Source organism: Dermacentor andersoni, chromosome 7 (genome assembly GCF_023375885.2).
Source record: "Dermacentor andersoni chromosome 7, qqDerAnde1_hic_scaffold, whole genome shotgun sequence".
NCBI lineage: Eukaryota > Metazoa > Arthropoda > Arachnida > Ixodida > Ixodidae > Dermacentor > Dermacentor andersoni.
In genome coordinates, this window is record NC_092820.1 from 94,848,391 (window position 1) to 94,992,569 (window position 144,179).

Consider the following 144,179-nt stretch of genomic DNA (forward strand, 5'->3'; position numbering starts at 1 on the left):
GTTATCCAAAGTGTGTGTTAGACGAAATTTCTGTAACAAATTCCGATGTTGAGTGTTTAGCCGTATCACTGTCTAGTGTCATTGTAGCTGTTGTATACAGGCCTACCGCAGGGAACAAACTACCTTTTTTCAACTTTCTCGAAAGCTTACTCTTCAACCTCGCCAATTCCCGGTTGCCTTTTGTAATAATGGGTGATATCAACATTAACCTCATGCACGATTATCACGGTACGCGCGTATGTAATAGCCTTATAGCATTTTTTTGATTGTTTAAATACTATAAACATGCCTACTAGAATTAGCGTTGCTACGGCTTCCCTGCTGGATGTTTGTGTCACAAATATGGTGTCTCCAGAAACGGAGTCTGTCCTGTTATCTTCTGAAATCAGTGACCACATCCCGATTTTTATTTCTTCCTGTGAAACGCATCAAGTCTGTATCCAAAAATGCCTCGAGGGTAACTAGGGTCCTTTCCGATGAAAATCTCGGCAAATTTATGACTCTTATTCAGAATATATGTGTTGGGAGAACGTATACAGCATATCTGAAGTCAACGCGGCGTATACTGCTTTTCTTGCCAAGTTCATGGAATGTTATGATGCTGCGTTTCCTGCAATCGAGGTAAAACACAACTTCCGAAAATCTAGAAAGCCGTGGGTTGATAAAGTGTTATATAACAGGATACGTATTAAAAATAAAATGTATCATGGTCGGGAAACCCACGGACTCGCATTTCAAAAACTCGAGCAGAGCAGGTCGCCAACACCTTTAGGTTGCCTTCAGGTAGCGAGCGCGAGCGAGGCGCGGCAGCGGAGTACCCCCACTGACGTCACACGCGAGAGGGCGCCACTCACTCACTACCGCTAACTGCCGCCACTTCGCAGCAAAACGTTGACGGTAGTGAGGCTCGAACCTACAACCTCACGCAACCTACAACCTCTTGCCCACTGGCCAAGCGTTTAAACGCACACACTTGCCCGCGAGGAGTTAAAGGGACACTAAAGCGGAGCAAATTTACAGATCAGCTTAGACTAATAAAGTAATGTTTGAGAACACTGCAGGCAGTCATTTCAATATAGTAGTTTGATTATTAGATGAGAAAATGAAGGCCGAAGTATCACTATTAGAATTTCGCGCCGAAACCCCGACGGCGGTACGTCAGTGTGACGTCAGAAATTCCAAATTATGTTTTCTCATTTGGGCCGTGTTGGCTGAGTATAGGTTGCCGAAACTTGCCATATTTGGTTCCTTTAGAACACAATGTAGTCAATCTGTACCGCTATATAATCAAGTAGGCCCTAGAAGATGCCATCAAAATCCATGACGTCACAGCGACCAGCTGCGGGAACCTCAAGGGGCGTCGCCACCCGTATTTCCTTCTTGCGCTTTTTCTGGCTTACCAAGCGTCTTACCCTAGTAAGAATGGAGTTTTTGGTGTCCTAGAGAGGTACTTTCAGATGCAAAAGAAATCATTTTTCTCTTTAGTGTCCCTTTAATATAACTCGAAGGACCGCTGAGGGGCGTTCAATTCGACATTAATGCCTTCGCATTCACAACTCGTAAGAAGCGCTTAGGTGTCCTCGCATAATTTTTTTCTCCTCTGTACCATCTAAGAGACTGCTAGCAAGCGATGTGCTTTAATATTAGGGCTTAGTGCTACGCAGTTATTCCTCCACCACATACAACACGTTTACCTACCGCACAGGAGCGCCGTCGCCGCATGTACGTGCATTTCTCTCCGGCTGCGACGTCGACGTCAAACTACACAGGAGGGACGCACCGCCAGCTAGCTTTGTGTCGACCCTTTCCAGTTATCGGCCTCCTCGATGTGACGTCTACCGAATTCGCGGATTTTGTAGATAGAACGTTACGTCCTTCTATTGTTGCAAGGTTTTTAGGTATTAAGCTTCGCACTCGAAGTTGTTTGCAGTCCGAATTACACCCTGTCTCACTCGCCGCTGCTTTCGCAAGGAGAACATTCGACCACGCAATGTCGCTGACACAAAGCACTATCATATGTACGTATAGAGTGTTCCTTCGGCAGATAACGATTGGGCCTTTTACAGTGCTTTTCGTTTGGCGGTAACGTACAAACTTCGATAAGAGGAATCTCTACTGCGGATGCATTCCTATAAGCCTTTTTCGTAACAGCTTCCCGCCCGCATAGTTGTGATGAAAAACAATGCCACTTGTACTGCCACCACACTCCCTCCCCGAAACAGTACTCCAAAGATACACACCTTTCTTTAACGCCCACGGTGACCGCGGTCACTTTTGCAAGGTTAGACAATAAAAGGTGTTTCAGGCGAATGTCACATAATAAGTGGAAAATGTGCCAAGCCGATAGACGAAGGACGTGTCCAGTTCACGAGCATCGCTCGTGAACTGAACGTGAACGAGCGAGGCAGGAGCCTCGCTCGTTCAACCCGTAACACCAGCACCTGCATCGCGCTAGAGTCTTCGTGCAGACGCAATTTGGTTTCAGTCTTTATGTTTATTTTATTTTTTGAAAGAGAAAAGCTCTTATTCAAGTGCTCACGCGAAGCGCCGTAAAAAAATGTTCTCAATGAACGAAAGCTAAACGCATTGCCCAGCAAAAATCCCTACTTCCAAGGAATATAAATTCTAATAAATGCCTGATTTTCACTCCTAATGTTATCAATTAATGACTCAGATAATATAATTGGTAGCTGGAGATTAAATGATTAATAATTATGTGACCAACATTTGTCGCATCTACTACACACAAAGATCAGTTTCGATTGTGGCTCGCACAAAGTGCTTTCAACGGTCCCTATAGAATTTAACTTTTGTTTAAATGTCGAAATTTTGCGAGTTTCCGCATTTAAAGAATAGTCAAATTCTAGTGACCATTGAAAGCAGTTACAGTTCATCGTAATGCCACACGATTCGAGTGGAGAATATGGTGCTCCGCTGTGTCCAACGATTTGATCGATCCAACAATAACAGCAGCGCCATGTTTCTCCCCTGATCATTCACGAATTTTCACGATGAGCGCGCAACAAAAGCCCCGGTCCAATCGCTTCAATGCAGGAACACAAAGGAAGCGAGCCGTTATTAATAGTTCAGCCATTTTTAATGACAACAGAACAGCTTATACCATGTGTCCCACGTAACTTGTGCCAAAATTCTAAAAGACTATGAAACTGCCGTGTAGGTAGATAGAAACCAAGTAATGTGTTTACCGCCGCTTGGAGCAAGTCAGACTATTTTCTTTGTATTTCGCTTAATTGCATAATTAGTTATTAATTATGAATTAACTTCTCAAATATGGTATTCAGAGCAACAGTGTCAATGAGGAAATTGTAGACCATCTTGAAAAAATCCCGATCCAGCATTCTGTTGGTACGTGCTACATAAAAGTTTTTTTTTTCCAAGCCTGAAATAAAGTCTGCGAAAAATGAAAAAGCGCAGCGCGTCTAGGCGCGACTAGTTAATGCCAAATTATGTAATTAGGCGAAATAAAAAAACAGTAATCAATGGCAAAAATTACCAGTATCATGGCCTCCTTCGTTCGAATATGAGAGGTGGTGGTCTTGCCGTGTATGTAAGGAGTTGTTATCCAAAGTGTGTGTTAGACGAAATTTCTGTAACAAATTCCGATGTTGAGTGTTTAGCCGTATCACTGTCTAGTGTCATTGTAGCTGTTGTATACAGGCCTACCGCAGGGAACAAACTACCTTTTTTCAACTTTCTCGAAAGCTTACTCTTCAACCTCGCCAATTCCCGGTTGCCTTTTGTAATAATGGGTGATATCAACATTAACCTCATGCACGATTATCACGGTACGCGCGTATGTAATAGCCTTATAGCATTTTTTTGATTGTTTAAATACTATAAACATGCCTACTAGAATTAGCGTTGCTACGGCTTCCCTGCTGGATGTTTGTGTCACAAATATGGTGTCTCCAGAAACGGAGTCTGTCCTGTTATCTTCTGAAATCAGTGACCACATCCCGATTTTTATTTCTTCCTGTGAAACGCATCAAGTCTGTATCCAAAAATGCCTCGAGGGTAACTAGGGTCCTTTCCGATGAAAATCTCGGCAAATTTATGACTCTTATTCAGAATATATGTGTTGGGAGAACGTATACAGCATATCTGAAGTCAACGCGGCGTATACTGCTTTTCTTGCCAAGTTCATGGAATGTTATGATGCTGCGTTTCCTGCAATCGAGGTAAAACACAACTTCCGAAAATCTAGAAAGCCGTGGGTTGATAAAGTGTTATATAACAGGATACGTATTAAAAATAAAATGTATCATGACTTTGTACGTACTCGTGATGCAGCCCTTTTTAGATGGTTCAAAAAATTTAGGAATAAACTAAATAAAGACCTCAAGCCTGCAAAAACAGCTTACTATACAAAACGGTTCTCCAGAATTTATAATGACCGCAAGAAAGTTTGGAGGGAGATAAACGAACTATTAAACAAAGACAAGTGCAGGGACCACTCAGAAATCGCTGCATCTAATTCCCAAGCTAGCGGAACTCAATTATCTAACACCATAAACCACTTCTTCATTGAAGCTGGCAAGCCTACAATAGATCAAGCTCTCTCTAATGCTCCCGTATGCAACCTCATTATCACTTTACCTAACTCTATTTCGTTGCTGCCTGTGATCCCACAAGAAGTAGCTACCTACATTGGGAAAATAAAAAAAAAAACAATGTCTGAGCAGGCCATGACGACATCATTGAAGTATGTGTCTGCATTAATATGCGAGGTTCTAGCGTATATTATAAATCTGATGTTAACAAGTGGTGCGTTCCCAGATGAATTGAAGATTGCTCGTGTTTTTCCTATATATATAAAGGAGGAAATAGAAATGAAATCACGAACTATCGTCCCATCTCCGTGTTATCAATGTTATCGAAGGTATTTGAAGGAGCCGTTAATAGTAGATTAGAAAAGTTCTTTAGCGTTCATAACATTATTAACCCCCCTCAGTATGGTTTTTTGAAAGAATAAATCGTCTGAGCAAGCTTTACTCGCCGTTAAAGAAAAGATTATTGACAACATTGAATCCAGAGCATACACTCTCGGTCTGTTCTTAGACTTCCGGAAAGCTTTTGACTACGTACAGCATGAAATTCTTTTGAATAAACTGAACAGTTACGGGATAGGCGGAATAGCTCTGAACCTGCTGAATAGTTACCTAAATAACAGAATACAATACGTTAAATGGAATAATTTGGTTTCGAACCGTTTGCGCATTACCCAAAAACCGCAGGGATCTATATTAGGTCCACTTTTGTTTTTACTGTATATAAACGACATCTGTAACATACCTGATTCTCCAGATTTGGTTATGTACGCTGACGATATAAATATCTTTTTCACACCGCGTACTCTGCCGGAATTAGAAACTATCGTGAACGCTTATTTGGTAAAATTGTACGCTTGGATGCAGGCGAGTAAGTTAAGTTTAAACTTGTCAAAAACCAGGTACATAATTTTCAGACCTATTAATGCCTCTGTTCATTACACACTTAACCTAATATACGCCAACACAAAACTGCAACAGGTAACAACTCACAAGTTTATTGGTGTCTGGTTTAATGAACATTTATCATGGAACACACATATTTCAAAACTTCTTACGAACCTTAGTAAAACTGTTGGTTGTCTTTACCGGATCAGCGGTCTCTTGCCCGTTTCCCTAAATGTGCCCATATACTACGCACTATTTTTTTCCAAATTGTCCTATTGTGCACAGGTCTGGGGCGCTACAACAATAAGTAATTTTCGGAAGTTATTGCTTTTGCAAACGAAGGTATTGCGGGCTATTGAGGGTTACCATGGTAGGCCGGAAAACCTACCAACATTACCACTCTATCATAAGCATAATTTACTTAAAGCAAACCATGTTTACATATTTCGCCTGTTACAGTACATCCATCGTAATCGTTTGTATCACATTGCTCCAAACCGCTCTCCTACTAAATACCCCCTTCGGCAACACAGAAACTTGGTCCCTAAAACGAGGACAAATTCCGGCAAACAAAAGCTCGATTTCCAGATTCCAGTCGTTCTCAATAACCCATCTTTAAGTGACACGTTTGATCTCCCTAAAAACAACTTTTAAAAAGACATCAAAAAGTTATTAATCAGCACTGATTCAATATAATCTCAGTTTTTTTACTTAGCCAAGCATCTCTTGTTTTCGTGTCAAGTTGTTTGTGTTTGTGTTTTCTTTAGCGACGTCATGCCCTGATTATACACTGCCTTTGTATCAAAAGTAATATTTTTCCCGGTAATACTATCGTTTGATGATTGCCAATGTATGTTTGTTCACTATCACACTATGTTAATATATATTTCTGTGTTGCTCACTGCGGTATCGACTGTTTTGGGTAACTGTGACCTCTGAACTGTGAAAAAAAGAAACATTACCTTGGTTCTGTGCAGCTGCGTCGCGTTTCCACATTTTTTAAATGTCGGCACAAGTTATGTGAGGCACATATGGTACAAATCAAATCTAAACTTGAACATGATTGTATTATTTGGAACCGACATACTAAAAAAGAAGGACATTGTCCAATTAGAAAGGGTGTAAAAAAAAAAGCCGTCAGGTTTACTTCTGGGAAATATAAAAGAGGTAATTCACCGCCAGAACTTATAAAAGAAAATGGCATTTCAACCCTATAAAAACGCGGAAAGATCAGTCACCTAGATGTTTTTTTTTTGCATAAAATTATTTTTCTTTGTAAAATATCAACAAATTTGCGTTACTGCGTCGGCTTGAAATCTCGGAGTATTAGAGAACGAGACACAATCGCAAATACCCGTTGGGCCACATTTTCGTGCCAACTGCGACATCTATAAAGATGGATTATTTTTTAATTATTTTTAAGAACGTTAGACATTGGAATTCTGTGCATGAAAGTTTCTTTTTTCATCCGAAGATGTTTATAACCAGCTGCTTTTTTTCACGTAATGCTTTTCTTCTTTTAGTTCGCTGCTTGAAGTCTCTTTGTAATTTTGTTTTCTCAGCTCTTTATATTTTTAGTATTCTGAATTCTGCACTGTCCTCTTATTTCTGCCATATTGCCCCTCCTGCCTGGGCCAAAGTATGGCTCGCAGTATTTGTAAAACAAACGAGCAAACAAGGAAACAAAAAATTATTAGTGAATAATTTAACGAATGAATGCCTAATAATTAATGTGGCAGTCGGTTATAAACGATCGAAACTGTTTTTTTTTTTTTACCTAGACGCACTCACGTGACCTTCTTCATGTAGTCCACGCTTCTCGTTCAACTTTCTCCACACGCATCTTTACCTCTTGCTTCGTGTAGTGCTTGTCTATACATAGTATGCACGTGACGTCACATCCGCTGCTGTCGTCTGCTTACGCTACCTTCCGCCATCTTGAGGAACCTTATGAACAGGCGCGCGCATATGCCTATAGGCTCCCCAACATGGCGCCGCCGTAAACCGGAAGTCGCGGAGTATCCTTGAATGATGTGCTTGCATACTATGTATTCGCGAGCGCCTTACCTACAGGGGCACACTCCCGCTCTGGGGGATCTTCTTTTGTTTCTTTTTTCTTTTTTGTTAAGAATGTTTACATACCCGTCCACCTTGTCTTCTGGTACCCGTTGCGCAGTGACACATACCCAACCTGCCAAGTTGTGCAAGTGTCAAGGCAGCGGCGCCCTAAAAATGTGGAAGACCTAAAGAAAGCTTTGCTTAAATAGATAAATAAGTGAATAAATAAATAAATAAATAAATAAATAAATATATATATATATATATATATATATAGGTAGCAGAATGCAGAAACGCTCATCCGTACCGCGCCTTGGGCGTACAAAAAAAAAAAAAAAGAACCCAGACGATATAAATTATTTAAGAGCCACCCCTCCTCGTCTTTCTGATACGACGTCTATCGTTACATATTCGATACATTTCTTTGAGACATTAAACACCATAATTTACATTTAGGAGCTTGCTCACATTCCTTGATCTGTACCAACTGGAGCATCCGCAAGCGCGGTATTTAGCCAGTTTCTTTTTCGAAAAACGTTATCTTTGCTCAACCAGGAAGTTGCGCTTTTTTTTTTTTTTCAATCCAGAACGAAACCGAAAATTAAAAAAAAAATGATAGCCTTCGGTTCGAGTTGGTCACCTTTCCGGAGCTCTTCATCCGTGCAATTTCTGCACCTGTAGCTCGTGCAACCATGCTATGTAGCTCGTTAATTGTAAATGCACACCAGCTTGCTGTCCTTTTAAGCAGGCATCTCAGTTATACACTCGTGCGGGCTAAGAATTAAGGCCGCGTGAATAGTTCTCCGGCAGTGGACTGACACACATAATCGCTGAAATGAACAAGCATTTAATTCTGAGCTAGGCTGTCGCTTTTGATCGCACTGAAGTGTAGGTGCTCTTGATCCACAACGTGATCGTTTACACAGGGTGTTTCACGTCATTTGAACCACGGGTTTAAAAAAAAGAAAAGTGGTTAATCGCAGCTGAACGAAACCAATGACATATGGTTTGCCGTCACGTGGCGTCTTTAGAGTATTTTTTTCTAATATTCCGCTTAATTAGGGAATTAACTAAGATCAATTATTCTAAATTTTTAGCATTCACTTTAGAGAAAAGTACGTTCGTTGCGTTGTAGAAGCGGTTCAGAAACGAGCGATGCAGTTTTTTTTTTTTTTTTTTTTTTTTTTTTTTTGTGGCAATGCGCATGCTTCGCGGCGATTTTTTTTCGGCCCGTTTCAAGAAAGACTGCGAAACATCAAATAAAACCACGTGACTGCGCTCGTGCGCCATCGTATTGCAGCGGTCTCAACCGTGCGTCGAGCCTATCGCTTATCAAGGACGACGGCGCTTCCTTTCTGTGCGCCACCGCCAAAGATGCTGACGCACTGTGAAGCCGATGCCTAAGGCCGCGGGTGCTCACTTCGCCACGGTCCGCGCGCACGGTTCTTTCGGACGAACCACGATTGAGAGCGCTGCAATACGATAGCGCACGAGCGCTGTCACGTAGTTATATTTCATATTTCGCGGGCTTTCTTTAAACGCCCAGAAAAATCGCCACGCAGCTTGTACGTAGCCACAAAAAATTGGATCGGTCGTTTCCGAATCCCCTCTACAACGCAACGAAACGCACTTGACCCTAAAGTGAACATTAGAAGTTTTGCGTAGTTGATCTTGGTTAATTTAATAATTAAGAGGAATATAAAAGTATGCTCTAGGGAACGCCACATGACGGCAAACCATATGCCGTTGGTTCAACAAGTGTTCTTCGGATTCGTACAATTGTGTGCTCTCTATACCATGTAAGGTATTTTGAATGGATAAATAAATGAGTAAATAAATAGATAAATATTGTGAGCACTTAATGCAATTCATCTGCCTCATCTGCATTACTCTTCCGCTCGTCCTTAGTGAACAAAGAACGCCGGTTGAACAACGGTCTTACATCAGTGGTGAAGATTGCTCTTGGGTCTCCAGGTCCTCTGTCCACACTACTTCCCTGGCGCTCTGTTCGGGTCTCTGCTTGTGCCCAGTTCCCCACGATCGTACAAGTCACAAGAAGTGGAAACTGGCGCGATTGGCGGTCCCGGCACCGACTGTCACGCCCCAGTGGACTTTGTACAGCCGCAAGGTGAGACATAAACATATCCGATGGACTTCGCGACAACGTCGAAGCCTGGATCAAAGCCAAAGTGAGTGCCTCCAACCAATGGTACTACTTGGTGAAGTTAGCTTACGTCAGTTTTTACCTAACTGTAGTCGCAAATGTTTGGCTTGTCGCACCACACATTGTGGAGTCCCCATTGTGCGGTGCAAGTTGCAAAATGGAAGCTCCCCGAGAGTGTCCAGGCCATCGGCGAATCCTACACGTTCTATACTGGATACCTTCTCGCCCTTTTGCCGACCGCGTCAACACCACCATGTCCGAGGCTGAACGCGTGCGGCACATTCTCAAGGGAATTGGATCCACTGCACTCAACGCACTGGCCGCGAAAAGTCCATCAACCGTTGCCGACATCAATTACTACTTGCGCCAGTGCCTTGGCGGTATACGTTTACCGCCCAACTCTGCTGACTCTCCTCAGAGCAATGACACCGAGCTATACTCCGATAAGGGCTGCAATTCGTGAGCAATTGTCTGTCTTGCCAGGCTTCGTCCTGCCTGTCGGCGACCCACGTTCCTCCTTCGAATGCTCGCCTCCGTGACATTGTGCGGAACGAATCGGAGTATATGGCAAGCACCGTCAACTCCCCGGACCTTAATCTCACCACATATACGCAGAGGTTGCGGCCAAGGCTCCAGATATTATACTTCCTGCATCGAACGCGTTTGTTCCGGACTACATTGCTGCCTTTACAGCGCGCCTTCTTGCTGGGCGATATTTATTCGCCCTATCGTACTCGACGACGGACTTGTTATACTATACATACTGTGCAATACGCGGACACATCGTACGGGCTTGCCACCGCCGCCGCCTACACGATGAACGGCGCGCATGCGATACTTTCGGACGGGACGATCCTGCTACAACCCGGACGTATCCAGCATACCCACCACTTATGCAAGACCGCTGTTCAATCGGCGACCTTTATTCTCTTAAACATGAGCGGTGGCCAGCGAACACGCCGGCAAGAAGAGATAATGAATGTGTACGGTTGAGGAAGATGAAGTGCGCTAAGCACTCACTAGAAGTAAGTGCTTCTTATCTTACCTAATAGTAAGTACGCTGTTAGATAAGTAAACACCTATATAATAAAGTAAAGGTATAGGAAGTAAAGGCCCTGCTTTAATTCAATGGAATCTGCTGTAACAAAATCGAAAATGCGGGATTCCGACAAAGTATCGGTTGTAGCGGAGCAAATTTTTGTTTACGCTCGCCTCGAAATATATATTTTCGCAGCGAAAATGTCAAGTACAGTTGCCGACCGATTTTCAGACGCGATTTTCGGACTTCGCTGCGGCACCACTGCCTACCCCTAGAAACAATGCGTAACGGCAATAACCGAAACTTTGGATGCCACTCGGTGTTTCGGGCAGGCATCGCGCTAGTAGATGCCGAAAACATGGCGGCGTGAACAAAGTTGCCGCGATGTCGACCAGGCACGAAACCGCAACTTTGGTTGCCTACTGCCGACGAGGCGTCGCTTGTTAGACCTAGAGGCCTAAGCAGCGCATGCCGCCGACGCATTAGCTTGGTTACAAACCGTGCCGGGAAACTCACCATCGATATATGTTCGCACTCGAACTTATCGAGCATGAGGCCAGACGACCGCGCTAGCCTGTCGGCCGTAGCGGAGCACGGATTCGCATGCGGTACCCTCCATGTCCGGAAAGCTTGGCGGCGGCGGCAGACCACGCCAAGCCAACAGCAAGCCTACGTGCCGATGCCGTATGATAACATCGGCTGCACGGTTGCGTATTTGCGGCGGTGCCGAGCGCGTGTGCTTCGTATCCGCACGGCAAGCTGCCGACGAGCCATCAAAATCCGCAGGTGACCCTTTGCCGGCCCGTCAGAGACAGCCCCTCGCATTTTTCTTTTCGCCTAACCTGACTGATTTTACACGCAAGCGTAATTATCCAGCTCTTCAAATCGGCAGTGTTTGTCTGCGGCAGCCAAGCAAGAGAATGGAGAAGGCACCTAGTGATGAAGAAAATCGCGCGCCGGGGATAGTACGAAGGAACGCGCTTAGTGCGCGGCAAAGTAATAAGTAATGTTGAGCGACGTGGAGATGGAGAAACGAGGCCAAGCGTCGCGAAAGAGAAACCGAGCAGGTCAACCGAAAGGGTTGACCTGCTCGGGCAGTTGCTACTGGTTTTCTTTGCGATGCAAACGTGGTGGGTTCGTCTCGTGGTTACGTCGTACTCGGGCGCCGTATGCTATGCGAGAGTGAAAGTGCACGACGGTGCGCGTACGATGGCGGCTCAATCTCGCGTGCGCAAGGGGAGGAAGCGCGCCGTATTCCGTCACGCGCGTTGCACGATGGCACCGGGAGAGATGGAGCGGGGGCGTTGTACTTTGGTCGCGCGCGCGTTTATCTTGGAAGACACCTGCATTGGGGGCAGTCTAGGTAGGCCGACAGTTCTTAGCTTTGCGTGCGCTGCGTTCTCAACACTGAGTTTGCGCTGAAGCGATAGACAGCACGAAGGTCGCTTCGCTTGCTGCTGCTGCCGCGTTCCCTCACGACGTCGTTTTGACAGTGAGTGTCCGCGTCATCGAGTGCGAGCACTTGCTGTTTGCCTGTGCGCGCTAATACCGTGTTAGGTAGTTTAAATAGTAAGCGAATGTTTACAACAGGGCGTTCTACTCTGGCGGCTGCTGCATGTGGCGTGGCTGCACGAGCCCTGTCTTGAATACGACATGTGATGCGGACAGTGTAGGTGTTTAGGCACACCGAGGGCCGATAGCATCGGGTGCGCTATAGCACCCATGCACCCGCATTCACGAAGTGAAACGTCACTAACTTTTTTTTTTTTTTTGCCGATATCTGCCTTATGTTTAAAACGAATATAGAATATAACGGAGATACCTTCTGTTCGACTCGTCGAACATCATATTAATGTCGCTGGAGTACTCAAGCGCCAAACAGACGACACAAGAAGAGACACGGACACTTGTGTCGTCTGTTTGGCGCTTTAGTACTTCAGTAACATGCACCAACTAGTCCAACAAAAGGTTCTGCTGGAATAACAATGTCGCATTTGACACTTCTGTTGTACCCTGTATTTGTTATAAGCATAGAAGCTAATATCGACGAAACAAATTTGGAAGTTACAGACTTACTTCGTTAAATTGGCAATTAATTCATTATATTCATATTCGTTATATCAAAATTAGACTGCAGTGCATGCTTTATTGCTTCAACCGTAATAGAACTCAAATTGTGACCGTTTCATTGCATTACTGCAAGTGGTTGTAGCTTGCAGATTCACATCACTTGTAATGGCACAGCAGAAGAGCGTTAAGATCATCCTATCTTTTTAACAATGCACTCAATGAACTCTGGCCAAGCGAGCCACTTCAGCTCACATTGGCCATAACCGTACCGGCGTGATTTTACTGTAAATAACCACGCTATGGTAAACCTGTACAATCACAATAAAATGAGCAACACAATAAACAGTAATTCACCATTTTTTTAATTCACACTTCATCATTTATGAAAGACATTTAACCATTGGCTTTCACATGAAACCATTCTGAAAAAAACAACAAAAAAATAGAAAAGCGAATCAACATGTCAACACATAATGTGATAATTTTTCTGCAAAGCAGTGTAAAAGTACAATGTTAATCCATTTTGCCAAATTTTTTATATTCTCTAATTGCAAGAAATATGAGCTCTTACCCGAGTGCTTCAGCACCATTTACAAGCATGCAAATTTATTATGGAACATAAAATGGCAGATGCACATAAGGTGCCACAGTGCAAGAAACTTCTTTTGCTAAATGTATGGCTTTTTACAACTGAATTTAGCTATGCAAATTCATACTGGCAAAAAAATCTTTGAAACATCATAACTCTCATTATGATGAGGTTTCTATATTCCAGTGGCAAAATATAGTTCACAGGTTTCTAAACAAGAAGAGTTCTGAACTGGAACTAAGCCACACACAAAAAAATCAGGAATTGAAAAGAAAGGAAAAACAATTCTTTTCATATTTTAGTTTCAGAACATTTTAATTTTGTTAATCCAGAATGACGTTGAAAAGAAAGATTTTATGGTTTTCAGTTAAGGTTGACTAGGTACTTCATACAAAGCTTTTACCCCATGCATCTTGGCACAAATTTTCTTCGCATTTGCAAATGAATATGACTTTAGTGCCCATTAAAAATGACAACACTGCTGCTGCGCTTTTCTACATTTGTATTTGGAGGTAGGGGCCGGCGTTTTAGCAATAAACCCAGAAGTGCCTACGATGCCAAATGACTCAGTAGTGGTGGGACACATAAAAGGAAATGGTGCGCAGTTGGAAAGTCACCTTCGGTCACACTCGTATGTAACTTGAAGAAGGCGTGACAGAAAGACAAACTGTGAATTGCAAACATACTCAATCAACTGAAACTAGACATACAGTAGAACCTCGTTGATGCGTTCCCGTTGCGTATGTTCTCCCGGCGTCAACGTTCGCAATCGAAAACACAAAACATTACCCATCAGAATTACGGTTATTTTTGACCGGTTCATACGTTCCCTGAAAACACGATTTTTCGGCAACAAGGTTCAGGGCGTCGCTAAAATGTGATCGTGTGATACGTTTTCCGGCCGCTAGATCCCGTGTAAACAAGAAAATGCGCGAGGCACGCGCGACAGCCGCCGCAGCTTAACCGCAATACTCGCCACCCCGTCCCATGTGAAAACAACGGCGCGCACAGCTTTTCATTCCGGTAGCAGCGAACCTCCGCCCAGGTCGTCGAACGCCGCACTCACAGCTATCGCCGCCAATCCGGTTGCGATAAGCATCTTCGCCTATCTGTTTCACAGCGCGTGGTGCGTAGTGCCATTGGAAGCGTACTGCATGCTTTTAGTAGGCGATGACCGAAACGCGCCGCCGTTCCCTGCTGCAGGCGGGCGCGATGTGGGCAGCACATTTCGCTTCGGCGGCATTCCGGCGTCGCCCACAAGCTCGATTTCGTTTCGGTTTCCCGCTGCCCTCTTACTATGAAAACAACGAAAGGCGTGTCGGGCCGCCGGAGCACCACCAATTCCACACGCGCCGGCGCCGCGTGCCGCAACGATCCGCGCGACGCTTCGCATTGCGTAGATGTCAACCATAGTTGAGGCTGTCAAATTTATTTTAGTTACTTCGGATTGTGCGTTTTCCCTGATAGTACGTTCTTCTCGCGGTTCTTTCCAAAACGTATGAACGAGGTTCTACTGTATTATTCTACATTATTCGCATAAGTTGCTTTTACTGCTACTCAACAGCACAGCAGCTAGAAGCAATTATTTGCAAATGACCACTATATGCTGCGAGACAAATATTTCGGTGTTTTAGCGAAACATGATATACGTATATACGCTTTGAAGAGGTCAGGTAAAATCCTGTCAGGGTTCCCAAAGCATGCGTATAATAACAAAAGGTGCATTCAGTTATCAACCCAGTACTCTCCCACCTCAGCTGTGCTTCACTTCGTCAAAAAGCTGCAGCGACGCCATGTGCTGTCACACAGCCCCAATGCCTGCTGCTGGCCAACTTTTCTTCTTTTTTTTTACGCCCTTCAATGAGGAAGCTCAGGTGTCTCGACAGCAGAGCTCCTAATTACTAAATCAAATTCTGGCATTCTATGAACCAAAAGCACGATCTGATTTACGAGGTACTCCATATTTTGACCACCTGGGGTTGTTTTACATGAGCCAAATGCACGGCAGACGGGCGTTGTTCCATTCCAGCCCCATCAGAACTCGTGATCAGCAGTGCAATGTCATAGCCGCTGGGCTCCTGCACCAGGTAGCAGAGCTCCTCCAACTACAATGACGCAGCGGTGGATAAGGTGGTGGTGCCAACAATGCATATTCTTTTCGTAATCGTTTAAGCCCACTTTCAGCTCCCATTTTCCTGCTGCACGACAGGCGTGACAGGACACACTCAGCCCATTTTTTATGCCGGTACATAGAAGGAGAAGCAGTGAAAAAGTGGTCACTTTGATGGTTGGAATTCTAGTGACTTGCCAGAAACATGTGTGGGCTAAAGGACATGTGAAAACGAATACACGGCCAGGCAATGTTTTAATTTAATTCTGCTTGTCACAAAGGCTCCAGGTTTATGCGTGCCATGCATAAGAACTTTGTTAAATTGACACCATGAATGAAAATTACTTCACTAATTCATGACAAAAAAAATGGATGGCGAAAAAAGATCAGGAAATGAAAAAAAAAATATCTCAGATTTCACTAAATTAGGTTGTTGTATCAAGGTGCAACTGCATTGGGGCCTTGAGCAGTGGTCGAACAAGGAGTGTTGCTGGAGCCAGCGTTTCGACAAAGGGACTTGTCTTCCCTAGGGCAGCAACTGCTTTCATTAGCAGCCTTTCTATATATGCGTAGCTCACCCTCCTCCATCCTAAATGGGGGAGGAGGAGGAGAATAAGCTAGTGTATGGCATGGGGTAGCTGATGTCAAAGTATTAAAAAAATAGATAAACGGGACTCAAAATGAGAGGAGAAGAGACAAAGGGAGGCTCGGTGTTGTGATATAAAGTCACACAGGTGGCGGTGCTGGTGTTGGGTTCTTTCCAGAAGTGCAGATAAAAACCAGAAACAGAAAAAAATTTACCCATGTAAGTAGGCATTGTCAATCCAGTGGGCCTGGTCCTCTGAAAAGGCAGGAATTATGCATATAATCACTAGAGAATTTGGAAAAAGAAAAATGAAACCTGGGCAGGAGAGGGGCAGAAAAGTTTCTTTGTCCCGATTTCCCTCCTCCCACCCACCCTCTCTTCCCCCCCCCCCCAAATTTTAGACCGATGATATGTGCAGTTTCTACATTCTTATAAAACCATGCACACTTGATTGGCAGCATCCACCTATACGCATAAATCCTTTTTTCGTTTCCAGTTTTCATCTGTACTTCTTGAAAGAACCCAACACCAGTATCCCTATACCCTTTACCCTTTCTGTCAGGGCACCAAACCTCCCTTTGTCCCGCCCTCCCTTTTCTTTTCCTGTCCTTTTTTTCTCTTTTCCAGTACTTTGAAAGTGGCTATACCCCACCCCACGCACAGGCTTATTCTCCTCCTTCTCGCCAAATGAGGGTTGGGGCAAGTGAGCTATGCGTGCATTGAAATGCTGCTATGGAACACAGTTGTTTTCCTGACGAAGAAAGGCCCCTTGTCGAAACACTGGCTCCAGTGACCGTCCTTGTCTGACCACTGCTCATCACTTCAAGCCTCCAATTACAAGTGAACTTCTGTCTTGCTTGTATTGGGGCTTGGTCACTGTTTTTAGAAGCACATGATTATTGGAAATTCAGCCTAGAAAAATGTGCAAATACACTTTACATTTTTCATAGCAGTGCTTAAAAAGGGTAAGCGAAAGTACCAGATGGGAGCGGCGAGAAAGCTAAAGTAGTCTGATCTTGGCGCAAGGGACTAAAGCTATCCCCCCCCCCAGCTTCTCTCTAGCCTGCTTAGAGACCCAGCTATCCACCCCAGCTTCTCTCTAGATTCCACCAATTATTCGTATATATTTGGAAAGCTAGTGCCACAGATATTCTTGATGAGTTTGCTTCTGGCAGAGAAAAAACAAGAAACAAATTGTACTCACCTGTACAATATGCTCGTGCAAGAAAAATGCTCGCAATCTTGCTTAATATGACGCACGGTCAACTATCCTTTCCTGAAAGAAAAGGTCAAACAATAAATTCTACACATCAGACAGCAGAATCAAGCAGGAGAATGAAGCATCACAAGCAGTCGAACATCAAGCATCAAGGTGTCGCCGCTGACTGGTCAACTAATGTTGAAAAAGAAAACATCCGCTGACTGCCAAGGAGTGTACATAAGCTAAGAGCTAATTAGCTAAGAGTTGAATACCTGCAGAAAGTATGTCCAATGACCACAGCTCAGACACCACTGTGTCAGTTTCCCAGTAATCCTTCCCAATTTCTTTCCAAAAAAAGAAGACCAGCCTGCAGGAAGTCATTTTCCACTGGCCAAGAATGACACACTCTAGTTGCTATCACTCTGCAGGAGCAATCAGTAGCAGATTGCCAGATTTGGCTGGATTGCATGAAACTGGCTAATTACTACCAGTACTATACTATTAGCTACGTTGTGGCTAATAAAATGGATATTGAGTACTCCAGTGGGTCTATATTTTAGTGAGAAACAAAATCAAAACAATTATGTTTTGCACTGCAGCAAAAGGGTGCCTCTATGCTACATCACATTATTCTCTCGCCAGAGCTTATATTAACCCTTTAAGGACGAGTGTTGCCTACAGGCAGTATAACAGAAAACCATTTTCTTCCTTGCTGACTTTCGGTATTGAGTGCACAGTTTCTGGCTAAAGGCCTTCGGTCAACACTGACTGACAGGCAGCAAGCATCATTTCTTGGTTTAGAGCAGGAACACAGGACAAGGAATAAGAAGGCTGGCACGCAACTTGCTTTCTTTTGAAAGCACAGTCAAATGAGACAGACCAATGCAAGCTCTCCGGCTGCACTGGTTTCACACATGTGACGCAAAGCAAATGAAACTTACACCAATGGTTCGCATATGCCAGAGCTGTCAGCACAAATTCCAGTCACAGGAAGTTTGGGGTGAAGCCCACTTCCAGTTAACTGCCTGGTGCTTCCCTTATATTGCTAAAAAGCTTCCGCAAAGTATTTCTTCTTTTCGGTGGTTACGGTTATTCTGATTGTACCATTAGATGGTGGCATGTCAATCACCACACAAAAATGCGAGTGCCTGAGGTGACCACAGAGTCATTTTGGCTGCCCCTGGAGAATTCGTAGCCACTTTTGCATTTGGTGCCCACAAGCCTGAGCCATTAAGATTTTGTGAAGCTTTTATGCGTCCCCACTCGCTCGGATCCAGTCAGACTTTTACAGGCTCAGATTCGCGCAGGCATTAGGGGAAGTCTGAGCAAATGGAGCGGCAACCGCGTGAGCTGACCGGCAGTGCACGCACCTTGAGACCAACCCAGGCGTCGATGAGCTGCAGCCCCACACTGCGGGCTGCCACCACAGGCAGCAAGTTGAAACGATAGAGCCCGACCAGAGCCTCGATGGCCAGCAGGAAGGGCACAGTGTGCCGCTGACGTAGCGTCTCGTAGCGCAAAAGCGTGTCGAAGCTCACTGCACAAGTCAACAAGCACAAGTGAAACTCGTACAGCGATCTCGTACATCTTGGGAAGAAGCATCTGTATGCATAACTACAAATAAAGTGCAATTTGTGGCACAAACTTTTTCATTCACAGGCAAGTTGTGAAACAGCCAAGGAGGAGGCGTCATTCCTACAAGTGTCAAGTACAAGTCTGTTACACGAGTCTCAGGGTTCTCCCCACGGTGTGCGGCGATGAATATGCTGCCCACCGCTAAGGTTTACTGTCCACTGGTCCGGTTTCCCACCCACAGCACGGGTTTACTGCCTACCACACTGCGCTTACCACCCACTGCTCCGGTTGACCTGTCAAAATTTCTCATTCCTTTTTTTCGAGATTGTCAGGGTTCCTTTATCATGTGGAGAAATACGAGAAATAAAGGTGTAAAAGTTGAGAAAATCGAACGTTTCTACAACTTTCCGCAGTGCTGCCATTTTGAAACCATATTAAAGAGGAGAAGTCTTACCTTCAAATAACCATATCACCGTATTTCGCCATGCGGAAATAAAGCAAAAACAGTGAACAAAAAATTAAATGAGTGTCGTAATTCGTTACTGCTGCCACACGGACACAGGCAGCACTTCTATTGGCTGATGCAGGTTTGAATCGTGGGTGAGTGTTTCACGCACATTTTAGCAATGGCAAGCTGTTCATTTCTTTGTTCTGAAAAATTTTGGCGACCGCGGTAGAGTCCATCTCAGGCTCGGGTTAGTTTTATGAACACATAAAGAATGCGAAATCGGTGAAATTACAATTTAAAATGATGGAACGGTCACATTGAAAAAAAAAAGACTGGTTGATCCCTCTTTCATAGGTATTGGTCATAACACGAAAGTGAAATGTGTCTTCATAGAAGCAGTTGCAGCTTTGTTGGTTGTTTAGAAATATAAGACCATAAGGTTACTTTGATGTGCATCGATGTGCACATTGATGGCTTGTTCATCCTCCAAGTGCCTTGGCAGTGACTCCACCACTGTCTTAACGTCAACCGGCACGTTAACAACCAGGTCTACGATACAGAGGTTGCCAAAGGTGTTTCGCAGGCGTCCTATCTGCATAGACAGCACTCTGAGCGATATAAAGCGCTTGGAAATACCATAGAGAAGCAAGAGATTGGTAGGGTGTTCAGGGTATATGAAGCCATTGCAAGTAGACATCACAAGCACCCTACCACTGAACAGGGATACACAACAATTGGTACACAAGTGAAAGTTGCTGAATGACTTGTTGGCGGGAAACATTTTCCAGAGACACAGCATTGCACACACCAGAGCACGGCACAAATTTGCCAGTAACCACAGGCGTTCGCAAACTGTACAAGTGAAGCCGAAAGGGTTGTCCATAAATCGCTTCATGAACTTGCAGTCTGCAACTGCAAAAGGCGCCCTATTTGCGGGTTGGAGGCTTTCTCGCAGTTTAACTTCGCATGCAGCATCCTGTTGCCGAGCGGCTTCTTCGAAGGCAGCAGCATTTTGGCCCTGCTTGGAAGTGCATTTGGCAGACCGGTAACTGATGAATACGAGGCACAGTTGGTAGTGCGCGCCTGGTACGCACGAATGCATTGTGCTTCTCACCGGCATGTCTTTCGCTGGTCCAACGTGGTCAATTTCACGACATTCACCTGTCAACGTCGCTTTTCTGCTGTGCTTAACGCAGCAGCATAGTTATTTGGCACCCCTGTAAATGACGTAGTAGGTGGTAACCAAGCGTCATAGGCCAATCTGATGCGGAAGAGAATCCACGTGGTGAAGCTGCGTTGTTACCACACATGATCGGAGCACAAAGCTTAGCACGAATGGCAGAGTGGCATCATTATGCGGGGTGCTAGCCTGCTCTTTCTGTGACGTCATTTCCGTGATGTTCGTACATGCAAGAATTTTTGGTGGAGCTCGGCGTAGAACACTTTCGTATGTTAAAAAAAAGATTACATGCAGAATCTCGTCTGGAAGTTATCTAAATGATGTGCAAGGATTCGCTACAACTCATCTGCTGTTTCCTTGTCGTATGCTGCTGTGTTTGGTATAATTGTGAGAAATAGCACAAAAGAATCGTGAAACGGAGAAGCGTGGTTGCAACACCAAAATGTTAACTAAGGCCAGCATGAGACGATGAAGAAAAGGCAATGTTGGAATCGCACCGCTGGCACGAGTTGTTGCAATCTCAGCGCTGACGCCCGTTGTTGCAAATGGGTCGCAAGCCCCAAGGGTAGCGTTGGCCTGGCGGCCTGGGGCACAACTGGAAGCATCCGAAGGTCCCGGCAAAGCATGAGTCGACTGGTAACAGAACAACTTGTTCATTCTAACATCGCAAAAGAGCGGGCGGTCAGGTCGACCGAAGTGGAGAGACGGGAGAGCACGTAACTTAAAGGAAGAAATCGGAGCCTCTCTCCCGGCGTCCGGGGGCAGCTGCTCTTATACTCTCGGAGTTGAGGGCAAGAGGAAGGCCTCGTGACGAGACCACGTGACGGCGGGGCACGGACGAGCTGAGAGACAAGTTGAGACGAGTGTAGTGACGCATCCGCCTTGCCGGCGCCGGACAGACCTCCTCGCTTCACACTTGGGAAGCTCCTCTCCCCGGCTGCCGCGCTTTGACAAGCGTGGGCACACACACACACACGCACACACGAAGACACGTGGCACTGAAACACGCCTGGACGCGCTTGGCGGGGAGGCTTTGCGGCAGCTCCGAACGGGCCAAAATGTCCGCCGCGTTAAACGAAGCCCCGGCGTCCGTTGCACCGCGCCGGCTATACCGCGCGTCGTAGGCGAAACGTAACAGCAAGTAGTAGCAATGTTAACTCATGTTATATGATAGTACGTTTGGATGATGCCATTGCTTGGTGGAAGATGAGCACTGGCTGGTGCGCGCTGTAGTACGTGAGGTATTTGAACAGTGCGTGGTCGATGATGCTGCCTCCTCTCGATGTGTACCATTATCAACCGCGAACAACTGTGATCAACCGTACTCCAGCAGTGGCTGCTTATGGCTTGGTCCCACGGGCCCCATATTGAAAGCGATCTGCAATGGGGACAGAGCATGCCGAGTGCTGATAGCTTCCTGTGCGCTATGTTCTCGCCACTGAGTACGCGTTGAAGCGAGAGGCTGCGCAAAAGTCAATTCGCTAGCTGCTGTGCGTTCTATCTTGAAAGCAATCATCTTGTGAACATGTGGGTTTCCTCATTGGGTAGGCATAGAAATGCTTATGCATTTAAATAAAAGAGAGGCTTAGTCATGTGTAAACCAGTAAACCGAAGCAGTTTACTGGTCCAAACATACTTGTGGGCACCTTGCTGCAATGACCTGCAACCTGCCACTGCGTCAGCTAGCAGCGATATTTTGTGAATCTTAGTAGCGGCCGCATACCATTCTTACGCCATGAAATCGCCATGCCAAGAAAAGTGGGGGACAGGCAATGAACTGAATAACAGAAAAATGTTTAACGACCGCCACGTCTGCGCCAGTGTGCACGTTATGTTAAAAAAATCTAGCGAAACACCCATGCAGCATCTCAAACTTCGATCACTGTTTTACATTGGTCATACAGGAGAGGAGAGCAGGGTCTGGCTTGGCGCCAGAGCAATCAATCATTGCTGCCTAAGTAAGGCTGTCCCATCGCCTAAGTAACCTGCACACATCGGGGTGTAAAGTATTATTATAGACAACCAGCCATGGAAGAAATAGCAGTATGATAGCAGTAAGAGGCTTGACCGGGGTCCACAGCTGAGCTAATGCAGCCGCTGGTCCACGTGTCACTTTTGTTGGTGCGGTAAAACAGCGTATGATGACTTAGTTCCATTTTTGAAAGCCACAGCATCTCTTTCGGGTCAAAGTGAGTGCAGATTTCTCATATATTGCCGAAATGTAGCAGGATTTGCAGGGTTTGCCTATCAAAGCAGTTCGGCGCTGTGGTAGCATCACTGCATAATTCGGTTACGAAGAAACTCAGACACAGCCTCTTGGAGGACAAAGATTTACGTGTATGCCAAAAAATGTCCATGTGCGATATCCTTGGGACGTCCATGGAACGATATGCAAAACCGGGCATCCATAGGATGTCCTATTTGTCTCCAAAATGGTGCACGGACACTGGGACGTGATGCGGATGTCCTACGGATGAAGCGTTCTCACATCGGAACTTTGTTGACATCCCGTGCACTCACTTTTGTTTGCGAGGTGGTTTGTCAAATTTCCAAGTGTCGCGTGGCTACTGTGATAGATGTATGTTGATTCTGCACCAAACCATAACCTTAGTCACTGATGCCAATGAAGTGGTGCCAATTAGGCCTAATAGCCTAGACAGTCTAGCCGGGCAAAAAATTCGCCATTGGTCGATGTGGCAACAGGCCACATGCCGTCTTGGAATGCTTGTTGCTTATATGTTCATATGGGTGGCTCATCAGTGATTGGTCCTGAGATTGCGCATGTGGATTAGATTGACGGCTGTTGAAGCAGTGAAGTTCGTCAACACATATTTAACACGATCTGTGTGCCTTTCTGTGGTTAATTGGACCAATCTTTGCACATGCGTTCACAATTTGTGAAATACATACTGCTTTTGTTGCCATTCCCTCTGTCCGCGCCGCGTTATCATTTTGATCGACCTTGTCGACCTGTATGAACCTTGTATAAGGCTGATGTGGAGCCGTTCTGTAAATTGTAGCGTTCGGGCACTGTATGTGCGATCCCTGCATCAAGCAGACGTAGGTGAGTGCTTGCAGTGACAAATTCCACTACTGAGTCATCTGAGACAGCCTGTCTGCTACGCACTCGGCGGTCTTTTTGCGGCGAAAACGGAGGGAAATGCTTGCTTGGGTGGCATCGAGTATGATAGGCTATGTGGCGCATGCGACTATGTGGCACTGTGCAGGCCTCTACACAGAATGCCGTAGACTCCCTTTAAGACAAACTCAAAGGGGCCATGAAAATTTGTTAGTCTAATAAGAAGAATAATTGGCAACATGACCAGGTGCATCCAGATATCTTACTTCAAAACAGCAAATGAAGTAGACTTACAAGGGGGAAGAATGACATAAAAATTATTCATTTAGCTGAACTTTATAGAAAACTGCCTTCAAGTGGGTACTCTTGCTTGGTTTCATCCAGTTCGTGATGGACGTTTGGCACTTCTGTGCAAAGTGGCGAGCAGCCACAAATGACATCATCTCGCCTAATGACCTTAAAAGTCCTTCTGAGCATTCGTGCTGCTGGAAAAAGTTCACTAGGGAGTTCAAGCAGGCATCTGCCGCCTCACAGGTCATCGATGCAGGCTCCGAGCAAGCGTAAGTACGAAGAAGTGCGCTGAGGGCAGGGCAAAGCCATACTACCTAGAGGAAAGTCTAGGTGATGTTGAGCAAAGTGGGGAAAGACAAACAAGGTGAAGTGTCACAGAGGAGGAAGGTAGGCAGAGGCATGCTGGGTTGACCTCCTCTGGCAGTTGCTACATGTTTTGTTTGCAATATGGACATATCGGGTTCGTCTCGTGATGACATTGTCCTCGCGTGCCGTACACTGTGTGTGCAAGTGAAAGTGTGTGATGGTGAGCCGATGATAGTGGCTCAATCTCGTGTGCGCAAAGGAGGAAAGGGGAGGAGGGAGTGCGCCGTCTTCCATCGCACGCGTGGCACCGGGGAGGGCAGGGAGGAGGGCATTGTACTTGGGCAGCGCGCGGTTGCACAGGCTTTATCTTGAAAGCGATCAGCTTTAGGGGCACAGTCTAGGTGGGCTGATGGCTCGTAGCTTTGCGTGCACTGTGTTCTCATTGCACAGTTTACATCCAAGCAATAGATAGTGCGAAGGTCACTTTGCTCGCTGATGCTGCCGCAATTCCTCACACCAGCATTTTGACAGCGAGCGTCCACTCATAGTGTGTGATGTTTTCATGTTTACCCATGCAAGCTGACTACATTCTTGTCAATTTAGTTAATAAGCAAATGAAAGAGGTGTTCAACTCTGGCAGCTGCTGCATATGGTGCACCTATGTGAGCCCCGTCTTGAACAGAATCTGCGATGCGGACATTTTAGACGCACCGAGGGCTGATAGCTTCGTGTGTGCTAAAGCAACCATAAGCTTGCCGATCACCCGCATGCACAAGGTGAAACCTCGCTCTCTTTTTGTTTCCTCCTCTTGCTTTCGCCGCTGTGTGTGCTGCAGGCCTCCAGTAGGGTGCCCCGATGCACGCACCCCTGGGCGCAGTACATCAAGGCACCCTAATATGCAGGATCGGTAGCGGTGGTGGCCACTCCAAATGTTCGTCTTAACCGAAGAGCACGTCTGAGGTGGTTTGTGTTAAGCGGATTTTTTGTGCATTGAGTCTGTGGAAAACCAAACAAACGATACCATGCAGTGTGAGAATTCGGCTTAACCGAGTTCGTCTTAACAAGAGTTCACTGTATATTGAATATTCAAAAAATTGAATAGTAAATATTTCATTCTGGAATCGAATTACTTACATTCTCTATTTGATTCCATTTAGTGATATTCAAGTATTCACACAGCCCTAGTATTTACTTGTATAAGGGCTACTCTCGTTTAAGGCCTACACCCCGCTTTGGAGAGTAAAAATTTAGAAAAAAAGTTTCACTAAACGTCACACACATAGTGCAGTTCAAGGCTTCAGAGAGCAGCCATAAGCCTGCCTTGTCTAAGGCCTGCACGCAGTAAAAAAAAAAAAAAATGTGTGGCATTTACACAAGTAAATACAGTACATGTGAAAATAAGGCAAGGAAGTAGCTAGAGATCAACAAGCACATCAATAGCTCACCTATTGGCATTCCATTCCACACAGACTCAACCAAGAGCTGGGCCAGTTCCTGGGCATCACCAAAGCCAAGGTTCGCACCCTGACCTGCCATTGGGTGCACTCGGTGGGCAGCATCACTGCACAAATGATTGAGAGATCAAAAAGCAGGTCTCAAGTGCTTTAAATGACAGTAGCAGTAATTTTCTCATAAGCTTGTTTAATTAACTCATCCAGCTGCACCATTAACTTTCTGAGGTTTTAAGCAAGCCATGCTTTTGAACTACGAATAGGTGCTTTTACAAGTGCTGCTGAAACACCGGACATCTGCTTACACAGTATATGCTAGCATATGCTCTATTCTTTAAATAAAAACATAATGTCGCATGGATTGGCTGATAAGACATGAAGTCACAAGTGGTTTGTTGCGCTATGTTTACTTGAAGACTATTGATCGTAAGAGCTGCAATCATATAGTGCATGCAGAAAACTTAGTTTCCTGACTTTCAAACGAGTATGATTGATAATGCAACAAAACTATTCTGTCGTGAAGTGATCAAAGGACAGTCAATGAACATGAAAATATAGCAAAAACTTAATGCAAACATTGAAAACTCAAAATGTAACTTTCAAGGGCAACTGTGATGTCATATATAGCTCGCTGCACACTTTTTTAGAAACATTATATAAATGCGTATCAAATGATGTCCAGCATTTCAATCCTTGCTTATTCAAAGTGGCTTAAAACCTACCTTTGTGCCATGCCCCCTTTACCCAATTCCCCTGCACCTTTTTATCTTTCAGGTTGTTGCTGTACATTTGTTTTGGGAGCTTTGTAAAATCATGATAAAAAAGAACACACTTTGATGAAGAACAGTCACTATTTGAATTAAGATAATCACATTTTCTCCTAACCTTTTCAGCATGAGCCATTAATGCATGTTGTAAAGATTTTCCTACCGCTACCAAGCCATTGTTTTTAGCAGTGTGATGATATATGGTTAAAGTTTGTTGCAAACATCAAGATGGCATAGGAATCTCACCAATATTTCTTGAGGAGGACGCAGGGATGAGATGGTGATAATTGCAAAACAAAGGAAATAAAAAAGAAAAAAAGATTCTGGGAAACCACTTGTTTCAGCATATCTGCGGCTGCTAACCTACATTATGTCATTACAATTTAGCTGAAAACACACTCTAAATTTCCCCAAAAAATCATTTTGTCATTGTAGATGGTGAGAAAGAAGGGTAAAAATGGTCAGCTGTAGCAACATCATAACCCAGCAATGTTTGCAGATGGGTGCTGGCCCTGCATTTTTGTTGCACAGTTGCTTCATGTACCTGTGACTGTCACAGGATAACGTGGCACAGGCTACACATGAACGGCACAGGATATGTGTGCAGTGCAATGCAAACATCAGCGAAGTGAAGCAAGAGTGCTACAGAGCATGTGCACCAATGCTGAAGGCACCATATCTCAATCAACCTTGTGGTACTGTCATGTGTACATTTATTTGCTTTTTGCTGGTGACCTCTTTCCACTCACGTGTAACTCTTTACCTAGTTATTTCTCAATGCCAGATGGCAAGTCATGTATGTTATTGCCCGGTACAAGTACTAGTATCTGCTCATTTGCGAAAATTTTCCATGCCGTAGTGGTTGCAATGTATGACTTGAAATAGCAAGGTCACTAGTTTGATGTTAGGTGCACCTGCCTGCATGTCTTTTCCATTTCTTTTAAATCATGCACTGTCAGATCAAGGCACCAAGAACGAACAAACGTGATGAGCCCGTTGCCTAGCTCATAAACACTGTCTGCAGTGAGACCCAACCTGCGTGGGCTTTCAGCATCAGGCAGTAGAGACCAAGTAAAGCACAACTTACCCGATGAGGGCTACTCGGGGTAACACATAATGGGCAGCATAACTCAGGCCCAAAGGGAAGGTGGCACGGCTCGCTGGCACTAGCGAGAGGATGCGCATTGGCGCATCACTGCAGGCAGGGGGTGCTAGTCAAAAAAAAAAGAAAGCCGAGTAGATGCAAAACTAGGTAACTCATGAATGCCACGGCACAAGAACATTGCCCATGTATGTAGAGACAAAACACACATTGTTTCTCTAGAGACATCACTACACGCACTGTTTGTATCTGCCTAGCGATATATGGATCAATCCGTGCCAAACATCTCCGAAAGCGAGCTTGACCACCTGCAATTTCTTCTAAAAAAAAAAGAAAACTTGCGTTACCAAGATTTGCTTTACCAAGATTCACTTCACCAAAAGAAGAGAAAAACTAATTTGGCCAGGCTTCTTGTGCACCTAAATTACTTTTGACAGAGTTTTTTTTTTCTGTGCACCATTACCCTTTGAATACTATGGTAAAGATAGAACCAATGTAAAGGAAATCAGCAAAAATGCAATATCTCGCGGGCACACTTCATTATGTTACAGTTAATAGAAAAGGCATCACGTATTCATACTCAAGCCCATCAGGGGCCATTAGTTATCCTTATGGGGTGCTTAAAGGCAAATTACTGCAGTGAATCTGGAAAGCTTTTGGAGCTATTTTAATTTATGAAGTGTTTTATTTATTGAATTGTTTTACTGAGCTCTTTTAACTACATCAGCTAAATTATTTTGTTTAAGCAGCTGCTGAACTCAATGGATCACTAGCTTTGACGAAGGTGAGGTCTTATTGTCAAAAAGAAAGGGCAAAATGCCTCATGTTCAGGCATGAGTAATGCCATGAACTAATTCAAGTAGTTTAAATTTAATGCATCTGGCTGTTTATTCATAAAGCATTTATCTCTGAAAGTTTAATCAATGTACATTTCATTCTCAGTGACAAAAAAGAAAAACAAACCCCATAAATTAGCAGTTTTGCCCGAAGGGCACCGACAGCGATGGCAATGATTAGCTTTGCCTTGAATTTCTCGGGTGGCGTTCAAACTATATGTTGGTGCAACATGTTGGCGTGACACAGCATGCAAGAAAACTCGCTCCTGCTGGGCAGAAGGAAGGGTGCCCTGTAAACTACCAGACGTCCCATAACGATGCCGTGATGTGGAGCGCCGCTAGTGAGTGGCATTGGAGGCATTGCACCTCAATGGTACATGAGGCGAGACTGACAGGTAACCATTAGCATTAGTCATCAGTACCCAGTGAAACATCATAAATGTTAGCTTGACATTTACTGTCCATTCCGTTCAGACCAGTGCATACACACAGCGTCTTAGCAGCAAGATTAGTGAGCTTATAGCGGGAGTGTGCAAAACACTCCTGCCAGCAAAGGAGAGCAGAAGGCTGTCCTAGCTTGGTGGCAGAGCCAGGACAGCGTTCTGCATTTGTGCAGAAACAATTGTGCACAAACCATTGACATTGATTGTCAGTGTAAGTGAATAGCCAAAAACAAACGAATGAGTGAGCGAGCAAATGAACAAATAAGCAAACGAATGAGCGAGCGAGTAAATGAATGAAAGTTTTCTTTGCAGAGTCTGACCACCAACCAACCACGAAAATGACCGAAAGAGGCAAAGAAATCTACTCCCTTTAAAAACACCTCCACACGAGATGCATGACCGCAGTAAAAACATACTTGCGCACTATGTCACATTATTGTGAAGACTTATAATTTAGGACACTATGACAAGAAAAGTGCATATTTCGCTTTTTTTACAATAAGTATCATAGCTGGTAAGTTCTGGGCCTATAGAACTCTCACTGGTGATGGTGGCAGCACAATTGTAGTATTATCAGATTATGGAAATCTTGCAAAAAGTATAAAAGTTGCTGTTTAGCAGTTACATAACTAATTCAAGTTCAACAGGCTTTGACAGTCTTGAAAGCTTGATGCAAAACCAGTGAGAAGTGCCCGTGCAACACAGGGATAAGTCGAAAATGCAGTATATCTGTGTTAATTCGATCTTGACCTAAGATCCCAGCTGGTGCCCATACATATTCTATGGGCCAAAACATTTATTATTTTGATTCTGAAAGTGGACCTTGTCGGGTAAATTAAACTTGACTGGTTAGCATGCATGCACCTGCTGACCTGAATGGCAGCAGCGTTTGTCTTGCCAGGGCTAGGAGAGGGCGAGTGCATTGAAGACATGTTATCTCCAGCCAAAAATGCCGATTTTCAGCCTGCCCTATAAAATTTTCAAGCACAAATTGCAGGTTCAAATGAAATGTTACTGTATTTACCAGCTAGTAGTATGCATATTTTCTCGAAGAATATTGGTCTGAAGGCTGCCTGCACATTACAGTCAAATACGAAACGACATCTGCAGCGTTAGCAACCACCTACAATCAGAGCCAGTGTTACTGCCACTGTCATCAGAGGGTGGCAGCCGGACAAGTTTTCACATATGATGGTGATGGCCACGGGGTGCTTTCATGCTTTAATTATGAAAGCTAATTCAAAGGATAAGTTATTTTATCTGTTTAGCTAGCGGTAACAAAGTGATGCCACATGTCTTCAGCACTCTAGACTTGCACACATCACAGGACAAACTGGCAAAGTGGTTAGTCTAGGTTTGCGATTGTAGTAGAGTGGTTCGAGAAATGTGGAATATCAAACGCGCTGAACCAGAAGGAGGAAGATGTGTTGTAGTCCCTAAACGGCAATCAAAAGCTGAGAATGACGATGTAGGCATCAAGTGCAAATAAATTTCTGATCTGTGAAGGTAAACTCTGCAATTATGCCTTATTATGATTGCCAGAATCAGAGGCATGCTACATTTTCTGTTCTTATGAAATCAGCTGTATGTTAAATTTGTATGTATACTTTTTCTACTATGAACCCATAAAAAATTAGGCGCTCATTGGATTCAGGGGTGTTCAACCGTGTAACCGTGTAACCGTGTAAGTACGCTGCAAAGTTGCAGTATTCAACCGTGTAAGTACGCTGCAAAATGAAGCAACATTGTGTTTGGGCATTCATTCTGTTTCTTCTTTTAATTCAAATCTCAGCATAACACGGTCAATTCCATCAGTCGTGTCAAGGTCGAATGAACTGAACTAAACTGTAGCACATGGCGGCACACACATCATACGACTCACTTTTGGCGACTCAATAAAGGCCAACAGCAACAAAATCCCACTTTAGTTTAATTGGTTATAAGTGAGTGTTATATACTGTTGAAGCAACCTTGGCAAAGCTGTGATGCTGGAAAATGCCTAATTTTCATATCGGGAGCCTTCTAAATAGCATCTAAACAGACAATGCGTGTACCTGGTGGTTAGCGGGTATGGTGCAAATCCTAGCATGCCGCCTCAGAGTTTTCCTTCTGTGTCCACCACAGAAGGAAACATTTCCTTCTGCAAGCCTTTCGTGAGGCATCCACGCGTACTTCAAACGCAAGATTTAGCATTGCGGCTGCTTTATATCTATGCTATTTCAAACTAGGCTTTAAGCGCTGTTTGGAATTGCGTTCCAGTCAATTGTAGGCTGACAATGTAAGCCGCTGCATTCTGCAGCTTCTCTATTGCTGAGTCACTTACCGGCACCGAACCTTTCAAGTAGCGATGCAACCGTGGAGAGGGCTGTGTTGACCAGGGGCATTTGCCTGCCTTCACCCCACTGTAGCAGATGAGATGAAAAACAAATGCTGTTTGCACATCAGATTTGTGTTTAGGCATCATGACATGAAAACAATAAGCCAAGAAAACAGCAAGTTCTGTGTGGTGGCACAGGAAGCAGACAATACAGCTCGCACGTTATTTGCAGTTGCTGCAATGGCATCTTTAACATGCACATTTGATGCACTGTTGGCTTAAACAATGACTAGTAATTAAACAATGCTGTAAGTAATTGGGTACATGCATAGAATGCTGAGAAAGAAACAATAAAAAAAAAGAAAGATTGACTAAAATGTTAATGTGCAGCTAACCATAATTGCAAGCCACTGCGCATGCTCAAATTCCATTTGCAAAGGACAGAAAAGTTGTGGACAGACAGTCACTATTTCAACAAAACACACTGCGATTGAGGCTTCCTTCCCAACCAGTCTGTTGTTGAAATTGCAGAGGCTGAGCTGGTCTCCTTTTCCGAGTGGAACTGGGAAGCCCCTTTTTGATATTACGAGGTAGATAGCTTACGAGGCCTTGTTTATGCTGCTGTAATTTTGTCTATGCTGCTGTGTGACTTCGTGCACCTCTTATAACTAAGGGCATTAGAAGAAGGCAATGCCTTGAGAAATGCAAGTCATCGTGGTTCTATTCTTCGCAAAGAACGTCCTGCTTTAGAAGCGCAAAATGTCCAGTAACAGACATGAAACCATGCATAATTTGGAGAACGCTTAAGCTTTGCCTCTAAGAGTGGAACATGACAGCATTCAAAGTTCCCTGACTGCTTCTCACGCTTCCCAGCAACTGCAGCTTACGTAACTGCAATGTTTACCGGCAAATGCTGGCAGCGAACGCCATGCACGAAGGTGAGCACTATCTGGATGGTGCTGTTGCAAAGAACCGAGCACAGGGCACTGTTCTATGAATGGTAGGAACGCTGGAAAAGGTGTTTGCGTTTGAGTTTCTGCGTAACAGAATTATGTCTTTTGGTACGTACAAATTACAATCCGACGCTATCATGTCTGTAGGTTGTTTTTAGGTTGTACTTTACAATTTTTCTGACGCATCCTACTTTGAGGAATTCAAATAGTTCAGTAATGCCTCTGTGCCACACGGAAGGCCTGTAAGGTTGTGGTTCGGAATGATTTTCCGCTAAACGGCGTCCAACGCAAGACACCGACACCGGATTTTATGTGACAGGGGGCCCTTAATGCTATCGCATTAAAATGTTTCGCAGTACAACATGGGGAGGGCCAGACTTTATTCAGAATGGCCAAGTGACATTCTACGTGGCGAGAAAGTTGAATAAACAACCAAAGACAGCATGCATGGTAAGAGGGACTGGTTAAAAATTGTAGTGTTTATTTATGTGCATGACAATATAGTGCTTAAATATGTGTGAATTGTGCTAAACAAACACAGGTGTGGAGAGCTAGGCACTATGCCCAGAAAGAGTGAAGAGGAAGAAGCAAGTCAAAACAGCACATTTCGCTAGAATAAGAGTTAAAAGGCGGACATCCTTTTAAAAAAGTTAAAAGCAGACATCCGTTTAGACAAACTTGAATGGACCTCAAATATCTGCTACAAGATGCATGACTTAACTCTTCCAAGCATAGCAGATGCCACAGATAACTAGTGTTGCAAAGCTTTTTGTTCCTTTACCTGTCAATAGCTCTTACTCTTTCCTGCCATCCATCTGTACTATACCTCACAATCATATTGCTTCTGATTCCAGACTGCAGTGACACTGCAGCTTTATCCTTTGTGCTAATTGCTTAGTAGGTGCACTGCTAAGTACTTATAACATGTTGAGTATTTGCAAAGTACTCGGCATATTTCAAGTATATTTTGCCACTTTGACAACAGGGACACAGCTTCTTGCACAGCCGAGTTTTAAAGCGGTCTGGAGAATGCTGAAGAAATGAATGATCATCAAGGGCAACACGATCTAAAGAAGTCACAGTGTTGCTTCTGTGTTCCAAGAAGCACAGAATTCATTTTCCAGATTTCAGCAGGAAGTTCAGGGAACAATTGCAGTAGGGCCATTAGATGTATTGACCCCGCCCACCACCTTGAACCAATTTAAAAATAAATGTTATACTTTCCTCACGTATGCTCCCTCAGTCTTTTTGAGCATTCTTATTTTCTTTATTCCTACTTATCTTTCTTATATGAGCAAGCCTCTGTGGTAGACTGGGTTAACAGAAACACATCAATTTTATGCGCACTAAACAAAGAACCTCAAACTGTTCAGCTTGCAGTGTTGCCACGAACACAGACCACAGCATACCACCTGAGCTGAATGTGCGAGTGCATTTACAGTGCATTTACAGTGCATATACAGTGCATTTAGAGTGCATTTACCACTCACACAGAGTGCAGTTTTCAATGGGGCTGCTACTTGCAGGGACCTCACTCCGAGCAATGTGCAGAGCAGTTGTGTGATGCCAGTACCTACAACAAGGCACACATGTTGTAGTGTCCGCAAAGAACTTGCCATGCAGTGAGCCCGTAAAGCGTGCCTGCCAGACTCTAGTGCCCAATGCAGTGAGTTGGTATGCTGTGCTTGAGATGATCAGTGTCCACCATGCCAACAGTATTTAAAAAAAAAAAAGAAACTTTCAATTTCAGAAATGGGCCTTGCCCACATCTAAAATCTCACCAATACTATTTGGGCTGTGCGATTTCATCATCTGCTGCGATTTACAACAGTATGACTAATGCATAACTACATAACTACCTCAATGTATAGCAATATACCTGTACATTTGTGTGTATGCATGTAAAGCTGGCTTCACAAATTGCCCCAAATCTGAACACACTTTCTGTGAAATAGACTGGTGTGCTTACTCCTCAACACGTATATAGCTGCATACAAACATGACAGTGCACTGAAATTGTGTGCCATTGCATGGTTATGGCCCCTAATTCCCACATTCACTGCTCCACGTTTCCCTGGCACGCTCACTCTAAGACCTTCTCCAGACAAAGCCCTCCCACTTTGGCTCATCAACACTGCAGCCTTGAAGTTTGCATGCACGAAGTTAGTTGCCTAAGTAGCATACCTACCACCCTTGGCATGCAATAATCAATCTGCACACAGTGCACATAAAGTACAGCCGGGGACAAAAGTTCGAGAACTGCAAGCAATGGGGAAAACAAACAAACAAAAGACGGGATTATGTTGCCCTCGGGTGCACAAGGCCTGCAGCACAGTTCAGCTAGCACAGGAGGCTCTTCTTGATTCCAGACTACGTGCTCGCAGAACAACGAAATTCAGCTTTTTTGCTGCACAATGGTCTACAAGCTTTTCTCCCCAAAAATGCAAGCAAGCAAAGCATAAGTCTAAAACGTAGTTATGTATGAAATCTATTATTCAAATGACCAGTGAATTGAGAAAAATAAGGTAATTTTCAAAGCTTCCATGGTAGTAAGCATCGGACGGTTTCATATTGGAAAAATATGTTCATGGAAAGTTTCACTATGGGCAGGTGTGCACTGAACTGGGAATTCAACAAAAATGCTCACTGAGAAAAAGATACTGCCAGTGATTTCATGTGAAGTACTTCCTATTGCTTAATGTGTACACGTGGCCAGTAGCAAATATATAAGGGACTCTGCAATCATTCTGCAACCCCAATGCCTAAGAGGAATGTCTAAGATAAGGGAGATTTAAAGGCACAACTCTTAAAAGGACACTAAAGGCAAATATTAAGTCAAGCTAAAGTGATACATTAGTGCTAGAGAATCTCTAAGGCCTCAATATTATTGTGGAACAGAGCCTTAATAATCGAGAAATCGAGGTAAATGCAGGACATGATTAGAGCCTCCCCCGGGACATTCAAGCACTTGTCCCATGACGAAAGCACTCCTCAGTTAAATTCAGTCACTAGTATTCAACTACTCGTTGCAAAAAACATCCTCATATTGTATTACAAGATGAAATAAAATGCTACTTGTCCAGTTCCATTTCATGGTTAGAAAAAAGAACTCATTGAGATTTCTGTTGACAATGACGTGGTTAGTTGAAAAGTTTCGTTTTCGCTTGACTCTGCGCCGCCCACGGTATCGCGTTTCAATGCTTTCCTGATCACGTAGTGCTGCGCTGGTTTTGCTGGCTTGCAAAGAGCGCACAAACTGCAAGTAGCAGAGAATTGAGCTTCCATGTGATGTCTCAGGATGGCCAAATGGTCTACGCCATTTGGCCAAAAAGCAGCTATAGCGGTGACTCCGCCACTCTATCTTGGTTCGGTGCCGCCGTCTTTCATGCACCGTTTTACTCACCAACGGCAGCAAAGGGCAGTGATGCTGTATGCAACATCACCACTCCCCTGGTTGGGTGGCGGGAGATTTGAATCTCGAAACAGGTATTCGGAACCTTCAGATACAATTTTCTCGTAAACTAAGTCTTTTCTTGGTGCAACACAACCATTGTGAGGTTTCTGGAATGGTATTTAAACAGTCCATGTTGACTTAGTATTCGGCTTTAAAGTCCCTTTAAGAGGAGGCTTAACTTTAGGGCTAACTGATTTAACTACTCGAATAAATGTGACACGCAGAAATTCTCTTGTCACACAACCACTCAATCAATATGAATTAAATTTGTTTCACTTAGGAAAAGCTGAATTCTACCAACTAAAGGAAGCAGAGTTTTGATCTGGCGCCATATATTTGAACGAAAATTGCTAAAAATCTGTCAAGTTTAAAAAGAAGCTGAGGCATAAAGTTTACAAATGCATAACTTGCACCAAACACAGATGTCGCAGTTCTGTAAACTGCATGCATTAAGGCATCTGATGTGGACAAACATAACACGAGTTTACAGCTCACGTTAAATTGCTACAATGTCTAAAAGCTTTTGCAAAAGCCCTACTCACCAATTTGTGGTGTAATCCAGAGTTGTGCAAAACACATCAATTCCGTGTGCTTTAGATGTCTCGATTGAGCTTACAGAACTATAACTTTCTTTTTATTGCTGAGTTAGAGTAGCAAACTTGATCATTTAGTTCATTCCTTTCTCAATCTTGCAATTTTCAGAAATTTTGCAAAAGCCCTGATCGCTTGAGCCAAAAGTATGCAGTACAGACTCTAGGGAATCGATTTTAACTTCTTTTCTTAAGTGCAACGACCTCATAAGGTTCAGTGCAGTGGATCGCTATCCGAACGATTTCTCCATTTTCGTGCATTTAGGTGGGAGCCCCTGAGGTAATGGCACTTCTGAGGTGAGGTGCCTGTTAAAAAGAGTTGAAGCTTGCTCACGACTGAGTGATGACTGGCATGGTGACTCACGTCAACGAGCAACTAGTGGATACAAGAGGGGAAGATGAAGAAAGAGCTTGAATGAGAATGTAACAAACCAATCCCTGTAGAGACTTAACAACTTAATGACTCACAAGGCTCTTGTTGAGGGCATCCACAAAACTGTCCTCTGGCAGCTGCATCAGCTTGTCTGCCAAGTCTGACCGCACTGTCCACACCAATGAGGAATGTTCCGAGTCCAGCTGCAAAAGGCAGGTTCAGAGTCCATATGTAGTTACAACTTGTCAATTACTTTCTGATCATGGAACACTCACTACAACACGTGATCCAAATTTTTATAGAAGCCACACCAACCTTTTGTACCTGCACAAAACAGGCCATTTGTTTGGTGTTTAACAATGGCTTGCCCACTATAACCAAACCTCGCTGCAATGATACAGGATATAACAAAATATTGGATATAACAAAGTAAGTGAAATTCCTTGTAAAATCCCCATAGAGATCCATGTACGTATTTAAAACTCATTTTAATGAGGTAAGATTGTCTTACCAATGAATATCATGAACTGGATTTGTCTCCCAAACCCAAAAAGTACCTAACCCTTGCATAATTCCCAGCTCCCTGCGCTGAATATGGCATTGAGCAACACTGTTCTTGCATGCATCTGCACGTAATTGTCACCACTGAACTTGACTGTTTCACTGTGGCGCTGCGCAGACTGGCGCAGCTAGATCTGTGGTGCAAACATGGGACTGAGATTACAGAAATGGATAACATGAACGCTGACTTCTAAATGAAGTTTATTGTGCAGTGGCAAAAGATATGGGCAAGAAAAACTGCGACAATGTAAAAAATGCACGCACTGAAAAATGATTCCACCTATGACTAAGGGATCCCGAGCGCATGTGGGAGGTCAATCATGTAGATAAACGGTCAGAGTTCAATGTTTATTTTTCCACTGTGTGGGGATGCGCGACTCTCACGCGTCCCCTGATATCTTGTTTTCCCGCATAGCTCCCGTCTCCTGCAATGCGGCTTCGCCGCGTGGCCCGCGACGGTCGGTGTGGTTGAAGCGCAGTACGAGAGATGGCGCGAGTGCTACGCTGTTGTGCGAATGTGCAAACAAGTTTCTTGAGTGATGCGCAAGCAACAGTCAGGTTGTAACCCTAACCATAGAGCCAGCCACAGTGCAAGAGACTCACCGGCAGCAAGGCCACCACGCCGTTCGGCAGGAATCGTTGCCACGCCACTGTGTTGTCCACCGGCTGCAGCAAGCGAGGAGAAGAACAGCGGTCCCCACATGAGTTCCTTGCTTAAAAGACAACCCTCACATCAAGTTTGCATCATCCACCTTCCCAAACTGATGACAGCCAAGACAGGTGGAAAGGCATGGCTGCGCATGAGCAACAAGCATGAGAGACATGAAGCAGGGAAAGTTTGTTGACCCCTTTGGCTTGATTAACTGGTGTACTGACATGGATAAAATTGGAAACGTTCCCTATTTTGTCACTGCTTTCACCAGAGACAATAAATTATTAAATGAAAAAATTATGGGGTTTTTACGTGCCAAAACCACTTTCTGATTGTGAGGCATGCTGTAGTGGGAAACTCCGGAAATTTCGACCGCCTGGGGTTTTTTAACGTTCACCTAAATCTAAGTAAACGGGTGCTTTCGCATTTCGCCCCCATCAAAACGCGGCCACCGTGGCCGGGATTCGAACCCGCAAATTATTAAATGAGTAAGAAATGATAACATGTCGATTTGAGCGCGTTCATACAATAAAGACTCCTCTGGCAAATCCCAGACATCTTATAAATACAGAGCATAAACACAGCCTACTTGCACTCTGCCCTTCAAGGCCAGTAGAGGGAGCTCACTATGATTAATCAGTTTCAATAAGTCACTTCTATGAGTCCTGTCCCGATTGGTTTACTAAAGCAAATAGCTTTCTTTGGCTTAGCAGTTTCCCTTGTCAGTCAGTTGTTGATGGTTGGTAGTCGGAGTCGGCAAGGAAAACACCTTCTCATTTTTTCTCTCACTGTCTCATTCGCTGACTTGCTCATTAGGGCTATTTCCTTTAGACTGACAATCGTTGTTGATGGTTTCTGCATAAATCTTTAAAAGGGCAGCCCCAAATACAAGAGACACATTTCAGAACTGCAGAACATTTAAAAGCAGAAAGAATATCATGGCAAATTTTGCAGCCTCAACTAATGTTAGTTCTATGGCCATCTCAGGACTATCAAGTGAAGATCTGGCTGCATTTTCATTACTGAAATAAGACAGGATATGTGAAGGGTTGCCGAGTCACCTATGCAGTAAAATGGGGGATAGAGAAAAGGTAAAGGGAGAAATAAGTCGGCAATTATCCATGTTCACTGCTCTCACCTTGCTTCCTTTATTTTTTCTTTCCTTTTTCTTTTTGACACTTGCTTTAAGTTGATTAGTTCTCTTGGCTGTTTGCTGTCTGCCATGCTGTGATACGCAACCTTTCTTTAAAATGCAACCGTGAAATAACTGCTGACACGGCTGTTTACTTCAATATCTGTCAAATTAGTTTTAGCAGACGTCTCTCTCATCTGCTGATGAGCTTTCCACAGGAGAGAGAGCTCCCTCCGCAGTAACTCTGCTTACAGAGACAGAAACAAAAACTGTAAAGATATTGAGGAGGTTATTTGGGCACTTCTGATTAGCACATTGTTCTACACGCATGCAGTGCACCCACGCCCCTAACAGAAACCTAGCTCCAAGCATAGCCTGCTGTACTTCTGCGATGCCTACCCAGTGACACGAACACTAGAAGTCACAGTCACATTCACATAAGTTGGTCACAGTCAATGCAGTGTGGTTAGGGTCCCATCCACTCTTTTTCACTGCATGTCATGTGGAAGCAAAGGAGTGGCAGTGGTGCATGGGGAAAGATGTCAATGCACTGGCAACAACAGGTATAGAATGTCTGGGAATGCGGCACTTCCGTAGTGGACCACTGGCTTTCATGTATTACAGAGCGACTGGGCAGACATTGCAAAAAATAGAGGAGCCCATTCAAGGACGCCATACAGGAGGCCTTGGGGTACCACAAGGCCTAAATGTGGGACACATGGCTGTCCTGACAAAGCTACATTGGGACTGAGGTCCCTCTTATGAAAGCTAGGACAGTATTGGAAAATCTGGAATGGTTAGCAACCTTACAGAGGGCGCACTGGTAACATGACCTACCTCACACAGCTTCACGGTGGCGATGATGGACTTTTGGTTGTAGTTCCATTGGAGGCACCGGACAGCCATGCTTTTGCGAACTTGCGAGTTGAAACCATCTGCTCCCACCTGCAATACAATAAAACTGCGACAATGCAGGTGTTGGCAGCTTAACTGTGTCAGACATCAATGTTTTCTATGCTTTTATACACGCCATATCCCTAATGCTCTTTTTTGTTATGCTCTGTCTACTACAGTGACTTTGCTGTTCTTAGTATTTTTCTTTTATACGCATCACATTTTGCATGCACGCAACTGCATTTCTTATTACAGCAGTTGTCAAACTTGGGTTTGCGAACATCTTTCTAGGTTCACATGCTGCTGACAACCTGCTATCTGATCAAGCAGTAATCTTCCAGTCTCGTTTTGTTTGTGCAATAGTGTCCATGGAATGGTATATCGAAAATACGGACTTCAGATGACTTGTGTGTGTCACTCTTAAGAACTAAGCTGGTATTACTGTTAAGCAAAAAATGGGTGGAGATAGGTAAGAAGGGGACAATAAAAAGGCCAGTCGAGAGAGTTACTAACATTAGATCCTTCAACACTACCCTTTGTTTGTTGTTCTATCTATTTGTCTAGCCACAGGTGTTTTTGTATTTCAGTCTAGCCATGCGTGGCCTTAATACCTCAGTACCAGCTCTCATACCTGGTAGGTAAGACTTCTTAGCACGTGCATACATCTGTATCCTCTAAATATGTATTAGTACTGTTCATTCACAGGTACAGCATCAGTCATAACATTTAAGGCCACCACATGTGTGATGACAGCTGTTACGGGGTCATGTGACACAAGCTCCCCGCTGCTGTTGAAGATGGCGCACTTTGGGGAAGTCCAGGAGGGTGCAGCTTTTCACCCCAATGTTCCATACACAGCACAGACTGTTTATAATGTAATTTGTCAAAGCTGCAAATTTACGCACAATAAGTGTTACCGCACTACAGCAAAGACCCGCTAATACGTGGTTGGGGGGTAATGTGGATCAGGTGGAGCATTAAGCGACATACTAATTAATTGACAATGGCAAATGAACGGCCAAAAACTTACCGGCGAGAAAAGAACTATGTCTTAATTCTCCCTCGAACATAAATGAGGACAAGTTTTATTTGCGAACAGGCTGCACAAAGTCTGATTTTCACTTGCCACAGTGGTGGTCTTGCAACGATGACAGCATCCTCAAATTGAGAAAGGCTGCAAACCGGTTTCTCTATCAGGTCCCACTTTGTGAACGCCCTCAAGAGGATAAATGCGTGCACCCCGTCGGAGACAGGACCATCACCCATTTCCACATTGTAGTGGTGAATGGTGTGGAAGTGCCAGAAGCTATGGGAGCCGGAAACACGTCATGATCATCCTGTTGTAATGTCACTATCGGTGGGGTCTGCTGTTCGTGAAAAGTTCATGTGCCAGAATTTCACTATCTATGGTCTGCACGCACAACATTACCCCAATTCCTGGCTTGTACGTGCCGAAAAATGAAGTAACTACTACACACTAACCATTTGGCTTGCGGTAAGGGATTGCAGCTTAAGTGGTCAGCCAATACATTAAGTTCATTGGTGACAGGATGCGGGATTCATCAAGACTATATTTAAACCAGAATTACTTGTTATGCAGGTACGTATTAACAAGATGTTATGGTATAACAAACAACATTTTTCAAAGACTGTGCACATGCAAAACATGTAGACCGAGCAGCCGCGTGTGTCCGGGAACTGAAGCATACGACCGGGATGTGCCCTCCCTTTCGTTGGCGAGGTGGTTGCTCCACTTTCCAAGTGTGTACAGGCACTATTAGGCATTTCGCTGACTTTACGCCAAGCCACAGCTTTAGCTGCCAACTCCCAACAAAATGACACTGGTTAGGCCTAACCGGCGGGGGTGTCAGGTGGCATGCTGTTGCAGGAAGCCCGCCCTTGATATATATCCATACCCGTAGATAAATAATGGACATCTGGCGCGAGACCAACATGCACAGGCTGAGCTGATGGCAGCACACGTGGCGCACAGTTTGCAAGCAATCATCTGGCAACTACCACGAACTCATGTAGCAATAGTTTGTATGTGTACATAGTGGTAGGAACGGCAAAAGCTTGCATGAGGACAACGTTGCGAAATGATAAATTTGTGAAACACAGTTTAAACTGACAGCATCACAGAGTCAAGGTCGCAAGCATGACATCTGCACTTCGCGCCGACATGCATCACGACGGATGAATGCGTAATGCACTCTTGGGCTCGACCGATCTTTCCACGGCGCTAGTGTTGTAAAAATAACACATTTATATTACCCTCAAAATTAGCTTTTTCGGCCTGCCCTATAATTCAGGCAATTATCCAACCCCGTTCATGCCCAAAAACATCAGTCGGCACACAAACTGGAGAGCCTAAGAGCAACAATGTGGGAACAATGCGCGACAATGCGGACGGCGTGCCGTTGACAAACAGCCGCAGGAAAAGGCTTCATCCCCTAGGCAGCCCCCACATGTACACGCTGCGCGAGCATGCTGTCGCCGTGGTCTTATTTTTCCCTCCTTCATTCGCTCGCTACGCGTCTCCTCCTCCTCCACGTCACCCTTGTTGCTCTCCCCTTGGCCGATGTACGTCGTTCAGAAGCGCACTCGCTACTTCGCTTGTCTGTAGAATCTTCCAGCAATCTTATTATACTTCGTATTTTGTATCCCACTGCTGCATTATAAGTGGTACACATATACACTGAGTATTGTGAGAGGATAAACGGAAATCTGAATAGGGTGCATAATATCTAGTCCTGCAATATAAGCAGTTATGTTATAAGTGGTCTAAGCTGTAAACATGTGAGTTTACAGTCAAACCCGGCTATATCAAACTCACAAAAAAATGCCTATCAGTTCGATATAGAGCATAATTCGACATTTGCCAGCTAAAGAAGTGGATGTCATAAAAGCACACACCATTTATAAATCACTTTACTGTGATGGGAAACTAGGTTAGTTTCCCATCAAATAGTTTTATATTTTCTTCTGCTTGGGCAATTTCGCTGCCAGTGACACACGCACCTCTCCACATTGTCTAAGGGTTGGAGCAGCTGAGGCCGCAACATTCCGCATTCGCGCAGAAGCACTGGACTAGTGCGAGTGCACGAGTCACCTCGGAGGATGTGGGCAAAGGATCATCGTTGCTTTCCTCATTGTGCCCACTTTCACTTGTGCTCGGTATGATGTCGGCAATTTAGTCTTCATTGTCGGGCCCTCCCGTGGTCGGGTCACCATCATCTGCACTCACAAACTCATCGGCCATTGATTCGTCAACAGCTTCCGGAAATTCTGACAGCTCGCTCCAAACTTCAGCAACACCGTCAACGGCTTCGTTGCATTCATCAGAATTTACAGTCCTCACCGAGCACGCGGATGCCGGCACGTCTAAAGCAATTTCGGATGAACCACTTGTACACGGCCGCGCGCACGTGTCGGGCGCCACAAGCACCAGGTCGTGAAATTGGCCACTTTAGCCCTAATCTCCCCCTTATTCTTCAAGATTGTGCTGAGAGTGCTCCTCGGAATCTTGCACACTGCGGGGACATACGACTTCTCACCATGTTCGACCCGATTTATGATTTCGAACTTCACAACGAAAGGCGAATTCTGTCGCTTCTTCATGGCAACACTGTGGGAGAACGCCCACAAGGCACAAACACAACGAACCAGAAAAGCAGCGAGACAACTCGCACTTGTGCCATCTTGCGTGACGAGGGCACAAGAGCCTCTGTTTGGCTGTCTGAGCAAGCGCTGCAGGCGTGCCAGGATCATTTTTTGCAGAGGGGTGTCGACGGCTTGCCTTAGGCAGTGCAGTCGCGGTAGGTAGAGCGGTTGAATGGAGTCGCTCCGCCGCGAGGGAAAGGCAACTTCTGGGGGCACTTTTCTGCTGCTTGAAGTTCGATATATTCGGAGTCGCTGCTATTTTTGTTCGATGTAAGCATAATTTTGCTGTATATACTCGTTGAAACTATACCGTGTTCAGAAATTGTTCGATATATAAAACAACTCAATGTAAACAGGTTTGATATAGTCGGGTTCGACTGTATTAAAGTAAACTTTGTACAGTCAAACTTTTATCAACCTAAATGAACTTGTCCAGCGTCCACTCGTTGTGCTCATCTGTCATGGCTATACCAATGTCATACAGAAAGACAGTTTGGTAGCTTTGGTACGTGTTGGAGCGCAATCTTGCGAAGGCTCGGAAAGCAAGCCATTGGCTTGGCCTCAACTGATTAGTCAGAATATTGCTTTCGCCAGTGAAACCACCATTCTGACCAATACACTAGGTCGTGTGAACGGCTCGCTTTCCAAACTATTATGAGATAGCCCTACTGAGTAATCTGTGAATCAACAAAGTCGAGTGATATGTAGCCACACTTCAGTCATCTCACACCCACTCTTGTGCTCATCGTCAATTTTCACACTCAGCTGTACCTCCACTAACTCTTTCAGTCAACCTGCCACGGTCACAATGCAAGCAGAATTAATGAATGGAATTTCTTCTAACAGTTACCAGTACCTAAATTTACTACTGGGATTCTCTACTGAGCTGCTGCATACAACAATGCAAGAGATGTTCAAGCGATGACTGGCTCTCAGCATTACAAGCAGGAAAGTACGCTTTCTTGAGTGCCCAGTTTTCCAGCAGAGGGGGGAGACTAATTTCCACAATAACTGCCAGCAGAATCATTAGCCTACTAATTTTATCAGATCAGCTTTTTAAAATAATTAATTCAGTGCACACAGTGCAACATTGAAAAGTGTCTGAAATCGAGCTTGGTACAGTTTCACGACGGAAAAACAGTGCAGCAAACGGGACAAGAAAACGAGGACAGGAGTAGGCACTGACTGCCAACAAGCACATTTATTTTAAAATAAATATATATTTTGCTTAAAAAAACAACTGAAAGCCACACATATGCCCTCAAAGAAAAACAAAACAGGAGCCTCCAACATTGACATGGAAGCAGGTAATCTCAATATCAATTTGGGCAACTGATGGAAAACTGACACATGAAGCCACCTTGCAGCAATGCATAGTGAATGACTCATCGATTTCACGAGCGCTGGTGTTACGATACCTGTGGAAAAATATGCGTCTGATCAAAAATAAGTTAGCATTTGCCGCAATGAGTGGCCAAATTATTGCCTGCTTTTCAATTCAAGTTACCAGCGTGCTTTCACAGACTGGTTTGTCTGATGTAGAATGGCACAAGTGTATATAGTGTGGCTGGCAAAATAAACGCACTTGTTGGTATTGGGCACCTGGTTCTGTCCTCCCTTTCTCGTCCCATTTCTCATTCTGTTGTTTTTCTTTCTCATGCAATTGCGAAATCGAAGCTTGTACCTTCGCAAGGCCCGTCTAATAAATAGGAATCCTGGCACCGGGAACAGTTCCGACTCTCAAAATACCCATTTCCACATCCCTGGCAAGATGCACTGGTGCTCACACATTGCATTCCCCATGCAGTCAATACTTGAGCGATATTAAAAATCTGGGAGGATATCCAACAGCCTGCGCTTACTAGCAGGGAGGTTTCCAGTGGCTTGTCTTCTCCAAGCACATGGATTCTTACTGGTGGACAAGGGCCCATCGGGTCAAACCTCTCCAATGTTGGCAGTTCGTAGTTCATCACCTGCAACACAAACAGTGCGGGGCATTTGCACCAGAGAGAATGTACATTACCAATATTGCTGTCACGAGTGGACAAACTGAAAAATTCATGTTCTCGGCATTTATCTGCTGGGAGCCGATGACCTGCAATCTGTATGCACTATGCAGGAAGGTGCTGTACATCAGAAACATGCCCAGTAGTGCATATTATAACTGATGTGTGCCACTTTGCCAAAAAAAGTACGGTTCCACAGCAGTCAGACAAATGAGCGTCGTGGACAATGTCACGAGGCAAGCTGTCACAAGTGACGTAGTCTCAGGGCCCTTGTTTTTCTTTTCTTTTTACATTTGCATCAGAACATTTTTTCCCCGTGCTCTCAAATCTGCCATGTTTTAGGCTGCCATTGATGGTATATTTTTAGCTACAAAACTACTTACAGAGTCAGCTGCTCTGCATTTAAAGAATACTAATTTACTTTGAAGCATAAGTGCTATGCAATCACTGATATGAACTGAATGAATACTGTTGCCAATATAAACATGAGTGCAATTCTTCTTCAATCATCAAATGCCAGAAATCAAAACACAGTAAAAAGAAAGGGGGAGAGTGAGACAGCATGGCATGGTACATTTAGGCTAGATGTTTGTTTCAACAATATGTGCTTCAAGGCGCTTAAGCTCAAAGAGGGGAAGACAGGGTTGTGAACAGGAAGTATAGCTGACTTAGTTGAGTGGGACCACAATGCCGTGTTTGAGATTGGCATTTGCGAAGGTACAGCTTGCACATAAGCAAGGTCTTTACATAGCTGTGTCTTGCAAGTTTTGTTTGTTCAGGTTAGCACGGTGAAGTACCCAAGCTGAGCATTGGATTACATTGTATTCTGCCCATGGGTCAATTTTCAAATGAGTTTCCATAATGCAATCCGTAGTGCCACTGTCATCACTAGCCAATCACAGCACCAATGCTGTGAGGCAATTCAATAACACCATTAGAATGCACAGCCATTTGCCGTGACTCATGCAGCGTTAACAGGCACACGACACGTTTTTGTCCTACACCAAGGTTTGCTCTGGTCTGTAGTCAGATGTCACAGAGGCAAATTTGTGCAATAATGTGCTAAAAAAAAAGAACAAAAAAAACGGAGACTACTCAAGAGCAAAGTAATTAACCACACCATCTGTTGAAACAAGAAAAATAACAACAATATTTTCATGTTAGCCACAGAGACACTGCCGCTCAGCAGCTACGGTGATCAGCTGCTGAGCGCCAGGTCACAGGTTTGATCCCCACCAGCAGCAATCGCACTGCAATGGGGGCAAAATGGAAATGAACCGCGTACTTGAGATTTTGTTGCATGTTGAGAAACTGCTGGAGGGTAATCTAAATCCAGAGTCCTTGACTAACATATTTTCTATAATTAATGTTTCTTTGGAGCGTGGGACCTCCTCAGTCAATGATTGAAATAAATAAAAAAAGAAAGAAGATCCTACCTACCTTGACTTTAGAGACAACGCGCACCACTTCCGATGGTAGTTGTGCCAGTCGACGATAAAGCGCATCCGCTAGGTTGCCCATGTCGACATCGAATGCCACTTCGTTGGCTGCTGTGCGCCCAAAGAAGGCAATGGAGGCAGAGGAGTGCGATTCCCAAACCTGCAAGTGCATTCACTGCTTGACTTGGGCACACTGCTAGTCACCTGTGACTAAACTGTCGTCTGCTGCGGAGGTTTAGACGTCCCAAAATATGTTTGCATTCTTTTCTACACTTGGTGGTTTGCATCCCCCCCCAACTTAGGGTGTACGAAACCTAAAAGTTCCTATTATTGCTACGTAAAATCTATGTAATGACACCAGCTTATTACACTTAGTTTTTGTAGGAAAGCCTTAAGTTGATTGAACTGAACACACAGCTGAAGGATGATTTGGAGATAATTGGTTTTGGGCAGCACATATTTTCTTATTGCAGATGTCAAGGTCAGAGTGATCTCTAATGAAAAAATGAACAAATTAACAAAACACTTTAAATTAACTTTTAACTGACAACGTGAGGAGCCATTTCGTATTTGCGAAATTGAACCCAGCGAGAATGGAAAGCATACATCACGATTAGATGGATATCCTATGACTTGCAGAAGTTTCAATTACCTTGAAAATGTGTGGAAAAGTGCACTGCCGTTCTATTAATCATTTTTCGAAAGTAAGAAAAAGAAAAGAAAAGTGAGCTTGGACAGTGTAATATTTCTTCCTCATGAATTCCAAGCAGTGTACGGACACTAAAAGGGCATGAATGCATGGTAAGGCTCCACATTGGGCTTAATTAAGCAACCTGAGCAAACAAGCCACATAGCTGGTAATACACACATACCCTGTCTTTTGAAAAGCCAGGCCTCACTTACTCGCATTCGCTTGATTGTCTGGACTTTGGACTTTGGCAGCATGTCCCATACACCGAGGGCTGTCAAAAAAAGAGTGCGGAAACCAAGCGAAAGGTACACAACTATCATTAACAAGTTCCAACTCAAACAGAGGAAAAACCATGGGGGGCTGTCAGAAAAGCTGAACTACGGATGTTCTGAATTAGTCAGCTGAAATTACACATGCCATTGTGTCACAAAAGGAACATCTGGTACTTTTGTTGCGATTAATTCATGTGACCTCGCAAAAGCATATTTTAGTCTGCAGGATAGTTCTGAGTGGATAGCAGTGATGATAAAAACAACACAAATAATGAGAGGCATAGGTGGTCAGTGCAAGGGCTCATCCGCAGCGGTAGCCCAGCGGCAATGGCGCAGCACTGCCAAGCACAAGGTCGTAAGTTCGATTTCCATGGCCGAAATGCAAAAACGCTCATGTACTTAAGACTTACATACCTGTTAAAAAAGACCAGGTGGTCAAAATTATCGCAGAGCCCCCCACTACAGTGTGCCTACAGATTATGGTTTTGGCATGTAAAGCCACAGAATTTTTTTTTTAACGCAAGGACTCTAAATTATACTAAGGAAACGCAATTTCATAGGTAATGGTGAGGTTGTGGATCCATAACTTTTATTTAGTAAGTCTAACTTATATAATAATAATATATAAAAGCAAATGCAATATGCATTGCTCAGCAGTTGAAATGAGATACTCGGACAGTATGGCAGCCGGCGCTTTTGCACCACCGGTGAGCACCGGGTGATTGCTGAGGGAGCCGAGGGCATTCTCGATGCATGAAAAAGACTCGCTTTCACATGACACAAAATCGTGTCAGTTTAATGTCACAGCACCCACCGGCAGCACAAAAAACATGCTGGCCATCATGCTGTTCGAGTATCGCGTTTAAATAACTGAGTACTGTACGTCTATGGTTTACACATGATTAGAGCTACTAGCGCAAGCTTGAAACGAAACGACATGTAGCTTGTGGTGAAGCCTATTTCCAGTTCTCTGCCTGGCATTGCCTCCCTACTGCTGGAAAAGTTTGGCAAAAAGTTCTTTTTCTCCCGTCTGTTTGACTTATTCTTGGTGTATTCTGCACGCAATAAAAAATAATAATTTTTTGCTGGTATTTATAGGCCTCATCCTCAAATAGTTATCTAAAAGCGTTCACAAAGAGAATGCAAACACTGCTAGAAGGCTTTTGGCTGAGCCACAACTTTGATCAGACAAAGGCAGACGCTGAGACGTGTGACTTGATACCACAAAAAAAATTGTCAGTTTCAATGCTCCAAAGCAACATGAACTATGAAGGAGCCCTTAGTGTAGGGCATGGATTCACTTCAACTACCTGGGTTCGGTAACATGTGCCTAAGTCGAGTGTCGTACACGAGTTGTACACAAGTGTTTTTGTATCCCGCTGACATCGGAATATAAGCGCCACGTTCAGTAATTGAATGACAACCGCGGTGCGCTGTGAAACACACACACAGAAAGAAAGCATGGCAACCTTTTCAAATTTCGTTTTGTGCTCTTGTATTCCAGTATCAGAATTTGCCCCACCTGTACACGCAATGAAATTGCGAGCACGCATTATCATGTTCAAAACAAAGCTGACTGTTCTGACTTGAACGATTATAATTTACATCCTCCTGCTACCTCCCTTAATATATGTGTACACTTTGGACGAACGAAATGGCTGCATTCTTTAGTATGTGACATAATGAAAATGACACCATTTCTGCGATGCGTTTCGTACAACAGCCACTTGCCTTCAGTGTAGACCCACCGGAGAGAGAAAACGCAATCGTTATTTAAGCAAAGATTACTGCTTGCAAACATTCGAAGCTCGTTTGCTGATGTCAGTTCAAAAGCACTATGACTGCCAGTGATGTTGAATGTAAATCAGTCGCTTCCTTTCATACTGACAACTGCTTTTCGTCGAAACGGCTGTTGTAGCAGAGGAAAGACGTTTATCTTCGGCAAAAGCGGTTCGGCACGGGGTTCGTACCTTGCAAAAAGCTCCTGCTTCCCGGAGTCAATGCATAGACGCGGTTGCTCCAATTCTCCTCATCGTGATCCGAGCGGAGTTGACGTCTGTCTACGAGCAGCACTCGCTTGTTCGCAAACGCCTCCGACGTTCCTGCGCAAAGACAAAGTAAGGTCACGCGACACGCAAGTCGCGCATTTTCCTCGTACTCGGAAGCGCCCGCTACCGACATGAGCAGCGGAACAGGGTACGGCCGCGGCTTGTATTGAATAGAACAACACTTATTACAAGCACTGCTGCATTTTTGAAAGTCCGATAACACCAACACGTTGTCGCAGTGCAGCTGTCGTAGCAGTTCTCACCCAAAGCGCAAGCCAGAGCAGCTCCAGCGAGTCCCGCTCCCGAGATGACCACATCCCAACGCTGTTTCGTGAGCTCCGAAACGTCGTCCTCGTCGGCGTCCAGGCAGGCCGGCGACGTCCTGAGCAGGCGCCGAGCAGTCGGCGACATCAGGTGCCGGCACCGGCGAAGTAGGACGATCGACTGCATTGTCGCGGTAACGGAAGCGACGACTCAGTTCGAAAGGTGATCGCCAATATCAACAACGTCACGGTTGATCCTTTTTGTGTGGTTCGAAAATTCGCAGCTACTCAACAGAACGCCCTTGGTTATTAGCTAGAACAAATGCTCTCTCACACTTCTGCGTTACTACGCGCAATCAATCCCTAACTATCGCGAGAAGCGAGAAAGTACGCAGGAACGAGACACTTCCGAAACTTGCGCGAACCGCAACAGCCGCAACAGAACCCACGTTTTGTTTTGTTTTTTCCCCTTGACAGTCCCGCAGCAAATAGTCATTAATATTCAAGTATACAAAAATTATAAAACTAAGTATTTTAATAAAGATATTTACGTTTTAATACCAAAAATTGACTTTACTTAATAAGTTGGATTAGTTTTTAATGCGATATAGTCACCGCAGCTCTGCAGAGCGTTGTTTCGAGCGTAACCATGGCAACAAGGTAGCACCGGCGCGTCGGACGGTCTTGCCGGTGTTTCGAAACACCGTACCGTGTAAGAAATCCTTGGATCCCAAATTTCACTTGAACACAAACTAAGTGATGCGAAGCGGATGCTGCCTGAGCTAACAGTACCACAAGGAAGGAATATTACGTCGTTCTGGCGGCCGTGACGCCTCAGTGAGTATGTGGTCAGCCCTTGGTACGGCATGCACAGTATCAAAAATTTACTGCCACAGCTCTTTGACGCAGCGCCTTGAGTCGCGAAGAGCTTAAACACTGTGCACTGTGCAACAAATATATATATATATATATATATATATATATATATATATATATATATATAGATATAGGCAGAATAACCCTCCCATAATTAAGACAAACAGTAATATAAAAATAATAAACATGTTTAGCGCACATCTGTTGCAACGTAGTTTTTGAGCATGTGCGTTAGTTACTGATGCACGGACTTTCAGCCGATAAATTAAGTGAGTTGTCAAGTAAAAGTACTTTCACCGCCACTCGCTGTTTTTCTGAGTGATGCGGCCAGAATTAACAGAAAGGCTACCTCAGTGAAAGATGCCACTTGAGATATTTATTTATTTATTTATTTATTTATTTATTTATTTATTTATTTATTTAGTGCATACTGCAGACCTTTCGGTCCAAGCAGAGGGGCAATAGAAAGCATACAAACAAAAGAGAGCAAATTAGGAACATGCAAGAACAAATTTATACAATTTTTTAGTCACACTGCGTATGTGAACTGTCGTTCCAGTCTGATATTGTTCTGGGAAAAAAAGAAAATTTAAACGTGTCAGTTCGAGCATAATAGGGTGTTAGTGAGTCCGGATGATGCTGTCTTGTGTGCCGTGTTATTGCAGGCGTTATGTAAGTCGATAGTTTCATTTCAAGCCTTTTGTTGAGAAGAAGGGAAAGGAATTCAAGCCTTAGCAGCTTTCGGCGCGATTAAAGAGTGGGTATGGAATTTTCTGTCGTAATTTTCTAGGGAGAGTCCAGTCTTGCGAATTTATTAAATATAAACTTTACTGCCTTTCTTTGTAATTTTTCAATACGCGCGATATTTGACTTGGTGTGAGGATCCCATGATATACATGCGTGCTCTAACTTTGGTCTAATAAATGAAAGATAGCACAGTAATTTCACATTTGGAGGGGCATTTTTCAGTCTGTGTCTTAGGAAACAGAGTTTGTGGAGAGCAGAACAAATATCATTAATGTGCATGTTCCACAAAAATGTGGAAGTCAAAGTAACATCTAAGTATCTGTAGTTGTTAGTCTCATACGCAGAGCTGAAGAACCTAGCGTATAAGAAAACGTTAGTGTTTTTTTTTTTTACGAGTAATACGAAGAACTACGTATTTATCAGCGTTAATAAATATACCCCATTCATTACACCACTTCAATATGTTATTTAAATTCCTTTCGAGGACAGTCTGATCATTCTGACAAGTTATATCACTGAACAAAATACAATCATCGGCAAACATTCTAATTTGCACGCCAGGAGTTATGGTTTTAACGATGTCATTTACATACATTAGAAACAGTAAAGGGCCCGAGACACTACCTTGGGGCACCCCTGATTTGACTGGGAGAGTGGCCGAGCTATGTTCATCACTTGTAACGTACTGAGTGCGTTTGGTAAGGTAAGCAATAATCCAGTTTATGAAAATGTCATGGTATGCCAATAATTCGAAGTTTTAAGATCAATTTGTCGTGCGGAACCTTATCGAAAGCCTTTCTGAAATCTAAAAATATTACATCCATTTGGCCTTTATTGTGGAGAGATAAAGCAAACGAATGAATCACTGATACCAATTGCGCTACAGTCGAATAACCCTTTGTGAAGCTATGCTGAAACTCCGTGAGCACATTGTTTTCAGCCAAGAATTCTTTGATATAGTTTGCCCCGATGTGCTACAAAAGCTTTCAGCATTGTGATGTCAGAGAAATGGGACGATGCTTTTGTTCTCTTAATCGATTCCCTTTTTTAAACATTGGAACAACTTCCATTCATCGGGCAGTTGTGCCGACAGCAGAGGAGCAGAAAAATTAAGTTGTACATGCCCCTGCACGTACAACTTAATTTTTTTCACATTTCGCTTAACGCGTTCGAAAAGAGATGATGCGCATACCGCTGCAGTGTTCTCGTTGAAATCTTGCAGAAGGATCGCATTGCGGAGTCTACGTCATTCAGTGTAACACTTGCCACAGTTAAGTGCCTGGTTTTTAAGAGAAAAAAAAAAGTGCGAATTTGCTTTCGTTTATGGGGGGTGCTTGCGCCGTCGCGGCAGCAAGTGTTGCACTGAATGACGTAGACTCCAAAATGCAATCCTTCTGCAACATCTCAGCAAGAACAGTGCGGCGGTAAGCGCAGCGTGTCTTTTCGAACGCGTTCAGCGAAATATGCAGGACGTCCGTGTATACAGGGTGTTTCACGCATTTCTCCGCAAAGTTCGGAAACTTATATCTCGAAACTGGTGTCATCCTTAAAATTCGTTCCAAGTGGATCCGCCTTACAAACCCACGGCTAAAATTTGCAAATTGCAATATGGGTCATAAAGTAATTAGTTAACATTTAATTAATATTTCTTAACATTAATTAGTCGACTTTGTATCTCAATTTCTGAGCAAGTATTGTCCGCCGCTTCGAGTTGACCAGCTCATTAATTAGAATTGTAATATCTGCCACAGGCAACTTTTAAAGATTTTTGAAAGTGTTAGCTGAAACACGCTGTATACTGAATGGCAGTAATAAATGTGAACTCCTTGCTTAAAAAAAAGCAAAGAAGGACAAGAAACGAAAAAGAAAATGCCATGTGAAATATTTGTCAAATATGTACGGGTCCTTCGTTTTGTCCAGTTAAGCCACCGTAGGACTGATCGAGGAACACGTGTCAAGCATTTCCTGAATTTGTTTGTACAAAAGCAGGTGAGTGCCTAACCAAGCTCGACGGCGGATCGCCATGACTCAACCAATCAATTAATTATTCAATCAATCAATCAGCCAATCTGTCAATCAATCGCTAGTAACTATTCGCAACGGCAGCTAGAATTTTCTGATTAACTTTATTATTTTTATAGCAGAGTGTGGGTGTGGGCCAGTTGGTGATTCATGATTTTGGGAACTTACCGCACGCAAAACACGAGACTTGAAGAAAGCGACAACAGGAAGCGGTACCGACAACTGATGATTAAGGTGTTTTGCTTGCGGTAACTTTTTAACATCACAATTATGTGCACAACCAAGCATGGACATGAATACCACGTGACCGAAATATTTACATCTCCCACATAATGAGAAAGTTTCAGCTGATTCTTGACTTGTTTGCAACGCGTCTCTAGCGCTTTTAGTGAAATCAATGCAGTGCAGCTTCTTGACAACCTACTGATTACGGGTTCCGAGACAACTGTTTGCCAAATCGGCCACAATAACATTTCACTGCGTGTGATAGCTGTACTATTTATTTATTTATTTATTTATTTATTTATTTATTTATTTATTTATAATTTTACTGGTAAAAGTTATCGTATGTCGTACGGCATTTGGAGGACGGCTACCTCGAGATTGGTGGCGGTGTCAGCATTCGTGCATAAAGGGCATGCAAGTTGTTATTAAACCTACTTGGAAAAACGATGTTCATTATGCCTATATAATTAAACATAGTGATCAGTCGTGCCCTTGGAGTTATCTGCCTGAGAACGCGCGATTGCGTTTTCTGCGACAAAATCTCCTGTATACGAAACGTGTAAAGCGAGCTTCTTCCCAGAAAACATCTTATAATGGAGAAGCCAACTTTCAGTATTGGTTCTTTGCAGAGATGCATTTATATTTAAGGTGGCCGAATATCACCTTTTTCGAATGCGAATCGAATACTAATAGTATGTATCAAATATTGAATCAAATATCGAATACCTAAACGCAGGCGCATATATGTTCAGCAGGAATATTCATTTTGGTATAAGTAACACGCGTGTGCTACTAGTGAAAAAAAAATGCTATCAAGGACAACCAGGATCATAAATGGTTACCAAAAGAACATCAGAAGTTCTGGAACAAGAAAAGAAAAAGCTTCTGAAGTATTCATGCATTGCAGAAAAATTTAAAGCAAGGAAAACATCACTGGATGTAGCGTAAAAGATAAATCTGAAACGTGACTAGACTGCAAATGAAAAGCTACAAGTGAAAATATAAGGTTGTCATGTAAGCCTCTGCCACGAAATTGAAAACAAAACTGGCACTACCGATTTTTTTTTCTGCATCGCTTCAGAAAACGTTCTCGTAATTCACTTTTGATAATTTGCGATACCTTATCTAACAAACAAAGAACAGCAAACAGGCTTTAACGGTCGGTTGTTGTTAAAGATTTAGTTAGTTTGCGCGTTCGAAAATACCCAATAGTTCATTTTCGAATACAGATACAAATAGTTAGTGTGTAATATTCGATTCGTATTTGAAACTTGGAATATTCGCCCAACTATAATTTAGTTCAATATAAGAAACCAGTCAAATTAGACCTAGTAATGAAATAGGCGCGCCTTTACACACGTGGATGTCCATTAACACGGTGTCTGAGAAGAACGGCACATTTTTGTCATGCGTGGTAATGAAAACGCACGAGATATTACCTGGTCATATTAATCAGATGTGTGAGCGTGGAATTCCTCCTCTGGCCAAGTGGGCCCAACCGCGTTGTACGATACATTTCAGCCGGGCCAACTTCAATGATTCGCCAGGATTGAAGGCGGGCCAAATGCAACCGGATGTAGCGAGATTCGCACCTACAAGGTAGCGGACGCAGCGGGATTTGTCGCTTTCTGCGTTTCTGCCGAGCGAGTTTAGGTCTAAGTATTACGCCAGTAGAGCTATCAGCTCCGAGCACCTCTCTGCCTTCCTTTCTCTGCCATCTTTCCCTCCCTTTCTCCTCCTTCCTCACACAGCTGACCGAGGTCCAGTTGTCAGCCGCGAGCTAGGCAGCTACGGTGTGGTCAGTCACGGTTTCCTATTCTCTATCAACAATGAATGAATGAATGAATGAATGAATGAATGAATGAATGAATGAATGAATTGGTCTTCGATATGATAGAGAATTGACCACAGACAAAAACTGATGTTTCTAGCGACAGAGCCGTCAAATATTTACGTGAATTTTGCTAACGCGACTTTAGGATGTGTCAGTATCCGATAACAGGTACTCGCTCGCAAAGTTACAGCAACAGGAAGAATTAAAATCGGGCGAAGTTTGTGAAGTGGTGCTTCCGGTATTTCGTTTACTTGTGCGTATAGGGCCGATATTTTTCTGGTGTTTAGTTTTCTCGTGCCATAACAGCGTGTTAAAAGCTTGTTTCAAGTCTTCTGCGCGGAGCGGCGTATATGAAAAGGCAAAGACGAGCTCATTCCCTGTCTCTATAGTGTTCGAAGTCTGCTTAATGAAAATGAGAATGCTCTCACCTTGACTAACGGTGCCGAAACGCGCGGTGAAACCAGGAACCGCGGAAACTCCAAAATGCCAATAACAACGCTTCCAAATTGACCAGAACTAGGTAACGTCTCTACGAACCCGTGGAACTGCGCTGCGAACATTTATTACCTTTTAGTAAATATCACGCTTTTATATTTTTCGTTTATGTTTTCTGAAAAAAAAAGTAGTAAAAGCTTCCCTGTATCCTCGGGACATAACGCCCCGCCAGTTAGGTTTCACCGAGTGGGTTTACGCTGCGGCGATGCTTTCTTTTTTCAGCGCGTACAGACATGGAGGCCACGCTGTCACCCTTTGGCCACCGGACGAGGAGGCGCTGCTCGTCTCCCCTGAGCACCGTGGTGTCCGTGTCGCCGGCCTCTTCCTCCTCCCTGGTCCGGTGCGCCTCCGAGTCCGCGCTGCAGCATTGCGGTGCTCCCCCGTCCACGCCCGTGGCCACCGCGCCGCGCCGGGCTTCCCGAGCCGACAGCGAGCGTTCGGAAGGCCCGTCGGAGTCGTCGACGTCCGAGGCAAGCCACGGTCACCGCGAGGCTGGTACGACAGTCGCTTGCGAGCGCTGCGGCTTCCGAGTGTCGCCCCTTCGCTAATTTGTATACTGCTATCTCGTTGGCCGGAATGGTCTGACTCTTGCACGTGCGCCGCCTTGAGCTGACGCGAGGGTTAGCTTATGTCGAGTACCTCGTTCCGCTTTCGGCGAACCCCGCCGGCCGGCTCACCTGGAGGGGTCTGAGCCGGCCGTGCAGATCGTTTGTAACGTCGTACAATCGGCCTCTTACCGAAACTATGAGGTCCCGAGGGCGTGGCCTCTGTCCTCATCGACCCGGGATGCTTCGCGAGCGATTCGCAAATACACGAAGGCAACGAACTTTGTTTCCCGACTCTGGACACGATCTGTCTATAGTGCGTGTGACCTGTCCGAACGCTCCATCTCTTCCCATTCCCAATCCGTTATGCCCAAGTGCAGAGCGGCCAACTGGCTCCCAACAACATTTCCTTCTCTTTCTCTCTACAATGTTTAGCGGGTCTGACAGCCTAACTGTGGCTCTGGCATCCCTGCGACAAAGCAGAAATTATAACCACAGGTCGCCCCTCCATCCCCTCCCCTCGCATTCACACACATCTTTCTTTCTTTCTTTCTTTCTTTCTTTCTTTCTTTCTTTCTTTCTTTCTTTCTTTCTTTCTTTTGAATGCTTAAGCATTAGGAGTGTCAAAGTGGTAACTACTGTACGTGACAAGTGTGGGAATCAGGTCACGTGGTAAACGTAGAGAGAGGATGGGAGAGCTTAGTGTGTATATACAGGGTGTTACAGCGAACACTTTCAAACATTTCTTTAAAGATTGCCTGAGACAGATAGCACCATTCTAGTCCATCAGATGGTCCATAAAATTGGTCAGGAAGAAGCAGGCCAACCCAGACACAGTAAGGGCAAAAGCAGACCGATTCAGGCTACTACTTGCAAACAAATATGCAGCCTAAGAACAGAGAGATGAAGATGGCATAGAGGTAATGAATGAAACCGTAACTAGGCTGGGCTTCAAAGGCAGCAATTGAAGCGGGAACTAAGACACCAAGGCAACCAGTAGGTAAGCTCTCCCAAGTAACAAAGGACCGAATAAAGAAACGACAAAGAATGAAACTGTCCAACTCAAGAGATCAGACAGAGTTCGCGGAACTGTCAAAACTGATCAACAAGGAGAAAATAAGGGATCTTCGAAATTATAACGTGAGAAAGACTGAGGAAGCAGTAAAAATTGGCGCAGCATGAAAACAGTGCGAAGGAAACTTGGCATAGGACAAACCAAGATGTATGCATTGAAAGATAATCAGGGTAATATCATCAGCAATCTCGGAGATGTAGTAAAAAAGGCGGAATTCTATAGTGGCCTGTACAGTATCCAGAGAAGCCACAATATCTCCATTCGAAGCAGTAATGAACAGCTTGCAACGACTCTTTCTTAAACTAGCGATGAGGTTAGAAGGGCCTTGCAAGACATGAAACGGAGAAAAGCGACAAGAGAAGTTGCAATAACAGCCGATTTCTTCAAAGATGGAGGAGACATAATGTTTGGAAAACTAGCGGCTCTCTACACGAAGTGTCTATCGACTTCAAGGGTCCCAGAGAACTGGAAGAATGCAAACATTATACAAACTCACAAAAAGGGAGACGTTAAAGAATTGAAAAAGTATAGGTTCATTATCTAACTCCCAGTATTATATAAAATATTCACCCATATAGATAATTTCCAATAGAATTAGGGCAACGCTGGACATTAGTTAACCAAAGGAACAGGTTGGCTTCGGAAAGGGATACTCTACAACGGATGACATCCATGTCATTAATCAGGTAATCGAGAAATCCGCAAACCACAATCCGCCTTTCTATATGGCTTTCATAGATTATGAAAAGGCACTTGATTCAGTTGAGATGCCAGCAGTCATAGAGGCAGTACGTAACCAAGGAGTACAGGACGCTTACGTAAATATCTTGGAAAGTGTCTACATAGATTCCACAGTTACTTTAATTCTCCAGAAGGAAAGTAGGAGGATACGTATAAAAAATGGATTCAGACACGGAGACACAATCTCTCCAATGCTACTCACTGCGTGCTTGAAAGAAGTATTCAAGCTATTAAACTGTGAAGGATTAGGAGTAAAGATCAACGGCGAATATCTCAGCACTCTTAGGTTTGAAGATGACATTATCTTGTTCAGCAACACTGGAAACGAGTTACGGCAAATGATTGAGGTCCTTAACAGAGAGAGAGTGAAAAAGTGGGCTTGAAGATTAATATGCAGAAGACAAAGATAATCATGAATAGCCGGGCAAGGGAACAAGAGTTCAGGATCGCAAGTCGGCCTCTAAAGTCTGAAGGAGTACTTTTACCTATAGGCCAATTACTCCCAGGGAACCATGATCATGAGAATGAAATTTACAGGAGAATAAAAATGGGTTGGAGCGCATACGGCAGACATTGTCAGCTCATGACTAGAAGCTTACCATTATTATTGAAAAGGAACGTGTACAATCAGTGCATTTCACCGGTGCTGACATATGGGGCAGAAACTTAGAGACTGACAAAGAAGCTTGAGAGACCGCGCAAAGAGCGATGGAACGAAGAATGCTAGGCATAACGTTAAGAGACGTAAAGAGAGCGGTTTGGATCAGAGAGCAAATGGCTATATCCGATATTCTGATTGACATAATGAAAAAAATGGAGCTGGGCACGTCACGTAATGCGTAGATTAGATAACCGGTGGACCATTAGGGTTACGGAATGGGTGCCAAGAGAATGTTAGCGCAGTGGAGGACGGCAGAAGACTAGGTGGGGCGATGAAATTAGGAAATTCGCGGGCGCTAGCTGGAATCGGTTGGCGCAGGCCAGGGGTAATTGGAGGTCGCAGGGAGAGGCCTTCGTCCTGCAGTGTACATAAATGATGATGATGCTGCTGCTGCTGCTGATGATGATGCTGATCTGGTCTACTCGAAGAGGTGGGCATTCCTGCACCAAAAATTGAAATACATAATCGACTAATTAACAAAAATGCACAAATGAAGTTTTTAAGTACATTACTTTATGGCAGATAACGCAATTTACAAATTCTAGCGGGTGAGACGGGAAGGCATATCCACTTGAAAAGAATTGTGCGGATGACACCCTTTACGAGATATGCACCGTCAAACTTGCGGGAAAAGTGCACTGTCCCACTTACTTTCTTAAAGAAACCTCGTTTTATGCATTGAAGCATAAGAGTCACTCGAACGCCGACGAATTTCTCCGCAAAGTTAAGGAATTAATATCTCGAAACTGGTGTCACCCTGAGAATTCGTTCCAAGTAGTTCCACTCTGCGAACTCCCCGGCTGGAATTTGTAAATTGCAATAAGTGCTATAAGGTAATTAGTTTAGGAACTTAATTAGTGATTTTTGTTAATTAGTCAATTATGAATTTCAATTTTCTTTGTAAGGAATGTCCAGCCTCTTCGAGTAGACCAGCCCATGAACTAGAATTGTGCTATCTGCCAGAGACACAAAAAATTGAAAGTGTTCGCTGAAACACCCTATATATATATATATATATATATATATATATATATATATATATATATATATATATATATATATATATACAGTTCAACTGACGGTGGTCTGCTACGGGCCGTCGTCAATTGCACTTAGCTCCTAGAAGAGGCGGGATCTCAAAGAGGTGCGACCTACTCTCGCATTTACCGCTAAGTGGCCACTGATTTATTATTATTATTATTATTATTATTATTATTATTTACGCTCTTATGTTACATCAAGCTCTCGTTTTGTCATCGTAAGCGTGTTCGCTGGTTCGTTCGTTTTGACCTTTCTTTCTTTCTATTTATTTGTTCATTCACGTTTCTTTTTATTATTATTACGGAGATCCGTCACCGCGGGAAACACTCGCATCGAATACAATTATCCGCGGGCATGTTCCGCCGTCGTCTCTTTTTCACAAACTCCGCTAATTCGCCGCAATTCGGGTCGCGATGTTCTATAGAAGGTCGTACACTATATGTACTCTCCCGGCCGGGGATTGACAGCGCTTCCTTCGTTCCTCAAACGCAGACAGCCGGCCCCACAGCGTCGTCGTGAGGAGACGCAGCGCGTCCTGCTCGGCCCGCTCGTCGCTGGCGTCGACGGACGACTACCCCGGAGCTCCTCGGCCGGCGCTCATCGTCAAGATGAACGCGTGCGCCTTGCTCAGGCAGGGGGAGCTGGTGTGAGTGCCGTGCTGCCCTTCCCTCGGCTCCCTCGTGCACGTCCTCTGCGCGAGACTGCGCGATTTAGTGGGAGCACGCCAATTCCAGTTGCGGCCGAGTCCACCAGTCTGTCGAGCAGACGCTGCAGTGATGTGTACAACTCTAGTGAACGGTGCTCATGCTGTTCCAGCTAATGGAGCACCAGTATACATAGTAGTTCAGCCAGTTAGCTTGGTCACTTTAACGTACACAAGAAATTGCGTGAAATGCACCCGATTGCTCGCGAAAAAACGAAAATAACCCGAGTGGCGAAATAATTAATGACCGAAGCGCTGATCGGGCTTCTCACCAAATTCAAAGATTCGAGGGGCACTTGGTTATGCCTACGTGGATGAACGCGAAAGCATTGCGGTCACGTCAGCAGAAGCGCCGCGACCTGGCCAACGGTGTTCGTCACAAGGTATACGCACAGCGCAAGGTCGTAGGTTCGACTCCCGCCAAAGGTTGTGGGTTCGAGTGCCTTAATTCACTCTAGCTTGTGCCTTCGCCTTAACACCTAAGGTCGAGAACTCGATGGCTTTTGTGAAGCCAACGCCAGCAGCGTATTTTCCGCCTCATGAGCCATATAATGATTTGGCATTGGAAGTTCCCTGTCCGCCTGCCCCTCGGCTCTGTCTTTGTGTTTCGTAGATCGCCCTGACTCGGAATGCTCCCGTGAAGGGAAACCCCAGAATGCTCGTCGAAAATTTCAACGCTGCGCCGCTGCTACGTTGAGTGGGTCATCGGGAGTTCGACGACAGCGATAGCGGAAAGTCATTCACTCCTTCTCCTGACGGTACGTTTTAGGTCGCACTGGACAAGTACCGCGGCTTTGCACTCCGTAAAAAGACTTCTTCCCGTCGTCTGTAGTTAAGACGTGTTCATGGATGTGGCCTTATATTGTCGTGTCTATATCTGTAGTAAGAACGATGACGATAAGACGATATTGGCATTTGATCAGTGCTTTTCGTCCTGCGAGTTCCCGACGTCGAGACAGTTATGTTAGGCAATACAGTTGCACCTTCTTGACGCAGAGCTCGACCCCTGCTTTTGGCTCCCGCGACTTACAGCGAAACGTTCGAGTCCAATACAGGCTTCTATACGAGCTCTATATGTTTCGTGTCACTTGTCCATACACACCCCTCAGTAATTACACAGTGCGATCGTGGCATTCGCGGTGTTGAGCATCGAATTGCGGCGAGTTGCCAAATGAGCGCCGTCGTCATGACAACGTTCTGAGCAGGTTCGAGGAGGAGGAGGAGGAGCACCGGCCATGCGCACTCATCGGGCACAAGCGCGCGAGTTGCTTTGTGGTGCGTGAGCTGGCGCCGACTCGCAAGGCTACAGAGCCGCGTTTACGCGAGTGCGACGTAACATTTCGTGGCGCGCATCATCTCAATGCAACACGTCACCTGCTCAGAACGTTGACGTCGTAATCATACACGTGACGTACACGTAATCGTACACGTGACGTCGTAATCAAACAGCGTCATGATGCGTCAACCAAAACCTCGACGTCGTGCTTGTAGCAGCGCAGCGTCGCAGCCGCGCTATGCCACCGTGGCCAAGAATGCGCTGAAAGGCGATTTCAGCGCGCTAGAAAGAGGCACCGGCCGTTTCTATAGCGCATCGTCCCAGTTTGCACGAATGCGACGCGCTACATAGTTACGACGCGATGCGCCTACGTCGCATTCACGTAAAGACGGATTGTGAATATTATCGAAGCGTCAACAGAAGTCATTCGACTTTTTCCCCCTCGGGCATGCTTTGTGCAACGTCATATACGCTGCTCGCCTATACTCGAGAGGCAAATTGTAAAACGCGTCCGGCGGCGGTCGCGATTAATGGCCTCCCACGCAAACACCGAACGACGATAACCAAACCGTGCGAACGTCCTTCTTTCTTTTAAAAAAATTAGATCTGTGCCTTTTTCTGCGCTTCCTTTCTCGCTCGTGCTCGAAGTCGCCGGTGCACCGCGCAGGCGTCGCCGTGAGTCCGAGCGGCGCCAGCAGCACGACAGAGCGTGGGCCGAGCGACGCAGGCAGCTGGACCGGGCGCAACTCAGCGACCGGCTCGAGATGCTGCAGCGGCGGACCCCGGAGCCCGGACCCTCGGTCAAAGAGAGGCTCAGGGCCCTCAGGTGTGTGTGGCCTGTGTGGAGGACGCGCCGCTACGCGCCTTTGGCACTGTGTGCGCTTGCGCTACACATTGCACATTGCACACACATTACACATTACACATTGCTACACATTACACATTGCAGCGCGCCGTTCGGAGGAGGAGTGAGACTTGAATATACTGCCGCCAACTTGGATGTCTTGATATTAACACGGAACAAATTGTAAAGAAAATAACGATAGGGAGCACCTACAGCTTAAACCTTTCCGATACTGATGGTGAGAACTGTAAGCGTTGACTGGTTGGGTGACAGGGTAGGCGTTACCTGGCGTTTGTTGTTAAGCTCTTTAGTTACCGCGCCCATATATAGAAATCGATCGATTTGATGGACAGATTTACTACGCATTGCTAAGCACTTTCGTTGGAATTGTTCTACTAGCAATATCGTGCACCGTCTGAAATAACGACTGCACTTGAACCATTTGTAAGATTTGATGATGCTTTTTGAAGATTAGGGAGACTGGAAAAAATTAGACTGGAGGTATTCTCGAATCTAGCCCCAAGTGCTCCTGTAACACTCCTTCGATAAGAATACGCGAAATTCGTGCTTTCGTCCACTCGGCAACCTAATTTTTAAATTACGTCAGCAGTGAAGACACATAAACTCATCTCAGGTTGTCCAATTTTTTTTGATCCGACATCCCGTAGACTGTTTTTCAACGATATCTCCAACAACATCGTAGGTGCTCATGAGTGCGTGCTATTTTGATAATTGTGTTCGAACAATATCAAGCGCAACATTACTTTCCACACCGCGGGTTCTTCTTTATCCATTAGCGCTTCAACAGCGAATGTACAAATTATTACGGGCAATCCTCCCCGTCGTGGGAGGGGGCGGGGGGGGGGGGGGGGGGGGCGGGGGTCATTCGCACAATAGCACCCCGCCGATTTTTAGACCGACCATCGCCCGAAGCCTGACTAACTGTCTAATCACTCACGTGTTGAGCGCGGTCTGTACAAGTGCTCTTGTTCGTTACTTTACAATATTGCGCAACACTCCACAATACTGTACAGGAACTGAACAAAGCATGCGAAGGCTTCAGCGCCCGTTGAACACACACTGGACCTCCTTGCTTGCACAGAAAAACTGATCGAACACAGTAATCAAATGTGAGGTGGCTTCTCCGTGCTTCCCTGACCTGACAACCATTGCTTCGCGATCCTAAAGAATGCAGTGAAAAACAAACCAGGTGCCTCCTGCAATGAGCAAAAAACAAATGTTCCTTGTACAAGCGCAAGTTACCATTCTGGCATTTGCGACGCTACTCCTTTCCCGCGTAGCATTAGTATCACTATGGCTAGCACTCAGGCCAACAAATCTTCATAATAGTTTCTTTGCGTGATCTAGCTTACAAAAGTTGGGAACTAGGAGCCAGGTGCATATCTTGTACATTTCAGTTTTTTTTTCTCACTCTCAGCACTTATATTAATATTAAATATACCAGGTTATTCCTTTCATTCACGTACCTTTAGGTTCTTACTTGAAGTTCGACATAATACTCAAGTTTTCAGCAATTATTACTGCTATGCTGCCATTCAAAACAACAATGATCAGTGTTTAATTTTATGTATAGCAGTATACGTTGCGACTAATACATCCTAAAGTAAAAGTTAGAACATAAAAGTACTGTAAATTAGCACATTTCTAGCGGAAACGAAATAGCGCTAGGCTATATATGTAGGATTTAGTAATTAAAGAAAAACGTGACTTATTTGTTATCATAAATTAGCGACCCAAACGTTGTCTCCATTCATAAATTTAAAAAAAAACGCAAATCCGTTTCTGCGGTGCATCCTTGTAGAAAAAAAGGGTCAATACATTGATAATGACGTTTTCTTTTTATCGAACCATATAATCTAGACTATAGTTACATACGCATGAACCTTTAAAGGCCTTGCCACGGGATGCAAGGCGTAATAGAGCTCCCTGCAGAGCCTTCTTTCTCTTGTGGATTGGGAGAGCGGGGGGGTGGGGAGAGAAGGGGGGATCAACGTCTGGCATTCTTATTACAAAAGAGTTTCACAGAACATAAAACATGTCTGGCTTACACTTAGTGAAGGTTATAAGTACCATTTTGTAAATCTCATGCTGCATCGGCATGTGCTTGAATGCCCGACTGCGGATGGGTCTTTGTCAGGTGTTGCGAAACACCTCTAGCCCAATCTCCCTCGGTTTGCAGCATACACCGTGAACAGAAATAAAAAGTTGCGTTGTTAACCGGTTCGTATGAAACAGAGTTGTAGCGTCCTAGATGGACTCCAGGGTCTGCTCGACAGACGAAGTTTTGCGCAATATAAAAGATCTAAGAAACTGTCTTTCTTTAACCATGTGTATTTTTTCTGTATTCACTTCTCCTTGCTCTTTCCCTCCTCTATAGTTTCCCTCTCTCTCCTTTTTTTTATAGACATCTCGAGTATTGTGAATGTAAAATACTGTTCAATTTTTTTTTTTTTTTTTTGCGACTGTGCTTTGCGCATACTCAAACATTGTCTCGTAATTCTGTTTAAATTTAAGATGCCTTAGTTTCTACCCGATGTTTGCCGAATCCTTGATAGTGAGTAGGTGTTACTGCCAAATAGGGCTGTCTGCTCCACCATCCCAACTGGGTCCCAATGCGAGCCTCTCGAGCTTTAGATGAACGTCTCTCGCTCTGTCACTTGAAGGGACGCCGCAGCAATGTTTGAAAGCTACCCCAGCTCGGCTTCGAGATTATGTGTCGAAGTAGGGACGACAGAACAACAAAACTTGGCGCGAGCAATCGGGACTTATTCGATCAGTAAAATCAAGAAATTGCAAAATACAAGAAAGCGTTAACCCACTCTCACACTCGTACTTTCGTGAACACCACTCACGTGAAGGCAAGTGCGCTGTGACCCTCTTTTGATGCGACGCTTCTTAAATTTACGCATGCCGCCAACGTCCTCCTCGTTATTGTTGTTCCTTCTCAATGTTACTTTTATTCGACACTAACATCAGTGGCTGACAGTGCCTCGTGCGACGTCTGCGGTATCGAAGCATCGACGCTCGCTCTTCATGTGCACTGATACAACTGGATGATCGCCCACAGTCCGTGCAGATGCTACTTCAACGCCGTACCCGCCTCCATATTTCGCTCACAATGCAGCGTAGACACTCTCGTGCTTTTTGATGAGTACTGGCCTGTGCGAATCCGCGCTTAAGCACTTTCACCGCCCATGTTTTTTTTGTTCTCCTCTCCCTCAGGGGGTATGGCAACCAAATAGAAGCTTTTTTCCCGGTGGTTAACATCTACCCGCCTTCTTTCAATCTTTTATATGCAAAGCATTCTTTGGCTCATCCCAGGCCCTTCGCGGTAATTAAGCGCGGTATAGGATCCCGTCTCGCCTCGCTTCGAGCTTCTCTTCGGGCGTCCGATGGTTTGATTGAACCTGTGATGCTCTAAACCGTTGGGCCAGGATCGCACGAATGTTTCTCTCGTGCCAACGCCGACTAACTTTTTGAGAAGACGGACGGACGCGTGCGTGACATCCCATAGCACGAGTGAGAAAGCACTTGTACTCGCGACAGTTCGCGTCTTTCCCGTGCGTCACGAGCGGGATAGTGCAGACTGCACGGCCTTCGAGATCGGCGCACATTCTTCGGTCCGTTCCTATTATATAACACGCACGCTACGAAGACGATTTGAGACATTCGACCGCTTTCGGGAATGGCCCAGGTCATAACGGAACGGGTTGCAACATTTCTTTTCCGGTACACAAAAAGGAAACCGTCGTCATGCCGTCGTCTTGCTTCTGTCGTCACACGGAGTGAAACACACACACACACACACACACACACACACACACACGCACACGCACACGCACACACACACACACACACACACACACACACACACACACTCACTCACTCACTCACTCACTCACTCACTCACTCACTCACTCACTCACTCACTCACTCACTCACTCACTCACTCACTCACTCACTCACTCACTCACTCACTCACTCAATCAATCACTCACTCACTCACTCACGCACACAATTCCTTGCGTCACACAAGCACGTTTGTACATCTGTTAACTCTCTTAAGAACCCCAATTGATGTTGGATGGCCAGGTGCCTGCAAAATGCTTCGCGTAACATCGATTCCCGCAGTAAGTGACACCTGGATATGCATATATTTGTGTCTTCTCTCTCTCGTTGCTGTTGTTTGCCGTGCTGAGATCTGTCACTGCGCATCTCCGACGCAGGCAGAGTGCGCTGGAGCGGGAGGCCGAGTACAAGCGGGAGATACAGAGCATGGAGACACGCGTTCGAGCCATGCCCCTGCTGCTGGAACGGCAAGCTGTGGTACGTATATAGTATTGTGACTCAATGATATCACCGTGATCGTCACTGGAAAATAATAATTACTTCGAATTACCTCTTGACTGCATGTTAGTCCTTGATTATGCAGAAGCTGCCTGTACTTGCAGTTCTCACACAATGTGCGATACGTTGTCCGGCTATCACTTCGTAGCGTGGCACGCCGGCAAATTTGCAGCCGAACAGTCTTCGACAAAACCTTAAGTGAACCCCGGGTTGCACCGTAAGGCTCAATCATGTAGTGTGTTCTCTGCTCTAAAAGAAGATGAAAGCCTACAGACAGCTACATATGTATACTGACTGCGTATCTTCTTTCAAACCCACCACCTCAGGCGGCGGCCCGTCGAAGGCTGGAACAGCAGTACGAGCGCAAGCTGAAGGAGCTGGGACTGAGCTACGAGTGGATCCGGGAGAAGGCGCAACAACCTCGCGATCGCCAACCGGAGCGGCGCGTCCTTTCGGCGACGCAGGGGTCGGAGACCGGATCCCGCTTCCGCCCGGGCGTGGTGCACCGGTGTCCGGCCGTCCGGACTCCGCCTCCAGAAGCGACGGCCGGAGTCGTGAGGCGGTCACGCAGCGCCTCGTGCAGCCTCCGCTCGGCGCTCAGCCGAACCGAGAGCGCGAGCGACTTGTCTGCGTCCCTGCACGATGGCGAACCCGAGCCCGGTGTTGTGGCATCTCCACGGACTCCGCCAAGCGAGGAAGAGACGTGACCCTCTACGTGGAGTGCTTAGGTGGCCGTTTGACCTGCACAGTTGTCGGCGTCTTACGCTAGAAACGATATACACACGCGTGGTGCTTGGCACGTCGAATAACCGTTACATGTGAGGAGGGGGAGGACTAGGAGCCTGGTTCCGACCGAAGTGTATACAGTGCGGATCTTAGGAGCACTGCTGCGCACTTAGATAAGTAATGCCGACACCTATTTGAAAGGCAACGTCTTTCTTAGCGAGTTACCCCCGCTTTTCCGTATCGGGTACCTGGATTTCTAGTCTTTTTTTTCATGGGCCGATCCCGAAGGTATAGTGTACAGTCAATAAATTGGAACAGTCCGACGCTCCTTCTCACGCGCGGGGTAACACGACATATTGCCACGCCAATGCCTCCGAGAAAGTAGGCCGGTGCACTCTGCTTTACGACGTCATGCTACTAGTGGACCGAAATTTCCACTGTCAAGCGTGGAGTGACGAAAGCGGTGACGTCATAATCACCGTGGCTTACTCGGGCGCATCGCCATTATATAGATTCTGCGGCAGTCGTTCAAGGTAGCATGACGTTGTGGATCATACTGCACAGGTCTCGTGCTATCTAGGAGGCGTTGGCTATGCCCTGTGACCCCACCCCATTCTCACCGGCCCCCAACTCGTTCAGGGAGACATTGTCTTTGATCGGTTTCAACGGGAGCTTGAATGGCCTTTCAACTTTTTTAGAACGTGTATAAACTTTACCACATGTTTCTTGCACGCAAAAGGTTAAAACTTAGTGAAGGATTGTGAAGCATTTACAAGATATATTAATTTTATAATAAAGTTTATCTCGACATGCCGAAACTGTCGTCGTCGACGTTATTGTTCCGTCGTTAGACAAGACAAAATTTGCTGGTGTCGTGTATAGCAGTAAGGCTAAATGTGACGAGGCTCATAAAAAGATAAATAAATGTTATGCATGCCTTTCTTTTGCCTGCGCTCGCGCGTTCCACCCTGAGCGATCGCAGGATCGAGGTGACCGTGTCATGTATCACGACGTTGCGACGAATCTACCTCCTGGCTGCTGAAACCGAAACTGTTTCGATGAAACAACTGTTATATAGTAGCTTCTGTTGGGTGCCCTGACGCTTGCCAACATCTTTTCTAGCGTTTAGATGGGGTTTGCACTTTTATTTCACGCTAAAGAGAACTAGTCGAAAATGCTCGATCTCCCGTAATCGAGAGTAGGTGCAAGCATGAAATGGCCACCGCCAAAGCAGATTGGTTGGAGTAATTACGACGACTACTCACAACGAACCGCGGCGCGCAAAGCCCTGCCGGCATGGTCACGCAGCGTAACGCCATCTCTCGAAGTCATCATCATCATCATCATCATCATCAGCCTGGTTACGCACACTGCAGGGCAAAGGCCTCTCCCATACTTCTCCAACTACCCCGGTTATGTACTAATTGTGGCCATGTTGTCCCTGCAAACTTCTTAATCTCATCCGCCCACCTAACTTAGGCAGCACAAACGCCGCGCCGCGGAGCTCACGGTCTGCTGGCGTTAAAAAGAGCACAGGCAACCCTCAGCACCTAAAGATGACACTCAAGTGTATGGTCGCTATTGAAAACGACAAATTAAACTTCAGGGTACTAGAAGTTACAGCTTGAGTGATATTGTGAAGAGACATTAGGAAGAACTCGGAAGCAATATATTTTGTAACTTGTTTGGGCAGTAACTAGCGTATGTAATGCGATCCTGTACAAGGGGTTGGGCACCACAGACCACGTTTTCTGAAGTTTTGACTGGTTTTGACAGGTCACTCGCTCAGGTCCGCCAGCTGTAGACGCATGAACTACGCAACTGTGACATATTGACCTAACCTCGCTGAACACGATCGGCGTCGGCTCGTATTGTGTGTGCGGATGGCGAGGGCTGAAGCTCGTGCAGTCAACTACCCAACACCACTTGCCTCCCCCATCTCTTGCCGATCTACATGGAACGCAACTTCTCGCGACAGCACCTTGTAACGCCACGCACTAGCTCACGATCTTAGACTCCTCGACGCTGTCGTCGCTGTTGTCTGCGTGATCCCAGCATTCTCTGCATGGGACACTCCTGACGTCATACACAATGTGGCCTGTAACTGAGTAGGAGGTAATGTAAGGCGTTCGCGGCAATTATTTAAATTAATTTGTAAAAAATTTATGCGACTCTCAAATCTACTTTTTTGAGGACACTACGGAAGTGTTCAGAGGAACGTACCCCGCGAATTTCGTCGACATTTGTCGACATCGAAAAATCTCCGAAGTTGCCCTGATGGCTACGGCGGCGGATGTCGAACATTGTTCAAACCACAGGCGTCGCGTAGTACGCGAGCATATAAGCAGGTAACCGGCGAATAAAGTTTGCGCTGCTAAGCACGAGGTCGCGGGATCAAATCCCGCCCACGACGGCCACATTTCGATGAGGGCGGCATGCATAAACACCCGTGTACGTAGATTTATGTGCACCATAGAAAACCCCAGGTGGTCAAAATTAGTCCGGAGTCCCCCATTACGGCGTGCCTCATAATGAGATCGTAGTTCTGGCACGTAAAACCCCATAAATTAATTTTTTTAATTTTTTTTGGCCAATAAACTGTCGTATGCATCGCGAATCTGCATAATCCAGATCTTTGCCACGCAATTTTCTTGGAGTATAACAGAAACCGAGCGCTCTATCGAACTCATCGTTTCTACTTATTGATGCGAAAGCGTCAGATGACCCATTGAGCGATGAAGCTGGCGTCTGTAAGAGGGAAACGGCACTTAAATTGCCATTACTGCGACTCCACGTCACGAGCGCGCGTTGATGGATCAAAGCGGGCGAATCGGAACACGTGCGGCCGCCATAGAGCGCCAGGTGTGGTGCGAGGGGAGAGGGCACCTCCGCGACGCCACGTCACCAGCGTGCCTCCACGAAGCAGATAAGGCGACGCGACGCCGTGGGGCGAGACGGGTTGTCGTCGGCGAGGCAGCCGCATGACGCGCCCTTGCGGGTGCCGCCGTCTCGCTCTCGGGAGCCGAGGCGCGGCTCGTCTCTGTCTCTCCGTCTCCCCCCTCACCCCCACTGGGCTTGGCTGTTGAGCGCGCCTGGCGGCCTTGGTGGCTGCTGCTGCTTCCTTGGGCTCTCGTTGCGCAGCACGTCAGTGGCATGCGGCGTCTTTGATTTATGGGCAATATCGTCCAAATTATTCCCCTCTACAGCCAACATGCTTAGGTGGAAATTCTACAAACAAAAATAACTCGCTCCAATTTAACTGAAAAACTCGGTAACATACCCGGCAGTGAATCTCGAAAACATTACTTGCAGCGCGAAACTCGAAGGAACGCTCAGCGGCGTTCGATTAATGCTTTCGCATTCACAACTCGTAAGAAGTGCTTAGGTGTCCTCGCATTTTATTATTCTAACCTAACTGCACCCCCTGGCCGATTGTGAGCGCATTGCGTGTCCCTTCACGCGTGTATCTGCACAACCACCACACTCCGCGCATCTTTCTTTTTGCCTTGTTGAGGGCGCGTACACTTCATGTTACTTCATGCAGTAACATCTATATAACGGGACACTCGAAGGTCTTCGCTGCTGGTAAGGAGGCAGAACTCTTGGCCGAAACTGGCGCGAAGCCAAGAGCGTGTGATTATATAGCGCAGCAGTGACGTTGTTATGATGGTCCCAGGTCGCGTGGTAGAAGCGCGTTGTGGCGGAACACCCATTGAAAGCTGCAGAGCGGTGAAGAAGGTGAATATTATTCACACGGGGTCACTATGATTGCACAATATCGAAGCCACATTCCGGTGGCCGGACACGGGGGAGCGCGCGCTCACGCCGGGCGTGTTGAAACGTAGCCGCGATGTTGCATAAGCCTTTATGGGCATGATTAGAGAGCTTTAACTAAGCACGCAGCATAGAGATTCCTGCGAAAACTAGGCCTATAACTTAGCACCGCCAACTCTTATTATGCGATAGCATGCTTAGATTGTGATGATTGCGACGTCTCGTCAGCGGCGCGGGCACGTGTCACGGGCAACCTTGCTCATCACATGCAACATCACATGTACAACCTTAAACAGGCAAAATAATGATGCGCAGAATGTGATGCAGCTACACGTTCGAAGGGGCACGCAACTCACTCACGATCGGCCAGGCAGTACAAGAAGTTAGGTTAGATAATTAAAGATAACCACAACAGGACACGTCCTTGGTTAAAGTCCCTACCTTTCCCTATTCGTTTCTCTCTCTCTTTTAAAGGATAAGCGTTGAGTTCGATCGAGCTCCTCGGTTTCCGCTGTTATCCTAGCGACTGGAGCAGCCTCGATGTATGCGAGAATTTATAGGCCAGTCACCTGCTTATATTATCCCGTACTACGTGACGCCTGTGGTTGAAAGAATGTTTCACATCCGCCGCCGCAGCCGACTGTGACATTGATTAACACTTTCATGGCTAGATCTATGTACTCTACTTGCAAGAATACACGATAAAATTCACGGGGAGACAGCCGCCGTCATAACTGATTTATAAAAATAACGCTTGCAAACATCCTGCCTCTTACAAACTTGCCATTTCGTGCACACTGTGACGCACCCGCGTACGCTCAACCCACCTCAATTTCGTACAGCAAAGACTGTATATGACTAACCTTCAGTAGTCTTTTCGGCGTCCGGCAAGAGAAACGGACTCAACAATTTCTAACTAACAAATACACAACGGGTTCCATTCTTTGCTTTGTATCTGATCACGTACGAGTGCAGTGCGGTGGCGCAGATGTCGAAATTCGGAGCAGACTAGAACGCATAGAACGAATATTCTCCGTTATAGTCGATGCATGCATGCTGTATACCAGCTCTACCGACGCCGGCGTCTGGCAGTGCACTTCGCTGGCTTGATTGCTGGCTGTCGACTGTTTGACATTGGATACTGACCTCACTACCGCACGCGACAGCCTTCGTCACCACTGCGTGTCAACCATTGTCCCTGTAGCAATCTCGTAGCCAACTCTGGCACGATAGTGCATATACGGAAGTTGAAAAGTATTGTCAATCAGCCGGCGGTGGGAACGACGGGCCGTAGTCGAATTTGGATAAGCTTCGTCTTTCTCGCTTCAAAACGGCTTCACGACTTTGAGAAGAGATTTCGAACGAAATATTGCGTTGCCCAGCAATTCGCAACGATTGTGCGCGCGTACGGAGACTTATTGCCCGGCTAGAAAGCTACCGTTGCTTGGAAAGTTAAATAGGTAGAGCGTAATAACGGCACCATTAAGCGTTGTAAGAGTTGAGAAGGACTTTGGGATGAAAAACTTGGGAGGTTTATTTACATTATTTACAGTGAGAGTCAATTAACCGTCTTAAAGTCATCACGGGCCCGCAGCAACTCGGACGCTGCGGCCCGTGGCAAGAAGTTCGAAAGAGATGAATCAAGGAATGCTCTAGGAATGCTCTCCTGCTGATCCCGGTCTGCGTCTTTTAAGCCCTTCGGTGTCTCGAAGACACGTCACGTTCGGCCAATGGGAGAGCCCGCTCAGGTGACGCCATTTTCGGCCAATCGGCGAGCCCACTCGGGTGACTTCATTTTCGGCCAATGGTAGGCGCCCGTGCGATGGAGTCACACCCGGCGAAGAGAGTCGCTGCTCGTGTGTTTGTCCGAGGGCTTTCTTCTCCCTGCGGTCTTGCCTTGCTGACTTGCAATGCGCCGTCACAAAAGATGGATGGGGGCGACGCCGCCAGGTTTTCACGGCGCATTACAGCCGTCTTGCTTCGGGACCCACTTTACCCGCCACAGTGCCAGGCTCTCGCGACATTTTCGGGAAGAGTCAAGCAGTGAATAGCTCCACCGGCTGCACAAGAAGTGGGGTCCGCCAACTTGTTTGCACGTGCCGTGCCTCAGGAATGTGGTATCCGTGCTTCTGCGCTCCTTAATTAGCTGTGGTACGATTTGATGTGGTCTGGGGAACTCGAAGTAGGCTCAGGAAACGGTGCCGTATCTAACAGCGTCAGAAGCAACCCGCACGCGAACATGAGAACGATTCAGCACATGCCATGGTGCTATGGCGTTTCGCTGCTGAGCTCGTCCATAGTCGGGGGTTCTATGCCGGCCATGGCGACCACATTCCGATGGGGCATTGCAAAAAAATACTCGCGTACAGTGCAGCGGGTGTACTTCAAAAGAAACCCAGGTGGCGGCAGTATCGATCCGGAGCTGCCCACTACTGCTTGCCTCGAATTCAGCCCAGGATTAATTTTTTTTTATTTTACATGGCATGCTGAACGATGCCCGAGCGTTCACGTTCCGCTCCGCTCAGACATCTAAAAAAAAAAAATCATCAGCGAAGCTTCCACACTGTGAAGGTGGACGAGCAGCGAAGCTGTGTTTATTTTACTTCAGTCGACGCATCTATTCTTCTTCTTCTTCTTCTTATTATTATTATTATTATTATTATTAGCGTGCAGTGGGCTTCTCCCACGCAGGGACACACGGGAATTCCACAATATTTACAACTTCACTGTGAACTACGTAATTACGATAAAACTGGGCGTAATGAGTCGTCTTCGCGTACCGTACTGCGTAGACGGCCATGTATTCACAGTAGACGGGAATTCTGTAACGTTTACGACAATTCACAATTAGGACAAGTAAATGAAACTCGGCTTAATGATAGAGTCGTCTTAGCGGCCAATTTCAGCACGATTTTTTTCCCAATATGCTTACATTAGATTGAGAGCTACAGATCGTTCGGACGCGTAGACGGATGGACATCGACCACCGCCGGAAGGTAGCCGGGTACGTACAGCGTCGCTGCAAAAAGTTTTCCCGCAACTGCTTAGCGAAAACGCCGCCGCTGCGCTTGCGCGCAACACTCGATCATGCCAGCAGCACTGCCGAACCCTTGGAATGGAACAGTGCGCATTTGCAGTTTCTCGATTAAGCCGACCGCGCGTCGCCCGAGTGTTTGCGACAAGCAGTTGCGAGAAATGCGGAATGAGAGCACTCCACTGCGATGCCTCAGCAGTACCCGAGCGCGTAGGAGATTGGAGCAGACAGTAAGGGAGGCCAACGGTCCATTGCCATAAATAGGAACGCATGCGCCGAAGCGTCACCAGTAGCCAACGTGCCACCAAAAAGCGTACGTTTTACCTGCGTTCCTCCGGTTTTAAGGTAAGCTGCATGAACTTTAAAACTACAACCACAACCCTGTGCCCACATGTTGACGCAAACCGGCCTGCTGGATATACAGTAAACACGAGATTTCAATGAACACGTGGAACTTGCACCACTCTTCCGGAGTAATGACATGCATTAGATTTGCCTTTTATATTTTTAGCATCAAAGTACCAGCAAATCGGCAACATCACGCTACACCGACCAATCTATGTCCAGTCCGTTACAAGGCCGTCATCATCCAGTCATGAGCACAGAAAAAAAAAAAGAAAAAGGAAAGGAAAAATAGGAGGCAGCGCTAAGAGTCTCCAAACCGGGCAATATCCATCCTAATTCGTGGCCTATCCCTCATAATGGGTTTGTGCCATTACTTGAGGCTTCATCATCATGATCATCGTTTCCATACCGGCAACTGAAAACGATTGCAAGTGCTTGCATTCACGTGATTGCATGAGCACCTCGATGTGTTCGTTGCTGGTTGTCGGCACTGCCATATAGTAACGATGAAACAATTGCTCGATGCGAAATTGAGAGATCTCCCCAAACGGGACGAAATGGGTGAAGAGCATTGTCGCGAGTTCTTTCAGTACACGCAGCACTCTTTCAGTACACGTAGCACCGCAAACAATAAAAAAATCCAAAGCAGTCGAGAGGAGCCCTCTTTGTTCGAGTTTGTTCCTGCGCTCTCAAGTAGGAAGCGAATGGAACTAAATGATAATAGCAAACGTTAAAGCAGTTGCGATAGAAAAGCAAAATGACGCGATACCTAGACACGACCGATATTTATACAGACTTCTACTTGCATTCGGACATTCATTGCGCAATATATGATAAGCAGCGTTAAGGAAGCGAATGGAACTAAATGATAATAGCAAACGTTAAAGCAGTTGCGATAGAAAAGCAAAATGACGCGATACCTAGACACGACCGATATTTATACAGACTTCTACTTGCATTCGGACATTCATTGCGCAATATATGATAAGCAGCGTTAAGGAAGATCAAGAAAAAAATATCGACGAATGCAAGAACTTTCCACATGTACAAACGTAAAGAAATAGTGAACCCGTCGCAGAGGCCAAGAAAATGAAATAAAGGACGCTTCGGCCCCCCACCGGCGACGTCAGCGAGTCGATTTGTCGCGCGAGCTGGTCGACTTGTCGGGAGCTCGGCTTCGCTCGCGGTTCGAGCTCCGCGACCGTTTGCGCTTGGCGCCTCCCTGGGAAGCGGCTGCGCGCGCCACCCTGAGAGGCGAGCGCAGCGCCCAGCGGTGGGCCGCCATGTCGCGCATCGTGTTCGCCGGCTGCGACTGCGTCGTCTCCGGCAGCCCCAGCGCCATCATGCCGAAGTGGAGCAGCAGCGCCGCCGCAAAGCCGTACGCGACGCCCCTCAGCTCGGCTGGTCGGAGGTCGGCGAGGTAGGACGAGGCCAGCACGCCGAGGCGCCCGCACGCGTAGCCGAACGCGAGCCCGGAGGCTCGCACCACGGTCGGGTAGAGCTCGGCCGAGATGAGGAACATGGCGACGGCGCAGAGGTCGAACACCAGCACCGAGCAGATGACGACGCCGACGAGCAGCTGGTGCGGGGCGCGCAGCAGGTGGATGGCCGCCATGGCCAGGGACAGCGCGGACAGGGCGACCATGCCGAAGGCCAGCGACCGGCGCCTGCCGGCGCGCATGATGATGGGCACGTCCACGAGGATGCAGGTCATCTTGAGGAGCGCGACGACGGCGCGGACCGCGCCGTCGGCGTGCATCGAGTCGCTCGCGGGGACGCTGAAGAAGACGGCGAAGGCGAGGAACCAGCAGCCGAACATGACGGCCGACCGCTTGCGCAGGCGCCGGTTGACCAGCAGGTCGATGGGGTGCACCTCTGCGAGTGAGACAGAAGCGCGAGAGCTCGCCACTGCGTGCGGCAGCCATGCCGGGAACTGGGGGAGCGAGGGCCAATGACGTGTAAGCAGATACGTAGTTTAGCTCCCGAACTTCTAGCGCTCGTGCTGTATAAGCGCATCCCAATCGCGTAAATGAAACCTTCGGGGCCGCGGTGAAGGGGGGCAAGCTTACGTGAGCTTGGAAGCTCGAAGGACAACCGTCGAGGACAAATTCAGAATGATAATGCGCAAGCCGTCGTATGATCAGAGAGCGTGGTTCGACTGCATGTCTTTCGTCCCTCCGCATTAAAAAAAAAAGAAATTCACACAGAAGCCATCCAATATGATTGTTTAAGAGAATTGCCGGACCAGCTCTCGACGGGCGTTCACCAAACTTATTTGTGGTTGACGACGCGCCGTTTCTTCGAGAGTGACGTCGGCCGTGACGGAATGCCAGTGCGGGCCAATCAGTGAGCGCTCTCTCCTCCTCCGAACGAACGCTCGTGCGCTGTCCTTTCCCTTCGGAAATATACCCGTCCACTCGCCCAACCGTGCAAAATGGAAGCAGAACACATCTTTTCCCTTCAAAATTATCTTACTTGAGCAGCTTTTAGGGAGACAGGTCCCAGTTAACCAACAATGCATCTATCACGTATTACAAATAAGAACATTTTAAAGATTCAGTTAGGGGTCAACTATGGTCTCCCGATAAGCATGACGTGTTCAGTTGCAACTTCTACTTGGAAGTTAAATATTTTAACACATCACAGTACAGTTACCTCATGAAAATTAGTTTTTGTGATGCACCGGTCTGCCCTGCATTTACGCCATTAAAAAGGGAATAAGGATGTAAATCGGTTCATAACTCGTACTCTTACACGCAAAAAGGGTGCAAGGGTGTGATAGACCGATGTGCACCCTTACTTTTAAGGGTGGAAATTATTTTACAGTTATACTACTATATAAATACATAGGGACAGATAACTGTTCTGGCTTGGGGTCTTGTGCACCTAATTTAACAACATTTGCCGCATTCAAAAGAAGCATTAAAGTCTATCGTTCTGAAAGGGCATATTTTTCTAAGTTAGGCCGTCATTATTAAAAATATTTCCAAAAGAAACGCCCTTTACGACTTTAATTAACCAATAATAAATGACAAAATAACACAACATACTGCATCTACTGGGACATCTGTAGCTTACCAAATTCGTATGTTGTTGTGCCAATAATTTATTACTAGAAATATTGCAAAAACTGAACAATGTAATATAATTACGTATAAGAAAAAGATATTTTGCCACTTTAGATGACCTAAACCTTTTTCCAGGATTCAAATACGTGTTTCTTTGTGCAAACTTAGTTTTGAGCTTTACCCGCCGTGGTTGCTCAGTGGCTATGGTGTTGGGCTGCTGAGCACGAGGTCGCGGGATCGCATCCCGGCCACGGCGGCCGCATTTCGATGGGGCCGAAATGCGAAAACACCCGTGTACTTAGATTCAGGTGCACGTTAAAGAACTCCAGGTAGTCGAAATTTCCGGAGTCCTCCACTACGGCGTGCATAATCAGAAAGTGGTTTTGGCACGTAAAACCCCATAATTCAATTCAGTTTTGAACTTTCACCTTCAAGTTTTATTTTCATTTGACCACCCCTCCTTTAAAACCCCGATAAAGGTGAACGTTTAGCTATTTAAATAGATAAATAAATAAACTTATGCCAATTCTCGTAAAAGACACGTGACAACTTCAATGAAAAACGCGGTGCTTAAGATAAATGCAAATTCCAAACATACGTAATTTAAGTTGGTATAGTGGTAAAAAAATGTAATAGAATACGAACTCGCCCAAAACCTTTCCCCTTGCACACTCGGATGTTGCCAAGCATTGCCTGGATAAGCGATTTATTGGGTGTAGCTTCAGTGAATGGGAGTACAGTCGGACAAATGTCTTAAATCTACGCTTTGTGTTCGTCGTGCGCGACACTGAACAAAATTCATGGCAGGAAGATTTTCCGAAGATTACGTAATACAACATATCACCCTCCCCCTCAGTAATCCTTTGGTTAGCCGACAGAAGATATACAGAAGTGTGGAAAATTGAGCTTATTGGTACAACTTTCGTAACTTGGTGACTCTTTTCGTCATTTCGTACCGTTTTCAAGTTACCAGCAGAAGATGTACGTTTACATGAGCCCGACGAAGTCGGGTCGACTTGACCTGTGGGGCCAAAATCCGGTCGTCGGGCTCATGTACACACTAGCGAGTAGGACTGAACGACAATCGAGTACGGTCAACCTGCCTCCTATGCGCTGGTTGACTCGCGCAACCTACTTCCAAGACGCGTGTCAACGCGGTCGGGGTGGCGATGGGTCAGCCCGACTACCGACAACCAGTTTGTTGAGTACGTGTAAACGAAGCCATATCTATTGGCTTGTCATCGGCATCATCTTCCAGCAAGTTTCCAGGAATCTTGCTTCCAATTAAACTCGTGCTAGTGCCATTCGACGTAATTGCCCGATTCACTGAAAGGGGCCTTTTTTTTTGTTTACACCGAAACCGCGAACAGCGCCACCCAACATTAATGACTACAGCTTGTCAACAACGAATACCTTGGTCTGGAGGCAAATCACTCGCGGAGGTAGTTGCCTGAAGCGTCTGCTGGTCCTGCTGCTTCTTGATGTCGGACTTCAGTTCGGACAGGCGCTGCTTGAAGACGTCTGGGTCCGCCCTGTTGACGCGTGCCGCCCAGGACAGAACCTCCGCGGCGCGCCTCATGTTCGACACGGCCAGAAGCCAGCAAGGGGACTCGTCCATCAAGTACACGGCCAGGACCAGGGTGCTCGTGGGTACCATGAACGCCATCTGGCAGACGTGCCAACTGGGCTCGAGGTTGTAGACGATCTCGCTGTACAGCGTGGCCGTGAACTGGCCCACGACCATGGCAAGGCTGCAGAACAGAGCCCGGTGCTGCGTGTCGGTGACCTCGAAGAGGACCACGAGCGACGTGACGAGGACGCCTGTGACGGCGGCGGACAAGAGGGCGCGGAGGACGGCGAACACCAGTATGGTTCTGGCGAAGGCCAGCGAGACTCCGGCGAACACGAGCAGCAAGAGCCATATGCAGAGCACGGGACGGCGACCGATGGTGTCGGCGGCAACGCCGGCCAGAGGAGCTCCCATGGCGCCTCCCAGCGAGTAGACTGCGGACAGCACGCGTAGAATCCACTGGCGGCCGCACACTAGGTTCCATTGGACCACGATGGAGACAGTTCCCGCCTCGGCATCTATGTCGTAGTCCCAGCCGGCGTCGCACGGCACCGTGGTCCGGTTTCCGGTGTCCTCCGAGAGGGGGAACGGTGGCTCGTACCGAAGGCACGGACTTCGCGTCTTGCCGTCGGCCTCCAGAGGCACGCTCACGTTCTTCCACACGTCGGTGGCCATGTAGGTGTAGTCGGCCGGAGGCCTACACCAGTGGTCCACGGGGCGTGCCAGGATGGCAGGCGCCCTGACATGGATGATGGCTGTGAAGAAGGCCAGCATGGTGCAGAGTAGGACGTGCATCTGGAAGCGGCCGTGGCCGAAGATGAGTATGTGGTCTAGCGCCGACGATAGCACGGCGGTGGGAGCGGTGGCGGAAACCGTGCTGGCGGGAACCGTGCCGACGGGAACCGTGCCGACGGGGTCCGCCTCCTGCAGAACCTCGTGGGTAATCGGTAACATCGACCGGGCCGGTGGTGCGTGGTTCGACTTGCTCGTGGGTGACCTGCGACGGGGACCGGGCATCCTGCGCTAGGCTGTCGGACGCGTGAGCTCATGCAATTACCTCGTGAGCATGCATGCGTGCGAGCATACGCAACGTCGATGTTGATGCTCAATCTTTTCAATCGTCATGGGCAGCAGCTGGAGGACGACGAAGATGATAAAGGACGACAAAGCGAGCAACAATGTCTCCTTTTTTTCTTCCTTGCCGCCGCTTATCCGCCGTCCGAAGAATGTTCCTCGTGCTCGAGATTAATAATGTAGGCTTGACTTTATCAACATCACACCTAATGTCCTTTGACGAATGTCAGCAGCAGGCCTATTATAGCTGCTCTGCATAAGTTCAGTGAAGCTACCAGAAGTTTACGCTGCTAGGGGTGAAAACGATTGTGTGCTTTTTCTTTCTATTGTTTCTTTTTGCGTGCGAAGTATTATCAATGTTTTCTAAGCTTAAACTGTCGTCTTTCTGAATGATTCTTTTGTTTTTACCTTTTGTTCTTTGTTGCGTGCACTCTTTATGACCTCCAGTGTGACCAATCCCCCTCGTGGGTATGAGCCGTGCGTTGAGGTCACAACAATAAAGTATTAGACAAGTAAAGCTTTTTCCCCCATTTTGTGAGGTTTCGTGGGGCATCCAGAATTCAAGGAAAGTCCTTCGGAATGTTGAGAAATGCAGCGCAAGTTGTTCGTACATCAATGCAAACACATATTATCAACAAACTGGCGCTATAACATCCGAGCTTTCGCGGAAGTGCATTAGAATTAGCGCTTTTTATATGACATTGGCAGTGTACGACGCAAACAAAGAATGAAAAGAAATCACACAAGCTACCCCAGCCCTGATCTAATGACTGCGCTAAGCATCTCCAGTGCCATGCATTTCTTCGCGTGACATAGGCATGCGATCAAACGAGTGTTCATATAGAAGAGAGAGAGAGAGAAAAAAACAACTTCATCTAGTCGCCTGCAGAACGACACCATGACTAAATGGCGCCGTGACGCGGGCCCTAACGTCTTCTCACCGGGTGGTCTCTACTCAACTCCAGCACGTGTTACTCCCGCGGTCGGTCGCCCTGAGGGCCAACGTTCCGTCGGTTTCGCTCGGCCTTTGTCTATCAAGAGCCTCCGAGACTTGCTGGACGGCCCAGATTTTGGCTTTAGTGGTCGTAGCATTCCGCCGCAGCCGCGAGTCGCGGCGGAATCCTTGTACTTGTCGAAGCTTCATCGGGGAACTTGGTGCAATACCATAGGATGTGCGTCAGGGTGGCCCTCTCCCGCTGGCACACGCGGCACACATCACTCACATATAATTTCGGCTATAAATGAGTCATTAACACTGGGGTGGGTAAGGAACCAGTTTGCAATTCTCTGAATAGCACCGCCTCCGCTCGGCTCAGCCTCGAGTGCGGGGGTGGGAAAGTCCTTCGAGCCACGCGGTGGAACTGTGTAAGTTCGTTGAACGTCGTCATGCGGTCCTTGGCACAACACTACGTTGGACGGTCGGTTGCAGCGGCGCGGTTGGTTAGCCCTCGCGCCACTGCGTGTGCCGTCTCGTTGTGGTTATCGTGCTTCTCCGACGCATCGTTGCCCGCGTGCGCCGGGAACCACTTGATTCTAACATACCGATTCTCTCTTTGCAGGTCAGCCGAGCACAGAACGCGCACAGCCTCAACACACACTTTGCCCTTTGCATAATTGCACTGCACTTCGCGAATCGCACAACACAGTCTGGCACGCGGGGTTGGCAATGGCCAGGGCAATGGCCACCTCCTTCGCCTGACACGCCTCGGGGACCCGTAAGCTCGCCGCTGCCCTCGTCGCGCCGGACGACGCCACGATGACGGTAGCTACGAACGCCGCGCAGTCTCCCTGGTATTCTGCCGCATCCACGAACCTTGCGTGCTCGTCTTTGGCGTGAAAGTCGATGAGGGCCTTGGCCCTCGCCGCTCTTCTCTCCTTGTTAAACTCCGGGTTCATGTTTCTTGGTATGAGGTCTACCCGAATCCGGCACCGGGTCCCGTCCGGGACAGAAACGTCGCTACCCGCCGTTTTCGCTCCGGGCGTGAAGCCCAAGTATTGAAGTATGCGCCTGCCGGCTTCGGTCATAGAGAGCCGCTCCAGCTGGGCGGTCCGTTTCGCTTCCGCAATTTCCTCGAGGGTATTGTGTACCCCCAGGCTCAGGAGCTTGTTGGTGTTCGCACACTCCAATAGTCCGAGCGCCGCCTTGTAAGCTCGGCGTATCAGGGCGTTGATCTTATTCTTTTCAAATTGCATCCAGTTGTGGAAGGCTGCAACGTAGGTGACGTGGCTGATTACGAAGGAGTGCACAAGCCCAATCAAGCTTTCCTCCTTCATCCCGGCCTTGCGGTTGGCGACCCGTCTGATGAGACATATTGCGTTGGTAATCTTGGCTGTAAGGCGGGAAATGGTCTCGCCGTTGGCCCGTCGCTTGTCTATAATCATCCCGAGCACCCGGATTTTGTCGACCTCCGGGATCACTTGGCCGTTCCTCGTCACGATCTTGATGGCCTCGTAATCCCTCGCTTCGCTCTTGTTACGTCTGACGTACTTCGGTGGTAACACCAGCAGTTCTGACTTGCTCGGTGAGCAGATCAAACCGGAACCGTTCAGCTGGCCTTCGATCACGTCGACGGCTTCTTGCAGCGTGCTCTCAAACCCACAGCGTGATGTCATCGAACCCGGAACCCGCAGCGTGATGTCATCGGCGTAGATGGTGTGTCGGACGCCCTCGACGCGAGAGAGTCGCTTGGCCACCCCGATCATATAGATGTTGAATAACAACGGCGAGGTGACCGAGCCCTGGGGGGTCCCGACACTGCCGAGCCTCTTCTCTTGGAGCCGTAGATCGCCGGCGCAGAGCTCGGCAGTCCGCCCCGTCAGAAGGTCCTTGATGTAATTTTACGTTCTTGCGCCCATGCTGAGTCAGGACACCTGGGCAAGGATCGCAGATTGCTTCACCTTGTCGAAGGCGCTCTGCAGGTCCAGGCCCAGAATGGCCGTGTTGTCTTTCGTTAAGGTGTCATCGTCAATGATATCTTTCTTCAACAGAATCATCGCGTCTTGGGTGCCGAGAGAACGCCGAAACCCGATGATCGTGGTGGGGTATAGTCCCGACTCCTCCAGGTAATCCTGCCACCTACACATGAGGACGTGCTCCAACACCTTGCCCACGCAGGACGTGAGCGAGATTGGCCGGAGGTTGTCCGTGTTCGGCGGCTTGCCTGGTTTGGGGATGAGGGTGGTTTTGGCAGTCTTCCACTGCTGGGGCAGTGACCCCGCACTCCAGCACTTGTTGTAAAAACCAGTGAGGTTTTCGATAGCCACATCGCTGAGGTTCTTGAGCGCTCTGTTCGAGATGTGATCCGGGCCGGCCGCCGACTTGCTGTTTAGTTCGTGAAGGGCCGCTCGCACCTCCTCGACGCTGATGTCGCGGCGGTCAAGCCAACGAGAAGTTCATATAGAAGCAATCCTCAAAATTTATCTTCGCTTGAACGCCATCGTGTACTGCTTTTAGTAGCCGCTGTCACTCCGTGCTTCGGCCAGTGGGCAAATTCATCCAGCAAGTGATTGTTCGAGTCATCGTTCACATGATAAAATAAGTAGTTCTCCGACGCATCAGATGCACGAGTGAGGAAGAACCCCTCCAAAGGCGTACACCCCGGAGACGCGGTTTACACCAGGAACCGGACCTGCCCCAACTCTTTGTCCGCAGACTTGGGCTCGAACGGAGGCACACCGTTGTTGTAAACTTCAGGTACTCGAGGAACGAGCATAGAGGTAGATGGCTTTAGCGCGGCGTCGTAAATCTTGGAGGCCATAGATTAGGCCTAAAAGCATTCCCGCACGCTCCGGTTGATGGCGCTGCATGGTAAGCCAGAAGCGGAGCACATTTTTGTTGCTACTTCTCGGGCTTAATTTCAGTCAACAGAAAAAGCAGGTACATATTTTTGACGCTTCTTTACTAAATTTGACCCATTAAAGGCATTTTTTATCTATGAAAATAAAATTATAAGAACCTCCCTCTTTTTGCCCAGTAATGATACAGCGACAACACCAGATCCATGAGGTTCTTGGATCGAACCCAACTAGCGCATATATTATTTCTTTTGTTCATCTTGCAGAAGTGTAAAACATGTTAAATAATGTTAGATATATCCCAATTCCTGGCTCATAGCTGCTTTGCGCATTAAGATCACCAGCGCGTTACGTACGTAACACGCTGAACTTGGCACCTTTTAGGCGCTTCTGCAGAATGAGTGTGAAGCAACTGAACTCATTGCGAGAATTTTTTTACGCATTTTATTTACGTTTATGAGGCGTTCGAGCGTCATGTTACGCCCGATTATACATCGGTCAGAGCACAGTCAGTGACTGTAGGAAATTTTTTTTAGCTGGTTTAGAATTACGCTTAGCAGATACCGAAACTTTTAGTTAGTTTACGATTTTTCCACGTATTCTAGCTTGAGGAATTCAATTAGTTCAGTGAATCCCTTGCGTCACATGAACGGCCTGGGTATGTGTGGTTCGAAAATCTCTGTTGCCGAAACGACTTTCAGCGCCGGACGCCGACGCAGGACGCCGACGCCGGATTTTCTGCGACGCGGGTTCTTTAACGCTATCGTGTTAAAACAAACTGCTACTGAGGTGACTGCAGCTTGGGCCTCGCACCGCACTACACGTCGCTTCGAGCAAACGTTATGTTTGCTGTAAAAAAGACACAGTGCTGCAGCCATTGATAAACGAGCGGCCACCTGCATGTCTGTTCCGGAAAAAATTAAAGCGTCAGAAATTTCTCTGTTCTGCCTCTGAAAACGTCAGTGCGACGATTTTGGGCCCTGAGCGTCCCATGGTCCAAGGCGTACTCCCTAGCCCTCACATAACGACGTACACCGCTGTCTCCCTCATAGAATTTCTTATGCCATTCTCCAGATCACTTCATGAGGATGAGAGACAACTACAAAAAGGACACTTCCTTACAGGTATGCCCTCAGAAGAGTGCCCCATATATATCGATATAAGAAAAAAAAAAGTAAAGCCAGTTCTGAGCAGGGAAATGTGTCAAAACAGCGAAGCTGGCGGTCGTTTTCTCAGGTTTGAACTCGTGTTTAGGGCGATTTCATGAATGCCTTTTGTCTACGAGTTGTCATTTTGCTAGATTCGAGCTTCGGATCCGGATTGCGCATACTCTTTAGTTGCGTGAGGTTGTGATCAAACCACAGTCTACCACATACTTTGCAGCTGTGGCCGCACTCACGGTCGAGGAATTCTCTCTTGAAGCGCCCGTCGGCCCCTTCCGTGAGAGAAATCTCTCTGCGTCGACGTCTCTGCTCGGCATTCTATACTCTCGAAGTTGGGGGTTAGGTTGCCTCTGCTGGCGCTTGGCTTGGATTGCCTTCTCTTGAAAGTGAGGGTTGGATTGCCTCCACCGGCACATGGCTACCCTTCCAGCCACCGTAACAGGGCTTGTGCGTCCCGTTCTAGATAGTTTATTCTCCTCCAGATCTTCCAGGCACACGAATCGTCAAGGAGTGATCGCTGCCGTCCGGCGACACTTTACACTCTGTAAGGCCAACTTAGAAATACATAGGTCTATTAAGAAAAAGCCGTACATATCGACTAGCGGCGGCCGGTTATCGGCTCGCTCGCTTCTCCCTTTTCCTTTTCTCTTAAACACCCGTGTAAAGTGAGGCGGGACCCTTATTTTCGGCCTCCTCGCTCACATTCTACCAATCAGTTTTATGTTAATGTAGGCGGGACCACCAACAATACACTCTCCGACGGAGAGTGTAGCTCCCGCGGCCGGAGCGGAATTCATGGGTGGAAAGGACGCGCACCGGCGAAACACCTGCTCCTATACCCCTCTCCTCCGTGCTCCACCTACGCGCGCTCTGATTGGTCCGCTCTTTCCGCCCCTCCCTCCCTGGCGCGCCCTCTGATTGGTATGCTCGCATCCGGGCAGGACCCCGCTCCTACCCTTGGCGCGCCCTCTGGCGTTGAGCTCCGGAACCTGCCCTCTGCGTGACACCAGACAGTGGACGGCGAAGGCTCATACTAGAACAGTTCCGCTGTCAAAACCACACTAAATGAATGCTCCATTTATTTGTACGGCACACACCAGAGCCGTGACCGACAATATACAAAATGCCGGCTCGGGAACGGGAGGTGAAGGTTTCACAATTATGATCGCACATGTGTGAATGAGGATCCACTCGGTCAGACAAAGTGTATCGAGGTTATTGATGTCGTGAATCGATATCCGTGCGGTTGAGTTGAGTAATGTGAAATTCACACCGGTGGGAATGCTGCACAGGAGAGCATTTGCATATCGCGGACAGGGGACGGGTGAGTGCGAGAGTAACTCAGATTTGTAGATATGCTGACGAGCTATAGTCTGGGTGTCGCGGAGGGATTTAGGAGGTAGGGGAGGAAGGATGCTAACTCATCACATTCTCACAAACCCAAGTAGGTCCTCACAAACGTTCCAGCAGAGCGTTTCGACAGAAAACTATCAACAGAAAACTATCATCTTGCCCCAAATGCAATGGCAATGCGACTTGGCTCTGCTTCGATGGAAGCTAAACCGCAGGCCGTCAAGACGGCTTAGGCTAATAAAGGTAGATGGACAGACAGGTAACGAACTTTTGTTTAATCCTGAGGAGCTACTGTCAGGACCTCCTAACGGGAGGCCTTTGTAGCCGCTGGCCGCACCCACGTAGAGGAGAACGCCGTGATGCTACGCCCTTTCTTCGGCCCTCTGGATAGCCTGGGTTTTATTTTGGAGTACCGTGCCTCCTCCCATTCGGCTTCGTTGGAGAGGAAGTCATTAGGCAACGCGGGACATCGCCAGAGCATGTGAGCCATAGAGCAAAATGTTTCACTGCAGTCGGGACAACTAGAGTCCACATCCGAGTACGTCCTACTGAGGAATCCCCGCGACGGCAAAGATATCCCGTCTGCACCATTCTCATAAGAGTAGCTGACTGACGTCTGCTGAGCTTCGGGTGAGGCAGAGGCTAAATTCTCCGACCAAAGTTGGTAATGTTTAGTAATTTCATTAAATGTTGAGGAGATCGTTATGCTGAGTCCCTTCCAGCCCTTCCGGAGCCTCCAGGCTGTCGCGGCGCGTGAGTTCTCGCGCATGGTCGTGGGCCAGTTCATTGAGGTTTGGGAAGCCCTCGAAGAAGGTTCGTCCCCATGTGTGCAGGGAGCCACGTGATATAATGAGAACCGGGGCAAGCCCTTTTCTCTAGAATAGAGGCAGCTTCTCGTGCGAGGTTACCCGATTCGAAAGCTCTGAATGCGTCTCTCGAGTCGGGGTGAATGTAGGAACCCTATGGGTCACACAAGGCCAGCGCAACCGCAATTTGCTCTGCTATACTCGCGGTGGCCGCTCTGACCGAGGCCGAGGAGTGAAGCACCCCCTGTCCGTCTACAACCGACAACGCGAACACCCTCTTGTTCCCACCGCATGGACAAAGACCGCGGAGCCTCGATCATCTTTAACTTTCTTCGAGATGGCTCGTGTACGGGCTTTACGTCTGCCCTCGTTATGCTGTGGATGTACGTTTCGGGGGGAGGGCCTCACCAGGTAGGTCGCCCTCGTTTCTCGTGTCAATGTTATGCGCCGGTCCTCCATTATCCTAGGAGCCATGCCAACCTCTAGCCTACGACGATACGACGATAGGCCTAACCACCTGGGCAATGACCGGTGCCTCTATGATCTCGTCTTTGTGTATCTCTAGTTAATCTAGCCTGTCGGAACTCGTTGCAATAGGCAAGCCTAGCACTTTCTTGATGCTCTTGCGCATGAGGGTATTCATTTGGTCTTTTCCGTTTTAGTCCATACTAGAGCTGACGCCACATAGTTAATATGGCTCATGAGAAACGCGTTGTACATCTGAAGGAGGTTGTCTTCACCTAACCCCTTCTTTCGGTTGGATACCCTAAAAATTAACCGCGATCTTAACTGAGTCGGCTCTAGGAATTTTCTGCCCATTATTCGCATAACCAGCTGGTTGAGAGGTGTCAGACCCCGAACCCCTTGCCTTTTGCGGGTCTGTAAAGTAAAAGCTCCGATTTACTCGTAGACAGCTTGAGACCCGAGTCCGCGAGCTAAGCCTCCGTCTCGCCCAAGGCCGCTTGTAGAGCTTGCTTCATTTAAGCTAGGGAGCACCCTGGGCACCAGATCGTGATGTCATCTGCTTAAAGTGCGTGACCTATGCCCTGGAGGCCGCCCAGTCTGTCTTATAGGCCCTTCATGACTATATTGAAGAGCAGTGGCGAGATGACTGATCCCTTAGGGGTACCCCGAGCCATGTAAGGATTGGGAGATCAATCCCACCGCTCGTAACCAGTTGTCAAGATTGAAGTCGGGCATGAATTAGATGGTAGCTGGCCCATGCCGTCGTCCAACTTATCCACGCTGAGGACGTTGTTGAAGGGAAGGACTGCTTCTCATCGAGGACGAGGAATATGGGTTTATTTACAGTATCTACATAACGACGCTGCAGTTCATCAGTCTAGCATGACTGCGAGAAAAAGTACACTGAGCAGCCGCACAGCAGCTGTTTATAAACACTCTGTCCTCCCTAGATCCCTAGGTGAGGGAAAACGTTCGACCAGTCATCGTAGCCGAGTCCCCTTTTAGCGGCAGGGCTTACACACTTCCGCACCGGTTTCACGGTCCCCACCGAGGCCCACTTCCACTTCCCACTTCGCAGAACCTCACTTCGCAGAACTCGGGGCCCCAGAACAGGTCCCCACTTCGCAGAACTCGGGGCTTACGTCTGGAAAGGTGCGTGGGACGGCGCCGCCAAATACGTTCCCTCGGGAACTCCCCCGCAGAACTTCGCAGAACTCGGGGTCCCAAAACAGGTCCCCACTTCGCAGAACTCGGGGCTTACGTCTGGAAAGGTGCGTGGGACGGCGCCGCCAAATACGTTCCCTCGGGAACTCCCCCGCAGAACTTCGCAGAACTCGGGGTCCCAAAACAGGTCCCCACTTCGCAGAACTCGGGGCTTACGTCTGGAAAGGTGCGTGGGACGGCGCCGCCAAATACGTTCCCTCGGGAACTCCACCGCTCACGGCAGACCAGATCGGCGGTGGCGTGTTCAGTAACAAAGCCTGGTTCGTCGAACTCATCTCGGCAATCCCGCGACGAAGAGTCGCGGACGCGGCGTATTGTCCTCCGCACACAGTAGACTTAGTGGCGCCGTTTGGCTAGAGGATGACGGTGGCTTTCCAGGGAATGTCGACGCCGCTGTCGCACCTGGCTGGCAAAACTTTGCATGTTGTCACCTCAGCAGGCCGTTCTTACCCAGGTAGCACACAAAGTCTTGAAAACGTCGTATTAAGGTATTCAACGTCTGAAACGGATTTTTGACCAAAATCGACGCATCAAAGACGTTCCAAACAAGATAGCCTAAAAACGAGGGGTGAATACGTTTTGATAACGTTGGAAGCCAGGCAGCTTAAAAACGAGGGGTGAATACGTTTTGAAAACGACTCAAGGCGCCACCACCACGCCACGGCGCGTCAGCCTCTTAAGCGGCTTCTACAATATTCAACAACCCATCAACGCGATCCAACCTTGCGCAAGGTGGCGATACCGTCGTCAAATCATGTGACCAAGGTGGCCACGTGATTCGTGATGCCGGGCGAGCCGGGCATAGGGCATAGTCGCGTCGTCATGGCGTCGTCGCGTCACCGCACTCGCATTGCACTGTGGTGTGTTTGCGGCTGTTCTGAATGTGCTGCCGCTGCCCTTTGCTAGTAAGTGTTGCAGTGTTTTGCTGCCAAGAAAACGATATTCTGTGATCAGTTTGGGTTGTGCGATATGTTTGTGTGGTATTAATTTGGAAATCAGTAGTGTTTTCAATTGTTATGTGACCAAGGCGGCCATGTTATTCGTGAAGCCGGGCATAGTTGCGTTATCGCACTCGCATGGCACTATGGTCTGTTTGCGACTGTTCTGAATGTGCTGCCGCTGCCTTTTGTCATGTAAGTGTTGCAGTGCTTTGCTGTCAAGAAAATGACATTCTGTGATTAGTTTGGGTTGTGCGATCTATTTGAGCCGGGCATAATAGCGTTATCGCACTTGCATTGCGCTGTGGTATGACAGCGGCTGTTCTGAATGTGCTGCCGCTGCCCTTTGTCATGTAAGTGTTGCAGGGTTTTGCCGTCAAAAAAACGACGTTCTGTGATTAGTTTGGGTTGTGCGATCTGTTTGTGTAGTTTAATTTGGAAATCAGTAGTGTTTTCAATTGGAGGGCGCGGAGTGGAGGGCACTAATCAGCTCTTCAAGTTCATTGTCATGTTATGTGAGGCGCCTTTTCACTGACGCTGTAATTAAGGCGATGTACCGATGTAATTGTTGATGTACCTTTACTTCTATTTGCATTTCTCACACAGTTTGTTCGAACCTTGCATAAGCATTACATTTTAATAAAGTGTTTTTGCTTTGTCACAATGTTCTCATTTCATGCACTCTTGGCATGAAGGGCTTGGTCTGGCCACCTGCCAAGACGTGGTCATTTGTTCTTTGCAGGATGTCATTCCCATTGTGGTTGTAAGCATCGTAGCTTACTAAAGGCGGTATTAAGGATTTATTATTCCTAACAGGCTCATTTTCGTGCGACTTGGTAGAGGATGCGCCGGCCATGCGGGGAACAGTGCTTGGCACTGCGCCATGGCTCCTACAGTCAACACCGACGCTTCTACTCATCTGGGGCGCGATTGGAGATCGTTGTTCGAAACGCCCGATCAGTTTCACCTCACGCGATTGGCCTAGGCCGTGCCAACGGGTGCGGCTGTCGACGTCTGCGCGGCATAGGCCAGTCGCGTGAGGCGAAACTAAACGCGTGTTTTGAACAACGATGTCTGATCGCGCCCGTCACCCGCGAAAATTAGCTTCAGATGATCGTAAGCCTTTCAAGACCGCTTCTAGACCAGCTTTTTGATAACGTCCTAAAAACGTTTAGAAATTGGTTACGAATAGTTTTGCCAAAGGGATTACTTGTGTCTTTCCCAATCCTATTTCTAGACCAGCTTTTCGAATACGTCTTGCAGACCTGTTCTAGATCGTCTCAAGAAAGTAATTAAGCCGGACATTAGCAGAGATATACGACGTTTTCCCGCCGAAGTTCTCTCATTCGTGTCTTCTTTAACCCGTTTTTATCGTCTTGGATAAACGCTACGAAAACGTTACGTATCTCTTTTGTGCTACCTGGGTAACAGCCCCCAATCCGTACACGCTCGACCGAATCTGCCCCACCTGAATAGTAGCAGTTCTATTCATGAGAAAGGACCTGACAAAGGCCTGGAATTTCCCTACCAGGCCTACCCCGGCCGTGGCCTGCAGAATGTATCTATGTAACAGTGTGTCGAACGCCTTAGTGAGATCCAGGGCGAGAATTCCTCTCACGTCCCAGGCGCGGCTATCAAAGATTTGCTTCCTTAGCATTAGCATAACCTTATACTAGGAGAATGCCAGCAAACTTGAGAGTAGAAAAAAAATCAAGAGGCAGACATAAACAAAGAGACAACCACCAGCCACCTTCCTGTCTCTTTGTCTATGTCTGCATCTTGATTTTTTTTCTACTCTCAAGTTTGCTGGCATTCTCCGAATATAACCACGTACCTACTAGCCCAACAAGCCACTCTAATAGCATAACCTCCTGCGTCGATAGGCCGGGCCGAAAACCAACCATATTATGTGGGAAGAGGTCTCTGCGCTCTATGTACCCGGAAACCCTGTTCAAGATCGCGTGCTCAGCTACCTTGCCTATGCACGAGGTTATGATATTGGCCTCATGTTGTCCAAATGAAGGGATTTTCCTGGTTTAGGGATGTGTCACCATAGCCGACCTCCATCCGTCAGGCACCTGTCCCGTCTCCTATACCCTGTTGACCTGCTTAGCTAGTAGTTCCACTGCCTTATCGTCCAGGTTTCGTAATAGCCTGTCAGAAACATTATCTGGACCCGGAGCCGATCTGCTGTTTAAATTGTAGAGCACCGCCCTGATCTCCGATTCTGTGAAGGGCGCGTCCAGTTCCTCTACCGTTGCGCGCTCGATCCGAGATCGCATTCAAAAGTGACCTCGTCCCATTGTAGCCTATTGAGCTACGCGTAATATCTCTCGACCTCTCTATTAAGCTCCGCAACCTTTTTCCTCAGCCTGCGATTTAACGTTTGTGTTTTGCACATCAGCAGAATTGACGATTTCGCCTCCAACAGGTGCGGATCCATTCTTAGGACCTCCGCTTCCATTTGTACTACCTTAGTAGCCCTCTCGACTTCCTCCGTTAGCGATTCGATGGCCTCGCCAAACGAACAAAATGTGCTCGTTCGCTTCTTCCTAAGTTTCCTGAACTCCTCCCAGTCCGTGACTCGAAATACCCTTGCCGGTCGGGCGTCCACCGTTAAAGTTACCGCTACTATGAAGTGGTCACTGCACAGGTTCTCCTGCTTATTGGCCCACGTTAGGTTACCTACGTTCCTTACACAGGCCAAATCAGGCGTTGTGTCTCGCGCAAATGACGTGCCCAGCCTAGTGGGGAACCCTGGGTCCGTGATTACCGAAAACGCGAGATCAACCAGGATCCTCGCCAGGTTCTCTCCTTTTACAGTCCGTCTGACGTAGCCCCATGCATCATGAGGGGCGTTAAAGTCCTCGGCAACTATCAGAGGAGAGTGCTTGGCTATCCACGCCGCCTTCCTAAGCAGGGAGTTAAACGTCTGTCTCTGGTCCCACGGCGGGCTATAGACATTAAGCACAAAGGCGCTCTGCTTAAGACGCCCGTGCGGCATAACCTCCACTAAAAGGGCCTCCATCTTACCCCGTCCAGATTGGATTGGATATTCAATAAAGGCTAGATTTTTTTTTATCATCATGGCTAGTCCTCTGCCTCCCTCGTTCCTGACCGACACAGTGTTGAAGCCAGAGAGAGTAGGGTCGTCACATAACACAATAATAACATAATAACAAAATCTGCGGTTTTTCCACCTCATTCGCCAAAAATTGCCGTAGCGGAGCCTTGCGCCTTTGAAAACTAGCGCACTTCCACTGCCATATTACCAGCTCTTTGTGATCGCCCGCCATGATGCTACATTAACATGCCTTGCTCCACACCCGGAGCAACCTCGGAGTGATTCACTGCCTTGTTTTGCGTTCGGACCTTGGATTTGGCCTTAATCGCCGCCTTTTTTTCTAGTACCGCCACTCTTTGGACCAAAAGCTTTACGCTTTCCTGATTTTCTTTGTTTATCCTAAGTAGTTCCTTCAACATCTTTCTTTGCTGGACCTCTCCTTCAGACGTTTCTGAGTCGCTCTCTTCGTTAGGAAGGGGGGCCTTACGCGTTGCTTGGCGGCTTTGAGTCGGGGTACCTCCTCTCTAAGCTCCTTAACTTCCTTAAGTAATGCGTCCACGTGCGACCTACTACCATGCTCTGGCGAAGCCGACCGCGTTACCTCCGCGAGTTTCTGTAGCTCCTTCTTCGTCTTCCCTTTGACACGATCCGCCCAGGTAGGCTCCTCCTGGATCCTCACGCTGGACACCGAGCGCCCTCTTGATCTGGAGGGCTGCCTGATTGCACCGCACGACGCCGCTGCCGCCGTCTTCTTCTGACGATACGCGCAACTTGAAATTTGTCCCTACACTCTTTGGCCGCTGTGGGGTGCGGGCCACCGCACAACGTGCATTTCGGATCGCACTGGTGATCTTCCGCCGGTGATCGTTGGCCGCAGGTGCGACACCACTTGCTTCCCGGGTTGGGACACACATCAGCCCGGTGTCCCAGTCCTCCGCAACCGTAGCAGACTTCCGTGTGGCGTCGGTAGAGCGAGCAGCGAATTATACTCGCGCCGCACGCCACGTAGTTGAGCACCCTCATTCCCTCGAAAAGTACTACCACCGCTGTAGTGTTCTTGATTCGCCTGGCCTCCAAAGCGCCCGGATTTTGATTATTTATAATTCTCGCACTGAGCTGAGCTTCGCTGACTTCCACGTCGACTCCTCTTATGACTCATCTACACGTATTCTCGGGTGGGGCCAGGTACGCCGCCACCCCAAACATGCCTTCACCGAGCCTGATTTGCTGCACTCGGGCGTACGCGTCCGCGTTTTTCTCGTGAGGAGTACACACCAAAAAATGTTCTGAACTCTATTAGGACACATTTCATTTCATTTTATTTCCTTAAAGACTCCGTAGTAGGGGTATTACATAAGGGGTGGGAATACAACATGTACAAACAAGTGTTATAATGCATTCAATTCTGTAAATAAAAAGGTGTTACATCTTGAACAAATTGTGAAGAGCAGGTGATGGCAGCGATTTGATGAGGAAGGCCACTCCCGTCTTTAGATGCTCGGTAGAAAAATGAGGCTGAAAATGTATTTGTGCCTGAATGTGGTTGCCCCACCAGCTGGGGATGGCCAATGCGTCGTGACCGGTGCGTTGGGGGAACAATGTATGGTGGGCGATTAGGCTTCGAATAGTAGAACCTGTGGAAGAGGGATAGGGCGGAAATATGCGGCGACGAAGGCCCCCGCTTCTCCGTATCGGCTACCTGGATTTGTAGTCTTTTTTCATGGGCCGATCGCGAAGGTATAGTGTACAGTCAATAAATTGGAACACTCTTCTCACGCGAGGGGTGACACGACAGAGTGCCGTGCCAACGCCTCCTTGAAAGCAGGCCTGTGCGCCCTACTTTACGACGTCATGCTACTTGGACCGAAATTTCCACTGTCAAGCATGGAGTGACGGAAGCGGTGACGTCATAATCACCGTGGCTTACTCGGGCGCATCGCCATTAGGTTCTGTGGTAGTCAATCAAGGTAGCATGACGTCGTGGATCGTAGTGCACAGATCTTGTGCTATCTATAGGAGGCGTTGGCCGTGCCCTGTGACCCCACCCCATTCTCACCCTCAACTCGCTCAGGGAGACATTGTCTTTGATCGGCTTCAACGCGAGGTTGAATGGCCTTTAAGCATTTTTAGAACGTGTATAAACTTTGCCACACGTTTCTTGCACCAAAAGGTTAAAACTTCGTGAGGGGTGGCGAAGCATTTACAAGATATATTAATTTTATAATAAAGTTGATCTCGAAATGCCGAAACTGTCGTCGTCGACATTATTGTTCCGTCGTTACACAAGACAAGATATCTGGTGTCGTGTATAGCAGTAAGGCTAAATGTGACGAGGCTCATAAAAGGGTAAATAAGTGTGATGCATGCGTTTCTTTTGGACTGCGCTCGCGCGTTCCACTCTGAGCGATCGCAGGACCGAAGTGACTGATTCATGTATCACGACGTTGCGACGCATCTACCTCCTCGCTACTGCAACCGAAACTCTTTCGATGAAACAACTGTTATATAGTAGCTTCCGTTGGGCGCTCTGACACATGCGAATATATTTTCTAGTGCTTAGATGGGGTTCGCACTTTTATTTCACGCTAAAGAGGACTATTCGAAGATGCTCGATCTACCGTAATCGAGAGTAGATGTAAGCATGAAATGGCTACCGCCAAAGCAGATTGGTTGGAGTAATTACGACGACTACTCACAACCATCTCACAACCGACCGCAGCGCGCCAAACTCTGCCGGCCTGGTCACGTGCGTGACGCCATATCTCGAAGTAGGCGGCACAAAAGACGCGTCGCGGAACTAAGGGTCCGCTGGCGTTGAAAAAAGCCCACGTAACCCTCAGCGCCTAAAGATGACAATCAAGTGTATGGTCGCTATTGGAAACGACAAACTAAACTTCAGCCTATTAGAAGTTACAGCTTGAGTGATATTGTGAACAAACATTAGGAAGAACTCGGAAGCAATATTTTTGTAACTTGTTTAGGCAGCAACTATAGCGTATGTAATACGATCCTGTACAAGGGGTTGGGGACCACAGACCGCATTTTCTTAAATTTTACTGGTTTTGACAGGTCAGTCCCTCAGGTACGCCAGCAGTAGACGCAATAACTACGCACCTGTGACATATTGACTTAACCTCGCTGAACACCATCGGCATCAGGTAAAATTATGTGTGCGGATGACGAAGTTCATCAAGGCCCGCGAGCCGAAAGAGAGGCCCCACGTCATTTTGCTACAGGAAACGGGAATGGAAACGATTTCCCTCCAGGGGTACCGAGCTGTCTCCTCGTTGGCGGAGAACGGGCTCGGCATCGCGATACTTATTGCAAATAAGTGCGCCTTCCAGGAGCACGATCTCCGTCTTGGCAACACCAAGCTGGAAGCGTTGCTCGTCGAGATCATACCCAACAGTAGGCTTAAGAACAGCGTCTACGTTATCAATGTGTACTGCTCTCCTAGGGACAACCGGAAGACCTTCTACAGCCTAAAGACCAAGGCATCGTCCAAGGCGAGGGAGACGCCGCTCGTTATGGCTGGAGATTTCAACGCACCGAACGAAGCCTGGGGCTATGTGAGAAGCATTCTCAAAGTCTGCAGACTCCTGCAGGCAGCGTCTGACAGCTCCCTAGAACTGATAATTAACCGACCCCATTACCCCACGCACATGGGAAACTCGGTCTCGAGAGACACCACCCCAGACCTGGCCTTCGTCAAGAACGCACCGGGAGCGGAGTGGCACAACTTACAAGAGAATCTGGGCAGTGACCACTACATCGTGGAAATCTCCCTCCCGGTCAGCGCGGCCCCGCAGAGGGCCTTCGAAATAGTCGACTGGGACGCCTTCCGAAAGAGAAGGAAGGACGACCACGAAAAATATGAGTCGTTTGTGGACCTCGTAGCGCAGCTCAAGAAGGATGTAGCTGCGGTCACCAGGGCCGTCGAAACGGACCTCGAGCTCGACCGCATGGACGCTCGATCGGCGGACCTGCTCGAAGTCAAGAATTCCCTCACGGCCAGATAGGCCGTGAGGGAATTCTTGACTTCAAAGAGCTCGGCGAGCAGCAATGGAACGAAGTATGCGCGTCGGTCGACGGCCAGATGCGTGCGGAAGGCAAGTGGAACCTCCTCAAGCAGTTATTGGACGAAACGCAGTCCAAGAGAAACCACACTCTGGCCATCGATAGGCTGGTCCACAAGCTCAATAGCGAAGGCGCATCTACGAACGAAGTGATGGACGAAGTCGCGCGTCGCTACCTCCCCATCGGGCAATCCGGGCTAGAAGATTACCCGGCCTATGGCGGCAAGGTGGACGAGGAGCTCGACGCCCCCTTCTCCGTCTCGAAAGTCAGAGCGGCCCTTCAAGGCCTCAACGGAAGGTTGGCGCCCGGGCCGGATGGAATCTCAGACTCCTTCGAAATTTGGACGACGGCTCGATCGAACTGCTCACCGAAGAAATCAACGATGTCTCGGAGGCCGGCATCGTACCGGATGCCTGGAAGGAAGCCACGGTGATCCTAATTCCGAAGCCGGGCAAGACACCAGCCATAGACAGTCTGCGACCCATTTCGCTCACTTCTTGCGTGGGCAAGGTGACGGAGCATGTCATCCACAACAGAATATCGAGGCATGTCGAGGAACGACACCTCCTCCCGCCGAATATGGTCGGCTTCAGATCCTCGCTGTCCGCTCAAGAGGTAATGCTGCTGATCAAGAGGCAGATAGTCGACGTGGTCATGAGAGACGTCCGAGGCATCTTGGCGCTGGACATCGCCAAGGCCTTCTACATGCTCAAGCACAAGCACGTCCTCGACTCTGTGACGAGATTGAACCTCGGAGAACGCTTTCACGTGTACGTGAGCTCTTTCCTAAGGGATCGCAAGGCGACGACCAACTTGGGCCAGATCAAGTCGGACGGATACGCGCTGGGAGCCTGCGGCACGCCGCAGGGTGCGGTGTTATCTCCACTGCTCCTCAACCTCGCCATGAGAGACCTATCAGTCCGACTCGACTGAATCGGGGCCATCAATCTCAATCACGCTATCTACGCGGACGACATCACCGTCTGGTGCGGCGGTGGGTGGGACGCAGCGGTGGAGCGGGCCCTGCAAGAGGCCTTGCACGTCACGGAAGAATTCCTCGAGGGCACGGGACTGGTCCTCTCGCCGATCAACTTGGAACTCTTGCTGTATTGTCCCGACAGAAAAATCCGCAAGTTCGACACGACGCTGGACCAAGTACCGATCGAACTCGGAACGAAGACGGGTCAGCGCATCCAGAGGGTGGATTCTCTCGGGGTGCTCGGACTGGTCCTCAATGCAAAGGGCAGCAACGCGCAAACGATTGCGCGCCTGAGCGCGAAGACGGAGAACATGCTCAGACTCGTTTCGCGAGTGACGAGCAGAAGGGTGGGCATCAGCGAAGCCAACCTCACAAGGATCTACCACGCCTTCCTCATGAGCCATGTCAACTACGTGACTTCTGCGCTAAACTGGTCACGGTCGGAGGAGAACAAGATCGACGCACTCATGAGGAAGAGCATTAAACGAGTCCTCGGGATCCCCATGACGACCAGCGCGAAGAAGTTGATGCAACTCGGGGTCCACAACACCCTGAGCGAGGTCGTCGAAGCACAGAAAACGGCACAGATCGTTCGCCTTTCTACCACCAAGGCCGGCCGCCGAAGACTCGAGATGGCGGGTCTGGCAGCCATGGCTGAGGAGTCGTGCGCTGTCCCGCTATGCCAGGGTGAAAGGGACGCCTTTCCGAGGAACGTTCATCCACAACACAACGAAGCTCGGCAAGAGCCCGAGCACTCTTTTTTTTTTCTTTATTCACAAAATGACATACATACATAAAAACACGTTGGCCTACTTGGACCAACGTGACAAGCTAAAATTTCTTGAAATTCACTAATTCATCAAGAATACCCAACCAGTCAGGCGGAGCCCGAGCACTTATTAAGGACGCCCTGCAGAACCCAGAGCTCGCGTCCTTTGTCGACGGGGCGTGGTATCCCGGATCAAACTTGTACGTGGCCACGGTGGTTGACCGCCCGGGCAAGATCCTGAATGCGGCGTCTATCCAACGCTCGACGGCGTCCGTCGCAGAGCAAGTCGCAGTGGCGCTGGCTCTGTGCAAATCCGGGCGCACGCAGATCTTCACGGACTCCAGGTCGGCGGCGATGTCCTTTCTTGCCGGCTCGGTCTCGGCCGAGGCTGCGGCGGTGCTGAGGACTCGTAAGACAGGCACGGCCCGTCACGTCATCACTTGGTTCCCGGCTCACATGGGCCTGAATGTCTCCGCCGGCTCGATAAACCCCAATGAACTGGCCCACGACCAGGTGCGAGGTCTCATCAACCGCGCCGGTCCGAGGGGCCCGGCTTCGCAGGGGATCGACCGAACCACGGACCCGCTGCTTACTTTCCACGAGATCACTGCTCACTACCAGCTGGGACGCAGAGAGTTTCCGGCTCCTCAACCGAAGCTAGGCAGACCCCAGGCCTCGGTACTGAGAATGCTGCAGACGGTCTCCTTTCCGTCTCGCTCAAGGCTGAGCCACTACACTCCGGGTTTGGATCCCCGCTGCCCAGACTGCGGCGAGGAACGGTCCACCTTGAACCACATGCTGTGGCAATGTACCGCGTTGCGCCACTCGCCTTTCAACAGGCAAGAAGACTGGGATGAAGCTATCAAGAGCGACGACCTTCAAGTCCAGCTTCGGGCTGTCCAAAGGGCCTGCGACAGGGCTGAAGATCACGTTCTTCCGCCCCTGGCGCGGGTGCGGCCCGCGACTACGACAACGTAGTCCCTTAAGACCAATTGAAGTTTCTTGTCTGTCTGTCTGTCTGTCCGTCCGTATATGTATACTACTTTGTCGGTACCGGCAAATCATACAGCAAAAACAGCGAAGCGGCTGAGTGGGTTCTCACAACTTTCGAAAGTCCCTAGGGGCCACAGGCAGAAATGTATACCGTCGGCACTACAAGCTCTTCACTACATCTTCTGCAATTCCTTCGCTGTACCCGTTGTTAGGAACGGCCTGCATAGGTGCCGACATGCAAAATTTTCTCAGCCAGCTGCAGCTGCGAGCGTGGTGAGCTTCCCCGAAGCGACCATGGAAGCCTTCACCACCTGCCGCGGTGACTCGTTTCGTAGGGACGACGATGCGCCGCTTCAACACCCCCTCGGCGCCGCTATGACTAAACGCGGTTGGCGGACCAAGCATTGTTCGTGGTTTAGCCGTGTCCGCTGTTTGAGGCAGGGGAGCCCCTGGAAGATATTTTGCGCGGCCGTCTCCCGGGGCGTAGAAGTCATGGACGGACGCGGTGGCCGTTGACTGCGGCGTCAACACTGGGATGAAGAGGCGCCTGCCCGGGCCAAGCCCCGTGTATCCGAGAACCCACCCACCTCGGCGTGGCCAGTAAAACCTGTGTGGAAGTGTGTGCAACCGTCCCCTTAAAAGGTGGGTTGGCTATGATGACGTTGGACGCTACGAATTGGCGGTGAACTGCCGTTTTTCCCTCTAGGGAGGTCAGAGTGTTTATAAGCAGCCGTTGTGCGGCTGCTGAGTGTGCTTTCTCTCGCAGTCATGCTAGACTGATGAACTGCAACGTCCTTATGTAGATACTGTAAATAAACCCATATTCCTCGTTCTCGATGAGAGGCAGTCCTTCGCTTCAACAACGTCCTCAGCGTGGTTCAGTTGGACGACGGCATGGGCCAGCTATCATCTATTTCATGCCCGACCCCAAACATTACACCGTGCGTACACTGAAGTGCTTCACTATATCCGATCTCGCTTTTTATATTCTCCGTTATACTCGATGCGTGCATGCTGTATACCGGCTCTGCCGACGCCAGCGTGTGGCAGTGCACTCCGCTGGCTTGGCAGCTGGCTTGATTGTGGGCTGTCGATTGTTTGACATTGGATACCGACCTCACTGCCGCACGCGACGGCGTTTGTCACCACTGCGCGTCAACCATTGTTCCTCTAGCAATCTCGTAGCCAACTCTGGCACGATAGTGCATATGCGGAAGTTGAAAAGTATGGTCAATCAGCCGGCGGTGGGAACGACGGGGCGTTGTCGAATTTGGATAAGCTTCGTCCTTCTCGCTTCCAAACGGCTTCCCGACTTTGAAGAGAGATTTCGAACGAAATATTGCGTTGTCCAGCAATTCGCAACGATTGCCCGGCTAGAAAGCAACCGTTGCTTGGAAACTTAAATGGGTAGAGCGTAATAACGGCACCATTAAGCGTCAGAAGCCACCCACACGCGACCATGAGAACGATTCAGCACATGCCACGGGGCTATGGCGTTGCGCTGCTGAGCTCGTCCATGGTCGAGGGTTCGATGCCGGCCGTGGCGACCGCATTCCCATGGGGCATTGCAAAAAAATACTCGCGTACAGTGCATCGGGTGCACTTTAAAAGAGCCCCAGGTGGCGGCAGTATCCATCCGGAGCTGCCCACTACGGCGTGCCTCGAATTCAGCCCAGGATGACATTTTTTTTTTACATGGCACGCTGAACGATGCCCGAGTGCTCTCACATTCCGCACCGCTCAGACATCTGAAAAAAAGTTAATCAGCCAAGCTTCCACACTGTGAAGGAGGACGAGCAGCGAAGCTGTGCTTATTTTACCTCAGTCGACGCATCTATTATTATTATTATTATGATTATTATTACTATTATTATTATTAAAGGACACAGACAACGAATGCATCTTTTGACTGTGGAGTGACTTACTTTACGAAGTATAGTGACGTGCGCAAGTACCGCCGCATGGTACACGGAACTCGATTGGACTAACTTTTCTAAAGGTCACGTGAGCGCGCAGTGGGCGTCTCCCACGCAGGGACACACGCCAATTCCACAATATTTACAACTTCACTGTGAACTACGTAATTACGATAAGCAGATGAAACTCAGCGTAATGAGTCGTCTTCGCGGCTAAACGTCATACAGATTTTTTTCGGCGTTTTCTGTAACCGTACTGCGTAGACGGCCATGTATTTACAGTAGACGGGAATTTTGCAATGTTTACAACAATTCACAATTGGGACAAGTAAATGAAACTCGGCTTAATGATAGAGTCGTCTCAGCGGCCAATTTCAGCACGATTTTTTTCCCAATATGCTTACATTAGATTGAGAGCTACAGATCGTTCGGACGCGTAGACGGATGGACATCGACCACCGCCGGAAGGTAGCCGGGTACGTACAGCGTCGCTGCAAAATGTTTTCCCGCAACTGCTTAGCGAAAACGCCGCCGCTGCGCTTGCGCGCAACACTCGATCATGCCAGCAGCACTGCCGAACCCTTGGAATGGAACAGTGCGCATTTGCAGTTTCTCGATTAAGCCGACCGCGCGTCGCCCGAGTGTTTGCGACAAGCAGTTGCGAGAAATGCGGAATGAGAGCACTCCACTGCGATGCTTCAGCAGTGTCCGAGCGCGTAGGCGATTGGAGCGGTGGTGTCGGGCTGCTGAGCACGAGGTCGCGGGATCGAATCCCGGGCACGGCGGCCGCATTTCGATGGGGGTGAAATGCGAAAACACCCGTGTACTTAGATTTAGGTGCACGTTAAAGAACCCCAGGTGGTCAAAATTTCCGGAGTCCTCCACTACGGTGTGCCTAATTCTAATATTCTAATTTTATTTGGAGCGGGCAGTAAGGGAGGCCAACGGTCCATTGCCATAATAGGAACGCATGCATGTGCCCAAGCGTCACCAGTAGCCAGCGTGCCACCAAAAAAACGTACGTCTTCCCTGCGTTTCTCCGGTGTTAAGGTAAGCTGCATGAACTACAACCACAACCTTGTGCCCACATGTTGACGCAAACCGGCATGCTGGATATACAGTAAACACGAGATTTCAATGAACACGTCAAACTTGCACCACTCTTCCGGGGCAATGACATGCATTAGATTTGCCTTTTATATTTTTAGCATCAAAGTACCATCAACTCGGCAACATCACGCTAGACCGACCAATCTCTGTCCAGTCCGTTACAAGGCCGTCATCATGCCGCCATGAGCACAGAAAAAAAAAGAAGGAGGAAAGGAAAAACAGGAGGCAGCGCTAAGAGTCTCCAAATTGGGGAATATCCATCCCAATTTGTGGCCTATCCCCCATAATGAGTTTGTGCCATTACTTGAGGCTTCATCATCATGATCATCGTTTCGATACCGGCAACTCAAAACGATTGCAAGCGCGTGTATTCACGTGATTGCATGAGCACCTCGATGTGTTCGTTGCAAGCGGTCGGCACTGCAAAATAGTAACGATGCAACAATGGTTCGATGCGAAATCGATAGATCTCCCCGAACGGGACGAAATGGGTGAATAGCATTGTCGCGAGTTCTCTTTCAGTACACGCAGCACCGCAAAGAAAAAAAAAAAATGTAATGCGGTCGAGAGAAGCCCTCTTTGTTCGCGTTTCTTCCTGCGCTCTCAAGTGGGAAGGGAATGGAACTTAATCATAATAGCAAACGTTAAAGCAGTTGCGACTGAAAAACAAAATGACGCGATACCTAGGTACGACAGATATATATACTGACTTCTACTTGCATTCGGACATTCATTGCGCAATATATGCCAAGCAGCGTTAAGGAAGATCAAGAAAAAATATCGACGAATGCAACAACTTTCCATACAAACGAAAAGAAATAGTGAACCCGTCGCAGATGCAAAAAAAAAAAAAAATGAAATGGAGGACGCTTCGGCCCCCCACCGGCGACGTCAGCGAGTCAATTTGTCGCGCGAGCTAATCGACTTGTCGGGAGCTCGGCTTCGCTCGCGGTTCGAGCTACGCGACCGTTTGCGCTTGGCGCCTCCCTGGGAAGCGGCTGCGCGCGCCACCCTGAGAGGCGAGTGCAGCGCCCAGCGGTGGGCCGCCATGTCGCGCATCGTGTTCGCCGGCTGCGACTGCGTCGTCTCCGGCAGCCCCAACGCCATCATGCCCAAGTGGAGCAGCAGCGCCGCCGCGAAGCCGTACGCGGCGCCCCTCAGCTCGGCTGGTCGGAGGTCGGCGAGGTAGGACGAGGCCAGCACGCCGAGGCGCCCGCACGCGTAGCCGAACGCGAGCCCGGAGGCTCGCACCACGGTCGGATAGAGCTCCGCCGAGATGAGGAACATGGCGACGGCGCAGAGGTCGAACACCAGCACCGAGCAGACGACGACGCCGACGAGCAGCTGGTGCGGGGCGCGCAGCAGGTGGATGGCCGCCATGGCCAGGGACAGCGCGGACAGGCCGACCATGCCGAAGGCCAGCGAGCGGCGCCTGCCGGCGCGCATGATGATGGGCACGTCCACGAGGATGCCGGTCATCTTGAGAAGCGCGACGACGGCGCGGACCGCGCCGTCGGCGTGCATCGAGTCGCTCGCGGGGACGCTGAAGAAGACGGCGAAGGCGAGGAACCAGCAGCCGAACATAACGGCCGACCGCTTGCGCAGGCGCCGGTTGACCAGCAGGTCGATGGCGTGCACCTCTGCGAGTGAGACAGAAGCGCGAGAGCTCGCCACTGCGCGCGGCAGCCATGCCGGGAACTGGGGGAGCGAGGGCCAATGACGTGTGCGCAGATACGTAGTTTGGCTCCCGAACTTCGAGCGCTCGTGCTGTATAAGCGCATCCCAAACGCGTAAATGAAACCTTCGGGGCCGCAGTGAAGGGGGGCAAGCTTACGTGAGCTTGGAAGCTCAGAGGACAACCGTCGAGGACAAATTCAGAACCAGAATGCGCAAGCCGTCGTATGATCAGAGAGCGTGATTCGACTGCATGTCCTTCGTCCCTCTGCATTACAAAAAAAATGGCTGTGGCTTAGCTAAGGTTAAGCCCAGGATGCGAAGCATACTAGCCTTTATTTTAGTTGTTGAACCACTGTTTAGCCTGGTGAACTGCTGTTGCTTGGCTATATTTGGTTCGGCTAGAGGAAGAAACAACTCATGCGTTACTCTGCTTCGCCTTCAAGAGTGGAACGCGACAGCGTTCCCGTCGACCCGCCAAGGGGTGTAAGACAATGGGCTACGGCGCAGCGACTACGCGCCCCGCATTGGACGCGGTGAGCGTCGAGCAACGCAGCGTTCGGCGCGGCAACGAAGCTCGTTTCTAAGGCAACACCGCATTCACTAGAGGCGCTTTTGTACCGCTTTGAAGCATCGTACTCGTGGCTCAGTGGTAGCGTCTCCGTCTTACACTCCGGAGACCCTGGTTCGATTCCCACCCAGCCCATCTTGCAAGAGTTGAGCCAAAGCCACCTGGAAACAAGCCCAGTTTTTCCTCTGCATAGAGTTTCATATTAGTATACCTAGAGGCAAATCTGGCGCTGCGATCGTTCAACCATCATGGGAATGATGGGAAGTACAGGCTTCGGATTGGCATTCTATTGACTGGCGAACTAGTGTACAAGTATTTTTTTGGCAGTTTTGGTTTCGCTCCAAGCGCAATTGCTATAACCTGCAGTTGGACAGTGCAACGCAAAGCTATCTGCCTTTGTTATGTTGCTCGGAGTGGCGATAGCGCGCTGGGCCAGCGACTGGGACGATGCTTGTGTCGCGGTGTGGCGTCGAAGCCGTGACGAGAAAGCGGCGGCATCGTAAACGTTGAAAGAACATGTTTTGAGCGTTTGGACCTTTGTTTGTTAAGTGTGTTACGTTGGCACTGTAGCGTTACGTGCTTTATGAAACTTCAGAATAGGACAAAGAAGGCACTACTGATACAAAACATATACAGTTGTACTTCTAGTGGCTTGACAATCAAATTTTATTGAGGGCTTCATTATGTGCTCATTTATGTGCTCATTGAAATGCGTGTCTTAGGACTTTGAGAACACAAACTTACTTGTGGTAGGAAAGATAGCTGCTTCCTAGCTGTAGTCTAGTGTCGCACAATGGGTACCCGCAAAGCCACGCTGTAACGCTTCGGAAGCGGTACGCCAATATAAAATATGATGCAGCATACTCGTAGGAGGCCACTAGCGTCCTAGCTAGCACTGCAGCAGATGTGCTTAAAAGTACTTGAAGACGTTCAGCAATCGTGACAGCCGACGCAACCTTTCGAAAGAGCGAGAGAGTTCGCAAGTGCCTGTCGTCTGCGAGAAAAGACTCGCGTTTGCAGCGAGCAGGCGTCGTAGCAGACGACACTTGTAGCATTCCACTCAAGGGCGCAACACTTTGTCACAATACAACATTTTTATTTCCAGAAATACATGATGAGTATTTTTATATAAGTACTTGCACGGTTGTTTTGCTGTTGAAAAAAATGAATAAATAATTATTCTTTGGCGTTAAATTAGGAACAGAATCGCACAAGTATGCATACCCTGGTGTGTCCTGGTGACAAACCATAGTAAACCATGCTTCCATCTCAAAGTCATACAAAGTTTATGCAGCGTGTTGTACATTATATAACATACTGCAGAAATAGAATTAGATTTTACGCGATAATATTTGAGTATAGCTTTGTTTACTGCGCCAGAAACAAACGCCACTAGTCTAAAGACCGAAGTCAATCCGAAGCCTGTACTTCCCATCATTCCCATGTAGGTTGAGGCAACGCGCATGAGAACCCCCGTAGACACTAGCGCCACATTTCCCTCTAGGGTATTTTTAGAAACTCTATGTTCCTCTGTCATGACGTCACGGTGTCACGTGGTCAGCCTTGAAGGCGACGCCGCGAGCGACGGCGCGAGTTGGAGCCCCGTTTCTCCTCTGTAGTTGAGTCACGGTGACACGTGGTATTGAAGGCGACACCGCCGCGCCTGAGGAGCTGGGTTGAGCTCTAGTAATATGCTTCGCATAAAAAATCACGCAGAAATCATCCAAGATGATTGTTTAAGAGAATTGCCGGGCCGGCTCTCGACGGGCGTTCACCAAACTTATTTGTGGTCATGGAGGAAGGAAACTGAGGAGAGGCCCTACCCCCTCCGCGCGCTAGGAGAAAAGTGTGGAGGAAGTGACGAAGTAGGTTCTCCTCGTTTCTGCTGATTTTTAATTCTTTGCTGTAGTGGCCTCGCCTTTCGGGCCACAATGGCGGCTTTGTTTTTGTTTGGTGCGCTCACACGTGTAGCTCCGTAGGTTTCGTACCGTGGCAAAGGGCAGGTTTGCGTTGATCTCCGTGTTTTGTTGCGCTGCGTTATCTGGACCGTGCTCTACCGGATGTTGCTGTGGCCAGGTGGGACAGGAGGAACTAAAGTTCGTGAAATGAACGCGCATGCAACGCTGTACGCTATATACCGCGCCACGGCAATGGCTACGGACGAAGGAATATCCGCGGGAAATGTTGCCCTCTTTCGCGGAATCATGCTTGATTGCTTAGCTTAGTATTGCATGATTGCTTAGTATTGCTGCGGAGCGCACGGGTCCGAGCAGCACGGTTGCGCGCAGCGCGGCGTGGTTTCGCGGGAAATGTAAACAAGAGAGGAGAGCTGGCCCGATAGGCGGAGCAACGCCATGAGCAACGCCAACTTCCGGCTTCACTTTAGCTTCACGAAGAGTGACGTCAGGGCCTCTCCTTAGTTTCCTTCCTCCGTGTTTGTGGTTGACGATGCGCCGCTTTTTCAAAAGTGACCGCTTTTTCAAAAGTGACGTCGGTCCTGACGGAGATGCCAGCGCGGGCCAATCAGTGAGCGCTCTCTCCTCCTCCGAACGAACGCTCGTGCGCTGTCCTTTCCCTTCGGAAATATACCCGTCCACTCGCCCAACCGTGCAAAATGGAAGCAGAACACATCTGTTCCCTTCAAAATGATCTTACTTGAGCAACTTTTAGGGAGACAGGTCCCAGTAAGCCAACAATGCGTCTATCACGTATTACAAATAAGAAGATCTTAAAGACTCAATTAGGGGTCAACTATGGTCTCCCGATAAGCATGACTTGTTCAGTTGCAACTTCTACTTGGAAGCTAAATATTTTAGCACATCACAGTACAGTTACCTCATGTAAATTAAATTTTGTGATGCAGCGATCTCATTTAAAGAAAAAATTGCCTCGGGACTGTCTGCCCTGCATTTACGCCATTAAAAAGGGAATAAGGATGTAAATCGGTTCATAACTCCTACCCTTACACGCAAAAAGGGTGCAAGGGTGTGATATAGACCGATGTGCATCCTTAGTTTTAAGGGTGGGAATTATTTTACAGCGTATACTACTATATAAATACATAGGGACAGATAACTGTTCTGGCTTGGGGTCTTGTGCACCTAATTTAATAACATTTGCCGCATTCAAAAGACGCATTAATGTTCACCGTTCTGAAAGGGCATATTTTTCTAAGTTAGGCCGTCATTACTAAAAATATTCCCGAAAGAAACGTCTTTTACGACTTTAATTAACCAATAATAAATGACATAAGAACCCCACATACTGCATCTACTGGGACATCTGTAGCTTACCAAACTCGTACGTTGTTGTGCCAATAATTTATTACTAGAAATATTGCAAAAACTAAACAATGTAATATAATTACGTATAAGAAAAAGATATTTTGCCACTTTAGATGATCTAAAACATTTTACAGAATTGAAATACGTGTTTTTTTGTGCAACCCTTTCACCTTCAAGTTTTATTTTCATTTGACCACGCCTCATGTAAAACCCCGATAAAGGTGAACATTTAGCTATTTAAATAGATAAATAAATAAACTTATGCCAATTCTCGTAAAAGACACGTGACAACTTAAATGAAAAGCGCGGTGCTTAAGATAAATGCAAATTCCAAACATACGTAATTTAAGTTGGTGTAGTGGTAAAAAAATGTAATAGAATACGAACTCGCCCAAAACCTTCCCCCTTGCACACTCGGATGTTGCCAAGCATTGCCTGGATAAACGATTTATTGGGTGTAGCTTCAGTGAATGGGAGTACAGTCGGACAAATGTCTTAAATCTACGCTTTGTGTTCGTCGTGCGCGACACTGAACAAAATTCATGGCAGGAAGATTTTCCGAAGATTACGTAATACAACATATCCCCCTCCCCCTCAGTAATCCTTTGGTTAGCCGCCAGAAGATATACAGAAGTGTGGAAAATTGAGCTTGTTGGTACAACGTTCGTAACTTGGGGACTCTTTTCGTCATTTCGTGCCGTTTTCAAGTTACCAGCAGAAGACGTACGTTTACATGAGCCCGACAAAGTCGGGTCGACTTGACCTGTGGGGCCAAAATCCCATCGTCGAGCTCATGTACACACTAGCGAGTAGGACTGAGCGAGAATCGAGTATGGTCAACCTGCCTCCTATGCGCTGGTTGACTCGCGCAACCTACTTCCAAGACGCATGTCAACGCGGTCGGGGTGGCGATGGGTCAGCCCGACTACCGACAACCAGTTGCGTTGAGTACGTGTAAACGAAGCCATATCTATTGGCTTTTAATGTACCGTCATCGGCATCATCTTCCAGCAAATTTCCAGGAATCTTGCTTCCAATTAAATTCGTGCTAGTGCCATTTGACGTAATTGCCCGATTCACTGAAAGGGGCCTTTTTTTGTCTACACCGAAACCACGAACAGCGCCGGCCAACATTAATGACTACAGCTTGTCAACAACGAATACCTTGGTCTGGAGGCAAATCACTCGTGGAGGTAGTTGCCTGAAGCGTCTGCTGGTCCTGCTGCTTCTTGATGTCGGACTTCAGTTCGGACAGGCGCTGCTTGAAGACGTCTGGGTCCGCCCTGTTGACGCGTGCCGCCCAGGACAGAACCTCCGCGGCGCGCCTCATGTTCGACACGGCCAGAAGCCAGCAAGGGGACTCGTCCATCAAGTACACGGCCAGGACCAGGGTGCTCGTGGGTACCATGAACACCATCTGGCACACGTGCCAACTGGGCTCGAGGTTGTAGACGATCTCGCCGTACAGCCTGGCCGTGAACTGGCCCACGACCATGGCAAGGCTGCAGAACAGAGCCCGGTGCTGCGTGTCGGTGACCTCGAAGAGGACCACGAGCGACGTGACGAGGACGCCTGTGACTGCGGCGGACAAGACGGCGCGGAGGACGGCGAACACCATTATGGTTCTGGCGAAGGCCAGCGAGACTCCGGCGAACACGAGCAGCAAGAGGCATATGCAGAGCACGGGACGGCGACCGATGGTGTCGGCGGTAACGCCGGCCAAAGGAGCTCCTATGGCGCCTCCCAGCAAGTAGATTGTGGACAGCGCGCGTAGGATCCAATGGCGGCCGCACACTAGGTTCCATTGGACCACGATGGAGACAACTCCCGCGTCGGCATCTATGTCATAGTCCCATCCGGCGTCGCACGGCACCGTGGTCCGGTTTCCGGTGTCCTCCGAGAGGGGGAACGGTGGCTCGTAGCGAAGGCACGGACTTCGCGTCTTGCCGTCAGCCTCCAAAGGCACGCTGACGTTCTTCCACACGTCGGTGGCCATGTAGGTGTAGTCGGCCGGAGGCCTGCACCAGTGGTCCACGGGGCGTGCCAGGATGGCAGGCGCCCTGACATGGATGATGGCTGTGAAGAAGGCCAGCGTGGTGCAGAGTAGGACGTGCATCTGGAAGCGGCCGTGGCCGAAGATGAGTATGTGGTCTAGCGGCGGCGAGAGCACGGCGGTGGGAGCGGTGGCGGAAACCGTGCCGGCGGGAACCGTGCCGACGGGGTCCGCCTCCTGCACAACCTCGTGGGTAATCGGTAACGTCGACCGGGCCGGTGGTGCGTGGTTCGACCTGCTCGTGGGTGACCTGCGACGGGGACCGGGCATCCTGCGCTAGACTGTCGGACGCGTGAGCTCATGCAATTACCTCGTGAGCATGCATGCGTGCGAGCATACGCAGCGTCGATGTTGATGCTCAATCTTTTCAATCGTCATGGGCAGCAGCTGGAAGACGACGAAGATGATGAAGGACGACAAAGCAAGACAATGTCTCCGTTTTTTCTTCCTTGCCGCCGCTTGTCCGCCGTCCGAAGAATGTTCCTCGTGCTCGAGATTAATAATGTAGGCTTGACTTTATCAACATCACACCTAATGTCCTTTGACGAATGTCAGCCGCAGGCCTATTATAGCTGCTCTGCCTAAGTTCAGTGAAGCTACCAGAAGTTTACGCTGCTAGGGGTGAAAACAATTGTGTGCTTTTTCTTTCTATCGTTTCTTTTTGCGTGCGAAGTAAGTATTATCAATGTTTTCTAAGCTTAAATTATCGTCTTTCTGATTGATTCTTTTGTTTTTGCCTTTTGTTCTTTGTTGCATGCACTCTTTTTGACCTCCAGTGTGAACAATCCCCCTAGTGGGTATGAGCCGTGCGTTGAGGTCACAACAATAAAGTGTTAGGCAAGTAACGCTTTTTTCCCGATTTTGTGAGGTTTCGTGGGGCATCCAGAATTCAAGGAAAGTCCTTCGAAATGTCGAGAAATGCAGCGTAAGTTATTCGTACATCAATGCAAACACATATTATCAACAAACTGGCGCTATAACATCCGAGCTTTCGCGGAAGTGCATTAGAATTAGCGCTTTTTATATGACATTGGCAGTGTACGACGCAAACAAAGAATGAAAAGAAATCACACAAGCTACCCCAGCCCTGATCTAATGACTGCGCTAAGCATCTCCAGTGCCATGCATTTCTTCGCGTGACATAGGTAATCCCCCGGCATGCGATCAAACGAGTGTTCATATAGAAGAGAGAGAGAGAGAGAAAAAAACAACTTCAAGTAGTCGCCTGCAGAACGACACCATGACTAAATGGCGCCGTGACGCGGGCCCTAACGTGTTCTCAGCGGGTGGTCTCTACTCAACTCCAGCACGTGTTACTCCCGCGGTCGGTCGCCCTGAGGGGCAACGTTCCGTCGGTTTCGCTCGGCCTTTGTCTATCAAGAGCCTCCGAGACTTGCTGGACGGCCCAGATTTGGCTTTAGTGGTCGTAGCATTCCGCCGAAGCCGCGAGTCACGGCGGAATCGTTGTACTTGTCGAAGCTTCATCGGGGAACTTGGTGCAATACCATAGGATGTGCGTCAGGGTGGCCCTCTCCCGCTGGCACACGCGGCGCACATCACTCACATATAATTTCGGCTATAAATGAGTCATTAACACTGGGGTGGGTAAGGAACCAGTTTGCAATTGTCTGAACAGCACCGCCTCCGCTCGGCTCAGCCCCGAGTGCGGGGGTGGGAAAGTCCTTCGAGCCACGCGGTGGAACTGTGTAACTTCGTTGAACGTCGTCATGCGGTCCTTGGCACAACACCACGTTGGACGTTCGGTTGCAGCGGCGCGGTTGGTTAGCGCTCGAGCCACTGCGTGTGCCGTCTCGTTGTGGTTATCGTGCTTCTCCGACGCATCGTTGCCCGCGTCCGCCGGGAACCGCTTGATTCTAACATACCGATTCTCTCTTTGCAGGTCAGCCGAGCACAGAACGCGCACAGCCTCAACACACACTTTGCCCTTTGCATAATTCCGCACTGCAGTTCGCGAATCGCACAACACAGTCTGGCACCCGGGATCGGCAATGGCCAGGGCAATGGCCACCTCCTGCGCCTGACACGCCTCGCGGACCCGTAAGCTCGCCGCTGCCCTCGTCGCGCCGGACGACGCCTCGATGACGGTAGCTACGAACGCCGCGCAGTCTCCCTGGTATTCTGCCGCATCCACGAACCTTGCGTGCTCGTCTTTGGCGTGAAAGTCGATGAGGGCCTTGGCCCTCGCCGCTCTTCTCTCCTTGTTAAACTCAGGGTTCATGTTTCTCGGTATGAGGTCTACCCGTATCTGGCGCCGGGTCCCGTCCGGGACAGAAACGTCACTACCCGCCGTTTTCGCTCCGGGCGTGAAGCCCAAGTATTGAAGTATGCGCCTGCCGGCTTCGGTCATAGAGAGCCGCTCCAGCTGGGCGGTCCGTTGCGCTTCCGCAATTTCCTCGGGGATATTGTGTACCCCCAGGCTCAGGAGCTTGTTGGTGTTCGCACACTCGAATAGTCCGAGCGCCGCCTTGTAAGCTCGGCGTATCAGGGCGTTGATCTTATTCTTTTCACATTGCATCCCGTTGTGGAAGGCTGCAACGTAGGTGACGTGGCTGATTACGAAGGAGTGCCCAAGCCCAATCAAAGTTTCCTCCTTCATCCCGGCCTTCCGGTTGGCGACCCGTCTGATGAGACGTATTGCGTTGGTAATCTTGGCTGTAAGGCGGGAAATGGTCTCGCCGTTGCCCCGTCGCTTGTCTATAATCATCCCGAAGCACCCGGATTTTGTCGACCTCCGGGATCACTTGGCCGTTCCTCGTCACGATCTTGATGGCATCGTAATCCCTCGCTTCGCTCTTGTTACGTCTGACGTACTTCGGTGGTAACACCAGCAGTTCTGACTTGCTCGGTGAGCAGATCAAACCGGAACCGCTCAGCTGGTCTTCGATCGCGTCGACGGCTTCTTGCAGCATGCTCTCAATCTGACCATCGCTGCCTCCCGGAACCCACAGAGTGATGTCATCGGCGTAGATGGTGTGTCGGACCCCCTCGACGCGAGAGAGTCGCTTGGCCACCCCGATCATAACGAGGTTGAATAACAACGGCGAGATGACCGAGCCCTGTGGGGTCCCGACACTGCCGAGCCTCTTCTTTTGGAGCCGTATATCGCCGGCGCAGAGCTCGGTAGTCCGCCCCGTCAGAAAGTCTTTGATGTAATTGTACGTTCTTGCGGTCATGTTGAGTCAGGACACCTGGGCAAGGATCGCAGAGTGCTTCACCTTGTCGAAGGCGCTCTGCAGGTCCAGCCCCAGAATGGCCGTGTTGTCTTTCGTTAAGGTGTCATCGTCAATGATATCTTTCTTCAACAGAATCATCGCGTCTTGGGTGCCGAGGGAACGCCGAAACCCGATGATCGTGGTGGGGTATAGTCCCGACTCCTCCAGGTAATCCTGCCACCTACAAATGAGGACGTGCTCCAACACCTTGCCCACGCAGGACGTGAGCGAGATTGGCCGGAGGTTGTCCGTGTTCGGCGGCTTGCGTGGTTTGGGGATGAGGATGGTTTTGGCAGTCTTCCACTGCTGGGGCAGCGACCCCGCACTCCAGCACTTGTTGTAATAACCAGTGAGGTTTTCGATGGCCACATCGCTGAGGTTCTTGAGCGCTCTGTTCGAGATGTGATCCGGGCCGGCCGCCGACTTGCTGTTTAGTTCGTGAAGGGCCGCTCGCACCTCCTCGACGCTGATGTCGCGGCGGTCAAGCCAACGCCAAATTCATATAGAAGCAATCCTCAAAATTTATCTTCGCTTGAACGCCATCGTGTACTGCTTTTAGTAGCCGCTGTCACTCCGTGCTTCGGCCAGTGGGCGAATTCATCCAGCAAGTAATTGTTCGAGTTATCGTTCACATGATAAAATAAGTAGCTCTCCGACGCATCAGATGCACGAGTGAGGAAGAACCCCTCCAAAGGCGTACACCCCGGAGGCGCGGTATACACCAGGAACCGGACCTGCCCCAGCTCTTTGTCCGCAGACTTGGGCTCGAACGGAGGCATACCGCTTGTGTAAAAGTCAGGTACTCGAGGAATGGAGCATCGAGGTACATGCTTTAGCGCGGCGTCGTGTATCTTGGAGGCCATGGAATAGGCTGAAAAGCAGTGCCGCATGCTCCGCTGCTTGATGGCGCTGCATGGTAAACCAGAAGCGGAGCACATTTTGGTCACTACTTCCCGGGCTTAATTTCGGTCAACAAAAAGAAGCAGGTACGTGTTTTTGACACTTCTTTACTTTGACCCATTAAAGGCATTTTCGTATCTATTATAAAAATTATAAAAAAAAACTTCATTTTTTTGCTTATGATACGGTGCAACACCAGAGCCATGAGGCTCTTGGATCGAACCCAACTAGTGCAGAGATACTTTTTTTTTTCGCGTTGCCGAAGTGTAAAACATGATGTTACATAATGTTGAAGATATCGCGATTGCTAGTTCATAGCTGCTTTGCGCATTAAGATCACCAGGGTATTATACCTACGTAACACGCTGAACTTAGCAGCTTTTAGGCGCGTCACTGCAGAATGAGTGTGAAGCAGCTGAACTAATTGCGATAATTTTTATGCATTTTATTTATGTTTATGAGGCGTTCCAGCTTCATGTTACACAATATAGCCCGATTATAAATCACGTTTAGCGCAGTCAGTGACTGTAGGACATTTTTTTTTAGCTGGTTTAAAATTATGCTTAGCAGATACCGAAACGTTTAGTTAGTCGGGCTATTAGTTAGTATAATCGGGCTGTTATTTCTTGCTTTATATATATGAGCTGCGATATCGAATGCTCACTTTGTTATGCGCAATGCAGAGCGCTGTTACGCGCAATGTTGGGATGCTGTTGATAAGGAATTTTCGCACCCTTGTATTGATCATTTATTCTTGTATTGTTTCATATATACCCACTCCTGCCCAAGGCCTGACACTCAGGCCGGCAGTATGTACCAAATAATAAATAATAACAATAATAGTCGGCCGATTCTGCATTCTAATGAGCGCAGTGAAGTGGCAGTGGTTGAGGTGAACGTAATACCGACGTGGACAGGGTTACATTTGTGTGGTGCTCCCTTCCGCATCTGCGTAGCTGACCTGGCTGTCAGCGCGATATTTAAATGGAATTAAGCTTTCTTTGTGGCCCATCCAGGTCTTTCCTGACCCAGAATAGCTCATATTTTTACTTGTCCGATGGTTGGATCGACTCTTGGGCCTTGCTAATTTTCTTATTGTTTCTTTTTCTCTCACCTACATGACTAAGAGCATTTTCATGGCTTCTATGTGCATGGTGTCCAATATTGTGTAACGTTTTCAATAAGTTGTTAATTTGAATGCATCCCCGCCCCCTTGTGAAGGTATTCAGGGACATCAACAATAAATCCTTAAGTTGCACTTATTCTGGTTGAATAAGCCGTTATATACAAACAGCAGTGAGACACAAAAACTCGCAGAACTCTATGTCACCGGTACCTCTTGTGCAGTGACATTATGTTTTTTGTTGACTGCTCTGAGAGAGCATGAGAATAAAAAAAAAAGCTTTGGGGCCTTCTTAACTCCACTTTTGCAATAGATGCGACAGCATTTCCATATCCATGTTGAATCTGCTCAACCTTAAAATTAAGGGGCACATGGATCAAAGTCGATTAATGCGGATTAGCGGGTAGACTGGGCTGGATTAGTGAGATGAGTGGGTGAACTAATGCGAATTAGTGGCATTGGTGTGTTGATTAATTGGGCTTAATCTGAATTAGAGGAATTAGCGGGCCGGTTAAGGTGTATTAGTGGGTCGGACCAACCTCGATATTTTTGGGGTCCTCGGCATTTGCAAATTTTGCGGCGCTATCCCTCTCAACCAACCAGACAATTTAGCTGCGCACAAAAAAGCTGAAAAGCTTTTAGGTGGCGCCAACCTAAATGCTATAAAATGTCTTTATTCACGTATTGCGCTGTTATTTTGTTTCTAGCGTAAGATTCACATCACGCACTGAAGTTAAATAATTGCCTAGTGCATATTTTGTATTCATCCAAGGGTTCTCCAAAAAAAAAAATGCCTATATGAGGTAAGACTGTAGGAAGCAACTAAATTGAACAACAAAAATGAAGGGCGATCAACTGATTTGATGCGAACGAAATCTGATAGCACTCCTCAATACCTTCTCTTCCCTTGTGCTACCGTTCTGCAGGCTTAGAGTACCACCGACCAGTACCGCTTCTTGTGACTTCACTAAGCTACTATCTTTACTAGAACCCAATCGCTGTCGCCTGTCGCTGAAGTGGGCAAGTTGCTATCGCCCGTCTTTCCCTACAGTTAGTGAGCCATTATACCCATTCCTTCTTTCTAGCCAGTCTGTTAGCAGGTGGAAGGTGGGGAGAATGAAATCCCTCTAAACGTCACCTGCCGCGCTTGACAGGTGGATACTGACGCCGACGTCGGACAGTTTTCGACTTCTAGCACTGCTAATGCTTTCGCTTTAAAGCTAAAACACCGTTGAAACATTAGGCACATGAAAAGCGTAGCAGACCAAGCAAATCTTTTTTCAATGTGAAACATGCCTCATTGAGCGAAAATACGTGTTCGTGTGTGCGTGCGTGTGTGTGCGTGGTGACATTTGATGGTACCAAAAAATATGGCCGATGGGTAGGCTCTATGCTGCCCAGAGAAGTTGCCTGCCTGCCAAATAGTCTGCCCGTTTGGCAGTAGCCCGCCCGCCCGCCCGCCCGCCCGCCCGCCCGCTTGCCCGCCCGCCAGCCAGCCAGCCAGCCACAAGATTCAGGCAAAAATGCATGATTTGTAGAACGGCCCGTCACTGGGCGGCCAGAAGGAGCCGTCTCCACAACGTATCGACTATATCAGTTAGGATTTGCATGGTATATGATAAGCACACGTGCATTGGACCCTGCGCCAAAAGTGTCTGCTGCTGCGCCCAATCGGCTTTTTGCCTGCGCCAGGACCTGCGGCGAAAGGTGAAATGGCTGTTCCACCACTGGGGACAGAATACAAGCAAGGAAAGCCATAGCCTCATTTCAAGGGAGCCTTGGGAAGGCAGAGAGCACGGCCGCCATGGTTCTCCACAATCTTCACTGTGCGTCACTTCCGGTGGGCGATAATGGCTGCTTTTTTTCAGTTTCGGTATGAAAAACATCAATTTTTGCGAGATCTTTGTCACGCGCTGCCCTGTACGTATTTCAAGCGTAAGATTTTGCACAGAGGCTACTGCATGTCTATCTGAAACTGGGCTGTTTACGCCATCAAAAATTTAATGGCGGTTGGCTATTAATCTCGTTACCCTTGTCATGCGCAGAAAATTCTCTCGCCTCTGCCTTTTCCGAAAGATCTATTACCACAATCGCGCTGGATACAGCCTGGTTCTTTTATATCTTCACGCCTTGATCTACATTGCAAACTTTACGTTCCTGGAGGAAACACGGTAACACATTCCCATTCATTTCTATACTCAAAATTTGCACTGACTGGAATCACCTGCCTGCCTCAAGCCCCAGTATTGCTAACCCAGAAAGATTCTGCAAAGAACTTAACAGGTCCTTTTGATGTCTTTTTTCTTTTTATATTTGCTTTCTCTTGTATTTCTATTTTTTTCCGCCTGTATGCGTGCACAGCGCAATGACCTATGTGTCACCATCTTTGTCATTTCATGTACCTCATGAGAACATGCTATTATCTTTCATTAAATTTTTATTGCGATAGCAATTATATGGACACTCCAGGTGCATTTCTGCCATCGCCGTCGCCGTGATGTTCCGTATAAAGCCTAAGGGCGATAAAATCGTTGCCGCGCGCCATATGATGTATGTGCGAGAGAAAGCGTGTGAGGGTGAACCGGCGATCGCGGCTCAATCTCGCGCAGGCAACAGACGAAAGCGTGGAGGAAGCGCGCCGCCTCCCGTCGCGGGCAAGGCTTCTGGGGAGGGGAGGGTGGGACGTTCCCCAGCGGGCGACACGGGTGGCCGCGCGAGCCCGGCCGGGCAGCTGTATCTTGAAACTGCGACAGGTACAGCGTCTGCGCTGCGCTGTGTTTCCGCGACTTCGTTCACGTTTACGAGAGCGGCTACACGAAGGTCGATTTACTCGCTGCTGCTGCTGCGTTTCCTAAATGCAGCGCTTTAACAGCAAGTTCCCGCGGTCATCGATTGAGATGTGTTCATGTTTGCTTGTGCGTACGTGACACCTTGCTTGTTTAGTTAGTATGCCTATGTGTACAAGTTTATACGACCTATAAAACCACCATCCTTACTTCGTATAGCTAGTTGTCCACTGATTTGCTATCGCAATCGATGCTTCGCCTTTCGGGCGAAACTGCGACTTCCTTGTCCTCTTGCTTTTTCTCATTTTCTGTTTTATCTAAAGTGTTCCTTATCAAGTTTGTAAGTGTCCTTTCTATGTCCCTCCTCTCTACAATGCTATAAAGCCTTGAGGTTACAATAAATAAATAAATTCGTGCCTACTATTACTCTATTAGAGTTTTGAAACTGTAGGGCCTTGTGTCGAATTATTAGTTCCGAAGCACGTATGTTATCTTTACACGGAGACTCAAACAATTTTGCTGCACGGCTGTAGTAGCACAGAACTAGTTTCAATATCAGTATTAGAGGAAGTAACCGTTGGCGAAACTAATCTGATGATGTGAATACGGATCATTCAGTCAACCGAGCAAAAGAAATGCATTCATTTTTCTCAGTCTTTTTCCACACATTAGTTATGACTACAAGGGGGTAAAAATTCTATGAGTTGGCTTTGCTTTCGCTCGTTCAGCGTGGTACTTGCGTTGCTGGTGCAATCTATTGGCTCGTGGGCAATCGTACAGATCGCACTATTACGAATTCGCAGGGCTTTCCCAAACGTTAAACACTACATGCTAGGCACAAAAGTGTCAAAGCATGTCAGCATACCATTTCATTCAGTTATTCTTTGTTTATTTGTTGACCAGTGCCGAGCTACCACGCTTCGAGCACAATTTGGTAGTTGAAGTTCACTAAGTCACGCTCGCTTTTGCCAACTTTAGCACACTCGCAGTCACACCACTGGAGGCTCGCAAACATGGTTTATAGCTTACCACAGGGTACCCGAGAACAAGGACTGCAGCGCATGCACTTACGGGATTTTAATGGCATAGCCTATTAACTCCATCCTCGCCGAAGACCTCGCCAACCTTCAGTAGGAACAAGTCACAATTCGGTAGGGTCATCAGAATTTGGCGATGAAAACATACGGTGCCACAAGGAATGGCTATCATCATATTGAATGTTGGGATATGCTTAACGCCTTTCCGTGAGGTATACCAAACATAACATGATCGTCTACAACCTTAGAAAGATTTTCGTCTCTGCGTCGAGATTGAACAGTTTCACTGGTAATGTAAGAGTTAGAAGTACTCAGGAGGTACCATGACATCTCGCACTCGTGACGATGTCTTGAATAATTCGCTTAACCGTTAAGAGTGGATGATAGATGATTAGATATGTTACTCGCATGGTCGTCAGCGCGTTTAATCAATGTGGTACGGGTTGTCCAAATCGCATTCATAGTCGCCGCAGTATCCATTCAGAACTGGCTGCCAACAGTATACCACGCCTTTAGAAGAGACGAAACACATTAATACAGGTAAACATTGAAGACAGGCACGTTGGCAACTATGTAATGTCCCTAATAAACAGCAACGTTGGAAAGCTTCACCAATAGGAAACAAGCGAGAAGCGACTGTATTCGACTTCAATATCTGTTTTATTGTGATAGCAATTACACGGACACTGCAGGCGCATTTTTGGCCGTCGCCGTCGCCGTGAGGTTCTGTATGAGTGAAAGCATTTGAGGGTGAGCCGGCGAACGCGGTTCAATCTCGCGTGCGCGAGCGAGGAACGCGGCCTGGATGCATGCCCTCTACTGCGTCGCGGGAGACGGTATACCCTCTCTTGAGAGGGTGTTGGATAGGGAGTGAGGCGAGGGCAGGAGGGGCGTTCTCTCCGGCGGCTACCACTGTACCTCGACGTTCTCCTCTCCCGCCGCTCCGTGAAGAGTGGAGGTAACCGCGGCGACTACTACGGCGTTGGCCACGTCAGAGCCCCGCAGATTGCAGACGCAGTAGTCGACGCCTTTGGTGGACGCCGTAGGGAGGCGTTGCCGGCGCTCGTGTGTCTTGAAAGCGATCTGCGACGTGGCTAAATTGCGCGCCCGCGCGAGCCTCATCTTCAAAACGACTGGGGGGGGGGGGGGGGGTATTCTGTAGGAGTCCGCATAGTGGACTGTCCATTTCGGCCGCTGCTGATTGAATGCAGCTGTACGGGCGAGAAGGAGACGAGCGGCCCTAGCCAATCAGCAGCGGCTGAAATGGACAGTCGACTATTACAGAATACCACCCTGCGATGTTTTCAGAGTGCGCGCAGTGCCGCTAGCTTCGTATGCGCTGTGCTTTCGACATTTCATGAGCCTTAATGCGACAGATGCACGGAGGTCAATTGACTCGTGGCTGCTGCCGCGATTCTTAACTCCAGCGTTTTCACAGACAGCTCCCGCTGTCATCGACGGATGTGTTTTAACGTTTACCGGTGCGCGCGTGACACCGTGCTGGTTAATTTAGTTAAAACACGTTGACGGGCTAGTTGGTCGGAATCCACGATAGAATGTGTAAGCGCGACTGAACAAGGACGTAGAAAGAAGCAGACACGCAAAGACAGCACTGTGTCCGTGTGTCTCTTTCTTTCTACGTCCTCGTTGAGTCAGGCTTACACATTCTATCATTGTTAATTTTATTAGTAAGCGAATGTTTACAAGTTTATAAGGCCGATAGAACTACTATTCTTGCTTCGTACAGCTATCTACTAGTTTTATATCGCAATCCGTGCTTCGCCTTTCCGACGGAACTGGGAATTTAAAAATAATTTGATTTCCTTTTATTACCAGATAGCTGGAATTTGCCGAAGATATTCACAAGTAGGTCGTTTTGATATGTAAATAAAATTCTAACTAATAATTACGTTTTCTTTACACATTTATTTTAAGCTTTCATGCCCACTGCGTTGTGCAGTGCCGAGCGGACAACCACCGAAAAAGCGCGCCAGGTGTCGCGCCTTGCGTGCACATAATATAACACTCTATGCAGCATTGGTCCTGCATATCTGGGGATGCACGCCAACGTTCTGAGACATCTGGCAGCTGCAAGGGTGCTGTTTCCGCTACCCAGCTGTAGTCGCCTCGCGTGCTGCGTCCGGCCAACATGACGCCCCGTATATTATTCGAACGACGTCGAAGCAGCTGGAGCGCAACGCTGTAGTGATATTGCTTTCAGAGCTTCGCCAACTTCAGGCACTTTGTATCTATCTATCTATCTATCTATCTATCTATCTATCTATCTATCTATCTATCTATCTATCTATCTATCTATCTATCTATCTATCTATCTATCTATCTATCTATCTATCTATCTATCTATCTATCTATCAGTAGAGAGTTCCAGAATAGGCGCCCCAATAGTTTGGGGCCCCAAAGAGCCTTGCGGGTGTTAGCGTTGGGGCACGCAGGAGTGAACAGCTTTAGAATAGGGTTTTACGCTTGCGGATAGCGTCTTGTGCTGACAGCACCACGACGTCAGTGAAAAGCTATTAGAAATAATAAATAAAATATACCATTTTATGATAGGAATAGTAATTTTGACTTGCGCGTATTCGCGTTTAATCACAATTTAGAGAGGTTATTCTGTAAGCAGCAAACAACTATTTGCGCTTAGTTTTGAGCAAACCAATTTTACGTGCCTTCACCAGCCAAGCTTAGCCGCGTTAGGCCTACGAGCCATAAAATCCACAATCGAATTCGGAATCGACGGCGTCTAATGAATCATCATAACACACGCTAGTTGAGAGAAAGCGATAACCGCACTCACTTCTCCTAGATTGCGAATTTCACGCGTTACCACGAATCGAAACCAGTTTTGTGCTAGGCTATAGAGCCGTCGCTTCGGTGGGTGCCGCCATGTTTGCTGACGCAAAGCTTTTGGGGCCGCTATTTGGGCTGCCGCTAAATCGGTGAAATAGCGTTCCCAAGGCAAAACGCAAACGCAGTTCGCGTCTCGCGCATGCGCAGTGGCTGCGACGTTATTTCTTTGGGGCCCCTATTCTAAAACTCTCTAATGTCACTAGATGGTGCAGCGTCTGTAGGAGCCCGGTAGCCGCATGACGCGTTTCTCAGCGTTCGCACGCGCTAGCGCGCCATGCACTTCAGATGCCAGCCGAGGGTCTCGTAATTTATTTATTTATTTATTTCACATACTTTCAAGGCCCCAAGGCGTTACAGAAAGGAATTTAGTCGAAAACAAAAGTAATGCAGTAAAAATACAAACAAAAAGTAGTAACAAAAATATTAACATACGGCATACTGAACAGCGGCCTTGAAGTTGGTAGAGTCGGTGATGAGTGCGATTGATGCGGGGAGGCGATTCCAGTCCGTGCTTGTCCTAGGGATGAATGAGTCCCTGTACTCATTGTACCGGTTTGTACGGCACAGTGGCACCCCGACATTAAGGTTGTGTTCAGTGCGGGCCGAAATATAAGACCGAGGGGCAAGAAGGGTTTCTTTTAAAAGGGAGTTCAAATCAAAAACTGTGTTAAAAAAGGGAGAGACGGGAACATTTGCGGCGTGACGAAAGATAAGGTAGATTAAGAGTTCGTTTCATTGAAGAGATACTTGTATAGCGAGAATAATTAGATAAGACAAAGCGTGCACCGCGGTTTTGAATACTTTCTAGAGTAGAACCTAATAAAGACTGAGTCGGATCCCAAATGGCTGAAGCTTACTTAAATTTGGAGCGAACTAAAGTTTTGTAAAGAGTTAGCTACAGGGGAAAAGGGGCAGAGCTAAAATTACGGCGCAAGTAACCAAGCATGCGGTTAGCGTTATTAGTAACATAGTCAATATGCGAGTGCCAAGAAAGGTATTTTGATATGTGAAGGCCGAGATACTTGTAAAGGCCAAGATATAGTCCGGCGTTCTCGGCGCGCCAGGCCGCGGCAGGCGAAGTCGGATACGCTGCACTAGCGACGCCAGGCGTGCCAGACATTTGCTTCCTCTACAGTTCGGCGTGCGCGCGCAGCTCGAGGCTGGCGCCATCTGTGCGTCCGGGAGGGCAACTTCACGGCCGCGGCGAAAAGCCGTTTCCATGGCGCATGCGCGTCTTGCACATACCCGCGCCGTTCGGGTAGCGCGCACACTTTTTCTCTTTCCGCGCGCTGTTTGTGCGCCTAAAACGAAAACTTTTGCGGCATGGCGTTAACTTGTCCTGACAGCCAGAAAAAAATTATAGGGTTTTCCGCGCCAAAACCACTACTGATTATGAGGCACGCCGTAGTGGAGGACTCCGGAAATTTCGACCACCTGGGGTTCTTTAACGTTCACCTAAATCTAAGCACAGCACACGAGTGTTTTTCGCATTTCGCCCCCATCGAAATGCGGCCGCCGTGCCTGACAGCCAGAACATCGCACTCATATTGCTAGTACGTCGGCTACGTCAAAAATGGCTCTGGCTTAGCTAAGGTTAAGCCCAGGATGCGAAGCATACTAGCCTTTATTTTAGTTGTTGAACCACTGTTTAGCCTGGTGAACTGCTGTTGCTTGGCTATATTTGGTTCGGCTAGACGAAGAAACAACTCATGCGTTACTCTGCTTCGCCTTCAAGAGTGGAACGCGACAGCGTTCCCGTCGACCCACCAAGGGGTGTAAGACAATGGGCTACGGCGCAGCGACTACGCGCCCCGCACTGGACGCGGTGAGCGTCGAGCAACGCAGCGTTCGGCGCGGCAACGAAATGTGCGCCTGAGCAAGCGACGCACGCCTGAGCCTTAGAAACAGCTCGTTTCTAAGGCAACACCGCATTCACTTGAGGCGCTTTTGTACCGCTTTGAAGCATCGTACTCGTGGCTCAGTGGTAGCGTCTCCGTCTCACACTCCGGAGACCCTGGTTCGATTCCCACCCAGCCCATCTTGCAAGAGTTGAGCCAAAGCCACCTAGAAACAAGCGCAGCTGCTTATATACCGCCGCGACGCCGCGAGCGACGGCGTGAGTTGGAGCCCCGTTTCTCCTCTGTCGTGACGTCACGGTGTCACGTGGTCAGCCTTGAAGGCGACGCCGCGAGCGACGGCGCGAGTTGGAGCCCCGTTCTCCTCTGTCGTGACGTCACGGTGTCACGTGGTGTGGCATGGGGTCACTAAAGGTCATTGAAGGCGACACCGCCGCGCCTGAGTAGCTGGGTTGAGCTCTAGTAATATGCTTCGCATAAAAGCGGACCATGTACTTACGAGAGCTATTCGACAAGCTCCCTCAACTCGGCGACTATCACCAGCTAGTACAGGAACTGCGAAATGCAGCTTACCTGTGGCGAGACCACACTGCTTTCGTATAGCTTCCCACGCGTTGTTCTTCCGCTCTGTGTCGCGGTATTCCATGCGTTTCACATCGTATTGGCCTCGAGCTCCACCACTCGAAAAGCTGGCGCCACCGTCGGCGTGACGTGCTAGGAGGGATCACGTGGACATAGCGGCCGCGTCGGCTGCTTCGGGAGCGCCGAAGCGAGCTGAAAACGAGTTTAAATTCCCTCGTACGCTGCGGTCCACATTTAGCGGCGAAATTTTCCCGATTCGAGTGTCTCCTTTACAACACTTCAAAGCATTACAATAGGTAGTGGCTGCCTTTGAAGGCGCGCAACATGGTAGGCTACTGCTCGGTGCCGCAGGGCCGGACACACGTAACGGAGGCCGGTGTCAGCCTTATTCACACGTACCCGCAGGACAAGAAGCTGCGTGAAGCTTGGCTCGCGAAACATAATATCGGCAAACAGTCATCGGCTACAACTGGGGTATGCAGCAAGCACAGACGCGAGGAAGATTTCTCCTACGGCGCCCGGTCTGCGACGTTCTGAAAACGCGCACTGAGACGCTCGCCCGAGTCCGCTGCCCGACTAATGTCATGACGGTTTGGTCTATGAACTGTCGATGCTATAGATACTGGCAAGTTCAGTGGAGGGGAAAGGCAGCGGTAAGAAGCACAGTTAAAAAAAAGCATGGCATATGGTCATGTTTGTGTTATGAATTAATGGACTGGATTACAAAAAAGGAGCAGCGGGAAATTGCACGCTGGGAACACCGATAAACATACAGTGCGACGCAACTCGAGAAATAATATTGAAAGGTCAAAGAATTTAGAAGAAAAAAAAAAAGATTGAATCGTCGCGACGGCACATCACAGTCCCCGTAGGCGTCGAAGTCTCTACAATGAAATTATTTTTGAACAGCTCTGATAGCGCCCACGCAACAATGGTTGCTTGTACACTGTCAATTGCTCATATTCTGCGGCCTAAAGCACAAGGCACGGGGCGAAAACGCGCACGCGGCGAAAGCGAAACAGTGCGCGGACAAGCATGCAGACGCGCAGTCGGTCGCTGCGAACACTATAAGAACATATTTAACATATTTTGCTCACAGCATTTACCTACCTTTCATGCAAGAAGCCGGTTCGGGAGACTCCATCGCGGCGACCGCGCGCAGTGGCGTTCACTATACGTATTCGCTAAAGAGATAGCGTCTGTAAACGATTGTGTGCTTTCAGTTTGCCCAGTATTATTATTTAGACAGTAAAAAACTTCTCTCGTTTCGAAGGTACTTACAGAAATGTTCGGGAGAGCTCACGCGTGCTGTTTTCAGTGAGCGCTGACAGCAAAACCTATGAGGAGCGCGCCGCCTGATCCCTCATACTACGCCAGCGAGGCGCTTCCGATAGATGGCGACTCCGTAACTCCTCGCCGCCAATACACATGGATGGTTGCGGATCGCTTCAAGCAGGCGTCTTTACTCGCGCTGTCATCACACACGGATGTTGAAAAAACCACAGCTGCACTGTCAAAGAGATAACTGACGTCACAGGTGCACCATTAATAAAGTACGTGTACGTGGCAGTGTTACGAGATATTCGTATGGCCTTGCATTTATTTGAATTTAGTTGCATGCACCAATTAGAACACCACTCAGTTACGCGGTTAAGGTCGTCCTGCAGCTCTTGGGAATCGGATGAGTTGGTAATTTTACGGTAAAGAACACAGACGTCCGCGAAAAGCTTTATGGAAGAAGAAAAAACGCAGTTCGGAAAATCGTTAATATGGATTAGAAATAGGTGGACCCAGGACTGAGCCTTGAGGAACACCTGCTGGTACATTAGAAAACCGAGAATTACAGTTATTAGCGTCGACAAACTGCATCCGGTTAGAAGGAAAATGTTTTATCCACTCGAGTACATTTATGTCAAAGTAATCATAAGAATGACAAAATTTGGAGGACGCTTAAGCTTCGCATTTAAGAGAGAAACGTATTCAAAGCTCACCAACTGCTTCTCACGCTTCCCGGCAACTGCCGCGTATGTAACCTTATTGTTTACCGGTAAACGCTCGCGGCGAACGCTATGCAGGAGGGCGGGCTTTCTGGTAGAAACGCGGCATCTTGCGTGGGCCGCGATGGATGGATGGACGGATATTATGAGCGTCCCCTTTGGAACGGGGCGGTGGGTTGCGCCACCAAGCTCTTGCTATCATACTGCCTAATATCCTACCTAGGTTAAACAATGAAAAAAGACAAAAAAAACTCTGAACTACCACGCCCAAATTTTCTGATCCCCTATTGCGAACTGTGCTTTTGTACGTCTCCGTCTTTTGTCGTTTCCCTACTTCCACCAATCCTCCAGTCGCCTCTTACTAATGTCTATTGCGGACATGTTTGCTTTACCACTGCTCCCTCTGAACCCAAGGGCTTCAAGGAGGCCAGTGGTGCCTAAATCGACCGCTGGGTAGACGTCTTCATCATCATCATCAGCCTGATTACGCCCACTGCAGGGCAAAGGCCTCTCCCATACTTCTCCAACTACCCCGGTCATGTACTAATTGTGGCCATGTTGACCCTCCAAACTTCCTAATCTCATCTGCCCACCTAACTTTCTGTCGCCCCCTGCTACGCTTCCCTTCCCTCGGAATCCAGTCCGTAACCCTTAATGACCATCGGTTATCTTCCCTCCTCATTACATGTCCTGCCCATGCCCATTTCTTTTTCTTGATTTCAACTAAGATGTCATTAACGCGCGTTTGTTCCCTCACCCAATCTGCTCTTTTCTTATCCCTTAACGTTACACCTATCATTCTTCTTTCCATAGCTCGTTGCGTCGTCCTCAATTTAAGTAGAACCCTTTTCGTAAGCCTCCATGTTTCTGCCCCGTACGTGAGTACTGGTAAGACACAGCTGTTATACACTTTTCTCTTGAGGGATAATGGCAACCTGCTGTTCATGATCTGCGAATGCCTGCCAAACGCACCCCAGCCCATTCTTATTCTTCTGATTATTTCACTCTCATGATCTGGATCAGCAGTCACTACCTGTCCTAAGTAGATGTATTCTCTTACCACTTCCAGTGCCTCGCTACCTATCGTAAACTGCTGTTCCCTTCCGAGACTGTTAAACATTACTTTAGTTTTCTGCAGATTCATTTTTAGTCCCACCCTTCTGCTCTGCCTCTCCAGATCAGTGAGCATGCATTGCAGTTGGTCCCCTGAGTTACTAAGCAAGGCAATATCATCAGCGAAGCGCAAGTTACTAAGGTATTCTCCATTTACTCTTATCCCCAATTCTTCCCAATCCAGGTCTCTGAATACCTCCTGTAAACACGCTGTGAATAGCATTGGAGAGATCGTATCTCCCTGCCTGACGCCTTTCTTTATTGGTATTTTGTTGCTTTCTTTATGGAGGAGTACAGTGGCTGTGGAGCCGCTATAGATATCTTTCAGTATTTTTACATACGGCTCGTCTACACCCTGATTCCGCAATGCCTCCATGACTGCTGAGGTTTCGACTGAATCAAACGCTTTCTCGTAATCAATGAAAGCTATATATAAAGGTTGGTTATATTCCGCACATTTCTCTATCACCTGATTGATAGTGTGAATATGATCTATTGTTGAGTAGCCTTTACGGAATCCTGCCTGCTCCTTTGGTTGACGGAAGTCTAAGGTGTTCCGGATTCTATTTGCAATTACCTTAGTAAATACTTTGTAGGCAACGGACAGTAAGCTGATCGGTCTATAATTTTTCAAGTCTTTGGCGTCACCTTTCTTATGGATTAGGATTATGTTAGCGTTCTTCCAAGATTCCGGTACGCTCGAGGTCTTGAGGCATTGTGTATACAGGGTGGCCAGTTTTTCTAGAACAATCTGCCCACCATCCTTCAGCAAATCTGCTGTTACCTGATCCTCCCCAGCTGCCTTCCCCCTTTGCATAGCTCCCAAGGCTTTCTTTACTTCTTCCGGCGTTACTTCTGGGATATCGAATTCCTCTAGATTATTCTCTCTTCCATTATTATCGTGGGTGCCACTCGTACTGTATAAATCTCTATAGAACTCTTCAGCCACTTGAACTATCTCATCCATATTAGTAATGATATTGCCGGCTTTGTCTCTTAACGCATACATCTGATTCTTGCCAATTCCTAGTTTCTTCTTCACTGCTTTTAGGCTTCCTCCGTTCCTGAGAGCTTGTTCAATTCTATCCATGTTATACTTCCTTATGTCAGCTGTCTTACGCTTGTTGATTAACTTCGAAAGTTCTGCCAGTTCTATTCTAGCTGTAGGGTTAGAGGCTTTCATACATTGGCGTTTCTTGATCAAATCTTTCGTCTCCTGCGATAGCTTACTGGTATCCTGTCTAACGGAGTTACCACCGACTTCTATTGCACACTCCTTAATGATGCCCATAAGATTGTCGTTCATTGCTTCAACACTAAGGTCCTCTTCGTGACTTAAAGCCGAATACCTGTTCTGTAGCTTGATCTGGAATTCCTGTATTTTCCCTCTTAGCGCTAACTCATTGATCGGCTTCTTATGTACCAGTTTCCTCCGTTCACTCCTCAGGTCTAGGCTAATTCGAGCTCTTACCATCCTGTGGTCACTGCAGCGCACCTTACCGAGCACGTCCACGTCTTCACATTCTAATAAAACATGCTCCGTAGTTTCCCTAGCTTTACCGCAGCAAGCACATGCTTCTTCTTCCTTCTTATATCTCGCCCTATAGGTGCGTGTTCTAAGGCATCCCGATCTCGCTTCGAAAAGTAATGAGCTTCCCTTTGAGTTATCATAAATGGTTTCTTTCCTGATTTCGTTTTCTTCCTCTTAAGTAGTTACTCATGGCAGGTTTCTTTTCCACTGCCGCCACCCATGAGATTAATTCAGCCTCTCTGACTTTCCGCTTGACGTTCTTTGTTGCTGTGTTGTCCACCCTACAGGCCGCATACTTGCTGGTAAGCTTCCTAGTTCTTTTTCTCCACTGTGAATCAATGTTTTTCCTGTGCAGATACCTGAACACTCTCCCAGCCCATAATTTCTTCCATATTCCTCAGCCGTTCTTCATACTCAATTTTACTGCGAGCTTCCCTCACTTCAAAACTAGTGCAGCCCATATCACCCTGCACAGCTTCTTTGTAGTCTTCCCGTGAGCGTCCAATGCGAGGCGACCCACTGACGTTTGGTTCCCGTCGAGTCCTGATTGTACCCCTGTTTTATAGCAAACAACCGCATTTCCAAAAGTAAGTCCTCGAACCATTACACCTTTCCACATACCTCGGAGGACCTCGTACTATTGTATCCCCATAGCGCTCTGTGCTTCATTATGGCTGCATTTCTCTTCCCCTTTACTTTTATGGTTTTTTCCTGTGTTTCCATATATCCATTGCCTTCGTTTATCCGATGCGGCGGAGGCGAGCGCCATCTGGACGTGTTTCAAGGAAGCGGGCGCGCCGCTCCGTGTCCGCTATTTCGGCAAAGCGGGGGCGGTTTGGGCGGATTACCGGATGGTCGGCGGCGTAAACGTGAGCGGCCAGATTGGTGGCGCCAGCTGGTGGTGCAAAGCTCAACCACCTAAACACAGAGCCAATTAGTATATTCTTCTTAGCTGGGGTGTAAGTTTTCGACAGCGGCGTAATTGTGAACACAATTACGCCGTTGCCGAAAATTTGCACCAGCAGCGAAACAGAATGAAGTAGGTTACCGCAATTTTAGCTCTGTGTTTGTCTGATTGAGCTCTACAACAGCAGGCGGCTGCACCACTCCGACCTCTGACGTTTACGCCCCCAACACGCTAAAAGTCTCTATTTACGCGCCGGCGTGCGCAAATGGCGGACGCCGGCCTGTGCATTGCAGGAACGCTGGAAAAGGAATTTGCGTAGTTTTAGCGTAACACAATTTTTTTTCTCGAATATTCGAATTACAATGCGAGAGCTATCATGCGTGTAGGTTGTGTGTAAGTCATAGTTTGCGATTTTTCCATGTATTTTAGCTTGAGAAATTCAATTACTTCAGTGAATTTTTGCGTCACATGAACGGCCTGGGTATGTGTGGTTCGAAAATCTCTGTTGCCGAAACGAGTTCCAACGCCGGACGCCGACGCGGGACGCCGGATTTTCTGCGACACGGGTTCTTTAACGCTGTCGTGTTAAAACAAACTGCTACTGAGGTGAATCCAGCTTGGGCCTCGCACCGCACTACACGTCGCTTCGAGCAAACGTCATCTTTGCTGTAAAAAGAGACACAGTGCTGCAGCCAATGATAAACGAGCGGCCACCTTGTCTGTCCCGGAAAAAAATTAAAGCGTCAGAAATTTCTGTTTTGCCTCTAAAAACGTCTGCGCGACGATTTTGGGCCCTGAGCGTCCCATGGTCCAAGGCGCGCTCCCTAACCCTCACATAACGACGTACAACGCTGTCTCCCTCATAGAATTTCTGATGCCATTCTTCAGATCACTCCATGAAGGTGAGAGACAACTACAGAAAGGACACTTCCTTAAAGGTATGCCCTCAGAAGGGTGCCCCATATATATCGATATAAGAAAAAAAAAGTAAAGCCAGTTCCGCGCAGGGAAAGGTGTCAAAACAGCGAAGCTGGCGGTCGTTTTCTCAAGTTTGAACTCGTGTTTAGCGCGATTTCATGAGTGCCTTTTGTCTACGTGTTGTCATTTTGCTAGATTCGAGCTTCGGATCCGGATTGTACACACTCTGCAGTTGCGTGAGGTTGTGATCAAACCACAGTCTACCACATACTTTGCAGCTGTGGCCGTACTCACGGTCGACGAATTCTCCCTTGAAGCGCCCGTCGGCACCTTCCGTGAGAGAAATCTCTCTGCTTCCACGTCTCTGCTCGGCTTCCTATACTCTCGAAGTTGGGGGTTAGGTTGCCTCAACTGGCGCTTGGCTTGGATTGTCTTCTCTTGAAAGTGAGGGTTGGATTGCCTCCACCGGAACATGGCTACCCTTCCAGCCACCGTAACATGGCTTGCGCTTCCCGTTCTCGATAGTTCATTCTCCTCCAGATCTTCCAGGCACACGAATCGTCAAGGAGTGATCGCTGCCGTCCGGTGACACTTTGCACTCTGATGCCAACTTAGAAATACATGGGTCCATTAAGACAAAGCCGTACACATCGACTAGCGGCGGCCGATTATCGGCTCGTTCGCTTCTCCCTTTTTCTCTTCTCTTAAACACCCGTGTGAAGTGAGGCGGTACCCTTATTTTCGGCCTCCTTGCTCACATTCTACCAATCAGATTTATTTTAATGTAGGCGGGACCACCAACAATACACTCTGCGACCCCCCCCCTTTACTAGTCCGGTTTTTGGAACACACAGATCAACATCACTTAAACGGACGCCACATGGCCCTCCTGCTCGGGGTCCACACGCCTTGGTGCAGCCGTCCCGGTGCACTGGCGTGTTCTGCGAAGCCATAAATCGCCCCGCGAGCCACCAACACCGGTCATGCCGCAGAATCGCACACTCGCGCGACGCGGCCGCGAGGTGTCCCGTTCAGTGGCGTAGCTAGGTCGTCTTGCACCCGGGGCCCATAGGTCTTCTGTCACCCCCCCCCCCCCCGGGTGTAGCCGGCGGAAAGAGGGGTGTCTTCAGACGTATATGACACCCCCCCCCCCCCCTTCACAGGCCCCTTGCACCCGGGGCCCACGGCCCCCCGGCCCCCCCTATTGCTACGCCACTGGTCCCGTTACATACGCATGCTCGACGGCGTAAACACCGTCTCCCCCACCGCCACGGGAACGCCGCTACCCGCTGCGAGAGCGCGCCTATGTCCCGTCGAGCAACAGGCGCGCGGCGAGGCGGCTGCTGCTTGGCCTTTGCTTACATGCTCTTGTACGCAGTGTCCATATATCTTGGGCACCGCGGCGGAAACGCGCCGTCCGCAGCGGTCCCTGTATCAAAGAGTGGCGTCCTACTAAGAACACAAACGACCATCGGCAACGAAAGAAAACAACCTGCGCGAGTGTCATGCATGTGGCTCCCGCTTTCCAACGTGGTTGCGTTCAGTGCTACAAGGGTGATTGTGTCAGTCAACTTCGATCCTCGGCGTTAGTGGCTTCATTGTGCTGGCCCTTTGCTTGCGCTTCTCGCTCTCGCAGCTCGGGATTTGCGCCACGTCTGCCTTGCCGCTCTCGTGCGAGCTTCCGCGGCCGCTCGCGCCGAGCGGAATGCATGGGTGGAAAGGACGCGCACCGGCGAAACACCTGCTCCTATACCCCTCTCCTCTATGCTGCCCCCTACGCGCGCTCTGATTGGTCCGCTCTTTCCGCCCCCCCTCCCTGGCGCGCCCTCTGATTGGAACGCTCCCATCCGGGCAGGACCCCGCTCCTGCCCTTGGCGCGCCCTCTGGCGTTGAGCTCCGGAACCTGCCCTCTGCGTGACACCGGACAGTGGACGGCGAAGGCTCGTGCTAGAACAGTTCCGCTGTTAAAACCACACTAAATGAGTGCTCCATTTATTTGTACGGCATACACCAGAGCCGTGACCGACAATATACAAAATGCCGGCTCGGGAATGGGAGGTAAAGGTTTCACAATTATGATTGCACATGTGTGAATGAGGATCCACTCGGTCAGACAAAGTGTATCGAGGTTATTGATGTCGTGAAACGATATCCGTGCGGTTGAGTTGAGTAATGTGAAATTCACACCGGTGGGAATGCTGCACAGGAAAGCATTTGGGACGTCGCGGACAAGGGACGGGTGAGTGCGAGAGTAACTCAGATTCGTAGAAATGCTGACGTATAGTCTGGGTGTCGCGGAGGGTTTTGAGGAGGTGGGGGAGGAAGGATGCTAACTCATCACATTCTCACAAACCCAAGTAGGTTCTCCTTACGGCATTCGAAGCTAAACCGCAGGCCGTCGAAACGGCTTTCGCCGCAGGCCGGCGAAACAGACAGACAGGCAACGAACTTTTGTTTAATCCTGAGAGGCCTTTGTAGCCGCTGGCCGCAAAAAGCCGTGACGCTCCGCCCTTTCCTCGGCCCTCTGGATAGCCTGGGTTTCGTTTTGGAGTACCGTGCTTCTGATGGCCTCCTCACATTCGGCTTCGCTGGAGAGGAAGTCATTAGGCAACGTGGGACGTCGCCAGAGCATGTGAGCCATAGAGCAAAATGTTTCACTGTAGTCGGGACAACTAGGGTCCACATCCGAGTACATCCTACTGAGGAATCCCCGCGACGGGAAAGATACCGTCTGCAACATTCTAAGAGTAGCTGACTGACGTCTGCTGAGCTTCGGGTGAGGCAAAGGATAAATTCTCCGACCAAGTTTTATTAATGCTTAGTAATTTCATTAAATGTGAGGAGTGGATCGTTCTGCCGATTCCTGCCCTTCCGGAGCCTCCAGACTGTCGCGGCGCGTGAGTTCTCGCGCACGATCGTGGGCCAGTTCGTTGAGGTTTGGGAGAAGCCCTCGAAAAACGTTCGTCCCCATGTGTGCGGGGAACCACGTGATATACTAAGAACTGGGCCAAGCCCTTTTCTCTAGAATAGAGGCCGCTTCTCGTGCGAGGTTATCCGATTCGCGAAAGCTCTGAATGCGTCTCTCGAGTCGGTGTAAATGTAGGAACCCTCTGGGTCACACAAGGCCAGCGCAACCGCAATTTGCTCTGCTATACTCGCGGTGGCCCAGGTGCGGCTATCACGTCCCAGGTGCGGCTATAAAAGATTTGCTTCCTTAGCATTAGCATAACCTTATACTAGGAGAATGCCAGCAAACTTGAGAGTAGAAAAAATATCAAGAGGCAGACATAAAGAGACAGGAAGGTGGCTGGTGGTTGTCTCCTAGTATAACCACGTACCTACTAGTCCAACAAGCCACTCTCATAGCATAACCTCCTGCGTCGATAGGCCGGGCCGAAAACCAACCATATTGTTCAAGATCGCGTGCTCAGCTACCTTGCCTATGACCGAGGTTAGTGATATTGGCCTCATGTTCTCCAAATGAAGGGGTTTTCCTGGTTTAGGGATGAGTGTCACCATAGCCGACCTCCATGGGTTCGAGCTTCGGATCCGGATTGTACACACTCTGCAGTTGCGTGAGGTTGTGATCAAACCTCACGCAACTGTTGACCCTGTTGACCTCCTTAGTTAGTAAGTAGTTCCACTGCCTTATCGTCCAGGCTTCGCAATAGCCTGTTAGAAACTTTATCCGGACCCGGAGTCGACCTGCTGTTTAAATTGTAGAGCACCGCCCTGATCTCCGATTCTGTGAAGCGCGCGTCCAGTTCCTCTACCGTCGCGCGCTCGATCCGCGATCGCATTCAAAAGTGACCTCGTCCCATTGTAGCCTATCGAGTTCTGCGCAATATCTCTCGATCTCTCTATTAAGGTACGCAACCTTTTTCCTCAGCCTGCGATTTAACCTTTGCGTTTTGCACGTCAGCAGAATTGACGATTCGTCTCCAACAGGTGCGGATTTATTCTTAGGACATCCGCTTCCATTTGTACTGCCTTAGTAGCCCTCTCGACTTCCTCCGTTAGCGATTCGATGGCCTCGCCAAACGAACAAAATGTGCTCGTTCGCGTCTTCCTAAGTTTCCTGAACTCCTCCCAGTCCGTGACTCGAAATACCCTGGCCGGTAGGGCGTCCACCCTTAAAGTTACCGCTGCTATGAAGTGGTCACTGCACAGGTTCTCCTGCTATTGGCCCACGTTACGTTACCTACGTCCCTTACACATGCCAAATCAGGCGTTGTGTCTCGCGCAACTGACGTGCCCAGCCTAGTGGAAAACCCTGGGTCAGTGATTACCGAAAACGCGAGATCATCCAGGATCCTCGCCAGGTTCTCTCCTTTTACAGTCCGTCTGACGTAGCCCCATGCATTATGAGGGGTCTTAAAGTCCCCGGCAACTATCAGAGGAGAGTGCTTGGCTATTGACGTCGCCTTCCTAAGCAGGGAGTTAAACGTGTCTCTGGTCCAACGGCGGGCTATGGACATTAAGGACAAAGACGCTCTGCTTAAGACGCCCGTGCGGTATAACTTCCACGAAAAAGGCCTCCATCTTAGCCCGTCCAGATTGGATTAGATATTCAATAAAGGCTAGATTTTTTTAATCTTCGTGGCTAGTCCTCTGCCTCCCTCGTTCCCGCCCACACAGTGTTGAAGCCAGAGAGGGTAGGGTCGTCACATAGTGTCTCCGGTAACAACAAAATCTGCGGTTTTTCCACCTCATTCGCCAAAAATTGCCGTAGGGGAGCCTTGCGCCTTTGAAAACTAGCGGACTTCCACTGCCACATTACCAGCTCTTTGTGATCGCCCGCTATGATGCTACATTAACATGCCTTACTCCACACCCGGAGCAACCTCGGAGTGATTCACTGCCTGGCTTTGCGTTCGGACCTTGGCTTTGGCTTTAATCGCCGCCTTTTTTTCTAGTACCGCCACTCCTTGCACCAAAAGCGTTACGCTTTCCTGATTTTCTCTGCTTATCCTTAGTAGTTCCTCCAACATCTTTCTTTGCTGGACCTCTCCCTCAGACGTTTCCGAGTCGCTCTCGTCGTTAGGAATGGGGCCTTACGCTTTGCTTGGCGGCTTTAAGTCGGCGTACCTCCTCTCTAAGCTCCTTAACTTCCTTAAGTAATGCGTCCACGTGCGACCTACTACAATGCTCTGGTGAAGCCGGCCGCGTTACCTCCGTGGGTCTCTGTAGCTCCTTCTTCGTCTTCCCTTTGACACGATCCGCCCAGGTAGGCTCTTCCTGGATCCGCAGGCTGGACACTGAGCGCCCTCTTGATCTGGAGCGCTGCCTGATTGCACCGCGCTTCCGCGCAGCTGGCGTACGCAAGCGGCTCCTACCGCCCGCCGTGATGACGTCGGTTCCCAGCTTCAGCTGCTCGGCGCGGCGACGACGCCGCTGCCGCCGTCTTCTTCTGACGATACGCGCAACTTGAAATTTGTCCCTACACTCTTTGGCCGCTGTGGGGTGCGGGCCACCGCACAACGTGCATATCGGATCGCACTGGTGATCTTCCGCCGGTGATCGTTTGCCGCAGGTGCGACACCACTTGCTTCCCGCATTGGGACACACACCAGCCCGGTGTCCCAGTCCTCCGCAACCGTAGCAGACTTCCGTGTGGCGTCGGTAGAGCGTGCAGCGAAATATACTCGCGCCGCACGCCACGTAGTTGGGCACCCTCATTCCCTCGAAAAGTAACACCATCGCTGTAGTGTTCTTGATCCGCCTGGCCTCCAAAGCGCCAGGATTCCGATTATTTACAATTCTCGCTCTGAGTTGAGCCTCGCCGACTTCCACGCCGACTCCTCTTATGACTCCTCTACACGTATTCTCGGGTGGGGCCAGGTACGCTGCCACCCCAAACATGCCTTCACCGAGCCTGATTTGCTGCATTCGGGCGTACGCGTCCGCGTTTTTCTCGTGAGGAGTAGACACGACAAAAATGTTCTGAAATCCATTGGGACACATTTCATTTCATTTTATTTCCTTAAAGACCCCGTAGTAGGGCTATTACCTAAGGGGTGGGAATACAGCATATACAAACAAGTGTTATAATGCATTCAATTCTGTAAATAAAAAGTTGTTACATGTTGAACAAATTGTGAAGAGCAGGTGATGGCAGCGATCGGATGAGGAAGGCCATTCCTGTCTTTAGATGCTCGGTAGAGAAATGAAGCTGAAAATGTATTTGTGCGTGAATGTGGTTGTGCCACCTGCTGGGGATGGCCAATGCGTCGTGACCGGCGCCTTGGGGGAACAATGTATGGTGGGCGATTAGGCGCCGAATAGCAGAACCTGTGGAAGAGGGAAAGGGCGGCAATTTGCGGTGACGAAGGGACAGAAGCGATAAGGAAGATTCTTTATTTAAATATGATATGCTGACGTTGTAAGAGTATGTGGAGTGAATATACCTGGTGGCGCGATTCTGAACTGCGTCGAGGGCATCGGCGAGGTATGCTTGATGCGGATCCCAAATGGCAGATGCGTATTCGAGTTTCGTTCTTACCAATGATCAATAGACTAACAGTTTTACATGCAATGGAGCGAGGCGAAGGTGACGTCTTAGAAATCCCAATGTCTTGTTAGCCGATGAAATAACGTTAGTAACATGCGCATTCCAGGTTAGATCATTAGTATTACAGGTATTTGTAGGATTCCACTGATTCCACAGTGACGTCACCAATCCGATAAGAAAAGTGAAGAGGGTGATGACGACAGGTAAACGAGACAAGTTTGCATTAATTAGAGTTGAGTGTCATCAGCCAAACATCACACCATTCTTGTACCCGGTTAATATCGGATTGAAGAGTTATTTGGTCAGTGATGGTATTGGCTGCGCGGTAAATAACAGTCATCGGCCAACATACGAAAATGGCAGGACACATGCAAGAGTAAGTCGGTAATGTAAATTAAGGAAAGAAAGGGGCCAAGGACGGACCCCTGTGGTACGCCTGATGTGACGAGTGTAATGTTTGAAGCGTGGTTATTAAATGAGACATACTGTGAGCGGTTAGTTAAAAATTGCTCAAGTCATTTTAGTATATCAGGATGCAAATGCAAACGAGAAAGTTTTAGTAATAGGCGTTGATGTGCGATTTTGTCAAACGCTTTCGCGTAATCCAAAAATATGGCGTCTGTTTGTATGTTACGGTCAAGATTAGCATGAACATCATGAAGAAATAGTGCAAGCTGGGTCTCGCAAGAACGGCCCCTACGGAACCCGTGCTGTGAAGGATGAAAGAAGTTAGCGTCTAGAAAGTTCGTAATATGAGAGTAGATTACATGCTTCATGATCTTGCAGGGAACACTTGTCAATGAGATGGGGCGGTAATTTAGGGGAGAATTTTGGTTGCCCGATTTGTAGACTGGAATAACCTTCCCCATCTTCCACTCGTCTGGCATGGTGCCTGTGGAAAGCGACTGTGAAAATAATAAATATACAAACTGCAAAAATGTGTTTCGTGTTTTTAGTAGTTTAGAGTTAATGTAATCGATGCCAGATGATGAAGACAACTTAATACTTTCTATCACAGATAAAAGCCCACTTACTGTGAATGTGATGGCTGACATGTTGCATTGTACATTTGTGGTTGGCGGGGTTGGAAGTGTGTCCATTTCATTAGTGAAGACTGAAGAAAACGCATTGAGAAACATATTAGCGCAGGTTAAATCTGTCACTGATTCACCCAGCTCGTTAGTAAGATTATTGATACGCGCTTCTTTGGGGTTTATCACCTGCGAGAATTTTCTTGGATTAGCAAGCAAAATGTTTGACAGGTCATAGTGAAAAAAGGTTCGCTTGGCATCGCGAATTCCGATTAAGTACGCAGCTTCGGTAGCGTAATATTTCTCCCACGCAACTGAGCTTGTCTTAACTTTAGCGTGGCGATAAAGGCGCTTTTTTATTTTCTAGTCATTTTAAGGATCTCGTAAACCATGGTTTTTGTCGATTGGATCGAATGGTTATCCTGGGAATAAATTGGTTCTTTAGTTCACATAGTTTGTTTTTAAACAACAGCCAGTTATCATGAATCGAATGGTTATTAAATTTATCTGCAAAGGTAGAAAAGAATACCTTTAATTCAGTATTTATAGCCTCATAGTTACCATTGTCATATAAACAAATTGTCTTCTCGTGCATGTCGCGTGGTGGGGAAGCGAAAGTGAAGGCAGCATGAATAGCTTTGTGATCACTAATCTCACGAAGACATGTAAGGGATGTTAAGCTTTCAGGATGACTGGTTAGTATAAGATCTAAAATATTGGCAGATGTTCCCGACACACGGGTTGGCTCCAGTGCTAGCTGCGTTAAATTGTAATTTAAACGCACTTCTATAAAGTCGCTCGCTTCAGTTCGATTTGTTAGTAAAGCAGTGCCATTGTGCCAGTTAATGTCGGGAAAATTAAATTCTCCTAAAAGGAGAATAACAGCATTGGGATGCTTTGAAGTAATTTCATTTAATATGTTGTTTAAGAGATCAGAAAAGTCCGGTTGGTGGTGAGAGGTCGATAACAAACACCTAGCAGTACTGTTTGTGGGGAACACTGACATTTTAACCACAGTGTTTCCAAGTGGCTGTCATTGTTAACTCGTGTGCACGGCAATCGTTGGTTCACGGCAATCAGAACACCTCCGCCACGTGCGTCTCTCCGATCGCATCGATAAACGTCGAAGTTGGAAAGATTGGCCAGGACTTCTGCGTCGCTGATTTCTTTTGTAAGCCACGTTTCTGATAGTATCAGTAAGTTACTGGCGGATGATGACATAAGATTTGATACGTGTTCACGCTTTGGCAGAAAGCTGCTATGTTCGTGAAAATTACTGAAAAAGGCAGATTATTACGTGGGATGGGAGGGCGAGTCCTTACATTCATGGGATAATGCGACTGCTATGCTGTTTCTTTGACGGTCTGTGATTAAATTAAATTCTGGGGTTTTACGTGCCAAAACCACTCTGTGATTATGAGGCACGCCGTAGTGGAGGACTCCGTAAATTTCTACCACCTGGGGTTCTTTAACGTGCGCCTAAATCTAAGCACACGGGTGTTTTCGCATTTCGCCCCCGTCGAAATGCGGCCGCCGTGGTCGGGATTCGATCCCGCGACCTCGTGCTCAGCAGCCTAAAACCATAGCCACTGAGCAACCGCGGCGGGTGGTCTGTGATGTCTCGTCAAATATGTAGCGTACCTGTGTGCAGTGTTTTGTAACGCAATGAAAAGCGAGCAGATTTTGCATTCGCAAAAGCAGCAAGGTGCCTGCGGGCGTTCTGTACAGCCTTAGAAAAATCTTCGCGGCACTGTGTTCGGTGCCCTTGAACTTACGGCCATTTGATAGGACATTCTCCTTAGTGTTAAAGTACGTAAATTTAACCATTATAGGGCGACGGCACCCAGCGGTATGCCTCCCGAGACGACTTGCTCTTCCAATTTATTTTGTGTCTATTTTAATGTTACAATGTCTTAATCAATCTTGTCAATCAGTGTCTTAGAATGGAATGTCCGTTCCCTGCGCCGCCGTCACGCAAACTCGCAGAGGCGCTCGTATATACTGAGCGAGTATATGTGATGTTGTCGCTCTGTCAGGAGCCATATTCACGAGGGGAGCTCTCTCTGCCCAGGCACATCTCGTATCACAGTGTCACGAACTGCGAACTTTACACTAAACGTGCCGCCCACCCGTGCACTGACCCGTCTCACGTATACCCCGTCGCTCCCCCGCATCCCTCATCATTCGCGCACAAATTGCACACGCCACTGTGTATGTTTCTAACATTTCTAACACATATGTACACTTATTTTATAACACTTGGATGGACTTGATTCTTACGCACCGGTCCGCATTTTGCGGTCTGGGCGTGCTGATCACCATGTTTTGCTGGTTGTTCGAGCAGATTGTGTCGTTTTGACTGCCTTCTGAGCTAAGTTGCGTTGCTTGAAGAATAGCTGCAGTAACTGTAGGGCTGCCAACCTTGGAAACATTGAGAGCTCTTTTGGGCCTGACCATGATCTTGATCTCATTTGCTGGTAGTGGAAGCATGCGCCCAGCCTTGAGAACTTGTCTTAACTTGCTGCCTGGGTCTACAGCGAGAGCAGGAGTCTTGCGTCTTAGGTGGTTCTTCTTGGGATAATTTTCGGCCCCGTTTCTCGTCAGGGCGATAGCTTATATGTACTGGCCTCGAATGAATGACGATATAACTGGCATGATTGAGTTGTGCCCTTCCTGTCAAGTGCATGCGTACAAACAAGCCGACGAACCGTTGCTTCTACGGGGTACGCCCAATCATCAATGGGACCGAGTAGGAGCAGACCTGTTTGAATGTGCCGGAAGACATTCTATTGCTCTCGAATGCTATTCACTGCGTGCTTAGAAGTATTCAACCTAATTAACTGGGAAGACTTAGGAGTAAGGTTCGACGGCGAATATCCCGGCAACCTCCGGTTTGCCGACGACTTTGTTCTATTCAGCAACAATGCAGACGAGTTACAACAAATGATTGAGGACCTTAACATACAGAGTGTAAGTGTGGGGTTGAAGATTAATACGCAGAAGACAAAGATATTGATGAATAGCCGGGCAAAGGTACAAGAGTTCAGGATCGCCAGTCAGCCTCTAGAGTCTGTGAAGGAGTACGTTTAATTAATGTGTTAATGTATTGCTTGTGGTTTTGACTTGGGTATCTGTGTCATTCTGTATCACCTTGGTTCTTTTCTTCCAAATGCATATCCCCGTCACCCTTCCTTTTCTCACACGCTCACATGTGCAACATTCTCAGGGAATAAGCATCTTTTGGGCTAACACCTCATAGGTACACGTTTCAGAAGTACTTTACAATACAGATTGCCATTTTTGCGTTTGATTGTTTTTAGAAAAAAAATTGTTGCAGCACATTTTAGGTCGCACGAAAGCCTCGTTCCACTGCTCAGAACCCTCAGAATTTTAGTGTGACCAATACATTTGAAGACACTTTTGTAACCACTTATGATGGCTGATCTATTAGTTGTGAAGCGACAGTCACTAGTAAAGGTTCTACTTTCTGCATGTGTCACAGAAGATGACAGTACCTACGGCAGTGCATGGAAGGGCCCACCACCGCCACAAAGAGATGTCAGCCAGTTTGACCGCTGTCGTATATGTACAGTACCAGAAAGCCTTTTTAAAACAAGCCACAATTTTTTTAATTCCTCATATGTGAAACACACTGCCATTTTTGGGTTTGCTTATGTTCCGGAAAAAAGTCAAACGTGGCATTTTGCGAGTCCTGCACCACTCTGCAAAATACTCGGGAGTTTGAATACAACCAGTTCATGCAAAATGCCATATTCTACAAATTCCACATTTCCCGACAGGGTTTACAGATAGTCCCATTAGCCAGCCACTGCGGGATCGTGATTTCGACTATGCCTGGAGGACACAATGCAAGATTGATTAGGTCAGAACACTACCAAGCTCCCCGTTAAATTTAATTTCTTTTTACATGTGTGGATAGCAGCTAATAGACCTGACCCAACCAGTAGAGGCGTAATAATACCTGGCTCCCAACCAAGCCAGCATGAATTTGTTTTCTTTATATTTCAGTTGCTTTAAAACTTAAGTTTACTATATTTGTGTATTCGTCTTCCAGCTTCTTGAAGTACTTCTAAAAAGTAGGAATTTTTGTGAAGTCACCCAGCTGGCAGTAGAGGCGTAATAATACCTGGCTCCCAACCAAGCCAGCATGAATTTGTTTTCTTTATATTTCAGTTGCTTTAAAACTTAAGTTTACTATATTCGTGCATTCGTCTTCCAGCTTCTTGAAGTACTTCTAAAAAGCAGGAATTTTTGTGGTCACCCAGCTGGCAGTAGAAGGCTTGCTGATATGTATACGTGGGACTGTAACTAGGCCCTGGAAACCGCATTTTTCCTTCACATGTCTCGGCAGTAGAGTGCATTAGGCTCTCTTAATAACGAGAGAGCTGATAATGATAACATTTATTTTCTATCACATTAAACACAGCAAAC

At 47.8% G+C, this 144,179-nt stretch overlaps 4 protein-coding genes and 1 long non-coding RNA gene across 9 annotated transcripts in view; 1 reads left to right on the top strand and 4 right to left on the bottom strand.

Moving 5' to 3' along the window:
• Window positions 1–13,109: 13,109 nt before the first annotated feature.
• Window positions 13,110–50,520, bottom strand: Coq6 (ubiquinone biosynthesis protein COQ6, mitochondrial). Of its 5 annotated transcripts, XR_008613208.2 has the most exons (16): window positions 50,060–50,520; window positions 49,719–49,850; window positions 47,689–47,747; window positions 46,787–46,945; window positions 45,203–45,313; window positions 39,621–39,728; window positions 37,603–37,665; window positions 36,534–36,641; window positions 31,075–31,153; window positions 27,458–27,581; window positions 25,598–25,713; window positions 18,644–18,810; window positions 17,277–17,348; window positions 16,288–16,327; window positions 15,350–15,481; window positions 13,120–13,209 (listed from the first exon to the last, which is right to left on the bottom strand). XR_008613208.2 is itself a non-coding variant. In XM_050181311.3 (14 exons), exons 1-13 carry the CDS (start codon window positions 50,244–50,246, stop codon window positions 17,319–17,321), a joined length of 1,443 nt encoding a protein of 480 aa, XP_050037268.1. In that variant the 5' UTR covers window positions 50,247–50,520; the 3' UTR covers window positions 13,110–13,209; window positions 17,277–17,318. The 5 variants fall into 5 exon arrangements, 2 of the variants coding, with proteins under 2 accessions (XP_050037268.1, XP_054928639.1); XR_008613207.2 differs by lacking the exon at window positions 15,350–15,481 and having other exon boundaries at window positions 13,112–13,209; XR_008613206.2 differs by lacking the exon at window positions 13,120–13,209 and having other exon boundaries at window positions 15,185–15,481.
• Window positions 50,521–62,917: 12,397 nt separating this feature from the next.
• Window positions 62,918–69,056, top strand: LOC126534096 (uncharacterized). The gene is made up of 3 exons (XM_050181315.2): window positions 62,918–63,126; window positions 67,392–67,491; window positions 67,839–69,056. Exons 1-3 carry the CDS (start codon window positions 63,065–63,067, stop codon window positions 68,217–68,219), a joined length of 543 nt encoding a protein of 180 aa, XP_050037272.2. The 5' UTR covers window positions 62,918–63,064; the 3' UTR covers window positions 68,220–69,056.
• Window positions 69,057–76,517: 7,461 nt separating this feature from the next.
• On the bottom strand, window positions 76,518–81,046 carry LOC126534768 (solute carrier family 22 member 7-like). Its single transcript, XM_050182010.1, has 2 exons — window positions 79,873–81,046; window positions 76,518–77,266 (listed from the first exon to the last, which is right to left on the bottom strand). The coding sequence occupies exons 1-2, from the start codon at window positions 81,044–81,046 to the stop codon at window positions 76,518–76,520; spliced, it is 1,923 nt and encodes a 640-aa protein (XP_050037967.1).
• Window positions 81,047–104,646: 23,600 nt separating this feature from the next.
• Window positions 104,647–111,607, bottom strand: LOC126534767 (solute carrier family 22 member 7-like). Its single transcript, XM_050182009.2, has 2 exons — window positions 110,449–111,607; window positions 104,647–105,395 (listed from the first exon to the last, which is right to left on the bottom strand). Exons 1-2 carry the CDS (start codon window positions 111,605–111,607, stop codon window positions 104,647–104,649), a joined length of 1,908 nt encoding a protein of 635 aa, XP_050037966.2.
• Window positions 111,608–138,176: 26,569 nt separating this feature from the next.
• The window catches only part of LOC129385697 (uncharacterized), a 27,539-nt gene continuing 21,536 nt past the window's right edge, over window positions 138,177–144,179 (bottom strand). Inside the window, exon 5 of the long non-coding RNA XR_011895457.1 lies at window positions 138,177–138,476. This is a non-coding gene — a long non-coding RNA (uncharacterized lncRNA). The remainder of the gene's footprint in view (window positions 138,477–144,179) is intronic.

What these genes read in the sequence shown, in the direction of transcription:
- Coq6 (XM_050181311.3), bottom strand. Translation starts at nt 50,246, where the DNA reads ATGCAGTCGATCGTCCTACTTCGCCGGTGCCGGCACCTGATGTCGCCG. An exon ending in AAGCAGGAGCTTTTTGCAAG is followed by an intron (nt 47,748 to 49,718) that starts GTACGAACCCCG and finishes TTTTTTTGACAG; the next exon opens with CCCTCGGTGTATGGGACATG. An exon ending in ACTTGAAAGGTTCGGTGCCG is followed by an intron (nt 27,582 to 31,074) that starts GTAAGTGACTCA and finishes TTTTTTGACTAG; the next exon opens with CACCCCCTGCCTGCAGTGAT.
- LOC126534096 (XM_050181315.2), top strand. Translation starts at nt 63,065, where the DNA reads ATGCTGCAGCGGCGGACCCCGGAGCCCGGACCCTCGGTCAAAGAGAGG. An exon ending in GAGAGGCTCAGGGCCCTCAG is followed by an intron (nt 63,127 to 67,391) that starts GTGTGTGTGGCC and finishes TCTCCGACGCAG; the next exon opens with GCAGAGTGCGCTGGAGCGGG. An exon ending in TGCTGGAACGGCAAGCTGTG is followed by an intron (nt 67,492 to 67,838) that starts GTACGTATATAG and finishes CCACCACCTCAG; the next exon opens with GCGGCGGCCCGTCGAAGGCT.
- LOC126534768 (XM_050182010.1), bottom strand. Translation starts at nt 81,046, where the DNA reads ATGCCCGGTCCCCGTCGCAGGTCACCCACGAGCAAGTCGAACCACGCA. An exon ending in TGATTTGCCTCCAGACCAAG is followed by an intron (nt 77,267 to 79,872) that starts GTATTCGTTGTT and finishes TCTCACTCGCAG; the next exon opens with AGGTGCACCCCATCGACCTG.
- LOC126534767 (XM_050182009.2), bottom strand. Translation starts at nt 111,607, where the DNA reads ATGCCCGGTCCCCGTCGCAGGTCACCCACGAGCAGGTCGAACCACGCA. An exon ending in TGATTTGCCTCCAGACCAAG is followed by an intron (nt 105,396 to 110,448) that starts GTATTCGTTGTT and finishes TCTCACTCGCAG; the next exon opens with AGGTGCACGCCATCGACCTG.